This window comes from Acinonyx jubatus, chromosome A1 (genome assembly GCF_027475565.1).
Source record: "Acinonyx jubatus isolate Ajub_Pintada_27869175 chromosome A1, VMU_Ajub_asm_v1.0, whole genome shotgun sequence".
NCBI classification, from domain to species: Eukaryota; Metazoa; Chordata; class Mammalia; order Carnivora; family Felidae; genus Acinonyx; species Acinonyx jubatus.
Window position 1 is genome coordinate 108409553 of NC_069380.1, and position 140586 is coordinate 108550138.

The window sequence follows — 140586 nt, forward strand, 5'->3', positions numbered from 1 at the left end:
CAAACTGAAACCATCTGGTCTTTCTAAAGCAGTGAGTGCTTTATCCAAATTAGATTTACCTTAATATGCTTAACAGGCTTACAAGTCAACAACAAGAAGACAAATGATCCAGCTTCTTTTTTGACGAGATAAGGGTTTGCATAGACATTTCTTCCAAGAATATATATAAATGGCCAATAAGGACATGAAAAGATGCTCAATATCAAATGCAACTCAAAACCACAATAAGATACCACTTAGCACCCACTAAAACGGCGAGAATGAAAAAGGCGTTCATCAAATGTTGGCAAGGATGTAGAAAAACTGAAATCTTCATGCACCGTTTGTGGGAATGTAAAATGGTGCAACTGCTTTGGAAACAGTTTGTCAGTTTGTCAAACAAATAAACAGAGTTACCCTATGATTCAGCAACTTCACTCTTCGGTATATAACCAATAGAATTGAAAAGCTGTTCATACAAAAACTTGTGCATGTTTATAGCAGCATTATTCATAATAGCCAAAAAATGGAAACAACCCAAGTGGCCATCAAAAGATGAACAGAGGGTCACCTGGGTGGCTCCGTTGGTTAGGCATCCGACTTCGGTTCAGGTCATGATCTCACGGCTTGTGAGTCCGAGCCCTGCGTCAGGCTCTGTCTGTCTGTCTCTCTCTCTCTCTCTCTCAAAAAAAAAAAAACAAAAACAAAACATTAAAAAAAAAAAGATGAAGAAATTGTTGCAAATCCATACTATGGAGTACTATTCAGCCCTAAAAAGTAATTAAATACAGATACACACTACCACATGGATGAACCTTAAAGAGATTATGCTAAATAAAAAAAGCCAAACAAAAAACCCCACATTCTGTGATTGTATTTATATGAAACGTCCAGAATAGGCGAATCCATAGAGATGGAAAGCAGATTAGTAGGTAGTAGGCGGAACGGGTAGTGAGTGTTAACTGGCATGAAGTTTAGGGGGAAGATCATAGAAATATCCTGGAATTAGATCATAGTGATAACTGCATAACCTTGTGGGTGTATTACGAATCACTAAACCATACACTTTAAAATGTTGAATTTTGGGGCACCTGGGTGGCTCAGTCGGTTAAGCGTCCAACTTCAGCTCAGGACATGACCTCACGGCTCATAAGTTCCAGCCCCACGTCAGGCTCTGTGCTGACAGCTTAGGGCCTGGAGCCTGCTTCGGATTCTATGTCTCCCTCTCTCTCTGCCCCTCAGCCACTCATGTGCTCTCTCAAAAATACATTAACATTAAAAAAATTAAAGAATTCTTAAAGATGAAACAAATTTTTACATTAACTATATATGCATTCCTAATATATCCAAATAGATCCAATATATCAAAAAGTTATCACTTCAACATGTAATCAACCTAACATTTAGATATTTTACATTTTTGCATACTAAGTCTTTTAAAAGAGCTGATGTGTGTTACATTCACAGCTCATTTCAGTTTTGATTAGCCAGATCTTACTCAATAGCCACATGGAGCTAATGACTAGCACGTTGGACAGTACAGCTGCAGAGCCTCTTAGTTACTGCAGAGTCCCTGTGAACCTCTTTGTTCGACACTGTTCTCAGCTTTTTCCAAGTATCAACTCATGTAACCCTCCCAACAACCCTATGAAATGGGCACTATTATTATTTCCATTTCATGGGTGGGGAAACTAGGCTCAGAGAGGTTAACTCAGTTGCCTGAAGTTATAGCCAGGTGGTTCCAGGGCTCATGGTTTTCCTGACTCTATTACCTGGGTCTACCATTTCTCCCTCCAGCAGGATCCTGATAAGTGGTAATAAACCAAGTGCTGCTCTGTTCGGGGATTTTTACCCTACTTGCCTCTAGTTTTGTTGGAGAAAGAGGTGAAAAATACGAACCTGTGAACCCTTCTGTTCTAGGAAAAGCCCTCTGTGTGCCCTCAATTTAGTCCATCTCCAAGATTCCTTACCCTCCACAACGCTGCTTTAGCACTTTGTATTTCATGAACTGGTAATGGTCAAGGACATGGACACATTGACAACTTTGTGATCCTAATCACTTTCTTCTCCAACCATGTCATGATTTGCTAACTTTACAGCACAGATTTTCCTGGCAAATGATGCAACGGAAGTTGGGCACACTAACCTTTATTATGACTTTAATTAACTGTTAAATCTTTTTCCCCTTTTTAACAGTACAGCCAAACTCAGCTTTCCTACATTGAGGCAAGACATCAGATTACTTATTGGCAAATAGTCAACTAATTCTACTAGTTAATACTATCTCATGAGGCACTTTTCATCTTAAATATGGTATGCAGTCCAAATATTGGATGTTCTCCTGCCTTAAGAAATACTTCCACTTTGCTCACCCAAAACTGACTGCAAGGATGAGATGGAGAAGTTTAAGGAAGCCATCAAGTAGACAACATGCAGAAAGTTCTTAGCAGATTACAAAAGGGTTACAATTTGCTCTACACTTTGGGGCACACCTAGGGGGCTCAGTCGGTTGAGCATCTGACTTCGACTCAGGCCATGATCTCGTGGTTTGTGAATTCGAGCCCCACGTCGGGCTCTGGGCTGATGGCTTGGAGCCTGGAGCCTGCTTCGGATTCTGTGTCTCCCTCTCTCTCTGCCCGTGCCCTGCTCACACTCAGTCTCTGTCTAAAAAACAATTTTTTAAAAAGAAACATTTAAAAATAAAACCATTTGCCCTACACTTTTCTACTCCATTTTCTCTAAGCAGAGGTTTTAACAAGGACTTTACATGGGACTTGAAGTACTTCTTCTTGATGTGGGGCACTGAACTCATGCCTTTATGCCTACTCCCTCACGATGCCATTAAAACAAACCATTATCAAATACACTCCTAAGGGCAAAGAATAGCTGAGGAGAGTGAACACAATTTTGGGAGGTGGAAACTGGCTATAAGACAGTGAGCAGAGATCATGAAAAAGGAAGCCTAAATCTGCTAGGGGCGGGGACAGATCAAGGAGAAGCTGGCACACACAGAAACCTGGGAAAGCTCAGGAAACAAAGGTGCCATGTACCATGGAAGGCAGTGGAACCAGCTATGATGTCAAGTGTGTGTTGAGGAAGTCGGTAGACCCAACCATTAGATCCCAACCTACGCTGCCCCATCCCAAGCAGCTAGGTGACCACCCCTGCCCAACGGAGAAGAATGGGGGTTGGTTCTGTGTAAGAATGCAATCAAAGAGACTCCAAACAAGTCAAAGCCAGGCAAGGCGGAGGCTGGGAGAAAAGGTGCCGTATCGGGATAAAATCAAATTATATACAAGCTCATATACCCTTGAATTTCTGAGGACTAGAACCACCAGGAGCTGAGTCTGCATTTGTCCCACCTCCTCCCCTCAGAAGAGTCAGTAATTCTACTGTGCAGAAACCTATAGAAACTGTTAGGAGCCTCAAACCCAAGAGCCTGATAATTAACACATATGGCCTGTCCATGCAGACATTCCAACAGCTTTCTAGGGCCATCTACTTATAAACTGACAACACAAGATATTGGAGAAAAACCTCTAACATGAAAGGCACAGACCACAACGAAACGCTTAAGTAATGCATGAAGAAAACAAACAGAAAAAAATTTTAATTAAGATGTAGCTCATGTGGATGGGAATATGAAGCCAGGAAATGGGTTAAATTTTATCATTTCATTTCACCACAGGGACCTAAGTTTCTTCTCCTTCTAGAAGGCTATCATCCTACGACCTCAGAGCTATTTGCCAAAAGCAAGAAGCCGTGGAAAAAATATGCTTAAATTGGGGGCGCCTGGGGGCTCGGTTGATTAAGCATCAGACTCTTGGTTTCAGCTCAGGTCATGGTTCTTGAGTTTGAGTCCCACATGGGGCTCCGCACTGACAATGTAGAGCCTGCTTGGGATTCTCTCTCTCCCCCTCTCTCTGCCCCTCCACCACTTGTGCTCAATCTCAAAATAAATGAAAACTGTAAAAAATATATACATATATGCTAAGTTTTTCACTTCTGTGCCTCCCCATCTCCACTGCCATAATCTAGGTCAGCATCATCTCTCACTTAGGCTGTGACAACAGCCCCCTAAAACCCAAATGTCCTCCTTCCTTCAGAATAGTTTCTGCCTGACAACTCTCCTCTGGAGTCTGCAGAGTCGAGTCTTCCTCTCTACCCCTCCCCCGCTCACTCTCCCTCTCTCAAAAATAAAGACGTAAAAACTTTTGTAAAAGACATTATTTTAAAAAATTTGAGTCCAACGATTTCTGGCCCCTGATTGACCACTGTGCGCCCTCCTAGGCAGTCCCTTTGCACTGGCTGGTAGGGCCTTTAACCCTCCTTCCATCTCCTCTCTCTCCACTTTGGTATTCCACCGGTCCTTTTACTTTTCCACTTGCCAGTCACACCCAGTTCTTTCTGTTCTTAGAACACAATTTTGCCCTGCCCAGAGGCTCTGGAATATGGCTATTCACATCATTTGTATAGTGTCTGTCTTTCCCAGCTGTAATAGAAGCTCCATGAGAACAAGTGCCATGTTTGTCTTATTTAATACTATTACAACTGAGTGGCTCATTCTGTTAAGCAACCAACTTCGGCTCAGGTCATGATCTCACATTTTGTGAGTTTGAGCCCCACATCGAGCTCTGTGCTGACAGCTCAGAGCCTGGAGCCTGCCTCTGATTCTGTACCTCTCTTGGTCCCTCTCCCACTCACACTCTCTCAAAAGTAAGTGAACAGTAAAAAAAAAAAAAAAAAAAAAGATTAATAACTCAAAACACCAGGGTCTATTAAAACTTCATTAATGTTAGGATCAACATTTCCCTTAACCAAGTAGATTTCAATGTAAAAAAAATCTCCTCTATTCCATCCAAGAAAATATCCTAGTTGTGATAACACACAACAGTTTTCTAAGATAAGATCATTGAAAAAACTGGATAAAAGATTTGTGTGATGTCTCTGGTATTGTACAATTGCTTGTTAATCTACCATTACCTTAAAATAAAAAGAGGACTGAAAAGAATTGTAATCTAAAGATGTATTATTCATTCTCCCAAGAATGTTCTGTGGCAACAAACGCTCACTGATGGAATTTAGGGTCATCAAGGAAGTCTCCATTTCCGGTACATGATACATTTTTCCTGCAGATGAGAACATCAGCCTCTGTTCTTAACCACACACCGCACCTGGCCCATAGCTGGTGTTCAATAAATATTTATTCAGTGAGCTAATTATTTCGGAGAAAGCCAAAATGACCCCAGCACAGGCCGTGAACTCCTAACACTGTCTGTCCTAGCATTCCAACATGGAAAGACACCAGCACCAAAGACAGATCTATAAAGGACGCTCAATTGTACACACAGCACTGAAGCAATAAAATGCCCAAAATGCAGCTGACCCTTATCCACATATATTTACTCAATTCTTCCATACAAATTGCACCACACACTAAAGACAAAGAAATACCGTCAAAGCATCTAAAAAATCCTATTCTTTAAGTGATTACTGAAATAGCCCCAGTCTAACCAGTTAAGGACCTGTCCAGTTGGGAAGGACAACTACATCACAAAGTCATTAAACACACAGAGGACCTGCTTTACTTGTCAGTTCTGGTCAAGGATCAAGTGTCTGTACCTCCTGGTTGTATTGATTCTTGCCTTCTATTCAGACAACAGTTAATGGACCAAACAGCCTACTTTTCTATCAATCCATTCAGCCAGTCTATATACTTAAATGTTTGGAGGACTAACATCCTTTAAAAGAATATTTTAAGGGTTTTGGGGCACCTGGGTGACTCAGTCATTTAAGCTTCCAACTTCGGCTCAGGTCATGATCTCACGGCTCTTGAGTTCAAGCCCTACATCAGGCTCTGTGCTGACAGCTCAGAGTTTGGAGTCTGCTTTAAATTCTGTGTCTCTGTCTCTCTCTGCCCTCCCCCACTAGCACTCTCTCTTGCTCTCAAAAACAAATAAACCTTAAAAAAATCTTTTAAGGGCGCCTCGGTGGCGCAGTCAGTTAAGCGTCCAACTTCAGCCAGGTCACGATCTCGCGGTCCGTGAGTTCGAGCCCCGCGTCAGGCTCTGGGCTGATGGCTCGGAGCCTGGAGCCTGTTTCCGATTCTGTGTCTCCCTCTCTCTCTGCCCCTCCCCCGTTCATGCTCTGTCTCTCTCTGTCCCAAAAATAAATAAAAAAAGTTGAAAAAAAATTAAAAAAAAATCTTTTAAGAATGTTTTAAGGGTTTTAATTTCACTTCACTTATATTTTAACTTACAACCCCCAAATAACAACTTGGTTACTTCAAATTTTGATATTAATCAAGTTCTGAGCATTTTTCTTTCATCATTTATGTAACCATGCCCACTTTCTCCTTCACCCCATGACAGAGCAGCTTTATTTTTGCCCACACTGTCCCAGCTGAGCTCTAAACCAAGTCCAGTGGCTGCTGCCCTTGAAACTGGTTAGTAAAAGACCAAGTATTCAATTTAACACAGGCGTTGATTTAAACCGATAAAGAGCAGGAAACTCAGAGCTGAAGGGAAAACCGGCCCCATTGTTCCTGGGCATACTGGAGCACCCATCACATTAGGTGACCTCGTATCTCATCTGGACTAAATACCAAAGCTCAATGCATCCATTTAAGGCAGATGTAGCCCCATCCTTGAATTTCCAGATTTCAATCACCGTTGTCCTTCCTCATTTATTTTCTCAAGTAGCAGCTTTTGTTAAGAGTAATGAAAGAAAAACAGGTTTCAAATGGAGGAGGCAGTTGGGAGACCAGTATATCCTCCTCCACTGTGCAGAAGACAATCTGTGAAGTTTAAGTTTAGCAGATAGATCTTCCCTTAATATTGACACTGTCCTATGAAGAGACTAGACTTACAAATAAAGCCTGAAAGAAAAAAAAAAAAAAACAACTTGCAGTTCAAGCTATCCTTACTCAACTGTACCATCAAAATACAGTCTCCAAGCCAATTGTCATTTTACTTTAAAGTAAGCTCTATGCTTAGTGTGGGGCTTGAACTCACAACTCTGAGATCAAGGGTGGCACCCTCACGCCTTCAGCTCCTCCCAATGAGCCAGCCAAGTGCCCCAGTAAGCCAACTTTAGAACTCACCTACCATGACCAACTTTTTCTCTGCTCCTAATTTTGGCACTGAGTCTTATACTTAACTTCTATCAGAATGACCTCTTTTCTAATCCTTCAGAATGCAGACCACATCCATACTCAATCACAGAACTAGGAAAAATAACTCAGTTTATACAAATACTTTGATACAAATTTCATATGGTTCACTTGAAAACAGTCGTCTTTTAGGGAGACTTACCTTCCAGTAAGTGCAGTTGCCCATTCCCCACATTACTCGGGCCCTTTCTGGGCCAGTTATTTTTTTTACTGCCAACAATGACAGAAGATGATACAAAACCCTTGAAACACCATGTATCTCTTAGGCTGGCAGCCTCATTTACAAAAGAATAATGACTCCAAGTTAGACAAGATGGCAAAGTTATTTGGAAACTGGGCAATTTAAACTCCCTTTTCAGTTTTTTTTTTTTTTAATATTTTTGAGAGACAGAGACAGAGGAGTAGGGGAGGGGAAGAGGGAAGGGGAGACACAGAATCTGATGCAGACTCCAGGCTCTGAGCTGTCAGTCCATGCAGGGCTGAAACCCACCAAACTGGAGATCATGATCTGAGGTGAAGTCAGACACCCAACCAACGGAGCTACCCAGATGCCCCCAGTCTGCTTCTTAAAAAAAGCTTTCATTAAATATTTTTAAAAAATATTATTCAGATGAAGAAATCTTGAGCAAGTAAGAGCATTTATGTATGTGCAGGCTTGCGAGATGAATGCAATAGCACACCAGGAAAATAAATGTAACCGTTCCATTCCCAATCACATCAAGAATACCTACAGTCTAACCTTAGGGGTGCCCAAGTGGCTGAATCGGTTAAGGGACCGACTTCAGCTCAAATCATGAGTTCAAGCCATACATCAGGCTCCCTGCTGTCACTGCAAAGCCTGTTTCAGATCCTCTGTCCCCCTCCCACTCTCACTTGCTCTCTCAATATGTAAATAGGTAAAACAGAAAAGAATTTAAACATAACAGGTTCAAAACTTACACTCTCCCAAGTACAGAAAGACCTAAATCAAAGCAAACGCCTCCCATGCTCATGGATTACAAGACTTAACATTACTAAGATGTCAATACTCCTCAAACTGATCTACAGATTCAATACAATCCCCATCAAAATCTCAACTGGCTTCCTTAGAGGCTAAGCACTAATCACTAAGAAAAGATCATCTCTACGAATGAGAATACATCCTGCATTTAGGATTTACTTTGGTTGGTAGATTAGGGGGGTTAGAAATGCTGCAACAGAAATCACTCCAGCAGCCCTAACTATGGATCTTCAGGGCTCCCTCAAGGTAGATTTATTGAAAACCGACATATAAGCCATCATATCCAAACAAGGCTTTCTCTGTAATATAACCTAATCACTGCCAGGTGAGTTTAGTGGCAAAAGTCCCAAATCCACCTGGAAAAAATCTGTGGGGGTGCAGTGATGAGAGCTGAGGGAAATCTGCAAAACCAAGCTTAGAGCAAAAAGGAAAAAAACACTCCTTGACTTCATTCTGTAAGGTCAGAGATTTTAAATATGTAAGGGAAAAATAGTTAAAAATCTTTACATTTTCTCATAAAAATCTGCAAGGCAATTTCCTTTCAACAAATTGGACAAATGTTATCTTGTTTGAGGTGAACCACCCTATTTATATGCCTAATGAGCTGAATTACATATTGCGCATCCATCACACTGATCCAACAGTCATGGGTTACATGCTTACTCTCTAGTCCCAGTAAGAAAAGCTAGCCTCTTACTCTGAAAAAGATAAGTTAAGATTAGCTTGTAGATACACTTCTTCCTCCCCAAGAGCCATTTAAAATCAATCCTTAAAAAAAAAAAAAAAGAAAAAAGCACACAGAAAATTATGCCACTGAGAGGGATTTATTCTTCCATTAACTACAACTACTGCACTCTGATACCAATGTCAAGAAAAAAAAATCATTCACGGGAAAGAAATTTAGGGCCCTCCAAAATAATTACAGTTCATTTACACCCAGAAATTAAACAGGAAGATGTTACCACTTTCCATGGATAGATGCCACAGAATGTGCTCATCTACACAGGCTCCCCCTTATACAAGACATACTACATTGAGATTTGACACATGGAACTTTCTCCTGAAGGCACAGAGAGGTGCACGGCATTTCTTTGCCGAAGAGGCTCCAGGTTTTAGTTTAGAGAACCCAGTATCAACGACAGGTGCACTTAGTGGCTATCATATCTTCATATTCTTTGTAAGCGATTGAGCCATCTGGCTCAATGGTCAGAACACTGAGAGGACTGTATTTGGCAGGCACACAGGAGGGTCTTGGCACTGAGGAGTCGAGCTTCTCATGGATGATATTCTGCACCATGGTGTGAACTGGCGAGCCATACCGATGTCCAAGTGCCCTTGGACAGTCCCCTTTACAGTATCGAGGGTTGTATCTGTGCGGGGCCACGATCCAGCTGTCCCACTTCAGCTGACTAAAACTAAGTCTAAAGTCATGGAGCTCACACTCGTTTTGTGGAAAAAGAAACTGTTTGAAGTATTCACTCAGATTGAAAGAAGCTGGAACCAGAGGCTTCTGAGGTTCCAAGCCGATAGTCTCCTGATCTCTCCGATGACGGGAAGGTCGTACAGCCTCAGCTGACTCTTCTCCCTGGGGACAGGCAGACAGCCCTCTCTTCTGGCCAGCACCTTGGGAAGGCCTCCTTTTATAGTTAAGGGAATGCCACCTGTGATGAGCCTGGGCACTCGTGTCATTCAGATATAAAAGCAGTGAGGGGGGCACCAGAAGAGTCACGTTAAAGGAACTGTCACGTGCTGAAGGGGGCTGCAGCTGGGCTTTCACACAGGTCAAATTTACAGACATGTGAATGTTTCTTTGGTTGGAGGCCACTAGAGGCTGAAGAGGAGCAGTCACATCCACTTCAATCCATCTGTATTTCTTTCTAAATTCAAACTGGGAGTCAAAGGTCAATGAGGATGGAGTTCTATGGGGGTTCCCGCTAGAAGACTCAGGCTCCTTCATCACCAGGCTGCACACACATTTCACAGCAGAAGAAAAAGAAATGGGGTTGCTGAAAGTAAATAGCAAGACTGACTTGATGAAGTGTTCAACAGCAGTAACACGATCCAGGTGAAATAGCAGGTCCACGGATGGTACGGTTCCTGAGAAGAAAAACAACCCACGAATTATGCTTGAATACAAAAACGAAATAGCAAGTCAAATCACAGCATTAATACTTGATCATAGTGCTTTCTCCCTTCTCTTCCTCTCTTCATCCAGCCTCAACAAGTGAGGGGGGGGAGGGTTACAGAGAAAATGCGGGTGAGAGCTTTCTTCCATAACTAACTGCCAGCAACTACAAGCAGGTATTTTATCATCCCAAAATCAGAACAGCTTTGGTGGTGAATAAAAACAACTATCATTCCACAACCTCAATCATTTGCTCCAAACATACAGAAGCTAATAAATCTTTTTATCTTGGCAAGTGCCTGGAGAGAAAGCGGTCATAAAAACACCAAGCTTCCTAAGGGATACAGGAGTACTGATGCATAGGGGCACTTGTACCCTAATGTTTATAGCAGCACTCTCAACAATAGCCAAATTATGGAAAGAGCCTAAATGTCCATCAAATGATGAATGGATAAAAAAAATTGTGGTTTATATACACAATGGAGTACTACGTGGCAATGAGAAAGAATGAAATATGGCCCTTTGTAGCAATGTGGATGGAACTGGAGAGTGTGATGCTAAGTGAAATAAGCCATACAGAGAAAGACAGATACCATACGGTTTCACTCTTATGTGGATCCTGAGAAACTTAACAGAAACCCATGGGGGAGGGGAAGGAAAAAAAAAAAAGAAGACGTTAGAGTGGAACAGAGCCAAAGCATAAGAGACTCTTAAAAATGGAGAAACAAACTGAGGGTTGATGGGGGGTGGGAGGGAGGGGAGGGTGGGTGATGGGTATTGAGGAGGGCACCTTTTGGGATGAGCACTGGGTATTGTATGGAAACCAATTTGACAATACACTTCATATATTGAAAAACAAAAAAACAAAAAAAAACCCCACCAAGCTTGCTAAGAAGACTTTCTAAGCCCAATGAACAGGATCAATGAAAAAATTTAATCATGTAATTCGAACACTTGAGATTGATAATTGAGGCTCTAAAAGCACTATAAAAAACATCAAGGAAGAAGAAAAGATTTTAAACAGCCCCACCTGACTTGTTGGGTCAGCACAGTTTTGGTCATGAGGTAGTGAATTTAGGTTTTTGTTTTTTGATTTTTTTTAAAAGCACTTCTTTTTCACACACAATACCAAGGTGCTGAGTCAGACTGTTGACTAACACTTTGTTGTGAGGACCTACTGTTCCAAATGGAGACTCCAGCTTTCCTCTCACAGACAGCAACAAACAAGGGGAAAACATCCCAATTAATGCAGTAAATAGCTAGGGGATATTTTAGACACATTTCCAGGTTAGCGGTGGTAAAAGGGGAAGAACAAAGAGAGGTCAAGACACCGGGTTTCCAGTCTTGACTTTGTGACCTTGGACAAGATGCTGAGTTCCAACAAAACACTCCTCAGTCTTTAGAGCTATTAAGTCCCCTCTAACTCTACCCTATATATCCTAGGAGACTCGCCACCCCTTAATCCATGAAGATATTAAAACCTTAAGATCAAGTACCACATTTGATTTCGGTTATTAAATATTATGCAAAGTAAACTGCAATTCAAAGAACAAACCCAACCTGTTTCTTTAACCGAAACGCAAACTAATTTATCATCTTTCCACCACCCATTCACCAATCCACTCCTACACACCTGTCACCTGGTCCCCAGGAGCCTGCTTGTGCTGGGCATAAGATGTGAAGAGCCGAACAGTGTTGTAGAGAGGACTTCTGTTGGATTTAGGGATCCCCTCCTTGGTAGCAAAGGACTTATAGAGTCTCTTCATGTAACGCAAAGCTCTGGAGTCTGGCTGCAGCCTAGGGGCGTCACCTTGTCCATTATACAGAACCTTGAAGAGAGGAGGAAGGAAGCCCAATCTGTCTTTTTCATCTAGAGGCTGCACCAAGGACCAAGGTTCAGCCTTAGCTTCCCATTCAGCACCCGCTGCAATCTGAACTTCTCCTGTAGAAGCCCGAGAACAAAGACTAATAGGAAAACACAGCCAGGAAAAGTAGAAAAACCAAAGGAAAAAGTTGCTGAGAAGCGCCATGGCCTGGAAGAACTAGCAAGGAATACATTTCCCCATACCAGTCTTCTTCCTAAAAGCCAGGAAGAGCTAAGGTTGGTCTCTTAAATAAATTTTAGGTGTGTGGGTGGGCTAGGGTCAATTCTGTAATCAGACCTCAAGGATGGGTACCTGAAGATAATTCTTATCAGCTGTGAATCAAACAGCTGATAACATCCTATCTATCCAATTTGTGCTCATTAGATACTGATGTATCTGGTGATTTAGCTTTCCTCTCCCTTTTGTTCTGGCATTCATTTAAAATCTCTTAAGTTAGCATTGCGTAGGTGGACTACCTATGCAAGCTGAAAGGCCAACAGAAATTGAGAAGTGACCTTAAAACTCCCCCTTAAAAATTTTTAACTTTTTTTTTAATGTTTATTTTTGAGAGAGAGAGAAAGAGGGGGAGCGGGGGAGGGGCAGAGAGTGACGGAGACAGAAGATCCAGAGCAGGCTCTGCCTTGAGAGCGTGGAGCAGCAGGGCCTAAACCCACGAACCACGAGATCGTGAACTGAGTGGAAATCCCACGCTTAACCGGCTGAACCACACAGGCGCCCCCAAACCATCCCTTTTTTGAGATTACGATTCTTAAAATGTTCCCTAGGTGCTTGCTGAAACTTCCAAAGCACGGAAAAAAGCTAATTATTCATGATGATACGAAAACCTGTTGGTATTCAATTTATGGTATTGGGTTCACTCTTGCTCTTCCTTCACGCTCATCACCTCTCTGGCTCCCAGGTGCTTAGAATAATTACTTACTGCATGTGGATTTGGAGAGAAAAAAGTCACAATTGGCATGGAAATCCCAGAGAACAGAGAACTATTGGATGGCCCAATTCTCTTAGGGAACTTCGTATAGAATATGTACTTGGAATGCTGTAATATGCTTTAAAATGGACATCACCTTTAACCCTGACTCATTAAAAAAATTTTTTTTTAATGCTCATTTTTGAGACAGAGCATGAGCAGGGGAGGGGCAGAGAGAGAGACGGAGACACAGAATTCAAAGCGGGCTCCAGGCTCTGAGCTGTCAGCACAGAGCCCATTGTGGGGCTCCAACTCACGAAGAAGAACAATCGTGAGATCATGACCTGAGCTGAAGTCAGCCACCTAACCGACTGAGCCACCCAGGCGCCCCAGACCTTGACTAATTTTAGAATATAATACCTTGATTCTTTACTTTCATCTACATATTCATCTGTACCTATGTAGGTTGAAAGGTTTAGAGATGTTTGCAGGTTGTTTTTTATTACTCAAATGATGGTAGAATTTGCGAGGTGTTTTTGTTCTTGTTATGTAAGTACTTATGTTCTTGCCTTGGAGCTGAGACTAGGTGAGAGATGATGTTTTAGAGAAATGGGACCAAGGTGCACCACAAGAGGCTGAAACGAATGCATATCCAGCGACACCCATGAGATCACACTGGAAGGAAATCAACCCACACTCCTGGTACAAGAGAGAACCAGTCTGTGCAGCACCTAGGTTGATGAAACTGTTTCAAATTTTATGTTTCCAAATTTTAAGTTCATTGCCTATGCCAAGCGTTCCCGGCCCATGACTGGTAAGCAGGGTCGCATAAAACACACCTAAACTTTGATTGACAGCTTACTCCTACTACACACACTGCTGGCAATTCCATGAACTAAACATGTACAAGACGCCCTGCATCCCGCCTTAGAAAGCGCTTCCGGAGAGAAGCTGGCGGCTGCGGGGGTGACCTCTGTCTTCCTACCGCCATCAACAGCCGGTTATCAACGGCTTGACCACTTCTTGAAGACTCCTGGGGCGCGACCTGAGGAAACGTGATTATTCCACCCAGGGAAAGTCTGCACCCCGCCAGTGCATTCTATAACCGCGGCAGCCGAGAAAAGCCCCGGATGCAAGCCCCTGGTACTGATTCTGATTCTCGTCACCGATGGTCTGAAAAGAACCGAACCCCTTTAGCGGCCGGACCAGAGCGCACATAGTCACGTAGGGAGGCCCCACGGCGGGCGTCAGGGCGCCCTCCACAGGCGCAAGACCCATAGGTCCTCGGCGGGAGCGCCTTTGACGCCGGCTGGCCCCTTTCTCTCCACCTCAGTTCCCCTCGGCCCCGGCCGTCGCACGGAGAGGCAAGGGGCTGAGATAGTCGGCCGGGTAGTCCACGGACCCCAAAGGCCGCCGCGGAGTCCGCAGCCGGCGCTTGGCCCCGCCAATCCACGGGGCCACCCGACCCGGGCACTCTTCTCCAGAAGGGGGAGCAACGGTGCCTCCCCCTGGAGACGGCAGGAAAATGGTATTCCCCGGAAGTGACTTCACGGCCTCCTGGAGCGGCTTCCACTTAGCGGAACTGACGGAAGGAGGCTGGTGGTTCCCGAGGCTGTGGAGGGCGAGGTGACCCCCGAGCGGGAGTGAGGTCCGGTCGTGCGGTCGTGGTGGCCCCTGGGAGGGTGGAGGCGGCGCCTGGGCCGGGAAGGATGGGGGGCGCCGGGGAGGACCTCTTGGGTGGAAGCGGCGCGTCCGGAGACTGAGGTAAGCGCCTATCAACCCTCGGTGTTGCAGGCGCCGTCACGACCATGGGCCGCGAGTTTGGGCAACTGACGCGGATGCGGCATGTGATCACCTACAGCTTGTCACCCTTCGAGCAGCGCGCCTTCCCGCACTACTTCAGCAAGGGCATCCCCAACGTGCTACGCCGCACGCGGGCGTGCATCCTTCGCGTCCTGCCGCGTGAGTGCCTTGGCCGGGTAGGGGGGCTGGACTTCCATCACACCCCAACAGCGGGTCCATTCCGTGAGCACTGTCGGTAGGGCAGGCACTCCGCAACTTGGGATACGCCCGGTTTCTCACTGAGTGTTCCTGAAAGCCCTCGTGCTAGTATATCGTCCTGCTTATCTTAACCGATGAGTAAACTGAGTCACAGACAACTTAAACGACCCGTGCAAGGTCACCTGTGTGATTTCAGCGCCTCCCTCTGAGGTCATCTTTACCCACTAAGTAGCGAGGAACTGTTTGTGTTACATCCGCATCAGGTAGTGATGAAAATTAGCACAACATTGTGAATTTGCTAAAAACCACAGAAGTGTTCACTTACGTGTTTGTGTTACGTGCATCGTTATGTGCATAGTTTCTGTGAATTATCTTCATTATCTCATTAAAATATCTAAAATGTGCAACAGGAAGGAGATAGGGGAGGTCTGGTGACAAATTTTCCTGGGCTGGCCCTTTATTTTGGTCGCCTGTAAAATGAGTGTGTGATATAACCTTCCTTCATCATCTGGTTTAAAAGTGGCTTCTTGGAAACTAGAGACAGGAGGGCAGAACCTGCAGTGAGTCAGAAAAGAAGACTGGGACCCCAGTGTCTTATATGGGTGCACTGCTTACTCTCGCTTTTGATTTTTAAAGCGTTTGTAGGGTTTTATCTTGTCTATACCTGGGGGACCCAGGAGTTTGAGAAATCCAAGAGGAAGAATCCGGCTGCTTATGAAAATGACAAATGAGCCACTCATCTGGATAATGGTTCCCTTCGTCTGAAAGCCCTTCTCTGGGAGAGGAGTCGACACTGTACTGTCTTGAAGACATAATAAACTTCTTATGGACTGCACCGTTGTCATTTTCCATTTCTATGAGCAAGTCCTGGATGTGACTGCTAATATTCAAGTTCATGAACTCCCCTTCCTGGCATGAGTCCTAAACAGTTTCTCTAGTGAGTTTGGTGAAGCATCTGAGCTCAGTGCTTGTTCTGTAATCTACGAGAAAGTAGCTGCAGCTGTTCCTGCAGATCATTTGTGAACCGCGGGTTGCCAGGGGTCTGCTCCCGTAATAACAGTAAGATCTGGTCACTACTGTAATTACGGTGTGTCACATACTCAGCCCTTCACGTGCCTTTAAACCTCACACCTGCCTTTTTTTTTTTTATTATCATTATTGCACACATTTTGCAGATGAGGACACATGCACAATGAGAGTAAGTAATTTGACTAAATGACACAACCAATGATGGTAGAGTCTGACACTAATGCTTCTAAAGCCATGCTAGACTGCCTTTCCTCCTAAGACAGGCCTTCCTTAGCCAGAGGGGAAGTCAGCTATAAAAGCAGGGGTGAGATCACCACTTGGCCCCTAGAGCTGGTGTCAGCAAATTGCCTGTTCTTGTACCAGGCTGCTAATGGTTTTAATCACATATGGCCCAGAAAGCTTAAAATACTCTCTGGCCTTTTATTGAAAAGTTTACTCTTGTTCTAGAGCCTTTGAATTCTCTTTTTAGTAGAAAGGCCCTTTTCCCTTCACCCGGAGATGGTAGAGGTAGGTATGGGTAGTTAACATGCTTCTGGTTCCCTGCTCCATTTCTAGAAACTTTCTCACTTCTTAGGACACTTCTTGCTGGTCCAGAGCAGCAACTTTCCCAGTGTAGTTCAGCTTCTGGCCCAGGCTGTATTTTTTCTCCTTATTTTCTTTTTATTATTTTTAAAAAATGTTTATTTTAGAGCGAGACAGAGTGTGAGGGGGTAGGGAGAGAGAGAGAGAGGGAGACACCGAATCCAAAGCAGGCTCCAGCCTCTGAGCTGTCAGCACAGAGCCCAGTGTGGGGCTTGAAATCATAAACTGCGAGATCATGACCTGAGCTACAGTCGGATGTTTAACCAGCTGAGCCACTCAGTTGCCCCTCTTTTATTCTAACAATTATTCTTGCCTTTTAGGAACCAGGATTAAAATACTTAGAAACAAAAAACGCTAATAGAAATTGGATTGTGTGGCAGGATAAAGAACCTCTGAGTCTGGTGAACTGGGGCGCATACCCTTTAACCTGTGTTTCTTCACTGTATGATACAAGCAAGAAATCTGCATCCCTGAGCTTTGAACTTTTTGCCAGTAAGATAATGTGTTAATATAAAGCCATAGGGTTGCAATGGTGAGATGAGAGATAAGTAGGTGTCTGGCAGGCTTAACAAAGGACAGCTATGTGATGAAAATTGCCTCACCAAAAGTCCAGTTTTCCTGGGCTCTGTCCAAATTTGTTCCCGGGACTTGCTGTGTATTTGGGTCCTAGACTATTGACAATCTGATGCAGCTGTGGACCTGAAGGTGTAAATGTACCCCTCCTTCACTTTATTTAGTTTCAACAGGTTCAGGCACCAGGGGAGGGTCACTGTCTTGATGGGCCAGTAACCTGTCCTCTTCCCTCTGACTAGCCTCAAACTTCCTTGGGGAGATGGCTACCCTCTCCCATCTTTTTGGCTCCATTTTACCCCAAGATGTTATTTCTTCTTGGTTCCTTGACTCCTTTAAAGATAACAGCTCAAAAGTAAACTTAACCCTTTTTCAGCACAGACCAGGCCCTGAGTCTGGGTCTGAATCCTTTTTATCCCAGGAATGCTCTGAGAAGACCCTGCTACAATCTTTTACTGAAGTTCTGCTTTGAATAAAATTATTAAAGGCTGCCAGAAGGCTGTCTCTCACCAAAGGGCTTCTTCTCTAGGCTGGGGGGGCATGGAACCCTGTGTAGCAGGGTGATGGGGACGGTGGGTTAAAGGGGTGTGTGTGGGGATGTGTTGAGTTATAGCTCAGTGCTACTGTACTGGGACCTGAGATTATTTTGGAGACCATTCTATCTGCAGAGAACTGTAAAGAAAAGAACTTTTAAAGTCTCTTAAGAAGGGGACCACTGCCGTGGGCCTTAATGCCTATAACCCACCCACTTGGAGCCTCCAGCCCTGGCTGTGGCTCAGTCCTCTGCTTCCAGGGCACAACCACTTAACTCATCTAGCCCTTCTTTTCCTCAGCACTGCCCCGCCCCCACAAGGGCTCTTATCTCTGGGCTGTAGAATGCAGCGAAGTGAACTCCGTTTTGCCAACAAAGTCCTTGAGATGCAGGCCTACCTAGTGTAGGGCCAGAAGTCTGTACCAGTTCCAGCCAGCAAAAAAGCAAATACACTTTGACCCTTTGTTGAAGTTTTACCTGGAAAAGTTTTTCCATTTCAGAGTCTTTCATTTTTTATTAGACATGTCCTGCTCAGGGACAGCAAAAAAGTCTACAGTTACGGCCAAGCTCTAATGGTCTCCTCTCCATCTGGAATGTGTTTCAAACTGCTCATGTAGCTACACCCTCTTTCTCTCATTTCATCCTCGGCACTTACCTCAGCAGCAGAAAATCCCTGGGAGTTGTCATCAGAGTTACCGAGCTATAAGCTATCCAACATGCTTCTCATTTTCTTCTTGTAAATTAATCATTTGAACCCCCCACCCCCACCCCAAATGTCAGTGGCTGAGAGGTCTCAGGTCTCCTCCCATTTCACTGAAAGAACAAGAGACTGAAGCTCAAAGGGAAAGGACTGATCACTGGTCAGTTAACCCAGACCCCTGCCTCCCAGCCAAGCATTGTTTTCTCTTTATGGCTGAGATTGTTAAAGGCTGCTTAGACCTTTCTGCTGGAGGAAGATGTAGTTGTATGCTTATTCATTCAGCAAATACTTGACTGTACAGAGCCCATTGATTATTTTTACTTATTTCAGGAATAGGCATTCACAGCTATTCAAGGGCTATGGGATGGTTGTGGACAATGGCTGTCACTTCAGCTTCATGCTGTCCAGATGCCACTTTCCTTTTCAAACTTTGATTTTTGCTCCATGTTTAACTTAAACAACTACAGAGGTAATGTAGGCACATTTTGGAATACTTTTCCTAACCGGGGTTCCTTCCATGGGCAGTGAACTGATGGGACTTTCCTCTTGGGAGGGGAGGTGGCAAACAAGATTGAGGCTTGAATCCCAAAGGCTTCTGCAGTGCTGTCACACTCATTATGATACATAAGACTTTATCCCCCTGTATACAATGGACCCTCAGGCTTTTTCCTTGCCTGGGGAATTGGCTAGTTTGATTTTGCTTGGAGTAGAGGAAGGCAGAAATGAAAGATGAGGAGAAACCATGTTTGGAACTAGCAGTTTCCAAATCCCATTTGGCAGATCATGCTCTTTAAGGGGAGGCTGGCATGGAGGCCACAGACCTGTCTCTAGGACATCACGTTGTCAGTCTTTTGCTTATCTAATCAGATTTGTGTTCTTACCCAATGTTCACTAGGTCATCACATAGCTTCTTCCCCACTCCACAGAGGTTCCTGGTTAAGCCCCTACCTGGGCTGATTCAACATCCAAGCTCAGGCCTAAGGGGAAGGAGCAACCAGCTAGTCTGTTTCTTCAAGTTCCTAAAGTGCAAGTAGTGGTGTCTCCCTCAGGGCCTGGCTGCACGGTCATCAGTGGACTGGGACCAGGACTGTCAGATCTGTGACCACACCCCACTCCCCTAGCTCCAGTTCTGAGGTCCATCTTCCCACCCTCTGCTCCCTCAATAAGACGATTGGCATCTATGCTGTCCTATCTTCTGCTGTTCTGTGTCTCCTCCACTTTACCTTGCAGAACAGGCAACCTCAAACCAAATACCCATCCTGATGATAAGGGCCTTGGAAAGAGGTATCAGCCAAGCTTTTTTTTTTTTTTAATATTTATTTTTGAGAGAGACAGAGACAGTGTGTGAGCAGGGGACGGACAAAGAAGTGGGGAGACAGAATCCGAAGCAGGCTCCAGGCTCTGAGCGGTCGGCACAGAGCCCAATGCAGGGCTCAAACTCACGACCTGTGCGATCATGACCTGAGCTGAAGTCGGTTGCCCAACCGACTAAGCCACCCAGGGACCCCGTATCAGCCAAGTTTTTAGGGAGACACCAAGGAATCTTGTTACATCTGTCTTGGCTTAACCTTCCAGGTCATAGGAGGGATCTGAAGTCCTATCAATCTTACTCATAAGTTACAGCTCTTTCCCCCACATTTATCAAAATGCCCATGTCATTTAAGGAGTACCCATAACACCTCATGACTTAGGTACACGCACTTTCTTGTTCTAGCAATCTGCAGCTGTTCCTACGGAAGCTGATGGACGTTTTGTGCTTTGGCAATATCTCAGCCCTAGGCCTGCTCCCCTGAGGCTGCTAGAAGGCTATGCTCTGCAGATGATCCCAGTCACCTACTGGGCAGAAAGCCTGTAATTCCAGGATTCCTGTCATATGTCACCACCATCAAGCAATCCCACTGATTTAGGACCCCTGCTAAGATATCATTCACATTTTTAAAAACAAAACCACCTATACTCATTCATTCTATTCACCCATAGTTCAAGTAAGTCCCACATCAGTCTTGATTGCCCTTCCCCTGGGAAAAGGCAGGTAGGCCAGACTTTGAACTTGCCACAGCTGGGTCCATTCTTCTAGTGGGATGATCCAGAGCAGATAACTGGATGAGAGTCCTTCTGTACAAAAGGGGGGGATCTGGGGCCGCTGTTAGATCACATATGCTGAAGCAACTTCCCAAAGAAGGGAGCTAAGGGCCTTATCCAAATTGCCTGCAACATGATAGACTGGTGCTTCTTTCCTAGACAAGTCTGAAAAGGGGTCAACACTATTTCTGAAGACCTCACTATTAGAATTTTATTTTGATTACGGTGACCTCACTGAGCTATTTTGGAATCAAAATGTGGCTGGGTGCCTGGTTTCCCTCAGTGGCTTCACGTGGCTTTCAAAAGGAAGGAGAGGGTGGTGCTTTTGGTAAAATGGGTAATAGCGTCCAAGCCAGTAACATAATCACTCAAAGTCCAAATGAGGGATCAGTAAATACAATGTGCCTGAAAGGCAGGCCTTGAGCACATTCCTCTGGTAGACATTAACTTATTACATCGACCGTGGTTGCAAATATAAACTTTGCCCCCATCTCACCTGGCAACCATAAAAGTGGTGAATTTCAGTCTATAAAAGGAAGTGGGAACTGCCCCCGGATTTCAGGCTCCAACAGCCTCCTTCTGTCAAGATGTGGCATCTCAAACTCTTTGCGGTGCTCATGATCTGCTTGCTGCTGTTGGACCAGGTAAGAAGTGGGTGTACAGGGATTGTGGTGGTGTGGAGGGGTGGGTGTGGCGGGGGCGGGAGGGATTGTAGGCCGAACTTGAGAACCAGACTCAGCCCTTGAGGAAAAGTCCCTCTGCTCTGAGTCTACAGCATCCTGGCGGTGAGCATTCTCCCAAGGTGTACAGAAAGGGGTCACCTCTTCCACACCTGAGCTTTACTGGTCTTTGCCCTACAGGTAGATGGCTCCCCCATGCTGGAACCGAGTTCAACAAAGAGAAGGCCACGGAGAATGACTCCATTTTGGAGAGGGGTTTCCCTCAGGCCCATCGGATCCTCTTGCAGAGACGATTCTGAGTGTATCACGAGGCTGTGCAGGTAACTCCAAAAACTTGGGAGAAGGGCAGAGGACAGAAGAGCACACACGCAGATCTAAGAATAAAACTGGGAGAGGCGACTGCCTGGGCTGTAGCCGGGAGCTCCATGGAGAATCCCTCAGGACTTGAGAACCAAGAACAGCTCAACAAAGTTAGCATGAAAGGTGGTGCTTTTCCTTTCTGCAGTCTATCCTGAGGTTAGATAGAGCCAGGAGAGGAAGGAAACACAGAAGACATGTCTCTGGGCACTGCTAAACCTTTGTCTTAAAAACCACCTTTTCTTTTCCTTAAGAAAAAGACGCTGTTCCCTAAGTGTGGCCCAGGAATGACGTACACACCGGGGGAAAAGAGGACAGCATTCACCTACACAATGCTCCATTCTATGGAATACTGATGAACTGCATTTTGGCTGGAGACACTTAAGTGAAGCAGTTTTGTGTTTTTAATATTTAAAAACAGATATATGCTTTAAACTGGTCTCCGTTTCTTCTTAGAATGTTATGTAGATAAGCTTAACTAAACTTGTCAATTTAGAGTTTATTTTTCTATGTATACTATTAAACGTCTCAAACTGAAATTTTCAGTCTCAAATTCAAGTTTTTGAGGGGAAAAAGGATTCATTTTGTATGCTACAGAAAAACCCCAACATTGCCTAGTAACAGACTACTCAATCTGGAAAGGACAGTGAAAGTGAACATGTAAGAAATAAAGAACACAATGGCAGGCTGCAAGAGAAAAGTTTCCTAAGAGCCAGAGGATCAGCCTTGGCAATTTCACAAGCTGTGGCCCTGGATCCCGGCCCTTCGCTCCAGGTCAGAACTCTTCAGCAAGGCCTCAGACATGGGCAGTGTCAGCACTTACTGCCTGACGATGGGCCCAAGTCTGTCTATGACTGAAAAGGAGGCAGAACTGGAAGAAAAAAATCTAGTTTATTAAAACAATAAAACCCAAGCCCCCAAGAACAGCAGAAAAGACTTTTCTGAGTTCTAATGGAGCAGGGTGAACTGTGATCTACGCAAAAGGATGCATGGCCAGCAAGTTCAGAATTTCTGTCATCAGAAAAGGAGAGCCGGACTAGGGGACCAGACTCTTCAAGCAGAGAAGCAGTAGACACTAAGCTACAAAAGAGAAATTACATGAAAAGGCAGAGTAAGAGTTGAAGAAGTTTAAAGAGCACAGTGTTTATAAACTTTAATACAGAAAATCTATTTGATATTTATTAAACTTAGTTTCTCCAGCTATGGTTTGGCATTATACAAAGCATCTTAATGACACAGTAGAGTTAAAAAGATCTTTACAAATTGAAATGTGATACCCTTGTCTCCAAATATTTTAATTGCCATAAATTTGTTTAAAAATACACATTAAACGCATGTTTGACACTCTAAACTTTCTATAATCTCAATACCACAAAATACATATAATATACTATACAGATGTGGAAAAATCTAGTTAGTATATAATACTTTGCTCACCATTAACAGCTTTATTATGTGAAATGCACATACTTAGAAATCCTAGCTTTTGAGCCCCAAAGTACCTCTGAAATTTTAATGTATTGCAACAAATAAAAATCACAGTATATAATTGAAATTTTGGTTGAAAATGTCAGATGCTTAAATATTTTGGATAAAAGAAATGTAAAACAAAGATTTGGATCATGTACAAAACAAAGGCATCCTATCAGACACTAACAGTACCTTTCTGCAAAATCAACAAGGCTTTTGATCAGCGGCATTGCTTCCCCTCCAAAACCCTCCCCAAATATCAAACCGTTATTCACCAAATAATTTTAATGTCAAATAAGATAAAAGGATTCAATAAATATATAACCATTTCCATCCTCCATATACAAAATTTCTTAAAACCATTCAAAACGGAGGCTAGATAGAAATTTTCATAACCGTGCTAACCAACCTACCTCACATCTGGTCCGCAAAAGTAGTGCCTTTTTAGGCACTGCCATCCGGGCCAGCTCTGTTGGTGAGCCCCGCCCCCCCCCCCCAAACCCCAGTACTGTTGAACGCTCATGTCAGTGATTTGCCAGGCGTGTGCATAAAGTTTTAAAAGGGGGACACTTCTTGAACAGTAACAACAAACTCAACAGTATGGATAACCATGGCATTGATTTGAAAGGCAGCATTTCCAAACATATTTTCCAGAGAGGAACACAGCCAGTAGAAAATTCCAGTGGTTGAAAGCTGAAAAGAAACCCCACGTGGAAACAGTAACAGGTCAAAAACTGCATATTACTAGAATTTCTGGGTGGGAGCTTTTTTCCATGCTCATTTAGGAAGCTTTTTTGTTTGCTTCTTTTTAAGAATGGCATTTTATGCTTAGCTGAGCAATGGTGGCAAGGAGAGGTCAATGCTGACATTCCGAAAGTCAACTTCATTATGTGATGATTACTTTAGGCTGCTATTTTAGGATGCTTAAAGATCTGTAAGACTCGGTTTAGACTTAACTCTAATGCCATATTCTGTAACCAGATTCCATCAAAAAGAAGAGATTTAGATATTCTTCCGTTGCTTTTCTAGAGCAGTGACTTTAATTAACCATACGGTTCAACTGAACAGAATCAGCATCTGCTTTACGTACTACTACTAACTTCCTTCCTGTCACTTGCCAGCCTGGTTCTAGGGGCTCGATGTCTAAACTGAATTTCTCCGTTACGGAGTATGTCAAAGACAAGCTCACAAAAAACATTGGCCTCTTGTCACTACATATTCCAAATAATTTGACACTTATCTCTATTTATTTTACTGAATAGCAACCTTAGATGTGCAATGTTATTTATTATTGGAAAAAAAGTCTGCCTCTCCAACATGTAAATACATGAAAACTGAAATGAAATCTGTGTTCCACATAACTAGGGAATATGAGTTATAGGAGTCTATATGAACATGAAATGCTTTGCTTCTGGATTTACTTAGGTTTAAAAAAAATCATCACAATCTGCCTGAAACAGTCATTCCCATCAGATGTTCCTGGGACCCAGAGGCAAACTCCTATAATTCAAAATACATAATGAGGCCATTTTGTTCAATTAGCAACTGGAAAATTAAAATCCTTCCCACCCTGTAAGAGCCCTTATTATACTACAGAAGGGCTCAAATATATTCTCAAAGTTAATTTACTACAAATCATAGTAATTAAGCTTTAACAATCTAAAAGGAATACACATTGCACCCTTGAACATTAATATTCAAGGTGTCAACAAGAAAGTGTCTTAGATCAATTTAATAAATAATGTGGAAATAGTTGCACTAAGCTAAAGTACTAAACACACACATTTTTGACAAACTAATTTCATGTTTTCATACATACATACATATATATAAAGTGTGTATGTGTACATAATTTTAAAATCCAAAGTTGCATACCCTTACGCCTAGGAAGAGTGCACAGTGTACCTCTCCTCTACACAATCAGGCATCACTGACTGGAGCAACCACTGGCTGCTCTGAAACTCCAGAGTGCTGCGAGCCTCCAGAACCAGAACTTTCGTTTAGAACAGGTGCCTTTTGTAGGCTCTTGCTTCACAATGCAAGCTCACTCAATGAATATAATTTCCCAAAGTTTCTGTCATTAAGTACAAAATGATGCTTGTCTGATCTGGCTGATTAAACCTTTCTTTAAGAAAAAGAAAAAAACAACAATTAAAAACAACAACAACAGTGAATCTAATAAAGCCACAAGTGAATGCAAAGCGCAGCCCAGATGCCTATGGATCCACCAGTGCGAGAGCTACCCGGAGCACAGGCATGTTGTGGGCACGTGCACACATTACTCTACACTGCTTTTACGTTGGAGAATTAAATTCGTGATGGTCAAGCTTCTCCACTCTTCAGCAACTATAGCTGAAGATTGATCTGAAGTACTCATTTCTTATAAAGTTAGTTCTTGGCTACTTGCCCAGGAAAAGGTGGCCCTGAGGCAAGAAATGGGCTGAATGCTCCCCAGCCAGACTGGCCCCGGGCTGGACTGTGGAAGCTTGAATCACCTGGAGGGGAGTGTTCCCCACAGCCCAGCCCAGGCTGGGCAAAACTACCATGTGACAACTTCATCCACTGTCCACTGGATGCCTGTGAAGAGTCCAATGGTGTAGGCTGCTGCCTCCTGGCATACAAGTGTGGTCTTAAAGAGCAGTCAATAGAGTTTTTTTAAATAGTTGCTACTTCTATAATTAACTATATATTAAGTACAAGTCTCAGACGAAGTAAGTTTTTAGCCACTTGTCAAATTCAGGTTTAAATGGTTACAGAACAGTGAAGACACCTATTGAGGAAGGAGGAACGGTGGCCTATAAAGGAGTCCAAAGTCTGTGCTGGAGTGGATGAAGACAAAGACAACTTTGGAGGAGATGGACACAGAGGGAAGGGAGTGGTGTTTCCACAGACTATTACATCAAAAATTCAATTATTTAGGATACGATTTTGATCCACTGCCCATTACCACCTGGTGGGAAAAATCCCTCCACGATGAAAAGCTTGAAAAATTCATTCTCTAAGAATGAACAGTTTTACAGAGAGAGAATTAACTTAGAGCAGCACCAGAAAACATGCAGGAAACTATATTTTAAACAAGTATCAGTGTGACCCCAGAAACACTCCTGCTGCCTTTCAGGACACACAAGAGATTAGAACACACTGGAATTCAGAGGTACCCAGCTGGCTGCTGTTGCTGAAAAGTATAAACGCTCAGAGGACACTTAATCCCTTTCTAAGACATCACTGCAAATTAAGGAATCAGAGTAAGAGCAATCAGAGAAGGACAGGACATACAACTACTTGATTAACAGGGGTGAGTTTCTCAATAACTACCCTAGATCACTGAGAAGTCATCCTCTTAAGGAAAACTGTTCCTAAAACATACTAAGATGAAGTCAGAAAGATTTCAGAGGCAACTTCTCTAAGGGAAAAAAGTTAAATTCAACCAAATTTCTAGATTCCGATCTTCAGCGACATGCAAAAACAACCCGAGGTACAAAACAGTTAAAATGCTCTATAAATTTGAACCACAGGACAATGAGGGTTCACTAGCTTCAGAAATGAGTGTAAAAAAGACTCAAACACAGAGGACTCACTGCACCACTGGGCTTGGGAAATTTTCTATCCCGTCTTTCCCACTTCAAACCTTAGCAATCATCTGTAAATAGCAGGGCAATCCTTTTTTCTGATTGGATGGATTCATTTTTGGAATGGGGAAAAGGAAAAACTATTTTTTGAAGCAGCATTACCCAACAGGTTAGACTAAGTCATGTACCAAAGCATTAGCTTTTCTGAAATAATTAATCTTTATGTGACCCTAAAGGAAGATTAAAAAGTAAAGAGAATTTAACATTATTACTGCTGAAGACCAACCACATGGGTGATCTGGTCCTAGTGTAAAACTTCATCTGTAAACAATCCATAAAGGTTTCATTCAAAGGTAAGATTTAAGGCACACCAGACATGATAGGGGCACGAAAGGGGCATGACAGACGGTACGTTTCTCGCTTTTAACGCCTATATGCACCTTACAGGGAAGGTACTCTGATACACAACTCTTACAGAGCTGGCTTCTTAAGCTCTACCCCTGCTCCCCTCCCCTTCCCAAGAGAGCTAACATTGAACTAAATTAGATACTTTTCTAGTGTGAATTTTCTGATCCCATCGGAAACACAAATCATTGGTGAGGGGGCCCTCATAATACAAAGGCAGTCAATACAAGACAAGTCTAAAAGGAGAACGTCATCTCTACCTCAGGCATTATAAACTGTAAGTTGTACAGCAAAAGCACACACAGCAAAGCTCCAGCCCATTCCTGCATTAGTCACTGCATGCTCCCATGAGAGCATCACAATCTAGTGTGGCAAAAACATTTTACAAATAAGAATTCTGAAGAGAGATTTAACCCTTCAAACACCATCACCGAAAGAGATACAGGCAACATCCCCGGGAGCTGGATCATTGTTTGTCCCTCAGTAACTTAACTCTGTTTCAAAACCGTCAAGTTATTAGCAACAAAAAAGAACACATGGTTTTAGCAAAATCCATGAAGTTCAAGATTGTCCTTTTATGAAACCCTTCACACGACATCCGTCTCCTAGAAAGTTTACCTGCCCTCTTTTGTAATGCATTAAATGCAAGCTATAGTCACCTTGTGATTGCTATAGTGTTATTAACACACATTCACAGTTCCGGAAGTAATGCATACAGAATCAGACACATTTCATCTTCTCTCTGGAGAATGTCATCTTCTCATATTTAAATGATTTTCATGTGTAGAAGAATATCCTTAATACTAAGTATAAATTCTGCAAGAAAATTGTAGTTACGATTTAAAATAATATCAGGTAGTAGGAACAGAAAGAACACGTCCACGTTTTAGATGAACCAACTCTTACTCTTAGAAGAGCTACCACAGAAAGACATTAGGTAACAAAGCTCCCAAAAGTATATAAATAAAAATGCCTACATTAAACTTAGGCTAAATTTTCAACAGAGTAAATTCATAAGCAGAAATAATTAAGTTTTAAACTGCCCCAATCTGGGAACTTAAAAAAAATTAAAATAAATAGGATTTCAATTGATTAGTTATGAATTGCAGCTGGAATTTCAATCTTTTTACAGATCACCGAAACCGTCTTAGCAATGTGCTGCAGATTTAAAAACATTTAAATAATTTTCCATATTGGGAATATTAAAGGGGTCAACTGACATCATGGCTTTGGGTTATAAATAACAACAACACATGAACCAGGGAGGAAAAAACCATTCCTCATTCTTAGTGTCGACTAGGTGGCATGTTATGGCAGTTTTCCTTCGTGATGTGACACAGTGTTGTGGAGAAAATCAGAGGCAACGAGAATGTGTTCAGTTCAAGATACCAACTTGGCATCCTGGCGAAGCCAGTGCAGTCCCTGCCGGGTATATCGAACCAGGTCTGTCATGATGCTTGCATTAAAGATGAGAGGGCCCATCACTTTATCCAGTTCAGCAAAGAATTCTAGAAAACCAAAAAGAGTCATTAAATGATACACATGCTCTCCCCAATCACTGCTTTAAAAGTTTGGTCTAGACTGTAAAACAGTATTCATAGGAAGTCAAAAAAAAGATTCCCGCCTGCATTAAAATGATGACCATCCACGTTTTAGAACAAACCATCCATCCCATAGTCTCTGTCTTTCAAGCTACATTATTTTCTCTAAGTCATGAAACGTTTCCAACAGACTGTATGGTTAGGCATTAAGTGTTATACATAAAAGCAGAATTCCACTAATGGAAATTATCAATTGCTAGTATGCAGTATACACTACTAAAACGGGGACCTAGTGCTACGATGTACTCAAAACAGTCTCTGTTTACCGTTTTTGTGTAACAAGCAAGTGGTACAAAAAAGGACGATGTTCTGTGCATGTTTCCCTGTAACAGCTCCTGTGAGGTTAGATATTTATGACAGCCTGTATCCAAACTTTCTGCTGCAATCATATACCATGCAACAGTGATAAACTAAATCCCATGTTTCAGACAGTATAGTTTAAAAATGTAAGGAATGGAAATGAAAGGATTCTTCCTATGTGAACAAATACAGGTTGATGTGGATGTGAGGTGGGTGCAGAGGAGGATGGAACGAAAGTGTCCTAACATCTGATCCCGCTGCAATTTTGGGAGAAGACAGAGAAGGATGCAGGACTCAGATGGTAAAGAGTTTTTATATGTGCAGAGAAAATGGGGTCATTCTCATGATGAAGACCTGGCCCTACTCAACACAAGACACAATCAAACAGTGAGGAAAAAAGGGTCTTCTTTATAGAATGCCACCTAAAAAATGCAGAAGGAATATCAGAAGACAGATTCCTATTTCCTAATGGAATAATGGATATAGATAATAACCATCATTGGATGTTAAAACAGAAGTTAAAGTTTGAGGGGCGCCTGGGTGGCTCAGTCGGTTAAGCATCCAACTTCAGCTCAAGTCATGATCTCATGGTTCGTGAGTTTGAGCCCCGTGCTGGGCTCTGTGCTGAAAGCTGAGAGCCTGGAGCCTGCTTCGGTTTCTGTGTCTCCCTTTCTCTTTGCCCTTCTCCCGCTCACACTGTCTCTCTCTCAAAAATGAACAAACTTAAAGCAAATTAAAAAAAAAAAAAAGTTAAAGTTTAACAGGGAATCTTACATCAAACTGAGGCTAAAACCACCTGAATTCAATCAATGGTCAAATCCTAATATCACTAAACAAGAGATAACCATTAATTACATGCCTCAGAATATGCTGTAATATGCTATAATAGGAAATCAAGAGCACCACCTATGAAGTATTATCTAAAATAATGAACTTGAATCTAATCAAGTCTCAAGATATAACTAATCAGTATGAAGGAAATATGGGGGACAGAGGAGCAAGCTAAATGATACCATGAGGAAGGAATCAGTCAAATCCAGAATATGTGTCATTTTGTCTTCAACATAAATGGCACCGTGCCCCACCTCCAAAAACACCAAAAAATAGAGGAGGGAGACTGATCAATGGATGTGTGGACTCTGTTGGAAACAAACGGAGCTGTCTTTAAAAAAAAAAACCCAAAACCCGCATATTTGCCACAAAAGGGAAACTGGATGGTAGACTAGGTATTAGGTGACAGAAAGGAAGTACTATTAATTTTGGTGACTGTGTTAAAGTGATCACAGTGATCATGTTTTTGAAAAGTCCTTATCACTCAAGGATGCACATACCAAAGTATGTTGGGGTGAAATGTTATAATATCTGTTGTTTGCTTTAAAATACTCCAGGGGCAAAGAAAAGCAGGAGTCAGAAAGAGATGGAGTAAGATTAGCAAAATACTGTATTGGTAAAGCTGAAGTTGAGTGCAAGGTGCACAGGGATTCATTATATCATCCTCTTTCCTTTAGTCAATATTTGAAAAGTACCAAGCAAAAAAGTAAAAATGAAAGAAGAGGATTTAAAAAAGGAAAAATGAAGCTGGAAAACTGTTATCAGAGAGAAAAAATGTAAAGTAAAGCAGGAGTGACTTAATAAGAATTTTGGCTTTGTAACCTTTCCTGAGCAACACTGACAGTATTTAAAATTTTAAGAAAAAATTGGATTTTAAGAAACACAACTTCATGTTTGATGCTGGGGTTCCTCTTCTACCTTTCTCTTCCCATTATCCCTCTTTAGGGATAGGAATCGTTCATCTTCATCTGATTACCTGTTTATATAATAAATATTTAAATGCACTGTGACAGAAAGACACTTGACTGACTGATGGGAGTGTTGGTCTATAAAGGATCTACCTGAATAGTTGCTACACTTGCCATATTTGCTAATAAAAGCTATGAAAATATTATGGTGTTTATATAGTACTTTTCCCTAGTATTTTATTATTATTTCTTAAATTTAAAATCCAGTATAGTTAACATACACTGTTATATTAATTTCAGGGTACAATATGGTGATTCTTCCCTACGACCTTTAAATATGTTATAATTCTCAATGTTCTTAGTTTGGGACATAACAAACATAAGGTACAAAGTCTCAAATAACCTAAAACTGAATAATGCTAGAAAATAATTTATCTTATAGTCTCTTTTACCATGTAAGTTTTTCAATACACCTAAAAATCCAGTATGAATGTGTTTTTTTTTTAAAGTTTTATTTATTTTTCTTTTAGTAATTTCTACACCCAACACAGGGCTCAAACTCATGACCCTGAAGACCAAGAATCGCATGCTCCTGTGACTGGGCCAGCCAGGAGCTGCCACATGTGCTTTCTTACATATTAACTATCTCCTGTGTACAAAATGTCTGCATGTAATCCTACGCCTAAGTCAAACTTACTGTCACCCATCCTAACAGCATATATTTTTATTACTTTTATAACTGGCGCTGTCCTTAATGCGCCAAAACAAAGGCCTATTTGTCTTAGACCAAAAACTGTTTTTAGTTTAGTCTGTGTCACCAGTACAGTGAAAGGTATTTTTTCACCAAATTCAGTACATTCAGTATGATTGGTACGCAATGGTCATTATCATCAACTCTCGATTGCATAATAAACTAAATGCGGATCAGACACTTACTTAACTGGATCATAAAAGCTCTTTTTGACAATTTCAACCTTCAAAGTCTCTCCATTGACCTTCCTACCTTTTTGCTCTTTGGAAAGCTGCTCGGCTTGGTCCCAAATTTCGGTGGCATAGAGGAAGTTGGACGTAACCTGAACATAGCTGGCTGCCATCTGGTGGATCCTCTGTGGAATGGTCACCGAAGAACCACTTGCTGAAGCACTACTGGCCCCAGAAGAATAATTTCCTGAATTGCCTGGCGACAGCTTTGGAGATACAGGGGAAGGCATCCCAACAGCTTTGCTACACACAGAGAAACAGGAAACTTATTCGTATGAATATGGTGAATGTGATGAAACCAGTGTTCTACTGGCTCTTCTTCCATGAAAGCTTTTAAAATTTAAAGATTCTTTTAAACTAGAAGAGTTCCCAGAGAAGTACAATTCCTTCTAAGTAAGTACTTAGCTCACTAAAGCCCATGGTGAATCATCCTATCTAGACTCTTTGTTTTAATAAATGTAATAAATAATAAGTCCCACCTTTTGACAGAAAAGAAGGGAGGAGTTCACACACCTTGTTAGTAGCACTTCAAAGACTTAGAAGTTAGATCACCTCACTCCCAGCTCAACACACTTTCCATCTATTCTGGCACGTAATAGGTACTTTTCTAGTTGTTTTATAGAAAGTTGGGTGGAATTTGCAATTTAACACAAGAAAATTGTGGTAGTAGATAGGAACATCTTATTTTGAACTCCATTTCAGGTATTTTCCTAGTTTAAACAAGTTATTCAAAGCTGACAAAGAGGTACAGATTTCTCAATCAACTGCAATTATTTCAAGCTTCCTGTCAATTAAATCTTTCTCAGGAAACACATGTTGAACTCTGACAGGTACATTTCAGCAGTACTAAAATTTGTGGAAATGCCAAAGACCGTTTAAAAAAAAAAGGAAAATCAAACAAAAGTTGGGGGGGGAAGCTATTTGTTAAGAATATTTTTATCTTCACTTTTAGCACTAGAAATTTGATTAAGAAAATACACAAGGGCAAAGACAGAAAGTCAGTTAAGATAAAAATAATAACTAAGTAAACTTACACACAAAAAAAGCTTTCATGGCAATTTGCCTCCTTTTGGTGGGGGTGACACAGGAAGGGAGGAAAAGCCACAATAATCCCATCGTGATAAAAACCCAAGTAGGTGTGGAAATCAAACTATGAGAAGGACTGAGGTGCTATTAAAAAAACTCAAGATTTCTCCAGGTGAAATATCCTCTTCTCTACTCTTTCTAAGATTATGCTCATTATCATGTTTTCAACTTAGTAAAAATAAACAGAAAAATGAAAACTTTAAAAAATACTTTATTAGAAATAGTTGTAATTTTTAAAGAATTGTCATCTTTCCATTTTTGGAAATTAGACCTTACCACCCATTCCACTTTTACAAACAAAAATAAATAATTGTGTCACAAAAAATACTTTATAGAATAAAATTTACCTACCTTCCCAAGCCAGGTGATGGTGCTTGAGAATTATTGTAAGAATTCTGTGGAAAAAATAAAATGTATTTAATTAAAAAAAAAAAAAAACACACAACTTCTGAAGTACTACAGATACTCAAAAGCACTGGGCCAGAACTGACCTTAAGAATCTTTACAAATTTAAGAACCTAAAATGTAAGAGCAAGAGAGAGAATGTATGTGTGTGTAAATGTGCAACAGAAAGACAATACTTAGGTGAGAGCTGGGGGTTCTGAAAGACTTAGAGAGAATACTCAGAGAAGAGGGGTAGTCATACTATATGCAAAGGCTGCATGAAAGTGAATGTATGTAGCCCACAGTTTCTCTGGAGCAGAGGTTTAGATAAGGAATGAGAAAGAGACCTCGATGACTTTGAGGTCAGGGTAAGAAGCTTGGACCTGACCTTGAAAGCAACAGTAAGCTACTGAAGGGTTCCAACTCAGAACCAGGGCAGGATTTTAAGAAGATTTATGTGGTGCTGGCAGGAAAAAACATAGACAGTTTACGAAACAAATGTAACAGTGTAAGGAAGGGTGGCAGTAAAACAGAATACCATTTGCAATGTATAAATTAGGTTTCATTATAAAAAGAGGCTACATCCCCTGAACTATTAGTAAGTGCTATTGCATATGGCTACATAGGTTCTGCAATCAGATATGTGTAGATTTAAAAACTTTTTAAGATATCTCAAACCTATTTGAAAGTTCACCGACAGTAAGTAGCTCTACCCTTGCTGTGGCAGGCAAGACATGAAGGCACTTTTGGGGTTGGGATAGGAGACTTTACAAATTTTGTGTCCTAGAACATGGACCATCCTCTTTTTCACACTTACCTTCAGGTGCTCTGTCAGTGTCTTTGAGTACTTCAGAGCATTTTCCTTCTTCAGTTTGAACAGCCTCAGGTACAGCAAAGACTGGCATCGCAGGCTGGCCAATGGAAAAGGGCAGCTTATTTACCAGCACAGCAGACTCTGGCTATATCTGCACAGACAACTTTTGTATCGTGCAAGAGCGCAGGACTGGCTAATGTGAACAGACCATGGCATAAGTGTCAACGACACTAACCCTGAGGCAAAACTGGAAGATGCGCTCTTTATGGTACACACCTCAAGGAGGGGAAGAGATTGAGGACTAGTCTCCTGTTTGCTGACATTCAAAAATCAAAACCTCACCCATGAGACACCAACATGTCATTGCAACACATGCATTAAAAAAATCACTGAGGAGCAGAATCTCTAGATCAAATTATAAATATCTCATACTAAACAACAAAAACCAGGGGACTCCACTATGCATAGTACAACTCTGCTGCAACGCAGGTAAGCCTTACTATGGCTGACCAAAGCCCTGCACGGTCACCAATGCCTACCGCTCTAGTCACTTTCACTTCTCACTGGTCTTTTTAGTTCCTTGATAGTTTCCTGTTTCCTTCCACCACACACCTCTTGCACATGTCCCCTCTACCTGAAGATAACGTGTCCCTACACCCTATTCTCTTATATATACTTTTCTTTCCAAGTACTGAATTCATATACTTGTGTGATTATTTAATTTCCGTCTCCTGACACTAGACACCAGACTCCATGACAAAGAAGACTGTGCCACTTTATCCACACTACATTCCTAGCTATTAAGCCCAGTGCCAGGTAAAGTAAATGCTTTTAACAAACAAATTGGTAATATCTCCCTGGGAGCAAGCCAACAAGCCACATTCTTTATTCTGAGCAAGCTAAACATTTGCTCCCTAAGGAAAGGTATATGATATGTTGAGTAACAAGAGAGGATACCAAAAGAAGCGCCTGGAAAAGGGACGATGTGAGACAAGGAGAGTTCTACTCTACCAAGGATTTGCCAGGAGGGCAATGGATCAGAGACTGACAATAAGTTAAATCTTTCCGTAGGGATTTTGAGTTATTTTCTACTTTACCCATTGAGATTTATGAGTGGGTTACAAAAGGTCGATTCAAGGATAACTTTCTGAAGGGCATAACAGCATAATTTGCTCTGGAACCGCCTGTCATCTAGCAGAGGCTGGAACCCAACACCTACCAAAGTACTGTGAGCCTTTTATCTGCAGCTGTAGCATCAGGTGCCAAGTAATTCTTTAGCTTCATAGTGTACCTGTGAGTTAAAACAACAAACAGATGACACAAAACATAATATTCCCCTTTATCTAATGACTTCCTTGGTCCTCAGAACATTAGAACCCAACTTCAATAAAGGCAAAAATACCCCCTGAAGTATCTAATTCTCTGTATCCAAGAACAATAAAGGATTAAGCATCCTCTTTAGCTTTACTGTATACAGCTACATCAGCCCCTTCCAAGATGAACCAAAGAAATACTATTGCCAATGACATGGCAGCAAATTTTCCCACTTACTTGATGAGCTCCACTGTCTCTGAATACATAGGGAATGGGGATTTGGATTCCTGAGCATTTTTCTCTAATGCATTCCCACATTCAATGAAAGATACCACAGCATCAAGATAGTATACAGCTTTCTCAAACCTATCAGACTGAAGAAAGGAGAATAAAGGTAATGAGAAATACACTGATGTACTATGAGAGCAAACCACAAATGAAGATTTAAGTTAATTTGATTAACTTAAATAAATGTGAGAATGTTTACATACCAATGCATCTGCATTGTGCTTCAGCTTTTTTGCTTCTTGTAAATAATGGTCTGCTGAATAATTTCTGCAATGTAAATTTTATAGTAAATGAAACAGTAAATATTTTTGTAAGATAATACTTTCCATTTTAGTCTCTAGCATCCCTCAGTTTTCATGTCCCCAAGTAAAGAACATGACCTACTACTGAACATCCAATTCAGGTTTTTCTGACAAATGCTTTTCTTGAGTTAGGAGCATGAATCGTTTCGGCCAACTCATGGCAGATTTTCTACTTAGGGAAACAGAGATCAAGCTCCCTAGTATTAGATACTAATTTACCCAAGTTGTTTGAAAGATTCAGAATGAACAGATGCCTTTCGAATCAAAATCTAAATGTTCTGTGGATTACAACACAAGTATGAATTCTTCTGGTCACTGATAGGATTTTAAACAAGTTTCTTACACGCTGACTGGAATGATTTCTCCAAAGCATAAGAAACATTTATCTCACCTGTCGTCAAAGGCAAGCTTCGTTCTCCGAGGCTTAGAGGCATCAGGAGTTGGTGTAGAGGAAGGACAGTTAGAAGAGCTATTTGGAGCCTTTTCCTAACCAGAAAAAATATATAATGTTGAAAAAATACGTATGTTGAAAATTCTAAGGTGATTAAAGTTAAACTGGAAGTATTTCTTGAGCCACTAGTAAAAAGTACAAAAAATTCCACTGCTGTCAGTAATTAATTTCTTTGTTATAATCATTTACAATTTCACAATGTAAAAGTCCTTTTTAACAGAATGGGTCCACTTTATATAAACAAAAACATTCATTCTAATAGCAAAGTCTACTATTACCAGGCAATGACTGAACTAGACACTTGTTGAAACATAAGGAAGACAAAAACCTACTATCAAAATAGTAGTAGTGCTTAAGACAAAATTTACTGATAATTACTGGTCACTGAAAACAGCAATAATATCATCTAACATTTACTATGTGCTTACTACTTACCAGGCACTAAGTACTTAGGCCAGTCATTAAGATTTCAACAACCTTATGGAATGTGTATTGCTACTGGGACAGAATAAAAAGCAGTGTCAAGGAGGGTAACTCACCCAAGTTCAAACAGCTTTTAAGTGGCATTCCCGGAATCCAGATCTGTCACATTTTATTTTATTTATTTTTCAGAGTCTTTTTTTTATGTTTATTTTAGTTATATTTTGAGAGAGAGGGAGAGGGAGAGACAGAGTGGTGTGCGTGAGCAGGGGAGGGGCAGAGAGAGGGGGAGACAGAGAATCCCAAGTAGGATCTCTGTACTGTCAGTGCAGAGCCCACGCAGGGCTCGAACTCAAGACCCTGAGATCGTGAACTGAGCCGAAATCAAGAGTAAGATGCTTAAATGACTGAGCCACCAGGCGCCCCTGAAGCAGTCCCATTTTACAAGTCTAGGCTTCTTAACTTTATTCTACCCTCTATCAATATAGCCCTTTATGCGGGGCCTTTGATCCTGTCTTCCCAACTACTTCCCTATACACATTTTTCCATAATAAAACATAATAAGTCAATAAGTAGATAGATAAGTAGATAAATAAGTAGAATTTATCCTACAAATGGATGAATGTTCCAACATGAGTAAACCCAATTAATATATAATTTTACCGCTTGTGCTTAAAAATCTACTGAAAATGAACCATGTAACCTAACCATTTCTTTTTTCTTAAATGATAATAGCTTTTCAGTTCTACCCAATACAGCATGCACCTCAAAGAATTAAAATAATCATTATGGTGATGATGATATATGATGATGTATCTCAACTCAAAAAAACCTGGCAGAACTAGAAGAAATAAACAAATCTTGTAAGTTTGTGGAAAAAGGAACAAGAGGACAAAATGACCAAAATATCAACATAAAGAAGGTCTGAAAACAGGATTAATCAATGTGAATTACACAGATTCCTTGTCCACAATATATGCAGAATAGACATTCTTTTCTAGTAAATACAGAACAGTACAAAAATCTATCATATACTATACTCTCATAAAGCAAATCTTTTTTTTTAATGTTTACATTTTTGAAAGAGAGAGAGCAAGTGCACAAGTAGGACAGGGGCAAAGAGAGAGGGAGAGAGATCTGAGGCAGGCTCCACCCTAACAGCAGAGAGCTTGAAACAGGGCTCAAACTCACGAACTTTGAGATCATGAATTAAGCTGAAGTCAGACGTTTAGCCAACTGAGCCCCCCGGGCATCCCTCTCATAAAGCAGATCTTAACAAATTTCAAAAGACTGCTACCATGCAGACAATTTTCCAGCCCCAATGCAATTAATGTAGCAACACTAACCAGATGATAACCAGCAAATCTCCATATATTTGGACATTGATTAATCCACTTTTATTTTTTTTTATTTAAAAAAAATTTTTTTTTAACGTTTATTTATTTTTGAGACAGAGAGAGACAGAGCATGAACAGGGGAGGGTCAGAGAGAGAGGGAGACACAGAATCTGAAACGGGCTCCAGGCTCTGAGCTGTCAGCACAGAGCCCAACGCCGGGCTCGAACTCACGGACCGCGAGATCATGACCTGAGCCGAGGTCGGCCGCTCAACCGACTGAGCCACCCAGGCGCCCCGGTTAATCCACTTTTAAAGAACTCTAGTGTCAAAGATGAAATCACACTGGAAATTAGAAAAAATTTTAAACTGAGTTATAAAATCATTCCATATCTTCTAGGATGCACATATACAGTAGTTAAAGGTAAATATATAGCTTAACTGCTTATGTTAGAGAAAGAAAAAAGGCTTAAACTTAATTTAAAAATTAATGAGCTAAGTTTCCATCTTTAAAAGTCAGTGAACAGAGGGGCACCTGAGTGGCTCAGTTGGTTAAGCGTCTGACTTTGGCTCAGGTCATGATCTCGCAGTCCGTGAGTTCAAGCCCCATGTCAGGCTCTGTGCTGACAGCTCAGAGCCTGGAGCCTGCTTCAGATTCTGTGTCTCCCTCTCTCTCTGCCCCTCCCCCACATATACTCTGTCTGTGTGTGTGTCTCTCTCTCAAAAATAAATATTAAAAAAAAAAAAAAGTAAACAGAGGGAGCCTGGGTAGCTCAGTCAATAAAGCATCTAACTCTTGGTTTTGGCTCAGGTCTTGATCTCACGGTTTATGAGTTCGAGCCTAGCATTGGGCTCCGAGCTGACAGGGGGAGGAGGGCCTGCTTGGGATTCTCTCTTTTCCTCTCTCTCTGCTCCTCTGCTTGTGCTCTCTCTCAAAATAAATAAACTTAAAAAAAAAAACCCTCAGTAAACAGAACAGCAAAACAAAAAGAAAGGAAATCATAGACTAAAAATTAACAAAATAGAAATAAAAAGTAAACCACAGAGAATCAACAAAAACAAAGGCTCTTTTTTGAAAAGACAAGTAAAACTAATAAGCCTCTGATGACACTAATCAAGGGGAAAAAAAAAAAAGAAATGGCATAGAGAACTAATATCAAGAACAAAAGAGAAATATAAGAGATGTTACAAATACCAAAAGCATAAGAGATTGTAATCAACAACTTTATGCCAACATATTTCAAGTATTTGGTAACAGGAGCAAATATGTAGAAACACAAAAATTATATGTAATTTTGTTTTTCCATATTATCTATTCTTAAAGTGATAAGAAAAAGTACATTTTCTAACTAAATTACAGATTCTTTTTATTAAAAAAATTTTTTTTAATATTTATTTATTTTTGAGATTGAAAGAGAGCACAGACAGAGGAAGGGCATAGAGAGAGGGAGACACAGAATTCAAAGCAGGCTCCAGGCTATGAGTTGTCAGCACAGAGCCCGATGCGGGGCTTGAACCCACGAACCATGAGATCATCACCTGAGCTGAAGTCAGAAGCTTAACCGAGTGAGTCCTCCAGATGTGCCTATAGAGTGTTCTTTAATAAACCCATATAAAATTGCCTAAATTGGAAATTGCCAAGACTAACATTAACGATTTTAATAACTGTTAAAAATGCCCTAAGGTGTTGGAATCAAAGTGGTCAGGGCCTATATTTTATATTTTGTCACCAACAACAGAATACACAAATAACTACACTTGATCCAACAAATATTTCCTGATTACCCAGTAAGTTAAACAATGGAGAAAACACAAAATAAGATACAAATCCCTGCTTTCAAGAACCTGACAAACCAACAAGGAAGACATAAGAGTTTTTACCTATGAGATCACAAAAGCCATATGAGTGGGTGAGCTCACTTAAAGAGTACATTTAAAAAGAGAGAGGTAAGAGGTTTCAAGAAATAAGCATACAGACCTCAAATCCTACAGCTAAAGGATGGAAAATAGAAAAAGAGCCAGTCAGCAAGTTGACACAGAAGTGGGACGGTGAAGGAGGTCAAGAGGACAGTCAGGTCCCTTAAGGACACTAGGACTTCTACTCTAAACGATTACAGAAGGGTGTCCAACTGCGGAAAAAGCCTTCTGTATATCTCAATTTCAGATGTTGTTCACAATTAAAATTACCTCAATTTCAAAGACTTAACTACTACATTTAATAAGCACGAGTAACTACTTTTAATGCAATTTTTTCAACTCTCAAACCTTTGCCTACTCAAGTCACAAACAACAATCCAGTGAACTATATTCTTAAAAATCTATGTATTTGGGAGCGCCTGGATGGCTTAGTCGGTTGAGCATCCTACTTCAGCTCATGTCATGATCTCGCAGTTCGTGAGTTCGAGCCCTGCATTGGGCTCTATGCTGATAGCTCAGAGCCTGGAGTCTGCTTTGGATTCTGTGTCTTCCACTCTCTCTGCTCCTCCCCTGCTCACACTCTGTTTCTCTCTCTCTCAAGAATAAATAAACATTAAGAAAAAAAATCAAGGTATTTTCTTAATTTTGTCAGAGTTTGCTCCCAATCAAAACAGTTCAGAAAGTAATGCAAATAACCTCATAAAAAAACTGACGGTAAGATTCTGATAAGGTATAGCCTTGAGAAAGCTTCTATGATCCAATTCTCCATCCATGAACATTAAGAATATTCCCCTATTGGGCACCTGGGTGGCTCAGTCGGTTAAGCATCTGACTCTGCTCAGGTCAAGATCTCATGGTTCGTGGGTCTGGGCCCCCACTGTCAGTGCAGAGCCTCTTTGGGATTCTCTCTCTGCACCTCCCCCACTTGCACTTAGTCTCTCTCTCTCAAAATAAACTTAAAAAAAAAAAAAAAAGCCCTATGTTATGATCATGCTCTAGGAATAGTTCCAATGCTAATTTACCTAAAGAATTTCCTTCATGAATCAAAGCCAAATTAGTTGCCTTATCACTTTATGTAATATAACTTGCTTGTAAAATCTAATTCTAAAAAATCTAAAGCCAATTACAAACTATACACAATCGATCATAGCAAATGGAGTGATTTATAATTAGATCATAATCAGCTACTTTCCTCCAAAACCAACTTTTCCAATTAAGCGTTTGTCTTAATTAATATGCATGTTGGCAGGTGACTTATTGCTTTCATGGTCTGAGATCACTGCATACATTCATTATCAAGATTATGACATTTTGAGATGAAAACACATAGGCCTACAAGTTTAAGGAGAGGTTTACAAGATTTTCAAAGTACAATGTCACCTTGGAGAATTCCTATGGCAATGGGATTGGTTTTCAAAAGGCTCAGGCCTCTAGTGGCTTACCTTGACCTCCTTAGAGCTACTGGAAGTCTTCCCTTCAGTCTTCTTCTGCTTTGATGTGGAGGAACTGTTTTTGCTGCTGCCACTATTCTCCTTGTTGCTGTTATTACTTGACTTTAAAGAAGATGACTGACTAATAGTCCTCTTCCGAGAGCCATGCTCTGTTTTTGGATCTTTTGAAGGAACGGGTCCAGCAGGAGAAGGCAACAAATCCTTTTCTTTTGCAGCACTTTGCTTAGTTGACCTGCCAAACCAAACAAATGCCCTTATTTCTCCAGTCATGTAGCTATGATGGATTTTTTTCTATTTCTCTCTGTCTGCTTTCAAGACAAATTTATTTTTCCCTGAGTTAATTAAAACACATGATTTCTATAAAACAAAATAAAAGTGTACATTTCATGAGGACAGGCCATCTCATGTGTTTTCCACCCTCTGGTTGTACACCCAGCGCTTAAATCTTGGCCTGCCACGCAGCAAGTATTCAATAAATACTGATTACATAAATGAGAAGATGAACGATGAAGATATTAGTAAGTTCCTAAGTTAGAAACTGGTCTCTTGCAAGTTACAGTTAAGCTTGTCATTTAGCCAGAAAGTGGTAACACTTTAGTTTAATTCTTAGCCTATATTCAACCCTACTCCACTAAAGAAAGAAGAACAGACTGAATCTTAAAAACTTTCTGACCCAATTAGCTAAAAATAAAATCTCCCACTAGCTGGTATATGTATACATACGCACGGATAGGACATATACTTACTAAAAGGAACATTCTAAGAGCACATCAGGAAGTACACAACAGCAAATGACATACACATATTAACACACATGTAACATGTTTGGGGGACATACTCTCTGTTGCTGGATGGCTTGTGACCTGCTGAATTCTTGTCCTCTGTTTTGGGTTTCTTGCTGTCATTGGCTCGGTTATCATCTTCATTCTGGATGAAAAATAGGAAAAAAGCAACTACTACATTTGATTTTTATTCACCTAATTTCAGTTTCCAGCACAAGTCACCCTCAAATAGTTCATCCCTGGTAAGTTTCAAAAAGAAAAGAAATAAGAAGTGAAAAAATTCATGTAAGCCATGCTAAATAAACTGAGTTTCAAGGTGGAGAAGTCTCCTATTTAGATAAACAGAGCCCAAATACTGAAATACATTTCCTATAGAGTCTTGAGATGACATCTTTTTATCCTAATGATTCTGCAGGAAGAATGAAATTATAATTGAGATATAACTCACATACAATAAAATCCACTCTTTAAAAGTACACAATTCAATGACTTTTAGTATATTCACAGAAATGTACAACCTTACCACAAATAATTCTAGAACATTTTCAACATCTCAAAGACCCCTCTACCCTATAGCAGGCATTCCCCCCATTCCCTTCACTCCCAGACTCTAATAATCGCTGATCTATGTATTTCATCTTTATAGATTTGCCTATTCTAGACATTTTATATAAATGGAATCATATATGTGGTCTTTTGTGTCTGCCTCCTGTCACTTAGTATATTTTTAAAGTTCATCCATGCTTTAGCATGTATCAGCACTTCATTTGTTTTCATACCTGAATATACTCCATTGTATGCATATACCACATTTTATCTACCCATTCATCACTTAATGGCCATTTGAGTTGTCTCCACTTCTTGGCTAATACAAACAATACTCCTGTGAACATTCAAGTATAAATTTGGGGGTAGACATGTTTTCTTTTCTCTTGGGTATATACTTAAGTGGAATGGATTGGAATTTTTGGGTCATAAAGTAACACTGGGGTGCCTGGGTGGCTCAGCCGATTAAGTATCCGACTTCGGCTTGGGTCATGATCTCACATTTCGTGGGTTCAAGCCCCGCGTCGGGCTCTGTAGTGACAGTTCAGAGCCTGGAGTCTGCTTCAGATTCTGTATCTCTCTCTCTCTCTCTCTCTCTCTCTCTGCTCCTCTTCTGCTTGCACTCTGTCTCTCTCTCAAAAATAAATAAACATTAAAAAATTAAAATTAAAAAAAATTAAGTAACACTACCTTTAACTTTTTGAGGAACTGCTGAAACTGTGTTCCAAAGTGGCTACACATCATTTTATATTCCCACCAGCACCATATAAAATTCTAACTCCTCCACATCTCTGCCAATACTTGCTACTGTCCATATTTTTTATTATAGCCAAACCTGATGATTTTGAAAGACTCTTTTTGCTAAAACAAAAGCTATTAGCCTATCTATAATTACCAAAGCTACTTTCCTGAGTGATTGTAAATTTTCTTACTGCTTCAAGTATCAGGGCCCAAGATTGCAAACATTCTACTGTAACAAAGAAATCTGTTCCCTTACACAAAAGATTGAAAGTGGACACATAAAAACACGAGGGGGCGCCTGGGTGGTTCAGTTGGTTAAGTGTCCAACTTTGCCTTGGGTCATGATCTCTTGTTTATGAGTTTGAGCCCCAACGTGTGGCTCTCTGTTGTCAGTGTGGAGCCTGCTTCGTATCCTCTGTCTCTCTCTCTCTCTGCCCCTCCTCCCCTGCTCGCACACATGCTATCTCTCAAAAATAAATGAACATTAAAAACAAGACAAAACCAGGGGCACCTGGGTGGGTCAGTCGGTTGAGCGGTCAGCTTCAGCCTAGATCATGATCTCACAGCCTAGGAGTTTGAGCCCCACATGGGGCTCTGTGTTGACAGCTCAAGAGCCTGGAGCCTGCTTCGCATTCTGTGTCTCCCTCTCTCTGCCCCTCCCACACTTGCACTGTGTCTCTATTAAAAATAAAGAAACATTAAAAACAAAACAAAACAGGGGCGCCTGGGTGGCTCAGTCAGTTGAGCGGCCGACTTCGGCTCGGGTCATGATCTCGCGGTCCGTGAGTTCGAGCCCCGTGTCGGGCTCTGTGCTGACAGCTCAGAGCCTGGAGCCTGTTTCAGATTCTGTGTCTCCCTCTCTGATCCTCCCCCGTTCATGCTCTGTCTCTCTCTGTCTCAAAAATAAATAAACGTTAAAAACAAAAATTAAAAAAAAACAAAACCAAACAAAAAAACATGAGAAAAATAATCTAAATCCATCATTACTCTTAGCTGGGACTCCTCTCAGTACCATCTGATTTATCTTCAGAAACTACCCCTGACAATTTTACCAAAGTCAGGACACTCAAAAAACCATTACTAAGTTTCCTAACTTGATTCTGATTTTATAAAATCAAAATCTGACTTACAGGTATTGATATAAAAAAACTTGGGGGGCTCCCAGGTGGCTCAGTCAGCATCTGACTTCTGCCTTCAGCTCAGGTTATGATCTCAGGGTCATGAGATTGAGCCTCGTGTCGGGCTATGTGCTGAGCATGAAGCCTGCTTAAGACACTCTCCCCCTCTCTCTGCCCCTCCCCTGCTCTCTTAAAAAAAAAAACAACCAAAAAACCAAAACTTGGGAGGAATATAACATACCAATGAGATGTGGGGAAGGGGAGGAGTATGGAGAATTTCTTTTAGAAGAAGGGGATTTTGTTGTAAGTTATATATTGTAGAATTTTAAACAAGAGTAAAAAGGACATTACATATTCTATCTCTATATCATATCAAATCTCATAACATGTAATACTTTTTAAGCATAAAAGGACCATTTTTTAGTTCCATAAGAAGCACCTTAGTCTTCTAAAGAGCAGAGTCCATCATTTATTTATAAGCTCTTATTTCATGTAATTCTATGAATTAAATCCCAAGTCCAGCAATCTGAGGTTGCAGCTCTACAGGGGCAGCAGCCCTAAACTTACTGGTCTAAAAAGCTTCCCTATACTACAATAATGGAAACTCATTAGCTATAGCACTGAAAATAGTAAGCTTCATTTTTCTAGAAATTCATATTTTTATAAATCGTATATTTTTGAAGATTAAAAAAAAGGGTATTATTCTAGTTTGTCCAAATATGTATCATCATCTGCACTTTTGTACTGTGGTTTTAAGAAAAAAAAAAAACAGAGGAAAAACCTCCAGTTCACTCATTTTAAAAAATGCTTTATTCTTTCTATCCTCTGATGTGAGATTGCCACGGTCAACTGGGATTGGGGTTTTGCTCTGAGTCTACCTGGTAGACTGGGTGGCTCTACCTGAGCCTGGGTGGCTCAGTCAGTTGAGCGTCTGACTTTGGCTCAGGTCATGATCTCACTGTTTGTGGGCTCCAGCCCCGTGTGGGGGCTCTGTGCTGACAGCTGAGAGCCTGGAACCTACTTCTAATACTGTGTCTCCCTCTCTCTGTCCCTCCCTCCCTCTCTCTCTCAAAAATAAATAAACATTCAAAAGAAATTTTTTTAATATAAATCATTAAGATTTTCTTTCCTCTAAAAATGTCTCACTAGACCTGAAAGATCAAGCTGGTTTTTTCCCCAAAGAATCTGTCTATACTCGTAAGTTGTTCAGCTCTTTTCATTACATGTCATTATCCTCCAATCAAAGACATCTGTGAGTTTTCACATTTCCTCAGTTTAAAAAGACTGACATTATATACTAAGCATCATCTCTAAATCCAAATTATCACAAAAGACTTTAAGAACAAGAGTTGGCCATGTGCCAGCAGATGTGCTTAGTTTTAAACCTGCAGACATGGGTGGTCGAAAAGGAAAAAAAAAGCTGGGGCACAGGTATGTACAGAGGATTGGTGAAATTCTTAAGAATTTGTCCAAAATTGATGAGCCCATTTTTTATCTGGAATTAGTAATTTAAAGAGTGTGACTTGGTCTGGGTATAAGATAGAAGAGAGTGTTACAGAATGGGACAGCCTGGGGGCACCTGGGTGGCTCAGTTGGTTAAGCGTCGAACTTCTGCTCAAGTCATGATCTCGTGGTTTGGGAGTTTGGGCTCTGCTTCGGGCTCTGTGTGGACAGCTCAGAGCCGGGAGCCTGCTTCAGATTCTGTGTCTCCCTCTCTACCCCTCCCCTGCTCTCTTTCTCTCTCAAATATACATAAACATTTAAAAAAAATTTTTTTTTAAGAGAATGTGACAACCTGGAAAATATATATCCCAACTAAAGACATTTAAAATCAAAATTTTAACAATGTTGTAATGTTGTGAAGGCCTGTTTGCAATCCCTGCTTCACTCTCATCTATACGCTGGCCAGTACATACTCTGAACAGAAGCACTGGCTCATTTCTTACTTGATCAGAAACTATCCTGCTTCATTAAAGTAGCCAGGCAGAGGCACAGTGGTCCTGAAGGACTGTTCTGTCTGTAGCTTCACTTGGGTCTTGGGCTTCCCCTCTATTTTCTCTCACAGCTATAACTAGGTATTTTCTGGCTTACCGAGATTTCCACTGCATTTCAGGTTCTGATGTTTAAAAACAAAACAACAACAAAAACCCTTTACAAACCTTATGTTTCCTCTTGCCTTTGTTGGAAACTTTTTCTGAGGCTTGTTTCTGAGCCTCTCTTGTGTGCTTTTCTGGCACATTTTTCTTTTCCCCCTTGGGTGGCTCTGTTTCTTTGTAAGGCTTTCCTGGTATTCTGGTCAAGAGATTCAGGTCAATCTTCACAATAAGTGGATACCTGTCATCAGGCTCACTGAGGGGTGAAAGAAGTTCCTTCTCTTCCATAGGAGAGAACATTCGTTGCCGAAAAAAGCTATCTTCTTCCTCCACTGAGGAGGGTTTCACGGGAGTCCTGTTACTCTCAGGGTACTTAGGAGTTTGTGAGGAAGGAGGAAGGCTCTCGCTTTCATCCGAATCTGAGGATGAGGTATCTGTTTCTATGATTTCCCTTGATTTCTGGGAAGATTTACTCGTTGACTTGTATTTCTTTTTTTCTGCAGAAGGTCGAGGGGAAGATTTGGACTCCTTTTTTATATTGGGTTTCCTTGAGCCTTTGGTGGCTGCTTTGTGTCTGCTGGAAGGCATGCTGGTAGCCATGTCTACAGGGGTTTCACTTTCTATCTTCAGGCCTCCCCGGGGCTCTTCAGCAGCTGCCTTCTCAGCCTTTTTGGGTTGTTTTTTGCCTACAGTTCTCCTCTGTGTTGTACTGTCACTCTGTGCAGGGGACTTCTGCCTCCCACGCCCACTTTCTGATCCCTTTTGGACAGTCTTGGAGTCTCGTCCAGGAGTAGCAGAACTTGTTTCTTTAGGCCCCCCTGGATCAGTGTAGCTATTCCCGGTGCCCTGTTCTCGGCCTTCCTTTTTATAGCCTTGAGATGAGGGGATGTTACTGTCCACAGAAGAAGCTGGTGACACTTTATGTGGGTTCACTTTATTCAACCAATTATCAAGTTGCCATTTGTTTGTTGGTGGTGGTTCAGGCTGAAAAACAGAAACAAAAATACAATGTCTAAGAGCACAGAGCCATCTGTTTTTCATACTTTTGATTGAACTTTATAAAGCAAAGGGCTGAATATTGACTATCAGAGCTCTCATCACTTGAATGAGGAGATAAGCTTAATGTTACAAATGGCCTTTAAACATTAAAGATTCCTGTCAGGAACCCAACTTCAAAGATAAAATTCCTAATCTAGACCAAAGATTTATTCAAGTAACAAGGACACTGAAGTATCAAAGGTTCCTCCAAGATACACAGTTCAATTTCTTAACCTTCTTTCCTTCACTTTTTATATCTGACTTTTTTTTTTTTTTTGAAAGACAGAGGGCACAAGTGAGCAAGGGGCTGAAAGAGAGAGGGGGTGGCGGGGGGAGGGAGAGGTTGGGCTCACTCGAAGTAGGGCTGGAGCTCAGCTGATACAGGACTTGAACTGAGAAACCCTGAGATCATAACGTGACCTAAAGTCAAATCCTTAATGACTGAGCCACCCAGTGGCCAAATCTAGCCACCTAGATTTGAATCAAGTCTTAAATGGCCATCAACAGAGGCCATGAGAGACCCATGGAAGGTAGTACCCCTGTCTCCCTCTCACCTCAGGAGATGCACTCTGGGATGGCTCGTTTGCCTCACTGTCACTGGAACTACTTTCACTCTCAGAGTCAGATCCAGAGCTGCTTTCAGATCCACTGTGGCTGCTAGAATCATCCCTGGAGTTATCTGCTCCTTCACTATTATGGTGTGAAGGTTCAGAGTTACTAAAAGAAAGAAAACATATAAATGAGAAAGTTGGGTTTTTTTTCCACAATGACAACAGGAAAACATCCAAATCTGAAAACCAACTTTATAAAATGTTTACTGTTATACTGTTACAATTCTATGAATCCAGAACTTTATTTATAAATGAAATAAATACTTCATAAAAAGTTTCTAATATGCTGCTCAGCCACTGGTACTTACCTTTTAGAAACGGTTTTCTTGAGGTATGATTTACATACCACAGAATTCATTCATGTTAAGTTTACAATCTGATGATATTTAGTTAATTTACACGATTGTACAATCACCACCACAGTAATATTTACTGTGTAAGGTCAATTTTTTTTTTTAATGTTTATTTATTTTTGAGAGAGACAGAGAGGGAGAGCGTGAGCAGGGGAGGGACAGAGAGAGAGGGAGACACAGAATCTGAAGCAGGCTCCAGGCTCTGAGCTGTCAGCACAGAGCTGGACACAGGGTTCCAACTCATGAACTGTGAGCCGAGCTCATGACCTGAGCCGAAGTCAGTCGCTTACCTGACTGAGCCACCCAGGTGCCCATGTAAGGTCAATTATTATAACACTACAATTCTATCAGGTAATTCCCACCTCTACAAATAAAACAAAATAAAAGGATGCATACCTTCCTGGTGTACTCCTTGGCATTGTCTTATCACAATCCTAAAAGTAAAACGAGAGGAAATCTGTGAATTATGAATAAACAACACTCTATCTGCTTAATGTGAACAATGTTTGAACTCTTAACAAGAACACTAGCAGTTCTAATGTATGCATCAATGTTTACCTAACATTTAGGACATAATGTTTTTACCTAAAGAATAACTAATTACCAGGCTAAGATGAAAAGATTTGTTAATAGTTCTTGTCAACAATCTTATGCTTCATGAGTAAGTTCTGATCCACCATAACTATTAAAGAAGAGCCAATTAAAAAAAATGGAGATTTAAAGACAGAGCAGAAAAACAACATTACACTGTCAGAAAGCAGTAAGGAACTTCTTTTAAATAAATGGCTCATAAATATATCATTCAACCATAATTCTTATAAAATGCAATGAAAACACACAGTGTATGAAACTGGCAAACTCATAAAGCAGTAGACATACCTGCTCCCCATCACTGTCTTCACTGCTGCTTAGTTTTAAGTCATCTTTTAACATACTAAAGGGAAAATGCAGAAAGAATTAGTATTTTTGTAACAGTTTATCATGGCACACCAGAGTATTAAATATTTACTAATCATTCTAGAAATAATCACTGTGGTAGCCAAAGATTTAATTAAAAAACAAAGAAAAGAACCAGTAAATTTTACTCTGTTTTGGTTCACATCCAGAGTACAAAGTGAGAAAAGTAGGAATTTAACATTTTCACAAGCTCTCACTTTTCCATAAGTAAAATGCATATCCTTCTTTTCTAATTAAATAAACCACATTCTACAACTTCTCTCTACTTGTTTTCTCTATTTTTCTCTAATTACATACACACACACTCATTCATATTAAATCAAATTACCATACTCATACTCAACAGTCCACTAGAGAGATATAACTCCTAAAAAGAAGGAAGATAAAATGAAAATATCACCAATTCTCTTTCACTGTCCCTCATGTATCACAAAGAGATTCACACAACTAGGTAACTGTGAAAACCAGAACACTAAGTCAAAGTGCTAGTTCATAAATGTCTTGCTATGAAAGAAGAATGCCCTCTGGAAAAGTAACAATTTTGGATAAAAACCTTACCTATAAAATAGAAATGACAGTGTAAGAATTAAAAACAAATTCCAGGTTCCAAACCCTCCTTCATCAAAATTCAAATCAATTAAAAAAACATGAACTGACAATTTCTGAAATTCACTTTTCAAAGTAAAATTACAAATTTAAAATTGCCTAGAGGCTCCTGGGTGGCTCAGTTAACCATCCAACTTTGGTTCAGGTCGTGATCTAGCATTTGTGGGTTCGAGCCCTGCGGTAGGCTCTGTGCTAACAGCTCAGAGCCTGGAGCCTGCTTCGGATTCTGTGTGTGTCTCTCTCTCACCCTCCCCCGCCTGCACTCTGTTTCTCTCTCTCTCTCTCTCTCTCTCTCTCTCTCTCTCTCTCTCTCTCTCTCTCAAAAATAAACATTAAAATTTTTTTTTCCTTAAGGCCAAAAAATCATAATTAAAATTAAAAATCTGAGTAATGACCCACAAAACACTCCTTGCCTTTTTACAGAAGAGCAAAAATTAATACAAAGCTTAGGGAAAACTACGACTAGAAAAATGTTTAATATCTCATTACCAGCAGTTCCATTACCTTTCTTCTTAAAATTTCATGACACTCTCCAATCAGTGGGAAGGAAATCTTCTTTCACTTCAGTAACTATTAATACTTTCCCCTCAAAAACTTCACCTGAGTTTCTAAATCTGACCCCAAATTCAGATTATCATATAAGAGATCACCTTGAAACAAAGTACCCAGATAATTACAGAATAATGAAAAATGTTTTAAGGCTGGCCTGGTTAAGCGGGACAGAAAAAAAGAGTTTTCTTTTGGACAAGGGCTTGGTGCATGTCTATGAATGACATCCTATAAGGAAATGTACTTGCTCTGAATTCTCTCAGCCCTTATGATTTAATAATGGCAGCTCAATGAACCTGCTCACACATGTGGATATGTCAAAGCTTTTACCAGACTGCTCAAGGTCCTGCATGCTTTCACTCCCTCAGCAACAAGTGATACACACATATATGGTAGGCCCTTATCAATTCTTTGCATATGAATAAGTATGATAAATATGAATATAATTTGAATTCTTTAACAGTGAGGGGGACTTGTTGCATTTCACATAAGTTATTCTCACTCAGTTCTTCCTCTGTTCAGCTGAAGAGGCTGAGGTTATCAAGACTATATGTTGTAGTTTAGAAAGCTAGCACTGTGGCCACCATTTCTTTAGAATTTGTTTTAATCATGGAGTTAACTTGTGGTCTCAGGAATTCAGGAGTTCACTTTTGAAGCTGGAATTTATTATCACCCAATATACTAGCCTGATTACTTTTTGATATATATTCCTGGTTCTACTAAAGAAGTAGGAAAACAAATATAGTACAAACTGTGCTGATTTAATATTCTACATTTAGTAGTTAAATGGAGGGCTTAAGAAGAATAATCCTGTATTTTTTGGTCTTCTTTATTAAAAACTATCAACCTACACACAAACACAAATACACACATCTCTAAGAGATGAGAAAAATCTGTAATCTCAGAGGAGGGGAAGGCAAACTATGGCCCACAAGTCAAATAAAGACTACTACTTGTTTTGTAAAAAAGTTTTATTGGAACACAACGATACCCAGAGTCTATATTTGCTTTCATGCTACAATGGCAGAGCTGGTTAGCTGGGACAAAAGCCATCTAGCCCCTAAATCCTAAAAGAATTCACTATCTGGCCCTTTACATAAACATTTGCATACCCCTTCCTTAAAAGATTAAGGACACATTTCTAAGTGTTCTGGTATGCAGACACTACACATAGACTTTTAGCAAAACGGATAAACTTATTAAGCAATAAACTTACGATTTAGACTGGTGTCCATTTGAAGTTTTAGAAGAAGGATTGTATCTTTCTAGAACAAAGAGAATGCAGAAATTAGCAACTACAGTGTGGCTATTTAGATTGTAAAATATGTATCAGTATACCCTCAAAGAAATGGAAATCAAAACATTTAGAATTCTTCCTCCACCAAACTGGCAACACTTTAGAGTCTAATAATACAAGATACTGGTGGAAACAGGTAAGCTCCAATGCTGCTTGTCCAACTATAAACCCATACAATCTTTTTGGCAGGCAATCTGGCAATATTATCTTTACTGATACTGTAAATGCACATATCCACTTTCGTAGCAATTATAATGAAAAAAATTTTTCCTTACAGGTATATCTGGAAAAAATACATAAATACACACTGAAACACAGATGTTTATCATAATATGTTTTGTAACAGCAAAAACTGGAAACAAACATTTATCGAGAGGAGAATAGTTAAATAAATGGTATTATCATAAAATACACAATTTTAATGTTAAAAAGAATGAGCTAATGTTAAAAGGATGAGCAAGAATTTATACTGATATAGACACAGCTCTAAAATAAATTAAGTGAAAAATATAGGTAATAAAAAGTATGTGCAACTTATGATCTCATGTGCCAATACTGAGTTATAGGGGGAGGAGGAGGACAGAACTAAGGAGGAGACATTCTCAAAAGTTGTTAAGAGAGAAAATGTAAACTTTCTGGCCTAGGGCTATTTTCTTCATATCTTTAAATAGTGATAAAGATTCTTATAACTATAGTTTAAGGTAAAACCAAGAAGTGGATATACAAATAAAGTTTGCTAACGTTAAAAAGGAATATACTCCATAGTTTCGTCTCTTTGCTTTAAGACCTCTAAAGACAACAAACTAAGCATCAAAAAGTTCCACATTTTTACATCCCAAAACTGATTACCAATGTAAATCTACCTTATTAAAGAAGTTACTGTTCTTGGCAAAACCATTTATTTTATTATAGAGCTATATGAGGAAGCCCAGATATTCATAAGGTTCCTGGCCTTACCACTCATTAATTCACGTAACCATCATCTCTTGGGATCACATTTAAATTCCCTAAGGCTATCATCCCCTCAAGTTCTTCTCAGAAACAAAAAGACAGGAGGTAGAGGGGGATTCTGTAACACACAGAAGATGTTCGTCCCAGACCTAAAGACCCGGGAAGGATAAATAGAGACGTAGGCAGAGAAGAACTACAATAAGTGACAACGACCCTTTCCCTTGCATATAGTGTAACTCTCACAGAACCAACTATCTTCATGAAAGATAGAGAAAGAGAGAGGAATGCTCTTGGGTTTATGAGGTGTCCATCAAACTGAATTCATGAACTTTGAACTTATTACTTCAAGAAATACTTAGTCAATTTGATCTCCAAGGATCTATAATTCTTCATTTTAAAAAATGTTGATTTATTTTGGGGGGAGGAACAGAGAGAGGGGGGAGAGAGAGAATCCTAAGCAGGATCCATGCTGTCAGCACACAGCCTAAAGTGGGGTTCGATCCCACGAACTGTGAGATCATGACCTGAGCTGAAATCAAGAACCGGGTGCTCAACGACTGAGCCACCCAGGCACCTCTATAATTTTTCATTTTTTAAGTATACCAAGATTCAGTTTAACTCATTACAAACTATCAGATAATAAAAACTGGGATAAGACACGTGAAGGAATTATAAAACCAATATATGATGTGACCATGAGAAATGAATGCTCAATTAACAGCTTAACATGAAAACCAAGAAGAAAAGAAATACTCACTTTGTTCTCCAGGGCCAAAATTGGACTGCTGAGATTCCTAAGGGACACAAAATTATATAGTGATATTAAGAGAAGGGTTCATTAGTAAAAAATGCTTTAAACTATTCAATTCCAGCTAATTCAATGAAAGATCCTGTTGAGTTCCTAAGAATGCATAGAAGAAAAAACACAAAGAATTTAATGATCCCATCTGATCAGCCTCAGCAATTGTTCTGGTCAGTAATGAACTCTCCCAGAGCTGAACACAAAAAACATCAAGCTACCTAATAGTCTACCTTTATTATTCATTTCTTTTCAGCAGCATCCATGGTGCTCATATCATAATTTAGAGCTTCGGGAAAGCAAATTATTTCCATTTAAGATTCTTGGTCTTAAAATGTTTAATTAAAAAAAAGTAATACTAAAAACCTACACTAGAGTAAAAACAGCTGTACAACCTATATAGAGTCAAAAGATACCACTTTTATGAACTAAAAACCTCACACGGTCATTCACATGTCACTATATTGCCTTCCTTTTCCCACTCCCAATATTTTACACACAATTAGCAACTTGAGGAAAAGACTGTCATATACCACTTTGTAAGCCATACACTAGTACAATGTCTGGCACTCAGGAAGCACCAGTAAAAAGAAAGCCAAAATCTCACTGTCAGTGAAAGAAACATGCCTTTCCAAACTCAACTTTCATAATCAGAAAACCTTTTTCACACATGGAAATTGTGCGTTTTTCTAGGTTAAGTCTTTGGAACACAACATAGTATTAAAATTACACAAACATCCCTAAAAGCCCACTTAAAAATGAGCACAATCTTGCTTTAATGACAGAATTACCTGTGAAAGAGAAATCCACATAGTATGAATGCTAAAATACAGTTTTGTTGTTAAAAATAATACTGTAAACCTACACCTATGGTCAAATGATTTTCAACAAGTATTCCAAGACCATCTATAAGGGAAATGACAGTCTTTTCAGCAAATGGTGTTAGGACAACGGACTAGCCATAAGCAAAAAAATGAAGTTGGATGCTTACCTCAGCCAATATAAAAAAAAATAACTCAAAATGGATCAAAGAACTAAATGTAAGAGCTCAAACTACAAAACTCTTAGAAAACTTAGAGCCAAATCTTAATGACCTTGGATTTGGCAAAGAACTCTTACATATGACACCAAAAACATCAAAAACACAAAAGAAACAAATAGAGAAATTGGATTTCAGCAAAATTTAAAACTTTTGTACTTCAAAGAACAACTCTATCAAGAAAATAAAAAAACAACCCACAGAATGGGAGAAAATATGTGCAATTATGTATCTGATAAGAGACTGCTATCTACAATATATAAAGAGCTCTTACAATTCAATGATAAAAAGACAGCCGAATGAAAAAAATGTGCAAAGCATCTGAACAATTCTACAAGGAAGATATAAAAATGGTTAATAAGCACATACAAATGGTCAATAAACACATGAAAACATGTTGTCTGACATCGTTTGTCATGGGGAAAATGCAAATCAAACACACAATGAGGTAATACTTCACACCTACTAGGATGACTAGGATCAAAAACAGATAACAGCAAGTATCGACAAGGATGCAGAGAAAAATGAAAGCCTAATAGGAATGTAAACTGGCTCAGCTAGCTTTGGAAAACATTCTGGAAGTTCCTTAAATGATGAAGCATACAGTTGCCATTTGACCTTGCAATTCTACTCCTAGGTATATAACCAAGTGAAAAGAAACATTATGTCCCCCCAGAAACTTCTACACAAATGTTTACAGCACCATTATTCACAAAAGCCCAAAGCTTAAAACAACTCAAATGTTCACCAGCTGATGAGTTTATAAGTAAAATGTGATATATAACCATACAATGGAATATTTGGCCACAAATAGAAATGAAGTACTGATATATTCTATAACTTGGAAGAACCTTGAAAACATTATCCTAAGTTAAAGAATCTTGCAAAAGACCACATATGGTATGATTCCATTTACATGAAATGTTCAGAAAAAAAGGAAATCTATAGAGACAGAGAGTAGATGAGTGGTTTCATAGGGCTGAGAAGGAGACAGAGGGAAGTGGTAATAGATAAACAGGGTGTTTCTTTTTGAGATGATCAAAATGCTCTATAATTCACCGTTGTGATGGCTGCATAAGTCTGTAAATATATTCAAAACCATTTAACTGTACACTTTAAATGGGAGAAAAGCATGGCATGTGGATATTTCAATAAAGCTACTAAAAAACCTGCCAATAGAGCAGTGACCAAGGTCACCCCTGTGAATTATGTTGCAGATACAAATAATCCTCCACCCCTTTCAATTGCCAATTATCTTATACTCATTTACCTGGTAAAGAGCCTAAATGTTAATAGCCCAAACTTTCAAGTAATCTCTCACTCCTTTCCCTAACACCTCTGACAATAGTCAGTCTACTGATCTTCAAAGTCTAGTGGATTCTGTCCCCATAACATCTACTAAATGCACACCATCTCATCTTCATCTACGCTGCAAAGACTTCAGGTCCTCACATTTTTTCATCTACAAAGGCCATTTAATGGAACTTTCTAGCTCTAATCTTTCTCCTTCACTCAACTATAGTCTCCAGTCAACCTTTCTGAAGCCCAAACCCTAGTATGAGTCATCACTACTTTTTTTCCGTAGAGCCTTCAATGGCTCTTTGTTTTTCCTAGGGATTAAACTCAAACTCTTTGACACACACGATATCCATTCATATGTCTAAGTACTGGGAAACAAAGTGAAGAGGAAAAAAACACAAAGGCCTTCTACTCATGGAGCTTAACACTCTTCTGAAAAATGTTAATGACTATCTCTGCAACTATTCATGTAAATAAAGGTAAAATGGCAATTGTAAGAAATGCAATGAAAGGTAAATAACATACACAGTATTATTTAAGAGCTTATAATTGTGTGTGTGTGGGGGGGGGAGAGAGAGAGCATGTGAATGAATGTGAGTGAGAAAGGGAGAGAGAGAAACACACACACACACAGATCTAGCCAGGAAAATGAACAAAGGCTTCTCTGAGCAAGTACTGTTCAGGTTGGGATGTGAAGTGTAGGTAGGAAGTAAACTGGGAAAGGTAAGTGTACAGGGTAGAGAGAACAGCACGTAAAGGCCAGAAAAGATAGGGAGCACTGGTAGTGTAAAGGACTTAAAGGCAGTCCACAAGAGGAAAAAGTACAGAAGGGTACTGAGAAATGAGACTCAAGAGAAATGAGACTCAAGACATGAAAACCTATATCATATAGCACGCAGGCTTTATAGATTATATTAAAGAACATTTAATACACATAAACCACATCTGTTTAGTAAAATCTGAGGGGTGCCTGCGTGGCTCAGTCAGTTGAGCATCCGACTTCAGCTCAGGTCATGATCTCATGGTTTGTGAATTTGAGCCCTGTGTCAGTCTCTGTGCTGACAGTTAGAGCCTGGAGCCTGCTTTGGATTCTGTGTCTCATTCTCTTTCTGCCCCTCCCCGACTTGTGTCCTGTCTCTCAAAAATAAATAAATGTAAAAAAAAAAAAAATTTTTTTTTTAAACTGGGGACTTGGGATGCAGGCTGAGGAAGGAGGCTGGGGGAAGGGGTATAACTCATTTTTATGTGAGGTAACTTATGTCATGAAACAACCAGTGAATTTTTTTGTTAGTGCAAAAAATACAAGCTTCTGTGTTAGTGTAAAAGATTCGGGAGTACTTTATGCCCCATTAAAAAAGGAGGAGGGAGGGAGATAAATTATTTACATTATACTTTAGGATTTATACTGTCTCTGTTATATCTTTCTTTGATGCACAAAAAAGTAGCTCTTCAAGTAATTTAATAACTGGAAAAGAATCTAACAAAAAGACGACTAGAATCACTGGCACTTCCACCCATCTCTATAAAGCTAACTTTGTACACTGAATGATTTATTCTAATATTTATTTCTTGAATCTTGAGCTTTGCTTTCTAAGCCTGCCTCAACAGTGTTTCCTGACAAAGAAGTGCCTTTTAGTAGATTTGCTCTTTATTGGATTTCAGCCATTTTTAACTAGAGCAGAAAGACCAAGGTTTTGGACAAAGATATAGAACACTGGGAGAAACCTCAAAATAGGTTTATAATGCAATTTTACTAAACCTGGATGTTTAAGGACTGATTTGAATTATTACACAACTGAAAATACCAGTGAGTATGAACCATGATGCTTTCATAGTTTCATTAGCAACTATCTCAAGGTATGTTATACACTCAAAAGCAAGATTAATGATATAAATGCATATTCAAACTACTGTTGATAATCCGATGTTTCCTTCTTTTCTGTTTATGGCATCTTTGTTTCTACTTTGTACAGTGGCAGATAAAGAGTTCATACCAGAAGAAGATAAATCTCAGCTCTGTCATGTTCTTGTTTGCTCAGAAATGCATCTCACTGTTATTTTCACTCAGCACTTTCACTGCAGGTATATCTTTTAAGCCACTTGTGCATTAGTGAAGATTAGATGAATTAAAACCAGTTAATATACCGTGTAAATCACCTTAACTATGCACATTTAAAACTGTAATATACTAGAGCCAGTAAGAGCAAATAAAGGAGAGCAAGTCTATCAACTTTTCCATAATGAGAAAACTTAAACTTCTCTCGGAATACCTCAGAAATAAAATGTGACCAACTGCCATTGAGATCAAGAGAAGCAATACTACTTTGATTTTGTTTTTGCAGACTTAAAAATAGAGAAATTTAGGACTAAAAACAACTATAAAATTTTCATCCCCTTCTCCCAGTCCCCAATCTCCAATATACACACAATGTTGGAGGAAATGCTTTTCACTCTGAAGACCACTGACTTACCACAGTGGCAAGAATAAAGATGGAGAAAAATGAATGGAACTAAAATACATTAAAGGAGGCAAAATCATTAGGACTTGGTGATAGTTTAGAGTGTGTGACAGGGAAGGAAGTGCCAAGCATAATTCTAACAAGGCTTTCCTAGCTTCACTAAGACAGGAAACAGGAAGAGGATCATGCTTGTTTCCTCTTTACTTTCCTTTTGGTTTGAACTAGCAGGGAGAATCAGAAGTTCTCCCTGGAAGATGTCTCAAAGGCACCTGAAACTCAACATCTAAGAAGTGTCATGTATGTAGCTAGATGTATGTATCTGGAATTCAAATACAGTCTGGAATTAAGATAAAAATTGTCATGAAGATAAAAATATGTGGAACACCTGTGTAAAGAGGAACAGGGTACAAAGAGAAGACAATCTAAGTCTAAGCATAGAGTGTGTAACTTTGCATGCACTTAAACACTAATATGTAATTTTTTTCATTCTTTTTATTATTTTGTTTTCACAACGGAATATTGGGCAGCTTGAGGCAAAACACATTTCTTCTTTTGTATTCTCGTATAGCACCAAGCACAATGCCAGGAAAACTTAACGGTAGAGACAAAGACAGAGGAGAAAAAGGAGAAGCCAGAGAAGCAAAGTAACTCTGGATGAGCAACGTACAGTGGGAGATAAGGAGGAAATAGGCTAAAACAGTATTTTTTTAAGTTTATTTATTTTGGGGAGACAGAGAAAGACAAAGCACGAGGTGGGGAGGGGCAGATAGAGAGGGAAACACAGAATCTGAAGCAGGCTCCAGGCTCTGAGCTGTTAGCACAGAGCCCAACGTGGTGCTCGAACCCACCAACCATGAGATCATGACCTGAGTCGAAGACAGACGCTTAACCAACTGAGCCATCCAGGTGCCCCATAGGCTAAAACAGTATTTAATGCTCATGAGAACCCTGATGAAAATAAAGAAATAAAGAACATTAACTGGATTTACAAAATGGGCCACTAGTGGTCATAATGAAAATGGTTTTGGTGAGGTGTAAAAGCAAGATCAGACTAAGATCAGAGGAGTAAGTGAAGGAAAGCATACAGACAGCAAATTTGAACCACTTTTTAAGTAAGTTTAACTCTAAAGAGGAGGACTGGATGGAGAATAACATGGAATAGAGGGATTTATTTGTTGTGCTGTTTTTAAATGGCACAGATCAAGGATGTTTAAGTGAATGAGAAGGATTTAATAAATCAGCTCTCCAAATATGTTCCTAAACTCAACTTCTCCTCTACCACTAGCCACATGTGAACTGCTCTTTCACATCTGTTAATGAGTGTGAAATCCACCCTCTTGGGTGCTCCTTACCTTCCTGTGCTTCTAGCACCCTTATACTTCTCCTTTAAAGCCCAGTTGGTGCCATTATCCTTAAGATGCCATCTCCAAATTCCATAAGTATCAAAACTTTCTCCCTTTTCTGTCCTCTCTGTGGACCCAGTTCATATGGTTAACACACAAAGAACGAATACCTATTAAAGTTACGTAGGAAGCTTTAAACTGTTTTACACACAAAGGTGTATTCATTAAAAATTCAGAGACTGAGATGAACTATAAAAAAGCAAAACCTGACTTACAAAAGCAACTCAACCAAAGCAATCATCACTAAGTAGCTAACTGAAGTTATTTCAAACACATTACCTGAATATTTATATCCAAATCCAGTAAACAAACATTTACTGAATGGCTATATATGCCAGGAACTATTCTAAGCATTGGCACATACTATTCTAATTGCGTCTGTTAAATACCAATCTTAGTTAGAACAAGGGTAACATCTAAATGATTCAAGGCTAGGGACGCCCGGGTGGCTCAGTCGGTTGAGCGACAGACTCTTGACCTTGGCCAGGTCATGATCTCGGCCAGGTCATGATCTCATGGTTCGTAAGTTCGAGCCCTGTGTCCACCTCGTGCTGAAAGTGCAGAGCCTGCTTGAGATTCTCTCTCCTCTCTGTCTCTCCCAGCTCACATCCTCTCTATCAATAAAATAAACTTAAAAAAAAAAAAAAAGATTCAATGCTATACCTCTGAAGTACTATCTGTAATACTGCCAGGTAGTGTTTCAAACATACAGTAAATATGTGCAAGGTCAGTCAAAAGCTTTAGTATGCTTCAAACTATCATTGGAAAATCTACCAACCTATCTCCAACTACACCCATCTAATCTGCTTTCCTTCCTATGATAAAGAAAGACCTAATTGTGCTCTATTCTAAAGCTAATATCCTCCATCACAGCACTGAATCTCAACCTCTCTAATGGAGACTTCTTAAGGTTACCAGCTGTCTTTCCCAGGTATCATTTGTTTTTCCTTTTTTACTAAAACATCATGATCAGCACAGATGATATATATGATATATAAAAAATCCTTATCTTATAAAAATACTCACCTGACAACATCACTATACCCTTCCTGGCACCATCACATTTCCCAGCTCCCTTTTACAATGTGTCAAAAGAAAATCTTCTTTTATATGTTCATCATCTCCAATATCTTTTGGGCCTCTGCAATCATTCTTTTACCCTCAGCTTTCTAACTAAAAGTGTTTATTTTTTTTTCAATATATGAAATTTATTGTCAAATTGGTTTCCATACAACACCCAGTGCTCATCCCAAAAGGTGCCCTCCTCAATACCCATCACCCACCCTCCCCTCCCTCCCACCCCCCATCAACCCTCAGTTTGTTCTCAGTTTTTAACAGTCTCTTATGCTTTGGCTCTCTCCCACTCTAACCTCTTTTTTTTTTTTCCCTTCCCCTCCCCCATGGATTTCTGTTAAGTTTCTCAAGATCCACATAAAAGTGAAACCATGTGGTATCTGTCTTTCTCTGTATGGCTTATTTCACTTAGCATCACACTCTCCAGTTCCATCCACGTTGCTACAAAAGGCCATATTTCATTCTTTCTCATTGCCACATAGTACTCCATTGTGTATATAAACCACAATTTCTTTATCCATAACTAAAAGTGTTTATATCAGCAATAAAAAAATACATTGTCAAATCTCTTACCTGGAACATAGTAAGAACTTAATAAATACATGCTTGACAAATAAACACATAAACATCAAATCTATAGACATGAAAGCCATAATGTCTGAGATCAAAAATATGTTAAATGGGATTAACAACAGATTAGACACTACAGAACAAAAGATTACTGAAACTGAAGATTTAACAATAGAAACTACCCATAAATGAAACAAAAAAGATAAAAGATTTTAAAAAATGAACAGTGCATTCATGAGCTATGGAACAACTTCAAGAGGCCTAATATATATGTAAATGGAGTCCTAGAAGTAAAGGAGAAAAGGGGAAGAGGGAGTACAGAGAAATACCTTGAGAAAATAATGGCAAAAATTTCCCAAATGTAATAAAAACTATAAACCCAAAGTTTCAAGAAGCTAAAAGTCACCCCCGAGCACAAAAAAAAGATGAAAAGACCCAAGACAACTCAAAAGTGAACACCTTAAAATCAGTGATAGAGACAAAAAGAATCTTAAAAGCAGCCAGAGGAAAAAAAAGACACCTTATATACAAAGAAAGAAAAAAGGCAATAAAGGATATCTCATATACAATGCAATCCAGAAGACAATGGACAACAGTTATAACCTAGCATTCTATAATCAGCAAAAATACCTGAAGAAAAAAGGTAAAATAAAAATGTCAGATACACAAAAGCTGAAAGCATTCATCTATCACAAGCAGACAAGCATTAAAAGAAATGTTAAGGGGCGTCTGGGTGGCTCAGTCGGTCAAGCGTCCGACTTCAGCTCAGGTCATGATCTGACACTCCGTGAGTTCGAGCCCTGTGTCGGGCTCTGTGCTGACAGTTCAGAGCCTGCAACCTGCTTCAGATTCTGTGTCTCCCTCTCTCTCTGCCCCTCCCCTGCTGAAGCTCTGTCTCTGTCTCAAACATAAATAAAAACATTTAAAAAATTTTTTTAAAAAGTTACAAGGGAGTCCTCCAGGGGCACGTGGGTGGCTCAGTAGTAGATTAAGTGGCTGACTCTTGATTTTGGCTCAGGTAATGATCTCACGCTGGGTTTATGAGTTTGAGCCCCGTGTCTGGCTCTGCACTCAAAGTATGGAGCCTGCTTTGGATCTTCTGTCTCTCTGCCCCTCCCCTTCGTACACACTCTCTTTCTCTCAAAAATAAATAAATGTTAAAAAAAAATTATTAGAAAAATAAGCTACACTGGTTATATTAATATCAAAGTAAATTTTATAGCAAAGATTATCATAAGAATTAAAAGGAGTCAGTTCCTAACGATAAAGGTTATCATTCATGTAGAATTAATAACAATCCCAAATGTTTATGCACCTAAAAAAAAAACTTCTTAAAAATATGAAGAAAGAAACAAGAGAAAATTCAAAATCATAAATTCAAACTTATTGGAGATTAACTATAAGTCTCAATAAATGATAGAACAAGTAGAATTAAAATGAGTAAGAAAATAGAAAACTGAATACTATAAACCAACTTGATGTTGACATTTACAAAACACTCCAATGAACAACAGCAAAATATGTATTCAAATGTACACAAACATTTGCTAAAAGAAGTAATACTCTGGGCCATGAAGTAAGTTATAATAAATGTAAAAGGATTCCAGTCACACAAAGCACGTTCTCTGACCAAAATGGAATTAAGCCACAAGTAACAGAATATATTCTGTAACAGAAAATATACAGCAAGATCTCCAAATATTCAAAAACAAAATGACACTTCAAAATAATCCACGGAATTAAGAAGAAATCAAAAAGGAAATCAGAACACATTTTGACCTAAATAAAACTGAAAACACATTTCAGGATTTGTGGGATGCAAATAAAATGTTACACAGAGAGAAATTTATAGCACTAACAGTGTGTATTATAAAGTAAGAAAGATCTCACATCAATAACCTTAGCATCCTCTTTAAGAATATTTTTTAAAAGAAGTATAAATAAAATAAAATGAAAGCAGAACAAGAAAGTAATACAGATGACAATGGAAATCAATGCAACAAAAACCAAAACCAATGAAGGAGAAAAAGCAGATTTTTAGAAGATCAATACAACTGAAAAACCTCAAGCCAGAAGAAAAATAGGAGAATCAAATTACCAATAACAGGAATAAGAGAAGTGGTATCATAAGAGATATAAAAATTATAATAAAGAAATATTATCAAAAATCAAAAACTTTATACCCATAAATTTAACAACTTTCACAATCAACAGATAAACTGAACAAGTTGCTTGAAAAAATACAAACTACCAAAACACATTCAAGAGAAACAGATAATATGAATAGCCCTAGATCTATTAGTAAATATAATATTGAGTTAAACACTATACTATAAACAAAACTCAAAACTCAAAGGGTTTCACTAGTGAATTCTAACAAACATGTAAGGAAGAAATAATACCAATTCTATACAAACTATTCCAGAAAATAGAGGAGGGAGTTATGTCCCATCTCATTCCATAAGGCTGGCATTACTCTGATACCAAAACCCAGCAAAGACATAATAAGAAAATAAAATGACAGACCAAAAACATAGATGTAAATTTTTTTTGTAAAAATTCTTTTTAAAATTTTCTGAAAATCAAATCGACATATAAAACAGGTAATATATAATAGCCCAGTGAAGTTTCTACCAGGAAGGCAATACTGGTTTAAATTTTTAAAATTAATCAATGTAATTTACCATATCACAAACCAAAAAGGAAAATCACAGGATTACATCAATAGATTCAAAGAAAGCATTCAACAAAATCCAAAATTCACTACTGATAAGAACACTCAGGCAAATGTGAATAGAAGGGAACCTCCTCAATTTAATAAATGACATCTGTGAAAATTCCACAGCTAAAATCATGCTTAATGATGAAAGACTGAATACTTTCCCCTCTATAATGAAAAACAAGGCAAGAATGTTTACTCTAACCACTTCCAGTCAACACTTTATTAAAGGTTCTAGCCAGCGCAATAAAGCAAGAATAAGAAATGAGGCATCTGCTTTGAAACTAAAGTTGTAACAACACCCTTTATTCACACATGGCATGATTGTCTAAATAAAAATTCTATGGTAGCTACCAAAATGCTACTAGAACTAAATACATTCATCAAGGTTTCAATATAAAAAATAAAATAATAAATGAAATGTATCTTTATAAACTAGCCAGGAAAAGCAGATACTGAAAAAAAATTTCCAAGTTTTTGGTTTTTTTTTTTAATTTTTTTTTTTTCCTCAACGTTTATTTATTTTTGGGACAGAGAGAGACAGAGCATGAACGGGGGAGGGGCAGAGAGAGAGGGAGACACAGAATCAGAAACAGGCTCCAGGCTCTGAGCCATCAGCCCAGAGCCCGACGCGGGGCTCGAACTCCCGGACCGTGAGATCGTGACCTGGCTGAAATCGGACGCTTAACCGACTGCACCACCCAGGCGCCCCTCCAAGTTTTTGTCTTAAGTGTATTTATTTTGGGGTGCTTGGGTGGCTCAGTCAGTTAAGTATTCGACTTCAGCTCAGGTCATGATCTCACAGTCTGTGAGTTCAAGTCCCACTTTGGGCTCTGTGCTGAAAGCTTAGAGCTGAGAGCCTGCTTCAGACTTTTTGTCTTCGTCTCTCTCTGCCCCTCCTCCGCTCATGCTCTGTCTCTCTCTCTCAAAAATAAACATTAAAAAAGACAAATAAGGGGCGCCTGGGTGGCGCAGTCGGTTAAGCGTCCGACTTCAACCAGGTCACGATCTCGCGGTCTGTGAGTTCGAGCCCCGCGTCGGGCTCTGGGCTGATGGCTCAGAGCCTGGAGCCTGTTTCCGATTCTGTGTCTCCCTCTCTCTCTGCCCCTCCCCCATTCATGCTCTGTCTCTCTCTGTCCCAAAAATAAACAAGCGTTGAAAAAAAAAAAAGACAAATAAGTATATAAACTTAAAAAAAATTTTTTTTAAGTTTATTTATTTTGAGAGAGACAGATGAGGCGGGGGAGGGGCAAAGAGAGAAGGGGAGAGAGAGAACCACAAGCAGGCTCCGTGCTGTCAACGCAGAGCCTGACACAAGGATCGAATCCACAAACTGTGAGATCATGACCTGAGCAAAAACCAAGAGTTGGATACTTAGCCAACTGAGTCACCCAGGGGCCCCACATATATTGAACATTTTTAAACAAAATACCATTTATAATAGCATTAAAAAATGAAATGCTTAGAGGTAACTCTGATAGAAAGTGTGGAACACCTAGATATTGAAAACTATAAAATAACGACAGATTAAATTATACCTAGGTAAATAGAGAAGAAGATAAGTGCTATGGGCCAGAAGACTCAATACTGTTAAGATGGCAATTCTCCCCAACTGATTCATAAACCCAATGCAATCTCTATCAAAACCCTTGAAGGCTTTTATGCTGAAAATAACAGGTTGGTTGTAAAATTCATACGAAAATGCAAAGGACCTTGAAAAATCAAAATAATTTTGAAAAATGGTAATATGATTGGAGGATTTACATCACTATCGCTTTATATTATTCACGTCAGATAATCAAGACAGGTTGGTACTGATATCATGATAGACAAAGAGATTAATGAAATAGAATACAGTCAGAAATGCACCACATATATAGTCAAGTGCAAGTGTTAAGGCAATTCCATGCAGAGAAACAAGTTTTTTAAACACTGATGATGAAAATGGACAGCTATACACAAAAAATAAACTTTCATCCATACCTGTACCATATACAAAAATTACTTTAAAATGAATCACAGACCTAAATGTAAAGCCCAAAACTATAAGAAGTTTAAAAAAATACATAGAGGAGAATGTGGGTTAGGGAAAATTTCTTAGACACCAAAAAACATGATCTGTAAACTAAGAAACTCATGAATTGGAACTCATCAATACTAGCAACTTCTCCTCTTCAAAAGATATAGTTAAGAGAATGAAAAAGGAAGCTACTTACTGGGGTTGGAGGGATGTACAAATCTCTTATCCGATAATGGACTTGAAGCCAGAAAACAGAAAATACTCTCAAACTCACTAAGAAGAGGACAACATCCAATAAAAGATGGGCAAAAGTTTTTTAAAGTGCACCAAGGAAGATAATACACAAATGACAAATAAGTACATGAAAAGATGCTCAACATCATTTGTCACTAGAGAAATATAAATTAAAACCACAATGAGGCGGCACTCCTACATAATTCCTACAAGGCCTAAAATTTAAAAAGACTGGCCATAACAAGCATTGGTTAAATATGGGGAGCAACTGAAACTCTCATATATTGCTAGTAGGAATACAATATGGTTCAATCATTTTGGAAAACATTATGAGCTATTCTTAAAAGTTAAATGTATATTAACCATCTACTCAAAGGTATTTACTGATGAGAAATAAAAGCATGTGCCCATATAAAGATTTGTACACAAATTTTTACAGCAGCTTTATTTTTAACTAAAAACCAGAAATAGCCCAAATGTCCATCAGTAGATGAACGGGTAAACAAACTGGTAAAATTATAAAACGTGAACACTACTTAGCAATAAAAAATAATGATTTTCACATGCAATACTATGGATGAATCTCAAAATAACTGTGCTGAAAGAAACTAGAGCCAAAAAGAGTACATATATTCTTATTCTATTTATGTACAATTCTCAAAAATGCAAACTAATGTATAGCGATAGAAATCAGATTAGTGTTTGATTAGGGATGGGAAGGGTAGAGAGAGTACAAGGAAGAGAACATTGTAAAGGATCATAAGTAAACCTTTGGGGTGCACCAACAAAACAAAGGATAAAAACCATATGATCATTTCAACAGATTCAGAAAAAGCATTTGACAAAGTACAACATCCATTCATGGTAAAAATCTTCTGCAGGGGTGCCTGGGTGGCTCAATCAGTTAAGTGTCCAACTCTTGATTTTGGCTCAAGTCATGATCTCACGGTTCATGAGATCAAGCCCCATGTTGGACTCTGCACTGACAGAGGGAAGCCTGCTTGGGATTCAATCCCTTCCCTCTCTCTCTGCCCCTCGCTCACTTGTGGTCACTCTCTCTCTCAAGATAAAGAAATAAACATTTAAAAAAAGAAATAAAAAGCACAGTTAAAATATCTTCTACAAAGCAGGTTTAAGGGGGGGCATACCTCAACATAATGGCCATATAGGAAAAACCCACAGCTAACATCACCCTCAATGGTAAGTTTTGTTTTGTTTTTTTTTTACCTGTGTTGTGGTCCTTTATTATTTTTTTTAATATAAAATTTATTGTCAAATTGGCTACCATACTCAATGGTAACTTTTAAAAACAAAGTGTTTCCCCTAAGATCAGGAACAAGACAGAGATGTCCCCCCTCACCAATTTCATTCAACAGAGTACTAGAAGTCCTAGCCACAGCAATCAGACAAGAAAAATAAATAAAACATATCCAAATTGGTAAGGAAGAATTAAAACTTTCATCATTTGCAGGATGACATGATATACAGAAAACCCTAAGACTCGACCAAAAAAACTACTAGATCTGATAAATGAATTCAGTAAGATCACAGGATACAAAATCAATACACAGAAATCTGTTGCATTTCTATACATTAATAATGAAGTCGCAGAAAGAGAAATTAAGAAAACAATTCCATTTACGGTTGCACCAAAAATAATAAAATATACCTAGGAATAAATTTAACCAAGGAGATGAAAGACATGTACTCTGAAAACTACAAAACACTGAGGAAAGACAACACCAACAAATGGTAAGATATTCCATGATCACGGATTCAGAGAACAAATACTGTTAAAATATCCATACTATCCAAAGCAATCTACAAATTGAATGCAATCCCTATCAAAATACTGATAGCATTTTTCACAGAACTAAAACAAATAATCCTAAAATTTGTATGGAACTACAAAAGACCCCAAACAGCCACAACAATCTTGAAAAAGAACAAAACTAGAGGTATCACAACCCCAGGTTTCAAGATACACTACAAAGCTGTAGTAATCAAGACAGTGTGGCACTGGCACAAAAAAGGGCACATAGGTCAATGGAACAGAATAAAGAACCCAGAAATAAACCCATGATTATATGGTTAATTAATCTACAATGAAGGATCCAAGAATATGCAACGGGAAAAAAGTCTCATCAACAAATGGTGCTGGCAAAACTGGACAGCTACATGCAAAAGAATGAAATTGGACCACTTTCACACCAATTTTGTGTATTTTAAATAAACTCAAAATGGATTAAAGCCCTAAATGTGAGACCTGAAACCATAAAAACCCAAGAAGAGAACACAGGCAGTAATATCCCTGACTCTGTCAGTCACAACATTTTTCTAGATATGTCTCCTAAGGCAAGGGCAACAAAAGTAAAAATAAACTACTAGGACTATATCAAAATAAAAAACTGCAAAGCAGAGGAAGCAATCAACAAAACAAAAAGACAATCTACTGAATGGGAGAAGATATCTGCAAATGACATATCTAATAAGGGGTTAGTATCCAAAATATATAAAAAACTTATACAACTCAACACCAAAAAGCAAATAATCCAATTAAAAAATGGACAAAAGACAGGAACATACATTTCTTCAAAGAAGACATACAGATAGCCCACAGACACATGAAAAGATGCTCAACATCATTCATCATCAGTAAAATGCAAACCAAAACCACAATGAGATATCATCTCACACCTGTCAGAATGGCTAAAATCCAAATAACAAGAGTTAAGATGGCAGAGAATGAGGGGGACCAGGATTGCCCTCATCCCTCAAACACAGCAGTACTGAGGTCAGAACACTTGGAACACCCACAAAATCAGTCTGTGGAGTGACAGAAAAATCTCCACAGGTAGATGGAGACAGCTTGGCGGGACAGATGTGCATATATGCGAAATGGGGGAGATAAAACAATGTGGGCATGGAGGGGAGGGATCCCCCTGAGTGGAGAGAAAAAGGGAGAGAAAGAGAAGCTGTGGATTGCAGTACTGTTAGGACAAGAGAAAAACCTCTCCAGACTAGGGACTGGGGAAAGAGAAATACAGAGAGCACCAGTTTTACTTTGCAAACAGCCTTAGGAGCTAAAAATCAGAGGTTTCAAAAGACTTTCTCTAGACTGAGCTGCCGCCATGTGTGTGCATGCCTGGGGCAGACAGGAGCCAGTCCCAGGGGTGGTAGTGAAAAACACAAGAAACACATGGTGAGGATATGGAGAAAAGGGAACTCTTGTGTACTGTTGGTGGGAATGCAAACTGGTGCAGCGACTGTGGGAAGAATATGAAGGTTCCTCAAAAAATTAAAAAAAGAACTACCCTACGATTCAGTAATCACACTACTGGGTATTTACCCAAAGAGTACAAAAACATTAATTCAAAAAGACACACACACCCCTGTGTATACTGCAGCATTACTTCCAACAGCCAAATCATGGAAGCGGCCCAAGTATCCATCAATAGATGAATGGATAAAGAACAGATGGTATATACATACAATGGAATATTACACACCCATAAAAAAGAATGAAATCTTGCCATGTGAACAACATGGCTGGATCTAGAGAGTATAATGGTAATAAAGTCAGTCAGAGAAAGATAAAATACTATATGATTTCACTCATATTTGTAATTTAAGAAAACAAATGAACAAAGAAGGGACAGACAAAAAAAACCCAGACTCTTAAATATGGAGAACAGATACTTACTAGAGGTGGGATGGGTAGGAGGATGGGTGACATAGGTGAAAGGGATTAAGAGTAGACTTATCATAATGAGCACTGAGTAATGTAAAGAATTGTTGAATTACTATATGGTACGTCTGAAACTAATATAATCCTATGTTAATTATACTGGAATTAAAAAAAAAATTTAGGGGTGCGTGGGTGGCTCAGTCAGTTGAGCAACCCACTTTGTCTCAGGTCGTGATCTCATGGCTCATGGGTTCAAGCCCCGCATCAGACTCTTGTGTTGAAAGCTTGGAGCCTGGAGCCAGCTTCGGATTCTGTGTCTCCCTCTCTCACTCTGTCCCTCCCCTGCTTGTGTACTCCCTCTTTCAAAAATAAATATAAACATTTTTTAAACAAATAAATAAACTAAAATTAAAATTAAAAAAATTTAAAGAGAAACATTTGACGGTAACTGATTTATTAACTGTACTATGATGATGGTTTCACAGGTTTACATGTAAGTCAAAATATCAAATTTAAATTTAAAATATGTGCTGTATATTGATATCATTAATCCTTAAAAAAGTCATTTAACATACTCAGCTGTTTAAAATGTAAGAAATAATAATGTATTGTGAAGTTTATAACATATAGCTAAGCAACATGTATTATAAAAGAATAAAAAAGAGGGAAATGAAATTAAACTGTTGCAAGGCAACTAACCCGTATGTGAAATGACATACTGTTTTAAAATAATTGTGTATGATGTTGTAAGCCCTTGAGCAACCACACACACACACATATACACAGGTCTAGAGAGCTCACACTTCCCTGATTTCAAAATTTACTACACAACTATAGTAATCAAGACAGTGTGACACTGCCATAAGAACAGACAGATCAGTGAAAAAGAACGCAAGAGTACACAAAAATCCCTCACATTTATGGTCAATTTATTTTCCATGGGGTGCCAATGTGATTGAATGGGCAAAGAACAGTCTTCTCAACAAATGGTGCAGGGACAACTGGATACGCACATGCAAAATAATGAAGCTGGACACTTATCTCACACCAAATATAAAAATTAACTCGAAATGATCAAAAACCTAAATATAGGAGGTAAAACTATAAATTCATATAAGAAAATATAGATGTCAATCTTCATTACTTTGAACTGTGCACTGGTTTCTTAGATATGACATCAAAAACACAAACAAAAACAACAAAAGATAAACTGGACTTCATCAAAATTAAAAGATTTTGGGCTTTAAAAAACACCATCAAGATAGCAAAAAAGACAACCCACAGAATGGGAGAACATTTTTGCAAATCATACATCTGACAAGGGACTACACTCTAAGATATAGAAAAAACTCCGATGAATAATAAAAAGACAACCCAATTTAAAAATCAGCAAAATATGGGACACCTGGGTGGCTCAGTTGGTTAAGAGTCCAACTTCACTCAGGTCATGATCTCACAGTTCAAGAGTTCGAGCCCTGCATTGTGCTCTGCGCTGACAGCTCAGAGCCTGGAGCCTGCTTCAGATTCTGTGTCTCTGTCTCTCTCTGCACCTCCCCCACTTGCACTCTATCTTTCTCTCAAAAATAAATAAACATTAAAAATCAGCAAAATATCTAACAGATATCTCTCCAGATAAGATACACAAAGGCCCTAGAAGCCCATAAAAAGATTCTCAACATCACTAGCCATCAGGGAAATTAATATCAAAACCACAAGGACAAACCACTTCACACCCACTTAAAACAGCTAGAAGGGTAATAACAACTTGGCCAGGATTTGAAGAAACTGTAAGGCTCATACACTGCTGGTGGAAATATAAAATGTAGCAACCACTTTGGAAAAACATGAGGTAGTTCCTCAAAAGATTAAACACGGTTACAATATAACCCAGCAATTCTACTCCTAGGTATATAAAACCAAGTGAAAACAACTGAAAACATATGTCTACACAAGCATTTCTACACTCACGTTTATAGCAGCAATTTTCATAATAGCCAAAAAATGAAAACAACCTAAATGCCAAACAACTGATAAAAAGATAAACAAAATGTGATATATCCATAAAATGAAATATACATTTAGCCATAAAATGGAACAAAATAATGATATATAACATAAACAAATCATGCCGGATGTAAAAATATCTGGTCATAAAAGACCACATATTGTATACTTCAATTTATATGAAATGTCTAGAAGAGGCAAATGAATAGAGAAATAATGTAGAGTAGTGACTGCTTTGGGGTTAGGGTATGAGACTGGAGGATACAGAAGGGTAACTGCTAAGTAGTATAGGGTTTCTTTTGGTGGTGATGAAAATGTTCTAAAATAATTGTGGTTACAGTTACATAACTATGAATATACTAAAAACCAGTTAACTGTATGTTTTAAATGAATTAACTGTATGGTATGTACGTTATGTACCTTAATAAAACTGTCACCAAAAAAAAAAAATTATGAATGGACTTGCATTCATAAGCCAGAACTATGAAATTAAGTTCAAAGTCTTTTGATAAACTCAAGCTTTAATTTTACAATTAAAAAAAAAAGTATACCTATTAAATAATTCAAGATAGAATATTAAAAATAATTATTCAATCCAAAAGAACCTCAAAAAAAGAACAAAGAAAGAATTGTTGGGACAAATGGAAAACAAATAGCAAATAGTACATTTAACATTGTCAGGTACATTTAAACCCTACCATAAAAACAAAAAACAAAAACCCCTACAATATCAATATCAATTACTAGATTAAAAGGAAATGGTTTAAACACTCCAAGATTAAATGCTAGAGACCGGCAAACTAAAAAACCAAGACCCAAAATTATATGCTGACTATAAGAAACTCACTTCAGGGGCACCTGGGTAGCTCAGTCAGTCAAGCATCCGACTCTTGATTTCAGCTCAGGTCATAATCTCACGATTCAGGAGATGGAGCCTGACACTGCTATCAGCACAGAGTCCGCCTGGGATTCTTTCTCCCTCTTTCTCTCTCTCTCTCTACCCCTCCCCTGCACATACACACTTGTGTGTGCACGCACTCTCTCTCAAAATAAACATTTAAGAAAGTCATTTAATTATGAAGCCACCAATAGATTAAAAATAAAAGAATAGAAAACGTTAAACCTTGTCAATAGTAAATTAAAAGAAAGCATGAATGGCTATATGAATCTCAGACAAAGTAGACTTCAGAACAAGTATTAATACCAGATATAAAAACCAACACCTCATGATGGGAAAAAAAAGGGGGGGATCAAATTATCAGAAAGATATAGCAATCCTAAATGGGTACATACCTAATAAACAAAGCTTCAAAACACATGAACCCAAAATGGATAAAACTCGAAGAGGAAACAGAAAAATCCATAAATACAGGTGCAGATGTCAACACTCTCCTTTCATTACTTGATAGAATAGAAAGTGAGTAAAAATGTAGATGACTAATCACTCTCAACTAACTTGATCTGATATATACAGAACATATTCTATATAGTATACATAATGGTCACCAAGAAAGATCATATAATGGCCATAAAACATTTAATAAATTTTTAAAAATTGGTATTATATAGCATATATTCTCTAACAAGAACATAAATAAATTAGAAAATTAGTAACAAAGGGTATGTGGAAAATCCTCAAATATTTGAAAATAAAACCACATGCTTCTAAATAACCCATGGATCAAGGAAGAAGTCACACAGGAATAAAGAAATATTATGCAATGAATGATAATACAAACAATATAACACAATTTGTGAGATACACCTAAAGTAGGGCTCAGAGGTAAACTGTAGTTTTAGAGAAAACAAGAAAGGTTTTACAATCTACTATCTAAGCCTTCATCTGAAAAAGTTAAAAGAAAAGTACTCCTGGAACCAGTATTGTACTGTATGTTACCTAACTGTAATTTAAATTAAAAAAGAAAATAAAATAAAAAAAGAAGTTAAAAGTAAATGAAACTCACAGTAAGTAGAATGAAGACAAGGAATAAGCAAAGAAATAGAAAACTGAAAAAAGTAAACTATGGTTCTTGGAAATGACCAGTAAAACTCATAAACCTAGCTAGTCTAATCAAGGAAAATGAAAAAAAGAGAGAAAATGCAAATCACCAATAAAGGGAAAAAATGACCACTAAATATCCTAGAGGCATTAAAAGAATATTTATATTATTTACAAATAACTCTATGTCAACAAATTTGAGTACTTAGAGGAAACGGAAATTATAAAATTGACACAAGGAACAGAACATCTGAATAGCTCTTACATCTAATAAAAATTTTGAAATTATAATTTAAAACCTTCCAATAAAGACCACTATGGGCCTAGATGGCATCGCTGTTGAAGTGTATTAAAACATTCAAGGAAGAATTAATACTAAATTTCACAAACCAGTTCAGAATATAAAGATGAAGAGAACTTTTCCCTGTTCCTTTTAAAGAGCCAGCACTCCCAGATACCAAAATCAAATACAGACATTAAAGAAAACTACAAATAACACTCCCTACCTAGCTGGGCCACCACCCCCCCCCCCCCACACACCCCCACCCCCACGGCAAAAGATTTGAACTGGCACTTCCAAAAGAATAGTCAATAAGCTCATAAAAAGAGGTTCAACATCATTAGTCATCAGGGAAATTACAAACTAAAACTAGTAGGAGATACCTCTGCATGCCCAGTAAAATGGCTAAAACTCAATAGACAATACCAAATGCACACAAGGATGCAGAACAAATCAAACTATCATATACTACTGAGGGATGCGAGTGGGGTGAAGTAAAAGCGTGATACAATCACCTTGGAAAATATTAGGTTAGTATCAACTTAATATGAACTCAGTCATATGCTCAGCAATTTGACTTTTTACCATATATCCCAGTATTTACCCTAGAAAAGAGAAAACTTAAGTCCACACAAAGACTTGTAAGTCACTATTTATAGATACTCTATTCTTAATAGCACAAATCTGGAAAAGACCCAAATGTTCATCAACAGGTAAATGGATACACAAATTCTGGTATTTTCATACAACACAAATAAAAAGAAACTCAGGGATAAAAAAGAACAAATTACTGATATGTTCATGAACATGGACAAATTCCAAAAATACATGCTGAACAAAAGAAGGCAAACATATATGCAAAAGAAATACACACTGCATGGCTTCCATTTATGTGAAATTCTAGAAAAAGCAATACTTATCTGTAGCAACATGAAACATATCAGTAATTGTGAGGGCCAGTGGTGGGGGTGAAGCAGATTGCAAAGAAACGTGAGGGGACTTGGCAGTGATGGAAATGTTCTAATTATTCAAAACTGCAATTACATTAAAATAAAAAATGAGGGTGTGCTTATGATCCCGGGAAAGGAGAAAGCTTCTTTAATAAGACATTAAAAAATAAAAGCTTCGTGAAAGAGAAAATTCTACATATTCATCAAAATTAACATCTTCCGGACCACAATACTTAAAAAGACTCTAACTGGGAGATACATTTACAGCATATAGAAGAAATTATTAAATCCAGAATTCACAAAACAATACACACAAAAAGAAATCCTCCTAAAATATTTTAAGTGAAGGATGAAAGCCAAAGAGCAGAGGAAACAGGTAAATTCATCCACACAGAAATCACATGGATGACAAATGTGTAAAGAGATGGACCCCATGAGTAATCTTGGAAACAGAATACCATCTTGCACTCAAAAGACTGGTGCTTAAAATAACAAATGGTGATGTGCATGTGAGGAATAATAGGGAATACAAGTGAGAGTACTGACTGGTACAACTGATATGGAGGGAATTTAAGAATATATATTAAATATATAATCAATAATTCTACTTCTTACTTTTCACCCAAAAAAAAACCTCACGCACACAAGAAGGCATGAAAAAGATACCCACTAAAGCAATGTTTATAGAAATGAAAACTTGGCAACAACTTAGATACCAAAGTAAAATAATTCAACTAAGATACATTTATACCATGGATACAAATAAAAGAAGTAAAATACCTCTATATGTAATATATTATCAGTATACAATAAAGATACATAATAACATGGAAAGGTCTTTCAGCTTATTAAAAATATAAAACAATAAACTGGTGCAGAAATAAAGTACATGAGAAAGTGCTTACATGCAATGATCACATATATATGTATGTAAATGCATATGAAAAGACTTGCAAAGGTATGTATGAAAGTAGCTCCGGTAAGATGGAGGAGGCAAAATTGGGGAAAGCTATTATCAGGGGTCCTGATCAAACTTCCACAAGGAAAATATATTCTTTTATTGTTCGTGTAAATATAAATTAATGTAAAAAAAAAAAAAGCGTATCTGCTGATTGTAGATGAGCTTGGAACTGTTGTCTGAGGAACCTCCATCCATAGCACATATTTACAGTTGCTATGTCCAATTTGGAAAGGAGTTCCTCAGACAGTCTGAGAAGCCTTAACGCCTGCAGCTTAGAATACCATAACAGTTTCCAACAAACTTTGATGCCTTTTAATTCTCTTCCCAATTGCCTCCAAAGCTTTTTCAAGAACTTCTTAATCCAAGTCGCTCTTGATTCCGTTATCTTGTTTTATTTTCTTCATAACAATTATCACTATCTGAACTTATGTATTTATTCACTTATTTATTGTCTGTCTCCCACTAGAATGGGAATGGCAAGACAATTTTGAATTCATATGATTTTAGTGAAGCCATTGAGAGTTTTCTAACAGAATCAAAGACACATGTTATTTACTTACCTTAGTTGGAAAAGGAAATTTGGAAGGTTCTGTTTTGCATGGTGTATGAATAGCCGTTAGAGGGGGAGGCCATGAATGCGTCATCTCCTGAAATGTAATTATTACAGTTTGTTTTCAACCAGTTCAAGGATAAAAGTTACATAGCTAAAAACCAGATTTATATTATAAATGCTGGTTTCATGGTAGCTCCTCCAAAAGTATACATATTTGATTATTTGATTGGTAAGTATTAATTAAGCACAATTGTGTGCAAAGCACTATGGGGGCAGGAAACAGTAAGATAAATAATATACACTCCCTGGCTTCAAGAAGCGTGGAGTTAGGATGCCGAAACCTGTGAAATGTCACAGAAATCAGCCTGTGATCAAACACAAGGCACACAGTACAATGCTATTGAGGAAGAGCCGGCTGTGAGAGCTGTGACGGGGGTAATAATAAGAAAAGAAGGTAACACTGTGTGCCTGGAATGGGCCACCTACTGTGCTGTTTTACCTGTCTGTTCCTCATTTAGTACTCACAATGATATTAGGAGGTAGATACTGTTATTACCCTGACTCTGCGTAGGATGAAACTGAAGCACAGAAATTGTCCATTAAAAGTCACACACGTAGTAAGTAATGGACACACAGTTGCACCCTAGGAAGTCTGGCTGCAGAACCTATTAACTGATAGGAAGTTTTGGTCAGGTGGAGGAAATCAGAAGAGAGATATCAAAAGCACATGAAAAGGAAGACAGACAAGCAAGGCCATAAGTATGATTTCATTCAATGCCTTCTGTTTAATCATATGCCAACTATGTTCAAGTGGAGATTTGGATAAGATCACAATGTATATGTTAGAAGAGCAGGGGAAAGAGAGATAATCAGATTTAGAATAAGGAGGCAGTGTTTTATTTCTGGCATATAGCTCAAAGTAAGCCATCAGATAGACTGAGAAAATACAATAAATTAAAAGTGGTACAATTTTTAGGAATTTACTCTGTAGCTATACCCACATAGTTAGGTAAAAATACATGTTCAAGGGGCCTATGCTTAAAAAATGGAAACAACCTACATATCCAACAGCACAGAATTACCAGACAGTCATACAATGGAACACCAAGCAGACAGTAAAATGAGTAATTTTAACTACTGACAGGAAATCATGTCCACAATATATTGTTAAGTGATAAATACAAATCATAGTCTATGTGCTAGTAAATGCTCATATGTGAAAAAAAATCTCTGGCTACCTGTGGGCAACAGAATGACAGGAGGAGGAAGGGACATGGGCATGTGATACAGTCTATACTACCTGAACCTCATAAAACAGCCACCTGCACTGTAATTGCTCTTTATCTTCTTACAACGCTTTATTTTTCAAAGGCATTTCATGTTCTCAAATAATATTACATAGTTGATTATTTCCAATATCCTACTCTAGAACATCAATTCAAAGGGTGCAATACTATCATTATTATCACCACTGTATCTGAAGGGCTTGATAATGGCAGGTGCTCAATTAGTAAGCCTTGAATTAATCTTTTTTTATTTTACAATAAACATGTATCATTTTTAGATTAAAACGTTTTTTCTTTAAGTTCATGATGGAGTTCCTAGAAACAGGAGAACTACAAATATCAAGAAAACATGAAGGCAGTCAGGACCAGAAGTTCCTTACACACTGCATACAAGGAAAGGAAACAGAAACTCATGCACTCTAGGTTTTCAGAGTGCATTTTACACTTCAAATACCAAAGTACTCTCAACAGAAAATCTATGTAACTCCATCATTAAATGTCAGAGCACCTATTAAGCCCAAGGCCATGGTGCCAAGCCCTGTATATACAAAATGTATAATAAATGGTCAGTAACATCAAAGAGTAATTAAATATAAGAAATCTAAGATTCTTCCAGGTATTATATCATGCATTTTTGAGGATGCAAGAGAAAAGATAAATGCTGTTAAACTTTTTATATACATGGCAACTGAAAAATGCACACTATGTGAGATTCAAAGGAAAGACTTATTTTTGTGATCTGATGGTCTGACATAGGGGAAAGAAGGATTTCACTGGGATTCTAAGAAAAAAATAGAATCTATATATGACTGAAGACTAAGGAGAAACATATTTCACCAAGTTTACTTTAAAAAGGGAAAAGAGCAAGTAAGTACATGCCTTAGTGAAACCAATTTGGCAAAAGTGGTGAATCAATAGCGAAAGAGGTTAGAACCGGCCTATAGGAGGTCTAGAATGTTGAAGCTGGACACTATTCTTTCTATGGGGCTTAGAGACTCACTGAAAACTTCTAAAAAGGAAATTAACTTATGAAGACAATGGATTAAAGAGAGAATCTGGTAGCAATATAGATGACAGAGGAGAAGGGAGACTCAAGGCAGAAAGGCAAAGCAAGGACTGTATATTGCAATTTTTGAAGCTCAAGGTGGCAGAAATGGAAATAAAGGAATGGTATTTCCAAGGAGTATTCAAAGCGTACATGTAGTTTTGTGATTAAACAGAAAATGAGAGAAAATGAAGATTTTACACTTATAAGCACATGAGAATGGTAGTACCACTAATAGAAGGAAGTCTAATAAATCTGCCTTTAGACATGATGAATCTAAAAAAAAACAGGGAGAAATGCAAATGGACACACAACTACGAGGCAAGGAAGAGACATAAACCACAACCCAAGGGAGGCTAAGCAGGAGATAAAGACTGAACTGCTAATAGTTGAAGCCATTAACAATAAAGGAAAATTAAGACAGAGCAAAAAGAAAAGGAGAAGCTAGAAAAAAGGACCCATATTTAAAAGATAAAAAGGGCACCTGGGTGACTCAGTTGGTTGAGCACCCAAGTCTTGATTTTGGCTCACGTCATGATCCCAGGGTTGTGGAATCGAGCCCCATGTCAGGCTCCATGCTAAGGATTCATCCTCTCTCTCTCTCTCTCTCTCTCTCTCTCTCTCTCTCTCTCTCTCCCTCTCTCCCTCCCTCCCTCCTCCCCAGACCCCCTTTCCCACTCTCTCTCTAAAATAAAAAATTTTTTTTAATTTTTAATTTAAAAAATAAAAGAAGAGAAGACACAAAGGTTTCCAAAAGGCAGAGAATGAGACAAGGGTGGAAGGAAATAAAAACAGTGAAGCATAGTAACAGTCAAGGGAAGGAAGAATCAGGTTTCCAGAAGTAAAAAATAAAAATTCTTTAAAACAGCAGAAACAGCAGAGAACTCAAATGAAAGCCCCAGTGAAGGGGAAGATAATGACCTTAGACAAACAGGTTCAGCAGAATGATAGAAGTATATCAAAGACTGCAGTGGGCTGAAGAAAGGAAGGAGAGAATAAAGTGGAGGCAGCAAACCAAGTAGTCTTTCAGAAGTATCCACAGTGAAATGCACGTATAGACACAAAAACTCAGGAGCTTATGCAAAAAGTACAAGTAATATGTAACTTAACAGTTTTTCTCTATTGAGCCAAAAGCAGTCACTGTCACTCATTAATTTCCTGGACTTTCTCTTTTTCCGACAGACAACTTTTTCCTTTCCCAAAAGAGGAATACACATTTTGGTCACGTGTCACTTTTAAACATATTCCACTCAAAACTCAAAATGAGCAATATTCAGAGGTCTTTCATTGTAGGATTTGACCAGTATGTACAGAAGAATTACAAAGCAAGTATTTTCAATGAAATGTTTTGACTGGTAATTACTGAGTTTTTTAGCACTTAAATTAACTGATCAGCCTTAGAAAGTGCAATTATATTTGCTTTCTTCCTCTTTTCAAGGCAAAGTATTAAACCTGGAATTTGCTTTACTTAAAAATGAAAAACAAACAAAACCAGTTCTTTGAGGGCAGACAGTAAACAAACCAAATGATTCAGAAACTAAGTATGAAAATAAGCAAAATAGAGTCAACTACTTTTTAAGGACATAATGAGGTTACGCATGTAAGCAATTTCCTGCTTCACATCCTTTGAGAAATATTGGGGAGAAGAGAGAAAAAGATAGCAGAGCATCATAAATAAAAAAGACTGAAACTATAAAAAAAAAAAAATCAACAACTTACTTTAAGAATTTCATCCACACAGCTCACATCACCAGAAGCAGATGCCTTAAGAGGAAAAGAAACACACATTAAATTTGGAGTCATTTATTATTAGATTTGTATCATTTTTGTACAGATTTAACAATATTGCTAGAAAGTGAATTAAATTTAAAGACATATTTATTGATCCCACTACTCTAAATCACCACACTAATTAGAACCTTTGGACAAAGTTCCTTTAATGTCAATTTTTCAAGCTCTAAAAAATTTTAATCATCAACTGTACAGGATGTAAAGAACTTTGTATTTTTCAGAAGTTTTAAAAAGTCCTATCTTTCTTAGATTAGAAATAAATTTTTAAATGTTATTTTTCAGGTGAGGAACTTATCAAAAATTTAAAGTTTATTTATATACAAAATATTCCAAGATACTGAAATGTATCATTTCAAACAAAATAAAACCAATATTACTGAAAGAATACTTGTCTGGGACAGAATGGACATTTTATATAGCTTTTCATAAATTATGGAAAAGTTGTTTATTCTAAAGCACAATCAGGAATTAGAAAGCTAGAGTGTGAACTCAAATCCACCTCCAAGGATCATGTCATCTGAAGAAAGAACAACCACTTCACTGTTCTCTTGCAAGGAGTGATTAGATGACACATGCCATGAACAACAGTTTCCCAAGTCCATAGGAAAAATGTTTCAATGTTCTCAAAATGGCACCTTACCTATCCTTGATCCCTTCAACCACGTTTTAAGCTATAAACTATGACTTTCAGTTACTGACACTACTTTTGAAAATTTTATTTTAAAATTTACATTAAAAGATAAAACTTCTATTTCACAATGAATGCTCAATTTCTTTAGTTACTCTGATGCTTGGTATACAGTTATAATGCTGTAAATTTCAAACCACCACTATGAATTTAGAGCAGCTGCCTCAAACCTTTAAGTTTAACCAGAGAAAAGATCATGGAAACCAAACCACACAACATTACCAACTGGATGGATCCTCAAAAATCTTAACATTCCCTACAATGAACCACTGCCCACATCTCATTCATGAGTATCACAATGAGAAAACAAGTTAATTTTTTTAAACAACAATATGTATTATTTCATACAATCAAAAGGAGGAAATCTAAGGTATTGATCTCATAGATCGTGCTTTTATTCTGTAACTGTTATTTGAATATTTCAAAATAGTGAATGGCATTTTCTCTACTGCCCAAGAGGGGAAGTTAACAGGTCTGTGGATCCACTTTAGAGTCAATGACAAGCCTTTTTTTAAACTTATATACACCTTCTCATTAAAACAGAGAGGGGCGCCTGGGTGGTTCAGTCAGTTAAGTGTCTAATTCTTGATTTTGGCTCAGGTCACAATTTCATTGTTCCTGAGACTGACCCCACATTGGGCTCTGTGCTAACAGCGCAACGTCTGCTTGGCATTCTCTCTCTCTCTCTCTCTCTCTCTCTCTCTCTCTCTCTCTCTCTCCCCCTCCCTCCCTCCCTCCCTCCCTCTCTCTGTTCCTCTCCTGCTCATACTCTCTCTCTCTCTCAAAATAAATAAACATTAAAAAAAAAACCCAACAACAACAGAGAGACAAACTGCTTCATAGAGTCGTAACAGTAAAAGCTCTAGGGGCGCCTGGGTGATTCAGTCAGTTCAGTATCTGATTCTTGATTTCAGCTCAGGTCATGATCTCACGGTTCATGGGATCAAGCCCTGCAACAGGCTCTGGGCTAACAGCATGGACCCTGCTTGGGATTCTCTCTCCCTCACTTGCACCCTCTCTCAAATAAACATTTAAAAAATAAATAGAAGTTTTAAATGTGTGACTTACATCCAATGGTTGCGAAGGTATTTTCAGCTTGGTAAGATGTGCTTTGCTACTGGGCTTCAGTTCGGTCATGCTGTTGCCATGGGATTGGCTACTGTAGTGCTCAGAGGACAGCTTTGGTTCCATGGACTCCTGTCCATCCATGGGCCGCACATAGGCAGTGGGTTTCTGTAACATTGAACTGGACTTTGACATCAATGAAGGTGGGAAAGACTGATTCGAATGTTGCCCACTTGAAAAAGGTACACGGGAAGGAGAATCCCAGTTTGCATCAGGGTCCCGAGGTGATTTGGAACGCTGATGTTCCTTGCTATGGTGATCATTCCCATGAGATCTGGAATGACTGGAGCTTAATGAAGAAACAGCCTGGGGTTTTCCAGGGCTGGAAGAGCGTGATTTGGAGTGTTCCGATCCATGCTGGCTTTTTTTCCGACTGCTGCTCCCACTACTGCTGTATGAGTCACGGTCGTGCCTCTGGCCACTACTATTAGTGCCACCACTGCCACCTGCACTGGTCCGCTGGCTACTGTGTCCACTCTGCAAGCCGGAGGACCGTTTCTGAGACTGAGAAGTACTGGGAGCAGGTCCTACTGGAGTCCATTTGCTACTCTGATGAGAGGTCCCATGTCTCTGTTCGAAGAAATTAGGATTCGATTTTTCATCTGCTGTTGGTGGTACTGTAGGCTTGGGAATTGCAACAAGCTTTGGTATAGATCTGTCTCCTATGAAATCCTTCATTTCATCGTAATTTCCAAGCATACTCTGAATACGACTTGATAGCTTATCTTCTTTGCTAGTCTACAAAAAAATTGCAAAATAAAATTACATAATTAGCACAACCAGAAATAAAAGATGCTTCTAAACGGACTTTCCAAACTTCAAATGCAAAGGGATTTTTCAAAGAGAAACCTCATGTCATATCTTAAGGTTAACATCTCAAAAGCAAACTCCAAACATATAATTTTTATAGTGACAAAAAAAAACACACAACACTGAAAGTGAAAAACATTCATGCTAAAACACAAATATTCTAAAGGACATTGAGATATAGCAGCACTCTCAAAAATAGCCAAATTATGGAAAGAGCCTAAATGTCCATCAACTGATGAACAGATAAAGAAATTGTGGTTTATATACACAATGGAGAACTACATGGCAACGAGAAAGAATGAAATACGGCCCTTTGTAGCAACATGGATGGAAGTGGAGAGTGTGATGCTAAGTGAAATAAGCCATACAGAGAAAGACAGATACCATATGGTTTCACTCTTATGTGAATCCTGAGAAACTTAACAGAAACCCATGGGGGAGGGGAAGGGGGAAAAAAAAAAAAGGAAGTTAGAGTGGGAGGAAGCCAAAGCATAAGAGACTCTTAAAAACTGAGAACAAACTGAGGGTTGATGGGGGGTGGGAGGGAGGGGAGGGTGGCTGATGGGTATTGAGGTGGGCACCTTTTGGGATGAGCACTGGGTGTTGTATAGAAACCAATTTGACAATAAATTTCATATACTGAAAAAAAATAAATAAAAATAAATAAATAAATAAATAAATAAAAATAAAGGACACTGAGAAATATGTAGAAAAGATTCCAGAAGGGAAAAAAATCCAAATTTCACCAATAAATATACTGGAATAGTAGTAAACGTCTTTTGAAAAGTAATGTGCCTTTATGTCATTCAGTTCTAGGTCAGCTGCTGAGCCAACACTCATTATTTTAGCAATCTAGGAAAACATTATATTACTTAAGAGTTCAATGTTACAGTTAGAAAGAGAAACAAAAATTTAATGAAATGAGTTATATCCAACTGACATTTTTAAAAATTTTAATTTCTTCTGTTACTGTGACTAACAAAAGTCAACAAAAAAATTAAGAATGGAAAAGCCATTGATAAAGTTTCAAATATTAATTCTATTAATTCTGACCAACAAACACAAGTTTTGAAGTCAATGGTACACACTTTAAGTTTTGAAAATCATTCTTGGAGGGACACCTGGGTGGCTTAGTCAGTTGACCATCCGACTCTTGATTTCAGCTCAAGTCATGATCTCACAGTTCAGGAGATCGAGCCCCACCTCAGGCTCTGTGCTGTGTGGAGCCTGCTTGAGATTATCTCTCTCCCCCTCTTTCTCTGTCCCTACTCTGCTTGCAGGTGCACGCGCGCTCTCTCTCTCTCTCTCTCTCTCAAAATAAATACATAAACACTTAAAATTAATACTAAAATCATTCTTAGATAATAAAGTCCAAGATGTATACAAGCTTTAGGACTCATTCACGTTCATACACAAGAATGAGAGCAAGCTTACTGATTACATTAAAGAAGAAATCAACCACTACTATTTATTTTGAGATTGGCATGAATTGATAATAACTTTAGATTATGTGAAAATCAGTCTGACTCCTATTAAACAAGAAAGGCAAATATATAGACAGCATCGAGATCAGGAATCAAATCCAATTCATTACATTGTAATTATAAATGGTAGTATGATTTGAAGATTCTGGACCAATCTCTTGTTTTTTCCAAAATGTCTTTAATCTCTAATTCCAAACCCCAGGTTTTGTGTCACACTCATATAAATGATGTCAGTATAACCTTAAAAACTAAAAAAATGGCTTCTACAGATCTCATAAATGACTTCTACAAACACCAAATGTTTTAAGAACAAAGTCAAACTATGTGTTATATTTATATTTCATCAGAAAAAAGAGTTTAATACACTCTCAATCTCATACTGCAAACCCACAATGGTCATTACTGTGACAATATATACTATTACAGCCACCATACATAGCCTAAGCCTTTAAAAATGTAAGGCTAGATCAAATGAAAGCCAAAGGCAAATCAAGTATTAGAGACATTTATGGCCACTACAGCTATGTTAGAGTCAATCAGAAGTGATATGTACTGTTTTATGCAATCCCAAATCAAGTACGATGATAGCTATAAAAATAGCAATTGGTTCAATTTATTGAACGTCTCTGACAACATGCTTTTAACGTAAATTGGAATCTGGTAATTAACCACATAAAAAAGAAAGATAACTTAGTATACGGTAACAGAAAAAGGAACCAGACTGATAGTGAAAACACATTTATTCAAACATACTAATAGTCATTGATACTTAGTTAACTAAGTAAGCAAATGACAAGAAACAAGACAGACACAAAGAATATCTGAAATAAGTGTCTTTGATTGATGTTATACCCAAAGAACCTAGGAAACAGCAGATGACGCGTACCCATTTACAAAATATTAATTTAATTCAGAAAGGTGAAATGTCTGCCCAGGATTAGTGGTAAAGCCAAGAATATAGAGATAAATGCTTGAGTTAATCCAGACCACATTTAAGACTATGAGATAGCAAAGGGGAGATGGAAGGAGGCATGGGTTTGAGGACAACTTTAGGATGCTAACAATACTGTTTCTTGATCTAGATACTGATTATATAAGAGTGTTCATGTTGTGAAAATTCTTTCAGCTAAAACACTTGTTTTGTGTACCTTTCTGCATGTTATACTCCAATGACAAGTTTATCCCCAAAAAGGACATTCTGATTTAGAGGAAAGGAAAAAATGTTAAATGGTATACATATCAGTAACTCTTTCCTACTATAAAAATTCAATTTTAAACACTTTCTTCAAAGGAAAACTGTCACACTACTGGCGGGGGGGAACATTCAAAGGACAACTTACAACTTTGTATGGCTCAGCAAAGAGAGGAGAGCTAGGTGGGAAGGCGTCTTCGCCCTGCTGAATTTCCTGATTCCGCCTTTCCCGTTCTTTCATACGCAGCACATTTCGGTCTTCACGGTTCATGTTGCTAAGAAGAGAAACACAATCTTTGTATTACAAAAAGAAAAATTAAATGTTCTGTACTCACTTTGTGAGTTTAAAGCTTCAATCAGAGATTCCCTTTCAAGTTCCAAGTAATAACAGGCATTAGTGCTGAAGCTGGGTACTGGTAATGGTTTTACCAACTAATACCAAGTGTCTTGCATAGCTATCGAGACAGGTAACACTAGCCCAGAGTATTAGGATCCACCCCATTGAAACATTTAACCTCATCAATTTTTAAAGAACTCAGCTAGCTAAAAGTCAGCTAAAACTTATGGAAGGTAGTACCCAAATCCTTAGCATTTCCTATAAGCCTTTCATGGCTTCCTCTTCAGAAATCTAACTATTCTTTGCCATTAGAGGCACACAACCCACTCCCACCTACCACTCCCTTCTCCCAGGTATCCAGTGCTTTTCTCTACTTTGCATCTCCTTATCTTGATTCCTTTTTGTCTCAAACACAGCTTCCTTGGTGTCCATCCTTATGACAGTTTGACCTCGCTTTGCTGTTGCTCTAGATTCCCTAAAAAACGACATTTCTGCTCTAAATACATTAATATTTCAATTAATACCTCAATAAATGGCAGGAGCACTGGGTGGCTAAGTTGGTTAAGCGTCCAACTTCGACTCAGGTCATGATCTCACAATTTGTGAGTTCGAGCCCCGCATCGGGCTCTGTGTTGACAGCTCAGAGCCTGGAGCCTGCTTCAGATTCTATATCTCCCTCTCTCTCTGCCCTCCCCTGCTCACGCTCTGTCTCTGTCTCTCAAAAATAATTAAATGTTAAAAAAAAAATACCTCAATAAATGGCAAAACTGAGGCTTTCAGCAATAGAATCTAAAAATAACTTGGGTTAGTAATAGTAGTCGAAATTGTACTGAAAAAGAGTCAGTCTTTTGGGGTGGAGGGGAAAATGAGGGGGTCATTTCTATAAACATTACAGCATTTTGTATTTTCACTAGGAACAAAACAAAAGATGAATTAAAATTTGTAAATGGGTACACATTATCTGTTGTTTCTTAGGTTCTCTTTCAGAGATATTTGCCTCTCCCTTGTTTCTTGCCATTTGCTTGCTTAGTTAACTAAATGTCGTTATTTATAGCAGCAGGGACTTTTGGTTAGCAACGTAAAAGATGCTGAGCCCCGGGACAAGGTATTACCAGAGACTCTGCAACATTCTTCCCTGGGGATAGAGTAAATCAGCTATCCTGGTTTTATTTAAAGGGAGTGGGGAATCCTAGAAGACACCAAAGGGAAAAACCAGATTGTATGTGTAGAGCCTTTCTAGCCTTATAATTCATAAATCTAATCTAATCAGAAAATTGAAGTAAATCAAGATGGGAAATAAATTATAATTGTAAAATTAGAATGGACAGCAAAACCAATATATTCTTGAAAATTTTTATAAGTGGTCAGAACAGTGCAAGTAAACATTCAAAAATAAAACTTTGTGATTGGCACAATTTAGTATCAAAGTAAATTAATGTTCAAAAAAATATTCTAAATGCTCGAAATGTGTATTAAGGTGTTTCTATGTGTACAATATTCTAATAAACTTAGACAAGAATATAAGCTATTTTGAGGTACTGAAGTAATATGTGCTTTCTTTGGTCTCCCTGGTGCTTAGTACCATACAGAACCACAAAAAGTATTTGATTCTTTCTTTAATAAATACCAGAAAACATCTACACTTCAGTATTCAGAGAGCGAAACCGAAGAACATAATATTATTCTACAATACAGTTGAACCAGTTAATAAGTGTATATCACTAACAATCAGGTTTCAGAGACAACGCTATAAACCTTTACACCTCTTCATATGGTGCTACAGCATATGTAGTGATCTGTATCCTAAGAGTCTAGGGAATGTGTTAAATACTAATTTCCTTACACTTCCTGAATTCAATTCCTGAAATATTTTTTTAAAAAAAGAAATGCCTTCCCTAAACCATGATTTAGTTAAAGTGTTAAAATAATCATGCAAAAAACACTTGTACATTTTTTACACAAATAGATATGATTCCCACAATAAAAGTCCTCCAATAATCCAATACAAAAATGTTTTCTTAAACAATGTAAGTCATCCAACTGAATATTCCCTTTTAATAAGACTGCCAAGAAGCAGAACAAAATTAAATGATTGCTTATAAGAACTAATATCCCAGTTATAGCTCTTATTCTCTAATTTTTTTTAACTTTTTTTTAAAGTTTATTTATTTTGAGAGAGACAGAGAGAGCAAGCAGGGAAGGGGCAGAAAGAGAGGGGGAGAGAGAGAATTGCTAGCAGGCTCCATGATGTCAGCACAGAGTCCAACGTAGGGCTCGAACACACAAACCGCAAGATCATGACCTGAACCAAAACCAAGAGTCAGACACTTAAGTGACTGAGCCACCCAGATTCCCTCAAATTTTTTTCTGATCAGCCTTACTTTCACATCTAATTTATTGGATCCACATTTGTTCCTGTGTTTTTGAACATCAATACCTCTGCCTAAGATAAAGTTTCCCACAAACAATAATTCCAGTAATCTGAGCTCCCTTAAAATTAACATGAAATTTAAATACAAGTCAATTAGAAGTGTATCTCTGCTGCACAGGCAAGCTTATATAGCATATCCCTCAGGAGATTTGCAACTACCAGAATGAAAAAGGATTGTTAAAATTAGCAAATTGCTACATCAAAAGAAAATCTGTGGGACTACCAGATAAAATAATTTTTAAAAGCATAATAGCAAGAAGAAAGGAGAGTTCTCTAAATTTAATTGCTTAAGGTAAACTGTTCTTAAGTACCTATCAAATACTTATGTTAAGTTGATATGTTTATTTCAAACAGCATTCTATGATATAGCATAATGGTATAGCAATTTCATTGTTTCAAGATTGAGCAAATGAGTAAATATACCAAGACTTCTAGGGATCCAGGCATGTTACTATGAAAGAAGAGAGATTATAAATATAGAAAGGAATAAAAAGAAAAAGAACCTTTGAGGACTAGGAACTAGTAGCACTACAATGAACACAGGCTTTTATTTTAAAAATCTGTATCTATATCTATCTGCCTGCCTGCCTGCCTGCCTGTCTATTGAGAGTGTCTCCAGCTCTGTTCACTGAAAGCGTCTGTGAGCACTGACATCCCAGAAAAAAGAAGCACCTTCAGTACCCAAATTCTGATTTCTAATATCATTTCCTAAGAAAATGGAACAAGACTTCTTGGAGAAATAGCTCATTCCAAGGCTACAGCAGATAAAGTACAAATAGACCTTAAAATATCTTGTTTTAACAGCAAGAAAATGCACAAAAACAGATGGGGACATATGAAAAGGGCATGAGAAGCAGCCAGAAGGTGCTCCCATCAGTCAGATTTAGAAACATGAGCATCAAAATAAAGACAAAAATGGAATATAAGCAAATGAACAACAACAAAAGAATCCCTCAGTCTACAGTAATAATAGCAAAAAATAAAAGAACGAGAAATAAAGCAGGGAGTAAATGCCTTCTTTACAGAACAATGTCAACTAATCAATATAGAAGAAACAAAAGAATTAGAAAATCACTTTTTTTGTGAACACTGAAGTAATAATTGAGACCAAAATCACCAATAGGTGCGCACCTGGGTGGCTCAGTAGATTGTGCATCTCACTCTTGATTTTGGCTCAGGTTATGATCTCACAGTTGTGGGATTGAGCCCTGCTTAAGATTCTCTCTCTCCCACTCCTTCTGCTCCTCCCCCGCTTGCACACGCATGTGTGCTCTCTCTCAAAAAAACAAAACAACCATCAGTGGATGCTAAAACCACTGGGGAAAAAATTGGGGGGAATAGAATATTCAGTATGACCCCATAGACCATTAATTGGAAAAAAAATTTTTAATATAGAGAAGTAAACAATACCCTTAATCAAGTAATCAGAGTTAACATTATCAATAATGGGATAAAATAACATCATGTGCAGCACTAAATGAGGCACTAAAGACATATCACTACCTGCTAAAAATTTAACCTGAATCTAATCAGGAACAAGCAGACAAAACTTAAGTTGAGAACAATTCTGCAAAATTGGCTTGGACTCTTCAAAGATGTCAGTATCATGAAAAGAAACACAAAAAGAGGCTGGGGTTACTTTTATATTCTTCTATATTCAAGGAGACACAACAACTAAAGGCTGTATGTGATTCTTCATTTCCCAGACACTAGTTCTGGGGAGAGAAAAATGGTTGTGAAGGACATTATTGGGAAATTTGAGTATGAACAGTATTTCAGATAATCCTATCAATGTTCAGTTTTTGAACTATGAATATTGTATTTAGTAATGTAGGAGAATGTCCTTGGTTCTTAGGACGTACACAGCATATGTGGGTGAAATGTCATCATCGTGTCTGCAAGTCTAAAATGGTTTAGCACCCATCTAAATATAGATCTAGCATGTGTAGAGAGTGAATGAGTGAGAGAAAGTTTGTGTATGTGTGTATGCAAGCGTACACGCACACACGGAGGGTGGAAGAAAGGAGGGAGGGAGGGCAGGAGGGAAAAACAGACAAGAACTGAACAGTAGAGCAGGATCGTCAATTACAGTAAAAATATTGACAACTGGTACATCTAGATCAAGGGAATACAGACATATGTTATACTTTATTATATAGGTTTGAAATTTCCTTTAATGTTTATTTATTTTGAGAGAGAGAGAATCCCAAGCAAGCTCTACGCTGTCAGTGCAGAGCCTGATGAGGGGCTCAATCTTACAAACCATGAGATCATGACCTGACTTGAAATTAAGGGTTGGACACTTAACAGACTAAGCCACCCAGGCACCCCTGAAATTTTTTAAAATAAAAGATAGAAGGAAAAGAGTGATAAAGTTTATACAGGAGAGCACTATGGGTACTTTCCAGCATTTTCACCCTTGGAATTTACTATCAAACTGTCTCTTCTCTAAAGATTAAAGTATTTCTCTCAAAGACAGATACCATATGTTTTCACTCTTATGTGGATCCTGAGAAACTTAACAGAAACCCATGGGGGAGGGGAAGGGAAAAAAAAGAAAAAAAAAGAGTTAAAGTGGGAGAGAGAGCCAAAGCATAAGAGACTCTTAAAAACTGAGAACAAACTGAGGGTTGATGGGGGGCGGGATGGAGGGGAGGGGAGGTGATGGGCTTTGAAGAGGGCATCTTTTGGGATGAGCACTGGGTGTTGTATGGAAACTAATTTGACAATAAATTTCATATAATATAAAAAAAAAAGTATTTCTCTCATGTCTAACATGTGCCCCCCCCCCCCCGCTTCATATTTCCAAGTTCAAATTGATCATCCAAATCTCCTCAACTCGTCCTCTATGTCACTGTTTATTACACTTGAGAAAGTGTAATAGCATTCTTGGCTAACAGGGGACACTATGAACATGCCAACTTTCAGTTCCCCTAAAGTAACAAGGGTGCCAACCTAAAACAAGATATTAATATTAAACATTAAGATATTAATATTAAACATAATATCTATTATTTATTAAATCTATTTATTAACTTAATAAATACACAAGAAGCATCTATTATATACTTAGTACTGGATAGAGAACAAGAAGAATTTGTCACAGTAGATAGTAAAACTTACTATAAAGTCATCACCATTATCAAAACAGCATTGTAGTACACAGAAATGAACTAAATGCTCTGCAAAACAAAACCCAGAAATAAACTCAAAGATACATCAGATATTAACAGTTAAAAAATCCAATCCAATGAGAAAAGAATGTTTTATTTAAAATCTTCTATTTACTAACAAGAGCCAAGTATTTTTCTAAAATGACATAGTCATTAAAATGGTAAAGTGATGTTTCAAACTCAGAAAAAATAAACCCTTTAATCGAGCAACCTTACTTGTGGGGATATAACCCACAGAATTAGCAGTACAGCCATAAGCTACAAAGATGTTTAGTGAAGCACTTCTGTTAATGGTAAAACAACTGAAAATAACGAAATGACCAAAAAGAGAAAAAATGGTTAACTAAATAGTTAAACCACAGTTTTTTAATAATAAACAAATGAGGCAGGTCTTTGCCAATGAACTTGGAGGAATTTACATAATTGCTGCTTTGTGAGAATACATAGATGCGACACAACGTATAGTATGACTGATCATTCTTTGTTCAGGGTAAACTAGAATTGTTAGGTGTTGAGTATATCCATAAGAATTAGATTCAACTAACTCGACTAACATCAGAATGTAACAACTAATATTCTCACAAGCTAAACACCAGGACACTGAAATGTGAATATACAGTTTTCATATATAAAACATAGGATGTCTTCCTATTTAGCTATCTCTTCTTTATTGGTCCTCAGCAAATGTTTTGGCTGTTCATATAAACATGAATAAAGAGTATTCTTCCACCTACACATTTTTCAAAAGAGATAAACCTTGATGGTTTTGTTTCTCCAATTACAAAAGCAATACTGTTTGCTCAAATACTTTTTGCTCAAAACTTAATATAAATTAGAAATTAAAAGTCATCAACAATTTCACTTTCCTGAAATAATACTGTGAGGAGCCACATACAATCATACACATGAAGAAATTATTACACACACAATTCTTATTTAGTAAACAATGAACATAGTTCCACATCAATACATATGAATTTTCATTCTTTTATTGACTGTATAGTATTTGTTTAACCAGAAAGCCCCTGATAGATTGTTGGGCTATATCCAGAATTTAGTATTTCAGACATTACAGCAAATGTGTATGTATGTGAAACTATTGTGAGGGTACATGCTATATCGCTTTTAATTTCTATCACTAAAGTGCTTTCCAAAATGAATGAATCGGGGACACCTGGATGGCCCAGTCAGTTGAGCACCCAACTTCAGCCCAGGTCATGATCTTGTGGTCCATGAGTTCGAGCCCCACATCAGGCTCACCGCTGTCAGAGCAGAGCCCACTTCAGATCCTCTGTCCCCCTCTCTCTACCCTCTCCACTCATTCCCTCTCTCTTTCTCTCTCTACAAAATAAAACATTAAAACACACACACACCAAAAACAAACAAACAAACAAACAAACAAACAAACAAACAAGGGTGCCTGGGTGGCTCAGTCAGTGAAGTGTCCAACTTTTGCTCAGGTCATTATCTCAAGGTTTGTGGGTTTGAGCCCCGCATCGGGCTCTGTGCTGACAGCTCGGAGCCTAGAGCCTGCTTCAGATTCTGTTTCTCCCTCTCTCTCTGCCCCTCCCCCGCTTGTGTGCTCTCTCGCTCTCAAAAATAAATAATAAACATTAAAAAATTTAAAAAAGGGATACCTGGGTGGCTCAGTGGGTAAGGCGTCCGACTTCCACTCAGGTCATGATCTCGCAGTTTGTGAGTTCGAGCCCTGTGTCAGGCTCTGTGCTGACAGCTCAGAGCCTGGAGCCTGCTTCGGATTCTGTGTCTCCCCCTCTCTCTGCTCCTCCCATGCTCATGCTCTGTCTGTTTCTCAATAATAAGTAAATATTTTAAAAATTAAAAAAAAAATTAGGGGCGCCTGGGTGACTCAGTCAGCCAAGGGTCTGACTTCGGCTCAGGTCATGACCTCACAGTTTGTGAGTTCAAGCCCTGCATCGCACTCTGTGCTGACAGCTCAGAGCCTGGAGCCTACTTCGGAGTCTGTGTCTCCCTCTCTCTCTGCTCCTGCTCACATTCTGTCTCCCTCTCAAAAATAAATAAAGATTAGGGGCGCCTGGGTGGCTCAGTCGGTTAAGTGTCCGACTTTAGCTCAGGTCACGATCTCGCAGTCCGTGGGTTCGAGCCCCACATTGGGCTCTGGGCTGATGGCTCAGAGCCTGGAGCCTGCTTCCCATTCTGTGTCTCCCTCTCTCTCTGCCCCTCCCCCGTTCATGCTCTGTCTCTCTCTGTCTCAAAAATAAATAAATGTTAAAAAAAATTTTTTTTAAATAAAAAAAAATTAAAATATAAATAAATAAAGATAAAAAAAAAAGACTGAATCAATGGACTGCCTACCAACAAAATAATGAGACTGCCATTTAATCATGCCATTCTCAATCCTAGGGCATGAGTCTTTTTAAATTGTGTCACCAATCTAAGAGGGAAAAAAATCCAATTTCATTTGCTTATTTCATTCATTCATAAAATACATGAGCCTATCCATTATTGCTAGGCACTGGGCTAGAAGCCAGGGATAAAATGGAGAACGACACATAGACAGTTCTTGGCCATCTTACAGTCAACTGCATTCTACCGAATTTCTCTGATAGCTAGGTTGTACTTTTTTGTGTGTTAGCCATTATACTTCTTCTTTTGTGAACTGCCTATTCATGTCTTTTGTCCATTTTCCTATTAAAGTGACAGTCTTTTAATTATGTGATAACAATGCTTTCTCAATTTGTCACATATCTTAACTGAGGAATACCAGGTTAGGATTAAATCATTTTTTTTTAATTTTTTTTAATCTTTATTTATTTTTGAGAGAGAGAGAGAGAGACAGAGTGCGAGTCGGGGAGGAACAGAGAGAGGAGACACAGAATCCGAAGCAGGCTCCAGGCTCTGAGCTGTCCACACAGAGCCCAATGCAGGGATCGAACTCACAAACCATGAGATCATGACCTGAGCTGAAGTGTGACACTTAACCGCATGAGCCACCCAGGCGCCCCGGTTAGGATTAAATCTTACACTGACATGTGCATCCTCACTCTACTGAGTACCACTTCAAGTCTTCTGCCTCCTCCTCCAAGATCACCACCAAACTGTACTGGCAGGTTATGCCTAAACTCTTTTCAATCTCTTCACAATACATAAACTGCACTGCAGTTGCAGAAATTTGTCAGTACTCTCTGGATTTGTTTCTGCTTCCTTCTTTCATCTTGATCTGGAAATGCTCAGCCTCTCTGGAGTTTTCCATTCTTTATTTCTGTGGGGTAACTATAATTAAGCTAAATAAATAATTTTAAATTCCTATACTACAGATATTATGCTATCTAGATCTTAATTCTCACTTATCCAGTATCCAAAGAGACCAAAAATGAGTTCAACTATGGACAACATAGGATTGGAGGACTTAAGGAAGGAAACAGTTAGCTTTGACTGGCAGCCCCCGCCACCCACTTCACTTGTTACAAAAGACTCATCCACTACTAGCAGCCCTAGTCAAGTCAAACTGTATTTAGAGAGGAACCATGCAAATTAGAAAGAGGTCACCTCTCAGACATTCATATTTCTCTGAAGATTCTTAGGACCTCTTGGGAAAAAAGAAGGGCAATGACAGATTAAGAATAGCAATCTCAGGGGCACCTGGGTGGCTCAGTGTGTTAAATGTCCGACTCTTCATTTCAGTTCAGGTCCTGTTCTCACAGTATGTGAGATCAAGCCCTACATGTCGGGCTGTGTGCTGACAGTATGAAGCCTGCTTGGGATTCTCTCTCTCCTCGCTCTCTGGCCCTCCTCTGCTTGTGCGCGCGAGTGCTCTCTCACTTGCACTCTCTTTCTGAAAATGAATAAACATTAAAAAAAAAAGAATAACAATATCAGAAGAGTATGAAGAATAACTCAGGCATGTATGTAATAACTATTTACTGGACGAATATTTTGGAGCCAAAAAGAAGTCCTCTCTTATTTTTCCATAATCATCACGGGAAAGGCAAAGGTTATCAATTTTCAACAGGACCCTTTATCTCCCAATGCACAGTACCTCAAATTGTCAAGTGATATCTGTCGTTTAGTTATAAGCAAGGACTATTTGATAATCTAGATGTAGAGTGGTATCCTTGCTAATAAAGATTCTCAAAAATGTCTAGTAAGCAAAAACCAACATAGGCAATTACCTATTAACTAATTTCTTAAATACCTTAAAGTAATCTAAGTTCCAAACTTCAATTGAGCTATAAACAGTTGAGGCATGGTAATTTAATACATGAGATACGTAAAGATAAATGATTGCTATTTCTGATTATATATTAGACATACATTTTAGGTTCAGTAACCTCCCTAAATTTCAGTTTTATCTTTTATAAAATGCCCATACTACTCTGATGATAATAATTAGATGAGAGAAGCATTTGAATGTATCTGAGCATTTACCATTACACAAGAATAAAGGATAAAACAAAAAATGAAGGGTGACTCCAAGTGAGCATAACATCGTTTTGGGGTGATGGAAATATTCTACAATTAAACTGTGATGAGGGCTGCACACTCTATAAACTGATTTAAAAACTGTTCAATTGTACCCTTAAAAAGTGAATTTTATGGGGCGCCTTGGTGGATCAGTCGGTTAAGCTTCCGACTTTGGCTCAGGTCATGATCTCGTCAGTGAGTTCGGGTCCCGCATTGGGCTCTGTGCTGACAGCTCAGAGCCTGGAGCCTGCTTCAGATTCTGTGTCTCCCTCTCTCTCTGCTCCTCCCCCATTCACGCTCTGTCTCTCTCTGTCTGTCAAAGATGAATAAATGTTAAAAAAATTTTTTTAAGTGAATTTTATGCTATAAAGCTGTTTTTTTAAAAAAAATAATGGAATATTAACAGCTTGAAAAGGATCCTTGATTACTCTCATTTCTCAAGTGTTCCTCTGTATCTGTGGACTTACTACTGATGGTCTGTAGGCCAGTGCATTTCCTTAAATAACAGAGGCCTCCAACTTTCTGCTTAAACTGCCTTTTCCCTATCACAAACAACTGAGGTCTCCTACCATTAAAATAATCTGGTGTTAAAGAGATAAAGAATATAAATAAGGACAAACATTACAGTCTCTCAGGATTTGATACAGTGAACTTGAACACAATACAATAAGCCAACTAGTCCTAACAGATACATATAAAACACTCCACTCAATAATAGAATATACTTTCTTCTCACATGCAGTATTGTCACTAGGAATAAAATACTCAGAAATAAATTTAACAAAAAACAAGAAAACATGCTCTGAAAACTGTAAAATGTTATTGAAAGAAATAAAAGAAGACCTAAAGAAATGGAAAGACATCTCATATTTGTGGATTGGAAGATTTAACTATTAAGATGGACATACTCCCTAAACTCCTCTACAGATTCAACACAGTTATCAATACCCCAGCCGACTTCTTTGCAGAAGTTGACAATCTGATTCTAAAATTCATATGGAAATATAAAGGATCCCAAACAGACAAAACAATCTTGCAAAAGAGCAAGCTGGAAGTCACACACACTTTCCAATTTCAAAACTTACTACAAACCTATAAATCAAATAAATAGAACTGAAAGTCCAGAAACACATTACATTTATAACTGATTCTCATTAAGAGTGCCAAGACAACTCAATTGAAAAATGGGCAAAGGACTTAAATATTTCTCCAAAGAAGATATTAAAATGGCCAATAAATAATTAATACTTTGTTACCTACACTGGAAACAAAATTTTAAAAGAGAAAAGAGAAATAAAATATGACCAACAGTGGCACCTGGGTGGCTCGGTCAGTTAAGCGTCCAACTTTGGTTCAGGTCATGATCTCATGGCCCTTGAGTTCAAGCCCTGTATTGGGCTCTGTGCTGACAGCTTGGAGCCTGAAGCCTGACTCAGTGTCTCCGTCTCTCTCTGACCCTTTCCCGTTCACACTGCCTTCCTCTCTCTCACTCTCAAAAATAAATAAAAACATTTTTAAAAAATTTTAAATGAGCAATATATGAAAAGACGCTCAACATCATTAGTCATTAGGGAAACATAAATCAAAACCACAATGAGATACCACTTCACCACTCATTAGGATGGCTATTACCAAAACAAACAAACAAACAAACAAAAACTGCTGTTAAGAAAGTTGAGAAATTAGAATGCTTGAGCATTCATTGCTGATGGAAATGTAAAATGGTGCAGATGGAGTGGAAAACAGTTTGGTGGTTACTCAAAAAGCATAAAAGAATTTCATGTGATCCGGCAATTATACTATGTCTATACCCAAAAGAACTGAAAGCAGGGACTCAGGTACACCAATGCTCATAGCCCCATTATCCACAACAGTCAAAAGGTAGAAGCAACACAAGTGTCTATCAAAAGATGAGTGGATAAACAAAATGTTGCACATATATGCAATGGAATATTATTTGGCCTTAAAAAAGAATGAAATTTTGACATGCTACAACATGGATGAACCTTGAGGATATTTCGCAAAGTGAAATGGGACAGTCACAAAAAGACAAATAGTGTATGATCCCACTTATATGAGGTGCATAGAAAATTCACAGAAAGAGAAAGGAGAATTGTGGTTGCCAGGGGCTAGGGATAAGGAGGAATGGGAATTATGTTTAATGGGTATACAGTTTTTGTTTGGGATGATGAAAAAGACCTGTAAACAGACAATGGTGATGGTTTCACAATACTGTGAATATACTTAATGCCATTGAGCTACACACTTAAAATGACTAATAACTTTTATGTTATGGATATTTTTCCACAATAAAAAAATTACAATAAGCACACAGTAAAAAAAGGTTTAACATGCATTCCCAATGAAGCAGAAAGCCACCTTCTATAATATTTTAATAAACACATGCAGTCTTAGAACGTTTCAAATTTAAATTTTAAAAAGATTAAAAGCAAAATGTGACTTTAACTTGCCTCTTTCAAATGATGTTCAGAACCTACTACCATGTTTTTTTCAATTATTGTCTCAGAACATCTATACTGCTGACAAACGGAGCTGTTCAACTACCAGATTATTAAATTATTTAAACTCTAAAAATCTAAATGAGACTAGAGCTAAGAGCATGATCATTTTAGAATCCAGTTTACAACAAATGCTATTAAACTGTAATTTTATCACAATGCACCGTATTAAAGCAAAAAGCCTCATGTGTACTGAAATCTCCCTTGGCCTCCTTTGGCAGGATTTCTCTGTGAGAATCTGAAGAGGTTATTTCCTAAAAGGTAGGGAAACAAATATTATACCCCTGGAGAGCAAAGCCGATAGTAACAAACCATCAGGTCCCAAAACAGTATTTTGCAGAGAAGGATCTTGCCCCACAGTCAGAAATAAGACTTCTACAGCCTTTAGGTTTAAAATACTGCCATGAAAAACACGGAAGCAAAGATAACTCCATTCTGGTTGTGCTTTCTTCATTGTATCTTTATACATAAGCAGAATTTCTTATAATCATTTTTCATAACTCACTCTCATCTAGGCCCTCAAAGATTCCCAAAATCTTACTAGTTTTCACAGATGAATGTTCTTTCCTACTTCTCACAAGTATTTTCATGGAGTCCTAGGACTCTCTCTCCTAACTTGCATCCCACAAATGGCCTTGTCTTAGTGAACAGAGATTAAAAACAGAAAATTAAACAAGAGACAGAAATTTTCTCATCAATCAACCATGAACTTTCAAACTACCAGCATCTGAATCCATTCTCTTATTTCCTCTGGGTAAAAAAGAAAAAGTATCTCTTTTCTGTGAAAGAACAAGTATGTCCATTTTACTACGTTCTAGACCTTTATCAGTTACTGACTTCTCTCTAGCAACTTCAACTTCTCCCTCTCTAATGAATCCTTTCTACCAGCATCCAAGCATATTCTTCCTTTATTTAAAAAGTTTATATACACTTGAGAGAGAGAGAGAGAGAGAGAGAGAGAGAGAGAGAGAAAGGGAGGGAGCGTGCACCCAAGTGGGGGAGGGGCAGAGAGAGAGGCCACAATCCCACGGTGCCAGTGTAAAGCCTGACAGGGGTTGAACTCACGAACCTTGAGATCAAATTCTTCTTCAAAAAAAGAAACAGACTCAAGGTGCCTGGGTGGCTCCATTGGTTAAGTCTCTGACTCTTGATTTCAGCTCAGGTCTTGACCTCACAGTTCGTGAGTCAGTTCGTGAGTTCGCGCCCTCCATCAGGCTCTGCACTGTCAGCGCAGAACCTGCTTGGGATTCTCTCTCTCCACCCCTCCCCTGCTCATGCTCTCCCACTCTAAAAACAAATAAACTTAAAAAGAAAGAAAAAGAAAAAGGCCTCCTTGATCCCATCTTTCTCTCCAGCTACCATTCTATCTTTTCTCTTCTCTATTTTCGTTCATGGCCAAACTTCTCAAAAGGACTCTTGGTGTTTGTCTACTTCCTCTGCAACCATTCATGTCATAAAGTTACCTGAAATAGGGTAAGAAGCAATAAACACTTGTGTTAGTCATGAACCACCTCAGGAAATACAGCATTGCCAATAGAGTGAAAGGCTATTGTATACCATCCTTGGATCACATCTCTTGTACTCACTCCACCCTACAAGTGAGAGCCACTATTCTGATTTTGGTGATAATCATTCCCATAAATTCCTTTTATATTTTTATAACTTATGTATATATCCTTAACACTGTTTTGCATATTTTTCAACATTTAAAAAGGGTATGTTCTAAAGACTGATTCTAATTCTCAGCATTATGTTATGACGTTAATCCATGTTGATACATGTTACTATAGTACATTTATTTTCACCAAGGTGTATTCACACAACTTACCACTGTCCAGTTGATGGATATTTAGTTTCCCCTTTTTCTGCCAACACAGAGCTGTAGTGATCATTTTTTTCTGCATTTCTCTTATGCCAATGAGTGAAAGCTTTTCTAGAATAGACACCTACAAGTGGAATTTCTAGGATGCAAGCATCTTCAATGTTGTTTTTTTTTAATGTTTGTTTAGTTTTGAGAGAGCATGTGCACAAGCGAGATAGAAGATCCAAAGCAGACTCTGTGCTGATCGTAAAAAGCCCAATGCAGGCCTTGAACCCACAAACTGTGAGACCATGACCTGAGCAAAAACCAAGAGTCAAATGCTTGACTGACGGAGCCACGCAGGAGCCCATGATATCTTCAATTTTAGTAGATACAGACAAATTGTTTTCCAAAACATATCCAATCACTATTCAACCTTCTATTGTTTCCCACTTCCCAACATTCTGTTTTCAACTTCCCACACTCCACTTTGCCAAGATCACTAGTGATTTGCATATTCCTAAATCCAACAGACACTTAATCATCTTAGTTGACCTACCATTCAACACATCCAGCCACTAATGGCTCCTTAATATATTTTTTTTTTAACAAAAAGCTGCAAGTTTATTCACATAATAATTCTAACATGTATCAACATAACACGTATCAAAATTTCAAGCATGTCATTTTGAATCTCAAGAAACCACAACATTCAGTATTAATTAAAAAAAAAAAAAGGGTGACGGTGGTCATTTATAGGTTTTAGTCCAACATGAAAATGCAGAAAATGTTTATTTTGTTCATCTGTGTTGATTCCATGTTTCTCCTTGAGAAGCTTCAACTGTTCTTCCTTCTTTTTTGTGTCCACCTTCTGAAATGCCCTATTGGCATTACAGTACAAAACCACCAGGTTATCTGTTATAAACACTGAATCCTGAAAGGTGATCACACACATTCTAGGCATCAAAGAAATCTTCACAGATCACGCAAGCTGTTCCTCTAGTTGCAGGTGTGTCCCCAGTCAGATTTAATGAATAGATCAGTATTTCCAAAATATATCGTATGTTTCTTCACCTATGATGTCATATGGCAAATTTCTTATATCTAAACTGATTTAGTTCAAGTGGAAGTCGAATATTCACTGTCTTGGCAGGCTGATGAGGTTACTACAGCAAATACTGGAATCCCTCCGGACACCTCTGGAGCTCACTCAACTTTGACCACAACGTCAAATGCAGGACATCAACATACAGGCTCCCTCCTCCTTAATATACTTTTGGTTTCTGCAACTCCAGCCCTCACAGTTTTCCCACCACCTCGGTCTCCTCCCATTTTACCTACCAGACTTCTTAGAAGTTGATGCTTCTCTGTGCTCAGCCATGGGTCTTATTCTGATTCAGTCTACATTCTCTCCTTACATTCTCATGGCTTAAAATACTATGTGTACACAGGGGCACCTGGGTGGCTCAGTGGTTTAAGCATCTGACTCTTGACCTTAAGTCATGGTCTCAAGGTGTGTGGGATGGAACCCAGTGTCAGACTCCGTGCTGACAGTGCAGACCCTGCGTGGGATTCTCTGTCCCTCTCTCTCTTTCTCTTAAAATAAACAAACTTAAAAAAACAAAAAAACCACCTATATACCTACAATACAAATACCCAAATATGCACCATTATCAAATTTTTCTCTTTGAGATAGAGAACCTCGTTGATCATGTTCTTTGAGGGATCTCAATCTTAAATACATCCCGAATTGATTCCTTAATCTGTTTTTCCCTACTGCCAGGAACTCCTGCTCCAGTAATCCTCATCCTATCAACCAACTGCTCTTGTTCAATCCTCCCTTTAACCTCTCTCCACAACCAACCCATAACCACAGCCTCCCAAAATATATTTTTAATTTATCTGTTCACTTCTTTCTGCTCAGCCACTAGTCAAAACAAGCTATTACTTTATCTCCTTGAACAAATGTTACAATTGGATTCCTGGCTCCCTTTTTTCTAATCCATATTTCATACAGCAAAGTGATCTAATTTTTTTTAGAGGAAAAGGAAGTAGCTTTTTTTTTTTTTAATTTGAGAGAGAGACAGAGAGAGAGAGAGAGAGAACATGAGTGGGGGAGAGGGGCAGAGAAACAGAGAGAATCTTGAGTGGGCTCCACACTCATAAGAGCCCAACGTGGAGCTCAATTCCATGACCCTAGGATCATGACCTAAGCCAAAATCAAGACTGGGATGCTCAAGGGGCACGCGGGTGGCTCAGTCATTTAAGCATCCAACTTTTGGTTTTGGCTCAGGTCATGATCTCATAGTTTATGAGATTCTCTCTCTCCCTCTCTCTCTGTCCCTCCCCATCTCCCCAGAGAGTCCTATCATGAGCTCGCACTCACTTTCCCTCTCTTTCTTTCTCTCTCAAGATAAATAAATAAACATTAAAAAAAAGAAAAGAAAAAAGAGTCAGAAGCTCAACCACCAAACCATCCAGGTGCCTCCAAAGTGATCTTTTTAAAACACAAACCGGATCATATCACCCAACCCCTGCTTTAAAAATTTTAGTAAGCTTTCCATTTACCTTAGGAAAAACTTTAAGGTCCTGAAATGGCCTACAAAGCAATGATGTAACTTCATACTTGATGTGACTCCCACCTATCTCATCAGATTTATTTTATATCTTATGAATAACCTCCCTTCCCAGTGCCCACCAATCATCTTTTCTTTTTTTAGCTTCTTGAACTTGTGGTGCTTTTTTCAGCATTAGGAAATTCATGTAGACAATTCCATTTTCCCTCAGAGTACCTAATTATAATTAAGTATACACTTCTTTTGATGTTCATTAATATTTCCTCTCCCACTAGGTCATGATCAGAGAATGTTGTCTGTTTTGTTCAGCCTTGCATACCTAGAACATAACCTAGTGGACAATCACTTCAGTAAGTAAACTAATGAACTTCAGGGCCTGGTTAGAAAGGAGCAATTATCTCACTATAAAATAATACTTAGAGATCATGAGATTCTTCACCTAACATCACAAAATCCCAGTATTTCAAAACTGGAATAATTAAGACTCATATTACACTAAAATCAGACACCATCTGCAACATTTTAATTTAGCAGACACTTAATGTATGCATTAATTATTTTAGATCAGAATTGAAACACATGTCTTTACTTATCTGCCAAGCTATACAACTCTGATTCTATGACTATAACTCAATTCACTTTCTCTATGAAGCTTTTCCTAATAAAGCAAAACTTTATTTCCTCATCTTAGAGGGCAAACAATACCACAACCAATGTTTATTATGTCATTACACACACATTCAATTGTTCAAGAAGTCATTTGAAACAGTATTTTCCAAGTGGGTTACTGATAAATGTATTCTTTTTAAAATACTAGACAGGGGCAACTGGCTGGCTCAACTGGTAAAACATGCGACTCTTCATCTCAGGGTTGTGAGTTCAAACCCCACACTGGGAGTGGTGCCTACTTAAAGATTTTTTTTTTTAAATCTAGATAATTTTAAGTCTCAATTCAAGAAATGTTTATTACACACACAAGTATGCTCAACACTTAAATGTGAACATAAGAATATGACTATTCATATTACTTATAACCAGCTGCTTCCTCCTAGATATTTCTCTCAATAATAATCCTAAAATGCTCCTTCTCCCAGTAGTCCTGCACAGTTTTACACACCAAAACTATTTTCAGAACCAAAACCAAGTAAAATTATATTTCTTGGGCTTTTACTAATACTTGAGAAATATGTAAACCAAATTTAACTAGTTTAAACTTCTCTCAAAAAGTTACTACCAAATTCTAAAAGCATATGGACAAATAGAGAAGTCTATTTTCATCTTTAAAGATGAATGAATGGGTGGAAACAATGGTTAAAAGTCAAAGTTTACAGTTCCTTTTAGAAAGAAAACAATCTTGGGGCCTCAGTTGGTTAAGCGTCCAATCTTAGCTTCAGCTTGGATTGTGATCTCATGGCTTGTGAGTTTGATCCCTGCAATAGGACTGTGCTGACAGCATGGAGCCTGCTTGGGATTCATTCTCTCTCTCTCTCTCTCTCTCTCTCTCTCTGCCCGTCTCCTGCTGTTTCTGTCTCTCTCAAAATAAACTTTAAAAAAAATTGAAAATTAAAAAAAAAAAGGAGAAAAATCTTTTGATTCAGTTTCTTGCTTTCAAAGCATGCATATCTAAAACCTACTAAGGTCTCCTATTGGAAACTTCTGTAATATATGAGTTGATAATTACTTTCATATTTTTATGAAACAGAAGTACTTAAAACATTCTTCTGCTTAAAAATCAAAAACTCCAAGCTCTATGGAAAATCCTAATCCTAAATTCTCATCCCAGGATTTAAAACTGTCCACAGCTTTTTAAATTCTTACCTATTTCTATAAAACCTTCAGGGTTTATCTGAGCCTAAAAATAACCTACACACGTCCAGATCTACATATTTACTCAAAAACTAGTCCCTCTACTTAGAATATCCTCCTTCTCCCCATTTCTAAACACATCCATTTCAAAGTTCACTGCATACCCCACTTCCTCCAAAAAGCCCTCCAAGATTCCTCTGTCACTAAAATCACTTACTTTCCAAAGAATTTCTTTGTATCTCATCTGGCACTTAAGACTTGCATTACATTAGGATTATTTACTGATATTCTAGGGACTCTCCCTACTCACCTCCTTATTATAAGCCTCTAGAGAGTAAGAGCCACATAAACATCAATTCACTTACTCTTTAACCCCTGTGCTGATTAACACAGTGGCAGGCATACGAGACATACTCAAAACACGTGATGAGTTTCATAAAGGTCACAAATGTAGTGTTATTGCCCTAAGAGTCAGTGGTAATACTCACTAAAAGTTGGGTTTCAAAATATGATGTGGCCCATCATTTTCTATCCACAGATAGTCTCCTATTTCCTAAGACTTTCAGTTATATCTGATAACAATAAGAGAGTAGGTCTTCTTTATACTGTATTCAATATATTATCAATCCAATAAAGGCATTAATAGTGATATTAAATGAACTCTGTTGCTTTTAAAGCAATTTTTCTACAAGAGTTCATCTAAAAGTAAAACAACATATGTTCAAGAAAAAAAACCATACAGAAATGATCAATTTCTATTTTTACTTAAACCCTGTACTCTCAAATGTTCACCAAATGTAAGTGCTAGACTGTAAAATCTCAGAATCATACTTGGCAAAGTGGGAAGGTGTAAAAACTGAGTATTTCAGTCTACAACATCCAGAAAGAAATGATCTGTTCAACAGAGCACTGTAAGACTGCTTTCATTTGCAGTACCTGAGGAAGCCAAGAGAAAAGAATACAAGTCCAAACTGCAAAATAAAAGCAATTTTTTTACTTAAAAATGCATATACCACATTAAGCAAAAGTTTAACAACATTATACAGCAAAAGATCCTTGGAGTGCACACTAAAAGGAATTTCTCAGTAATTTCATCATCATTTGCATATGTGAAAAAACGGATGGTAACAAAGTACCCCGTTTCTTTTTTTTTTTTTTTTAAGTTTATTTATTTTGAGAGAGAGAGAGCATGCAGTTGAGCAGAAGAAGGGCAGAGACAGACAGACAGAGAGGGGATTCAAGCAGGCTCCAAGCTCAGTACAGAGCCTGATGCAGGGCTCAATCCCATGACAGTGAGATCATGACCTGAGCTACAATCAAGAGTTGGTAACTTAACCCACTTTATTAACTCTAAATTCTGTTAATAAGGTTCCAGTTAAATGTAAACAGGAATACTGCTTTAAGAAGGTTAAGGCCATTTAAGGCTACTGCTCTTTAATAATAACTTAGAAGTTACGGGTTATTTATCATGGCACAAAGAATATTTACTTTGAAAGATCAAACTGTAAGTAAGAAGAGTAAACATACTTTCAAAATAATTTTCTAATTCAGACTTGTAACATTCAGACAAAAGTCAGAAGGAATTCTGAAGGTTTTACAATTGTCATTTTAAAAACTATCTTTCAGTATAGACCTATACAACACATAAGGTACAATGTTAACACTCTTAGTTCATTCACCAATTACTTAACCAGGGCATATACTGTGCCAGACACTGCACTAATGCTAAGGATATTAAAAATAAAAGTACTCTGGGGCACCTGGGTGACTCAGTCTTAAGGTTAAGTGTCCAACTTTGGCTCAGGTCATGATCTCGCCATTCATGGGTTTGAGCCCCGCGTTAGGCTCTGTGCTGACAGCTCAGAGCCTGGCGCCTGCTTGAGATTGTGTCTCCCTCTCTCTCTCTGCCTCTCCCCCATTCGCGCTCTGTTTCTGTCTCTTAAAAATGAATAAACGTTAAAAAAAATATTAAAAAATAAATAAATAAATACAAGTACTCTTCATCTCCAAGATTTGGGTGCAGCTACCCAGACTAGAGAAAGATGGCAGTAGGGAAGGAGAAAGGAAAGGGAGGAAGGCAAAAGAGGGAGGTTGGTTCTAAGCAGAGAGAACAAGTGCAACAGCCAAGAAGAGAGAGCACAGCACAACCAGAGAATACAGGTGTATCAAGTACAGGTGGAAAATAGGGTTGGGGGAGTACAAAATAAAAGTTAAGACTGGAGAGATACATGAAATCAGACCAGACCTGTGGGATTGTTTATCAGATCTGGAAAATATAAAGAGACCTCTGCAAAGAAAATGAAATCTCCCAGATCTTGAGTGACGACTTTATTACATTAAAAAAATACTAAAACATAAAATTAGGTATGAACTCATTATATTTATAGCTCTTAAGTTTTACCTAACTGTAAAACAGAAACAACTTTAAAAATTAAATACAAAATAAAATTTAAAGTAACATTAACATAACATGGGGCGCCTGGGTGGCTCAGTCAGCTAGCTAAGCCTCCTACTTCAGCTCAGGTCATGATCTTGAGGTTCCTGGGTTCACATCCTGTATGAGGCTCTGTGCTAACAGCTCAGAGCCTAAAGCCTGCTTCAGATTCTGTAAGATTCTCCCTTTCTCTCTGCCCCTCCCCTGCTTGTGCTCTCTCTCTCAAAAATAAACATTAAAAACATTTTTTAAATAAAATAACATTAATATAAGATTATGATGTATTCATAATAATTCACGAACAATGTTGTAATCGATCCTAGAAATATGTAATCTCAGGTCTAGTTTCATATTTACAAACCACTTCTACAATATGACTTCGATAATACTAACACAGGAAATGCTTATAAATATGTTATACTAAATGGATTTAATAATTCCAAGTATTTATAGTTGCTAGTTTAGGGAAATACAATCATATACTACCATGCCAGCTAGAGGTCCTTAAACATCAATTTTAAAACATTTTAAAAATTAAAAAAATAATAACAATAGGGGCACCTGGGTAGCTCAGTTGGTCAGGTGTCCAACTTCGGCTCAGTTCACGATCTCAAGCTTGTGAATTCGAGCCTCGCGTCGGGCTCTGTGCTGACAGGTCAGAGCCTGGAGCCTGCTTCAGATTTTGTGCCCCTCTCTCGCTCTGCCCCTCCCCCCATTCCTGCTCCGTGTCTCTCACTCTCTTTCTCTCTCTCTCTAGAATAAATAAAAAACATTAAAAAAAATTTTAAAGAGTCGTCACTTGCTGGGGCACCCAGGTGGCTCAGTCAGTTAAGTGTCCAACTGGATCTCAGCTCAGGTCATAATCTTACCATTTGTGAGATTAAACCCAGCATCAGACTCTGCACTGACAAGGACTCTGCTTGGACTTCCTCTCTCCCTTTCTCTCTCAAAATAAATAAATAAACTTAAAAAAAAAAAAAAAAAGAATAACATAAAGAGTCCTCACTTGTTAACTTTTGCAATCTATCTTATTTGTGGTTTAAGTAACTTAATTGTAATCTACAGTAAATGTGTATGTAGTATAATGACTGCTGAGATTTGGAACAAAACACTTATACTGTAAACAAACTCTTTCATATTGATTAATTACATAGATGGGATCCACCAGATACATCTCACAGTGAAGACATGACACTAACTTCTATGCCAGGGTTCTTACTGGTTTGGCCTGCTTAAATTAACAACCTACCATGACACGATCCAGTTGTACTCACCTTCTTTCCTTGTCTGAACCACCACAAAATCATTAGTACAATGCATTATAACTTGGCACAAACACAGTAATAAACAACATCTAAACACAGCAACAAACTCCCAAGGGAGTAGCTGGCTACAAAGCAGTGCTTCAGATGTTACAGAAGAATCCCTAGTTAGAAGAACAGTACAAAAAATGAAACACAACTAAAAAGTTTTAAGGGACAAAATCAGATTTATAGTTTAGAGGGAAGTCAGGAAGCAAACGAGAAGGTTGCTGCAATAATTCAGTAAAAAGTGAAAACCTGGATTAAGGCAGTAATACTAGGAATACAGATAATATAGAGAAAGCATTTAAATTTAAAGATGTTAAGGAAGTAGACTCTTGGGGCCAGCCAGATGTGAGAAGTAAAACAGAGGAATCAAGGACAACTTGGAGGTTTCTGGAAAAGGCGATGACAGTGGTATGTTACCCAAGGCAAGGAAATGAGCAGGATTTGGGGGTGAGGGGATTGACTGAGAAGCAGTAGAAGAATTAATTCGTACATGATGAACACTCACAGAAACTATCTGATGAGCTTCCAGCCTTACCTCTCCCCCAGCTTTTCTGGAAATTTTTGCCCCCCTTCACTGTACCTTCAAGGTACAGGTGACCAGTGAAGTCTGAATCCCTAACTTAAGCTAAGCCAATGCCCAGACCACATCTGTTTTTTATGTCTTTTTAAAATTTATTTATATCTATTCATACACATGCACACACACATTCCACAATCAAAAAACCCTAACTACCACCACAGTAAATAGGGACCATGTAAACTAACATTGAATCCTAAAACAATACTCAATCTCAACTATCCACCAGGGATCTGCTAAGACAGGAGATGACCAGCTTTTTCAAAGCCACAGAGTAAATATTTTAGGCTTTGCAGGCCCTACGGTCACAGCTATTCCACTCCCCTATTGTAGCAGCAAAAGCAGCTACAAACAACACAGAAACAAATGGGTGTGTCGTCTGTGTCCCAATAAAACTTTATTTACGGACACTGAATTTGAGTTTCCTATAATTTTCACAGGCCACAATATTTTTTTCCCACCATTTAAAAATATAAAAAACATTTTTAGCTCACAGGCCATACAAAAGCAGGCAGCACTGGGCCTACTAACCATAGCTTACTGATCCTTATGCTAAGGCAACACAGAACTGCCTTCCCTTAAAACTCCTTCCAGATGTCCTCTCAGTGTTAACCTTAAAACAACAGACAAGGAAAACAATCCTAGTTGACAGAACTGAAAATTTTCATTTGGCTTACCAAAGAACTCACTCCATTTGCAAGGAAGTCAACAGATGAAGGCCCACATACTTGCTGGTTTTGCCATTTACCTTACACTGTACTTGCCTAGCAACGTATAGTGTAAGTTTTGGAACAATGCTACGCTTCCTCTCTCCTCCACACCAAACAGTTTTAGTTTTGTTGGTGTTTTTATTGTTTTTCCACAACTATGTATCAGTTATCTCAGGGATGATCAAATTTAGTATTTAGCCCACAACTTTCAAATATGTGACAAAGCAGATCTAGCTAGACCAATTAACAAAGGATATCACCGTGTGAATCTGGACTCAGAGAACAAGGGCCTTTGGATGGAAATTGGGTTGTCTCTATCGAAGAGATGAGGGTATCTGCTGTTGTATGCAGATAGCTATATTATGTTAAAAAATACATATTCAACAGGGGCGCCTGGGTGGCTCAGTCAGTTAACGATCCAACTCTCGATTCCAGCTGAGGTCATGATCTCATGGTTTATGAGATCGAGCCCTGCATCAGCCTCTGCAATGACAATGCAAAGCCTGTTTGAGATTCTCTCTCTCCCTCTCTCTCTGCCCCTCTCTGCTTGCATGTGTGCTCTCTCTATGTAAATAAGTAAACATTAATATATATATATACACATATATATGCATATATAAAAGTAGGACTGTGTGTGCACTAAATAGCTATGGGATGAATGAGGGGGACAACTATGTTTTAGAGTGCCCTTTACTCCACTTCTCTCTGGAATGCTGCAGTTAGAGCATATTGGGTTTTTTTGTTTGTTTGTTTACTTATTTTGAGAGAGAGCATGCATACACACGAGAGAGAGGCAGAGAGAGACAGAAACAGCATGCGCATGTGCACATGCACGAGTACTGGGGACGGGCAGAGAGGGAGAAAAAAGAATCTTACAAACCATGAGATCATGACCTGAGCTAAAACCAAGAGTCAAATCCAAGAGTTGGAAGCTTAAATGACTGAGCCACCCAGGTGCCCCAGTTAGAACATGTTATTACAATGTAGCTCCCTAGCCAAAGTTGTGCTCCACAGGTGGACATATCACCAAATGAGTCCTTTTTCTGGAATTGAGATTTAGAATCAAGGCAGCCTCTCTCTGATAGCAGCAGATATGAAATTTAAAACTCAAAAGGTATTAGTTAAGTGTTAAATTTCACCTGCAGCAAGGGCGAATTGAATAGAGAAAGAACATCTAGAGAGTAATAAAGAGATACTCCTAACCACATCTGCAGCCCCTGGATCCAGCTGCTCCTGAGTTCTAGCTGTCCTCTTGTGGGTTGATTGTCTTTCTTACAATTCATGGGATATGTGGTATGTTCTCAACAAGTTAGATATGTGTCACTCGCCTAACCAAAACAAAGTGCCTACTAAACAATCCAAAGGAAGGTATTCAGTTGAATAAGAGTTCTGGTTCCCACAAAACACTTAAGAGATAGTAGCTGAAGCTATACAAATGGATGAGATCATCCAGAAGAGTGAAAACAAAAGCCCAAGGCTAGGGGGTGCCTGGATGGCTCAGTCGGTTGAGCGTCTGACTTCGGCTCAGGTCATGATTTTGCGGTCTGTGAGTTCGAGCCCCACGTCCAGCTCTGTGCTGATAGCTGACAGCTGGAAGCCTGGAGCTTGCTTCGGATTCTGTGTCTCCCTTGCTCTCTGCCCCTCCCCCACTCATGCTCTGTCTCTCTCTCTCTCTCTCTGTCAAAAATAAATAAACATTAAAAAAAAATTAAAAAAAAAAAAACGAAGGCCAAGGCTAAAATCAAGAACTTTCAATATCAAAGCATTAGCAGAGAACTAAGTCTGCAAGAACGCAACTGGTAGGAAGAAAGGGACAAAGTCGTAAGAGTCCAGGAAGAAAACAGTATCAAGGAGAAAATGGTTAACAAAAGTAAGTAGACAAAGAGATAAAGGAGTAAGCAGTAACTATATAATTTGGCAATAAAGAAGTCACAGGCGGCCTTGGCAAGAGCAATTTCACGAACAGGATGAGAAGACAGGCATAAAGTTTAAGAGTGCAGAGGAGGGGCACCTGGGTGGCTCAGTTAGTAGCACGTGGGACTTCAGCTCAGGTCATGATTTCACTATTTGTGAGTTCAAGTCCCATACTGGGCTCTCTGCTGTCAGCACAGAGCCTACTTCCCTCCAGATCCTCTGTACCCCTCTCTCTGCTCCTCCCCAGCTTGAGCTCTCCACACTCTCTCAAAAATAAAAACATTAAACAAAACAAAACAGGACACTTGGGTGGCTCAGTCTGCTAAGGATCTGACTTAGGCTCAAGTCATGATCTCACAGCTCCTGAGTTCAAGCCCTGTGTGGAGCTCTGTACTGACAACTCAGAGCCTGGAGCCTGCTTCAGATTCTGCGTCTCCCTCTCTCTGCCCCTCCCCAGGTTGCACTCTGTCTCTCTCTCAAACTAATAAACATTAAAAAAAAAAAAAAAAAAAAGACTGCAGAGGAAGTACACAACACTACCCATGAAGTAATCTTGCCATTTAAAAAAAAATTCAAGCCTTGGGGTGCCTGACTGATTCAGTTAGTAGAGCATGCAACTCTCGATCTTGGGGTCGTGAGTTCAAACCCCATTTTGAACAAAGTTTATTTAAAAGTAAAAATTCAGAGGGTGCCTGGTTGGCTCAGTTGGTTGAGCCTCCCACTCCTGATTTCCACTCAGGTCATGATCTCATGGTTCATGGGAAAGAGCCCTGCATCAGGCTCTGAACTGATAGTGTGGAGTCTGCTTGGGATGTTCTCTCTCCCTCCCTCTCTGCCCCTCTTCAACTTGTTCCCTCTCTCTCTCTCTCTGAAAATAAACTTTAAAAATAAATAAATAAATAAAAATAAAAATTCAGGGGCACCTGGGTGACTCAGTTAAGCATTCAACTCTTGATTTAGGCTCAGGTCATGACCTTGCCATTCATGGGTTCAAGCCCCGCCCCACTGACAGTGCAGAGCCTGCTTGGGATTCTCTTTCTCCCTCTCTCTTTGCCCCTCACGCATTCGCTCTCTCTCAAAATAAATTTTAAAAACACAAAGTAAAAATAAAATTTCAAGGGGTGCCTGGGTGGCCTTGGTTAGGCATCTGCCCTCTTCCTGGCTCACCCTCTTTCAAAATAAATAAACATTAAAAAAATGAAATAAAAAGTCAAGCTTCAATTGGATCAAGCTTCTAAACGTAACTACTATATACAGAAAAAACAAGGGACTGAGGAACATACTATATAATACCACAGGGATGCATCCAGCACTATTTAGACTGTGAGAAATCTCATAGGGCAAAAAACATGGCTTCTTTATCAAACCAATTGTATAGAAATGAGTAAGTGCAAAAATCAGAGAAATCGGAAGACTGACTAAATACATGATGACACTAAGAAATTGGTATTAACTTCTTTACTGAAAAGTTGGATTATTGTTTTAATCCTTATTTTTTAGAGATATATAAGGAAATAGTATTACACAGTCCTTATTTTACCAGTATGTCTTCCCTGATACATGGTGCCAGATGTCACTCAGCAGGGTACAGTCCCCTAGTTAACATAACAAGTAAGGAAGATACAAAGTGATGCAGGGATTCAAAAAAGGTAGGTCCCAGTTGGAGTATCCAGAGGAATCATGGAAAACTTTAGGAAGGCAATGGTACTTTCACTGTGCCTTAATAGACAGTGAAATTTTAACAGGGTAGGGAACAAGAGAGGAAAAGTGTTATTTCAGATGGAAGAAATGGAAACAATTGCAAAGAGGTGGGAAGTCCTGTCACTGCAAAGCACTGGCCTATACTCACCTCTCCATAAAACTGTCGCTACTATAATGACAAGAAAAGAAAAAGTCAAAGTGAAAAACTGTAACTCACTAGCCAGCTCTAACTTAACAAAATCATGCGAGACTCATTCAGTCCTCAAGTAGCCTCGAGTAGCACAGTCCCAAGGTAGATCATGACAATATCTGGGTAGTCAAACCATACTGGCTTTCCAGAGCAATGTATTCATGTCAATCCCTGATTTCCCCTGCCACACACCTACAACTCTGGAAAAACAATGCCCAAGGTTCTTTTACCTATCCTAGGAAATTATAAAAATAATTTAAAACGGTACCCAATAATAAGCTTTGTCTACCCTCCTAAAAGCCACCGCCATGGTTCATTTGGCGCCACAAAAGAGGTAAAATTACCTTCCCTCAGAACATTCCTCAGGTTACAGATTTTTTAATAAAATATATACATGATGAAGCAGATAAATTTCATTTTTTTTAATTTTTTGACTATATCTACTTTTTTTTAAATTTCAGTGTCATTATCATACACTGCTATATTAGTTTCAGGTGTACAATATAGTGATCCAACAGTTCCATACGTTACTTAGAGCTCATCAAGACAATTGCACTGTGTCAACTATACTGGAATTATATTTAAAAAAAAAATTTTTTTTTCAAGTGCATTCCTAATGTCCTTCACCTTTTTCACCCATTCCTGCCACCCACCTCCCTTCTGGTAACCATCTGTTTGTTCTCTGTAGTTGAGTCTATTTTTTGGTTTGTCTCTTTTTTCTTTCCTTCGTTTGTTTTGTTTCTTAAATTCCACATAGGCGTGAAATCATATGCTATCTGTCTTTCTCTGGCTTATTTCACTTAGCATCATATTCTCTAGATCCATCCATACTGTTGCAAATGGCAAGATTTCATTCTTTTTTATGGCTGAATAGTACTCCATTGTATCTATATACCAATCTTCTTTATCCATTTATCTATTGATGGACACTTGAGGTGCTTCCATAGTTGGCTATTGCAAATAACGCTGCAATAAACACAGGGGTGCATGTATCCCTCAAAATTAGTGTTTCCAAAGTTTTGGGGTAAATACCCAGTAGTGTGATTATTGGATTGCAGGGTAGTTCTATTTTCAATTTTTTAAGTAAACAGTCTTCCACGGTGGCTGCACCAGTTTGAAATTCCACCAACAGTGCATAAGGATTCTTTTTTCTCCACATTTTCACCAATACTTGTTGTTTCTTGAGTTTTGTATTTTAGCCATTTGAAAGATGATTTTAAATAAAATTTCTTTGTTCAAAAACAGAATTAGGCTGGGTGGCGCAGTTGATTAGGCACCCAACTCCTGATTTCAGCTCAGGTCATGATCTCCAGGTTCATGGGATGGATCCCTGCATTGGGCTCTGTTCTGGGAGGGCTGAGCCTGCTTGGGATTCTTTCTTTGCCCCTCTCCTGCTTGTGTGCGTGCTTGCATCACACACTCTCTCTCTAGTCCTCTCTCTCAAAATAAATAAGCTTTAAAAAAAAGAGAGAGAGAATTAAGGGGTGTCTGGGTGGCTCAGTTGGTTAGGCATCCAACTTCAGCTCAGGTCACAATCTCAAGGTTCATAGGTTTGAGACCTGCATCAGGCTCTGTGCTGATCGCCCAGAGCCTGCAGCCTGCTTCAGATTTTGTGTCTCCCTCTCTCTCTGCCCCTCCCCTGCACTCTCACTCTCTCTTTCTGTCTCAAAAATAAACATTAAAAAAAACAGGATTAATAAGTAGTCTCAATATTAAAATGTTTTTGTAATATTTTGGAAATGAATTCACTGGTTCTAATATTTTCTGTGTGCCAATACCATTAAAATTCTCAGGATGTGATGCTAGTGAAAATGAACATCAAGACAGACAGGAATGCAGATGATCAGCCAAAACTCCATAACGGTCATGTTTATCATGTCCTCTTCCATTTACTAGTTATCACTTCAAGCAACCAAGATATTCAGTATAAAAAGTTACAAGTAGTGGTACCTGCTTGAACCAAAGGAAAAAGCACCAAAGTAACAGGTCTGGTTAGCTTTAATCACTGACTACACCTCGTTTCACACTTACTGACACTGGCACACACCCTCCCAGAAATCAAATATAATCGTTCCAACTTATCAGAGGAAATGAAAAAGGAAATGGGTAAAATATAATGAGGGCTGGGAGTTCAAAAGCTGGGAAACCTTTACATGACATAGGAAAGTTAAAAAGAATTTTTTTTAATTTGAGTACAGTTGACCTAAAAAAAGTTTTTATAATAAAATACCTGGAGAATAGAGCTAAAGTAAAAAATAAAACCTAAGTCATCAACTTTTACAATATGTACTGTACTTCTGGGTTACTGTCCACGTATGCCTTTAATACCTGTAAGAGTACTGCTTTGATTTTATGAAAAATACTACAAAGAAAAGGCCTCATACATTTTGGACTCCATTCTAAACCAGTAGATGGCCACAAAAGAAGAAATACCTGTTTTCTTTGTTCCTCTCAGGTACACATAAACCATGACATTTACCTTAGCTCTTCAAAAAAGGTAAGATACATAACTTTTAGAAGCCTTCACCTTCTGTCATCTTCTGTAGCTGATAGTTACTTTCTCCCCTTCAAATATTGATCACTTGCTCATACAGTTTGCTTTAGATTATCCCTTTGTGAAAACTTAGATTGGATATCACATTCACATTCAATCTAACAACTGTGTAAAATACTGATGATACTGGAGAGATATAAACATAGCTCTTGTACTAAACACACTACAAGAGCCCTATCAGAAAATTACAATACAAAAGGAGAATATATCAGCTATTACAAAAGGCATACAATTCAAGAGCACAGAGAATGTATGTCATATGACAAAGAGAAAGTAATCTGAATAAAAATATTCTATCTTTAGGAATTCTTAATTACAGAGCTTTACCGAAGCACTGTACAATCATCTCTACACCCCAAAACTGTGGAGTGCTTTCCAATCAATACAGCTAAGCTCTTTGTGAGTGTGTGTGTGTGTGTGTGTGTGTGTGTGTGTGTAAACCATACAGTAAAGGTTGGGTCATTCACAGACCTTCTATCTTGTCCACACCTTATGCAAACTTATATTTAAAGTAGAATTTGCCTACTGTTCCTGCAGAGCTAACAAAACCTAAAGTCATCAGCATACAAGCCACCACAAACTGAATGAAACTGCTGATATTTAAAAAAAGAAAAATCACTGCTCCCAGGTAAATTGACTCTAAAAGATCATTAAAAATAACTTCTGGAGGATTTTTTTTAATGTTTAGACACTGAAAAATGCAGTGATGAATAAGGAAAATAAACCAGAAAATTTTAAAGAAGCCAGCTTTGTTAAACGACAAGTGGCCACTTGCCAACACGTCTTTATGCACATATGACCAAAGAAGATCCAGGCAGATTCGCAGGCCACAAAGGCTCTTATCAAATGCCAAATTAAGAAAATTCACATAAATATTTCAATTTTGATAAATCAAAGTACAGTGAAATGACAAAAGCACTTCACAAAGCTTTGCAGAATCAATATGGAAACAAAGCTTTGAGCTTTTTAAACACATGAGTCCTAAAAATCAACACGTATCTTAAATGTCACATTTGCAAACATCTTATTCACAGGCACTTATTGCTTAGGTTCCCTCAAGACATACCGGTCATTGAAAAAGAGACTGGCCTTAGTTTAAAATTTCTTTAAAGCCACTCTGAATGGCAACTGACTACGAGAAGAACCCTAAATGGAACTCTTCGTCTTAGTGTAACTCCATGCACGAGCATTTCAGATTTGTACTTTCAACTTCCTATAAATTATAACCACTGTAAGAGAAAAAGCAGTGAAGATAGTCCTCAAACTCCTATACTCCAAGATCCACCCTCAAAGAGTGGAAGGAACAGCAAAGTGGAAGGAACAAAGCACTGACGTCAATTACGAGATTAACCCCGGGCACAGGCAGCTGAAGGAAAGGCCTAAACATCAATATCCAAACCCGAGCTATCGGGATAACTAGGTAACAGACCGACTGCGAAGTTAGGGGCGGGGGGGGGGGGGGGCGGCTATTCAAGTATTACACCCCCACCTTCCCATTTTTAGTCAATCCCCTTCGCTAGCCGAAGGTGGAAAATTTTTTTCCTTTTTTTTTTTTTTTTTTTGCAGAGGTGGGGGGGAGAGAGGGAGAGGGAGAAAGAGAGCGAGAGAGAGAGAGGGGGAGAGACGTGCGCAGGATCGCGAGAAGGAAAGCGAGAACTAGTTGGGTAATGATAGCCAGAAATCTAGGCCTATTTTCTCTACAAATAACTTGAAACTGAAGAGGATATTAAAAAATCACGAATCTGTCGCTAAATTTTCTGAGGGCTGGAATGGATTAAGAAACGAAAGCGGAAAGGAGAAACGGTGAAAAGATGGATTTCTGGAAATTTTTGTTAGGATGGTTAGCCTTATGTTTTGTTTCGTTTTTTTTCCAGGCCGGGGGTGGGGGTGAAACGGAAAGAAGAAGGGCGAAGCCGGATCGAGCAGCCCCGGCCTGGAGGGTCTCCCGAGCCCCCAAGGCGGACCCAGTTCACCGTCTCCCCCACCCCCACCCCGCACCCCGCGGCCAGGCCCGGCCCGGCCCGGCCCTCCGTCAGTCAGTCGGCCCCTCTCACCTCCAATCCCTGCTCCGCTAGGCCCAAACCATCTCCCAGCTGCGGCAGCGGCGGCGCCGGGCCTGCACCTTCACCGGACGCGCATTCGAGCCCGCCCGGGGGCGGCGACAGACTGCCAAGGACGAGGGGTTCCGGGCGGCGGCGGGGGTTCGGCAGGTCTGGAAAGGCGCAGGCGGGGGCGGCGGCGACGCGCCTCACACGGAACAGGCGGAGGTCCCGCCCCGCTCCATGACGGTCGGGCCCAGCCCGGGACGGCCGACTGAGGCGGCAGGGGCGGGCCGACGAAGACCTGGCACCGGGATCCCCGCCCCGTCCGCTGGCGGCGGCGGCGACGGCGGCTCGACTCCCGCAGCCAGGACGGTGACTGACGCAGCGGCCGTGCCACCCATGTGATCAGGGCCGGGCGGGGGCGAGGCGTCACGTGGCGACGCCGCGCCCCGCCCCGCCAGAAAAGCGGGGCCCTGCTGGGCCTGCGGTGACCGGAGGCGACACGGGGGCCGTGACGTGCGCGGCTGTGGGGGTCGAACGACCCCGGACGGGCGGAGCACCGGCCCCGGTGGCTTAGACCCGACCTCCTAGGCCCCGCGGCGGCACAGGGCAGGGCCGCCGGGCAGGACCCGGCCTGCAGATCCGAGACGCGCACACCCTTCTGTGCACGTAGCCGCTACCGGGGACGGGCCGAGCCGGGTCTACCGGTTCTGGGACTCAGGTGAGGGGCGGGGGGGGTCAGGTCGTGCGCCCCTGGCGAGGGTCTGGCGAACCCGAAGCCCTTTCGACCGACTTCCCGGTGCTGACGTTGATGCCCGGAGTCCAGCAGCCCTCAACAGGTCGGCGGAGAAAGGAAGTCTCCAGGGACTTACTGCAGGAGGATGCTTAGAACCACGCTTGAACTTCTTCCATGAAGCCTCTCCAGCCCTTTCTGTTCGTCATCCAAACATTTTCTGCCAGTAATACTGTTCTTCAGGATATCATTTTCAACGCTTTCCTTCATCTCTTAACATTCTGCCAGTCAGGGCAAACTATAATTTAATTGAGAGTAAAATAATAGTTATAGACCAGACAGGATTTTCAAAGGGTCTCATGGAACGCAGTTTGGTAACTGTTCAGAGACACTACCTCTGGCTCACCATTGGAAGAACACTTTATAATCTCCTGCCTCTTACTTGTTTTCTTTCTGTACAGAAGCCTCAGGAAGCTGGGAGGAGCGTGAAGGGGGTGGGAGGTTACTTTCTACCAACTAATCTAGAAAAAAGCGTGTTAAAGATTGCTTTTGGAAGGTGCAAGGTTTTTGAGGAGCTTTATGATAAACTCTTATAAGGAATGTGCATATGAAAATGTTTTTGTCAGCCCTTAACACTGGTAATTCAGCATCAATAAAAGTATAATTTTTCCTTTTTAAAATTCTTAACTGACCACCTATTATTTTTAAGCCTGACTCTTTATATCTATATAGATATTATCTATGTATCTCTATAGATGAGGAAATTATTAGTGCAAAACTCAAAAAGAACTGTGATGAAATAGAGTGAAAAATAATTACTCCTCCCATCCTTTAACTATGGTAGTCCTGGAGGCAATCATTTGGCATTTTCTAGTGTATCTCCCAAGATATGTTATAAATAAACGTGAAAATATAGTGATAACATACTTTTTACAGGAAAGATAATGTACTGTATATACTGTTAAGTTCCTTCCTTTTCTCACTTAAAATATCCTGGGTATCCTTCCATATGGATGTGGGGCCACAAGCCAACAAAGAATTCTTGAGAGGCTTTTGGTGCAAGAAGGTGCTTTTATTACAACCTGGGGTCAGAACCTGTGGGCAGAAAGAGCTGTACCTTTCCTGTATGAAGGCAGTGGCTACATGCTTAGTGCTCAAGGGGGAGGGGAGCTGCAGGGAGTATTAGATCATAAATGTCTTCCTCGAATTTCTACTCCTAAAACTAGTTTCAGAAGATTTCTCTGGTGCTTAACATTCACCTCAATATTAACTGTTGGTGAGATTTACAGGCACTCATGAGACGCTTTAAGAATGCAGGAGTCAGTGCATGTTTGATCCTTATCAAAACCATGTAAGCTATAGGTCAGCCTTCTGGGCTAAAGGTGAACATTTTTCTGCTTCTAGCCATCATCACTTATCACTACATGAAGAACTGCTTCATTCTTCCCAGCGGCAGTATTTACATTGTATGCAAATATTTATTTAGTCAGTCCCCAATAAGTGGGCATTTAGGTTGTTGCCAAGCCAAAGCTATTACAAACTAGGCTGTAACTGATAACTAATTACCCCATACGATGGGCAACTAATATGTAAATCCTTACCCTGGAACCTTTAGATCAAAAGGTATTTTTAACTTTGATAGATACTGTCAAATTGTCCTCTGCAGAAGTTGTGCCAATTTTATTTGCTTTCTTTCAAGTTTTGCCTTGGAAGATTTACAAGGCTATATTGGAAGATAGTGGGGATGGAGAGAAGTAAAAGAAAGATTGTCATTTTACACAGTAATTAAAGAAGTATGAAGATGCAAATTGATATTTAATAAACTTTACAAGAAGTTTCCTTAACTTATTTTGGAATAAATGTTATTTGTCATTTAATCAGATGCATCCATTTTAACAAAGTGAGTGTCTCTATTTTCATGTTCCAGAACAATGTAAGTCAACTGCACAGAATAAAGAAATAGTAGAAAATACTGACCATAAAGCTATAAGAGAAAAAAAAAATGAAAGAAATGTATGATTGTTTTATTTTATTTTATTTTATTTTATTTTATTTTATTTTATTTTATTTTATTTTTAGTTTCGAGAGAGACCGAGTGTGAGTGGGGGAGGGGCAGAGAGCAAGGGAGACACAGATCTGAAGCAGGGTCCAGGTTCTGAGCTGTCAGGATAGAGCCTGACATGGGGATTGAACTCACTAGCTGTGAGATCATGACCTGAGCCAAAGTCAGATGCTTAACCTACTGAGCCACCCAGGCATCCCAGAAATGTATGATTGTTTTATTAACATGCAAGATTTTAACAAAGTATTCAACATATATTGTTCAGTAGCAATTCTGAGTAGATTTCTGTGTTTTATAATTCACAAACAAGAAAATGCAAGGGTGTCTGGGTAGCTCAGTCACTTGAGCTTTCAACTTCAGCTCAGGTCATGATCTCACATTTGTGGATTTGAGTCCCATGTCGGACTCTTGCTGACAGCTCAGAGCCTGGAGCCTGCTTAGGATTCTGTGTATCCCTCTGTCTCTGCCCCTCCCCTGCTCACACTCCCTCTCTGTCTCTCAAAAAATAAAATAAAAACATTAAAAATTTTAAAGAAAGAAAATGCATATTTTTTAATGTGTACAATTGTATAAACTACCACTACAATCAGGACATAGAACATTTCCATTACACCAAAACATTCTCTTGGTCTCCTTTATAATGAACCCCTCACCTCAACCTGGGTTGCTGGCAACCACTCATATGCTTTCTTGTCTCTAAAATGTTACCTTTTCCAGAATATGACATAAATGGAACCATACAGTATGTAGCCTTTTAAGTCTGGCTTCTTTCACTTAGCATAATGCCTTTGAGATTCACCATTGTTGTTGCATGTATTAGTAATTTATTCCCATTTATGGCTAAGTAGTAATCTATTATATGGATATAACCTAGTTTGGTTAACCATGCATGAGTTGGACATTTGAGTTTCCATTTTTTAATGATAATGAATAAAGCTGATATAAACATCCATGTGCAAGATTTCATTCAGACTTTAAAACTTATCCTTTTTTTTTAATTAATGTGTTTTTTAAAAAGATTTTATTTTTAAGTACTCTCTACACCAAATGTGGAGCTCAAACTCACAACCCCCAAATTAAGAGTCACATGCTCTACTAACTGAGCCAGCCAGGCATCCCTAAAATTATTTTCTGAAAGTCACATCCATGTATAGGAAATACCAAGTCACAATTTCATATACACAAATATTATTCCATATTATTTTAGAAACTCGTAATTTATTCATTATGTATCAAACATGTAACGTATATGTTACATATACGTAACACCTACATATATCAGGTACTATTCTAGGCACATGGATAAAACAATTGTTAAATGCTCTTCCCCCAAAATACCACCCAAACAATGTGGTGATAAGGCAAAGCTGAGTTTATCATTTACTGGTAAGAGAGACCAGTACCCCGACAGTCTCAGTAACATTCAGTAACATTCCGAGCAGGGAAGTTGAGATATTTATCAGTTTGGGGGGCTTTTCAGTTCAGAGGCTTGATTAGAGTTTGGTGAGAATCATGATCTACTAGTTTAGGATTAGTGGACACAGCAAAGATTTTTAAGAGTCTTGGAGAGTATATTAATTATTGCTGCCATAACAAACAACCACAAACTTAGGGACTTAAAGTAACACAAATTTATCATCTTATAATTTTGTAAGTCAGAAGTCTGATACAGGTCTTGTTGAGTTAGGACCAAGGTATTGGCAAGACTGCTTCTTTTTGTAGGCTCTAGGAGGTGATCCCTTTCTTTGCCTTTTCCAACCTTTAGAGAATGTCCACACCCCTTGCCTTGTGTCCCTGTTCACCTTCAAATTTCTTCAAAGTTAGCAATTGCTGGTTGAGTACTTTCTTAAATCACATCACTCTTCCTATTCTGTCTCCCTCTTCTATTTTGAGAACGCCTGTGATTGCTGTGGGCCAACTCAGATAATCCAGAATCATCTCCCTATTTTAAGATCAACTGAATTAGCAATTTAATTCTATCTGACCCTACTTCCCTTTGTCATTTAACTTGGCATATTCAAAGATTCCAGGGATTCGTACATGAACATCTTCTGAGGGCCACTATTTGGCTTACCACACAGTGTAGGCCATCATCTAAAGTCATCTACTGCAAAAATAGAAAAGATTCAGTACTATGAGAAAAAAAACAAGTTAGAAAATAAGGTCATCTACTGAAAAGTTGAGCAATTTTGTGTTCATTTAAAAGGGATTTTGAGAAGTTCCTGAAATGAACAATAAAGCTTCTTGCAATTATTCTCTTTTTGGTTAAAATGTTCCTGAATCATAGTTATGTTGAAGATGACTTCACCTCAGATCATGATCTCGTGGTCAGTATGTTCAGGGGCACCTGGGTGGCTCAGTCAGTTAAGTGACCAACTTTAGCTCAGGTCATAATCATATGGTTCATGAGTTCAAGCCCCACATTGGGCTCTGTGCTGACAGTGCAAAGCCTGCTTGGTATTCTCTCTCTCTCTCTCTCTCTCTCTCTCACTGCCCCTCCCAACTCACATTCAAACACTCTCTCTCTTTCAAAATAAACTTTTTAAAAAAGTGCTTTCAAATATTCTTCTGCTAATACTGATCTGTAACGAAGTTTTATCTATTTCACTTTTGAAAACATCTTTTCACACGGATAGGTACTGCTAAATGCTGATATCGATCTGTTGGCATGTGATATTAACAAGAGTATTCATTTCTTGGAAAAAATGTATAGATTTTTACTAGGTTCTTCTCTTGATTTATGCCTTAGAATATATCATTACGTTGAGAAGCAATCACCTCTAATTGAAGATTGAATAGGAGAGTCTCAATCGTAGGGTTAAGTGGATTTTGAAATATGAAAATTTCCTTTACATCTGAAGTCCAGAAAACACTGTAGGGAATGCAGTTTGAGCTCAGAAAAGATACATGCGGCAAACGTGTGTGCTAATTAATGCACATTTTACTTCTCCTTGTAACTTCTGACAGCACAGGAAGTGTATGAAGCAATTTGACATTACTTGTACCCCAAAAAAGTTACTGTTGCTGAAATAACTTTACTATGGAAGAAGTTTCACATATCAACAATTTACTTTGTGATTTTAGGTTGAACTCATTAAGAAGCATTGCTGAGTCTTCAGTAAAAGCTAATTCCCAAACTATTTTGTGTTCAACGGTGGTCGAGGGCAGTTCTCATTCATGAAAACTTGCAACTCACAACATTATTCACAATCGCCAAAAGGTGGAAGCAACCCAAGTGTCCATCGATGAATGAAGGGATAAGCAAGATGTGGTATGTTTACACAACAGGATATTATTCAACCTTAAAAAGGAAGAAAACTCTGACACATGCTATAACATGCATGAACCTGGAGGATGTTATGCTAAATGAAATAAGCCAATCACAAAAAAGACAAGTATTGTATCATTCCACTTAGGTGAGTACCAAGAGTAGTTAAAGTCATAGAGACAGAAAGTAGAATGGTGGTTGCCAGGGGCTGGGGTGGGGGGTGGGGAGAATTAGGACTTTTTGTTTAATGGGTATAGAGTTTCAGTTTTGCAAGATAAAATGAGGTTTGCAGAGGGATACTGGTGATGGTGGTAATGGTTGCACAACAGTGGGCATATACTTAACACCACTGAAATGTGCAGTTAAAAATGGTTAAGATGTTAAATTTTTTTACCTTTTTTATTTTAGAGAGAGAGTGTATGAACTGGGAAGAGGGGCAAAGGAAGAGAGGGAGAGAATCTTAGGCAGGCCCCACGCTCAGCATGGAACCTGACATGGGACTCGATCCCACACCCCTGGGATCATGACCTGAGCTGAAACCAAGAGTCGGACACTCAACTGACTGAGCCACCCAGGTGCCTCAATATGTTAAACTTTATGTTTTATTATCTTAACATCAATTAAAGAAAAATTCCATCTGTGTCCTGAGCTCAAGCAATCACAACACTTTACCACTACTAAGCCATCAATTTGCTGTGTCGTAGCAGCAGGTCAGGTTCTGCAGGTTTATTTCCAAAAAAAAAAAAAAAATCCTGGAATTTATGATGCTTAAGTGCAGAAGAGCAAATAAAGATCACTGTTGACACTGTTTATTCAATAACACATGATAAATTCAAATATTTGCCACAAGGCTTTAAACACCTTACATTTTCAAAAGATTTGTAAATCTATTCAACTGAGATTTTTCTGCTCCTCATATATTGGTACTATCAACTGTAACACATCTTATCCAACTCATCTTCAGGTTATACTCTTGGCTTCAGGGCTTCAGGTCCAACTCTTGGCTTCAGCTCAGGTCATATTGTCACGGTTCGTGAGTTCAAGCCCTGAGTTGGGATTCTCTTTCTCTTCCTCTCTCTCTGCCCCTCCCCCACTCGTTCTCTCTCAAAATAAAAAAAATAAACTTAAAACAAAACACAAATTAAAAAAAATAGTCTTTTCAACAAAGGCTGCTGGGACAACTGCATTTCCTTTTACAAAAGAATGAATTTGGACCCCTACTTCACACCATATACAAAAATTAGCTCACAATGAATCAGACCTAATTGTAAGAGCTAAAACTATAAAACATGAGCGTAAAATTTAAGACTTGGATTAGGTAATGGCTTATTAGATGTGTGGTATTGTGGTTTATAATTTAAATGTATTAATATGTGAATGACCAAAATGCATTTCCTATACATATAGATGTATACCCACAGCTCTGGTTCACAGTTTCCAAAACCTTAGCATTCCCTAAGTGTTGAGAGTGATAAAGGTGTCTTTGGTTTATTAATGAGGTAACTTTTGGGCTTCACTGAAGGATGGAGGCTGATTGCCAGGAGGACCAACTATGTAATTTAGAAGGTTGAAACTGTCAGCCCCACCCCCCAACCGCTCACTCAGCCAATCAGCCAATGGCCAATGACTTAATCAATCATGACTATGCAATGAAGGCCCCATGAAAACCTCAAAGGACTGTTTCTGAGAGCTTCTGGGTTGGATATTGGGGAGAGTGGCATACCAGAAGAAGGCATGGAAGCTCTATGCCCTTTGCCCATACCTTGCCCTACGTATCTCTTCATCTGGATGTTGATTCATATCATTTATAATATCCTTTAATAAACTGGTGAATGTAACTGTATCCCTGAGTTCTGTGAGCAGCTCTAGCATATTAATTTTTTTAATTATTTAAATGTTATTTATTTTTGAGAGAGACAGACAGAGTGTGAACGGGGGAGGGGCAGAGAGAGGGAGACAGAATCTGAAGCAGGATCCAGGCTCTGAGCTGTCAGCACAGAGCCTGATGTGGGGCTTGAACTCATGAACCGCAAGATCATGCATGACCTGAGTTGAAGTCAGGCGCTTAACTGACTGAGCCACCAAGGTGCCCCAAGCGGCTCTAGCATATTAAAAGAATCTAAGGAGGAAATTGTTTGGAACCTCCACAATCTATAGCTGGTTGGCCAGAAGCACAAGTAACAGCCTAGGCCGTGTGTCTGGCATCTGAAGTGAGGGACAGAGGGCAGTCTTGTAAGACTGAGCCCTTAATGAGCAGAATCTGATGCAATCTCAGGGTAGATAGTGTTGGAATTCAGTTGAAGTCTCAGACATCCACCAGATACCCAAGAATTGCTTAGTGTTTGGTGTGGGGAACCCCTCCCAGGTTGGAATTGGGTCCAGGAGCCTTAAAACAATATGACACCCAAAAGACAAGCAATGAAAGAAAAATAAATAAACTAGACTTCATCAAAATTAAAAACTTCTTTGCTTCAAAGAACAGCATCAAGAAAGTGAGAATAGACAAATGCTCAGGTTTTAAAAAATGGGCAGAAGACCTGAATGAACATTTCTTTAAAGACGATATACAAATGGTCAATAAGCACGTGAGATAATACCCGACATCATTAGCCATTCAGGAAATGCAAATCAAAACCACAATGTGATACTGCTTCATACTCACGAGGATGATTATAATCAAAGTGACAGATAATTACAAGTGTTGGTAAAACGTAGAGAAATTAGAACATTTGCAGATTGCTGTTGGGATTGTAAGATGGTACAGCTGCTTTGGAAAACAGTCTGTTGGTTTCTCAAAACATTAAGCATAAAGTTACCATATGACCCAGAAATTCCATTCCTTGGTATATACTGAAGAGAATTCAAAACATATATCCACACAAAAACTTGTACACAATGTTCATAGCAACAGTATTCATAATAGTCACAAGATAGAAAACAATCCAAATGTCCAACTGATGAATGGATAAACAATTGTGGTACGTCCATACGATAGAATATCATTTGGCAATTAAAAACTGAAATACTGATACATGCTACACTATAGATGAAATTTGAAAACATTGTGCTAAGTGAAAGAAGTGAGCCATAAAACAATATATGATGTAGTTCCATTTATATGAAATGCCTGCAACAGGCAAATCTAGAGACGAAACAAGATTAGTAAGGTTACCAACTATTGGGTGGTTAGGAGGGAGATGAATAAAACTGCTCATAGGGACAGGGTTTCTTTTTGGGGTGATGAAAAATATTTAGAAATTTATTCTGATGATGGTGTACAACTCTGAACTATACACTGTAAACAGGTAAATGGTATGGTATGATAATTATGACTAAAGAAGCCATTATGAAAAAAAGAGGGTCCAGGAAATCCAGTTGATATCACTTACTTTGCTTCTTAATTGATTATTGATGTTGTTCTCACTGTCTTCAAATCTGAGCAACCGTTCAAACAGAAAGGCTAATACTCTCAAACAGTTTTGTTTTCTCTGGATATATTTCTTTGACTGCTGCAATCAAATGTGGTTTAATGAACTTGCCCGCAGTAAATGGCTTTCTTTGCTTGGATAAGAAATGAGTCACTTAGAAACTTACTTGGGTTATAGCCTCCTTTTCATTTTTTATTTTTGTGAAGAAATTCAGCTGTAATGAGATAGCCCACTTACAATTTTCTATGTCTTTTATGATCTAGTTTCAGAAGCCACATCAATTTCTGCAATATTCTATTGGTTGCACAAGTCAGCCCAATTCAGTCTGGGAATAGATGTACCAGGACATGAATACCACAAGTCAGGAGTCAGGGGGGGCCATTTTAGAAGCTGCCTACCACAATGCCCTTTTAAGAAAAGTGAATTAAAAAAAAAACCACAGGTGTAAACATTACTTTTTTTCATTTTGTAAAACATTTTTTAAATGTTATCTCTTACAAGAAACTGATGTCTTTTTTTTAATGTTTATTTATTTTTGAGAGACAGAGTGTGAGCGAGCGTGCATGGGGGAGGGGCAGAGAGAGAGGGAGACAGAGGATCCCAAGCAGGCTCTGCACTGAGAGGGAGAGCCTGACGCAAGGTTGGAGCTCACAAGCCATGAGCCCTGCATTCGTGATCTGAGCCAAAGCCAGATGCTTAAGCAACTGAGCCACCCAGGCAGCCCAAGGATTTTTTTTTTTTCTTGAGAGAGAAAGAGAGAGAGGGAGGGGCAGAGAGAGAGGGAGACAGAGAATCCCAGGCAGGCTCCACACTGTCAGCACAGAGCCAGATGTGAGGCTCTAACTTACGAACCCTGAGCTCATGACCTAAGCTGAACTCAAGAGTCAGACGCTGATTTCACTAACTGAGCCACTCAGGCACCCCTAAAACATTTTTTGGTGTAATAATTCTAATGCAAACATTATGAAAAATAGTACAAATTTGCTTATGGCTCAGTCTCTATATGCCCGTCACTCCCACCTCCACCCCAGAAATGAGTCCAAGTATACTATTAAGGTGAATGAAAACATTAACAATCTTATTTATCATTCATTTATTCATTCTTTCAACAATTATCTACTGAGTGCTTATCATATACCAGACAGCATCATAAGCATTCTGGATTGCAGAGGCAGGAGTGAACAAAAGAGTCCTTATCATCACGGGGCTTCTATTTTAGTGAAGACACAGACACACAAATACATGCATATGACCAACTTTCAGGTATAAATACAAAGAGGAAAAAGGGAAAAGGGATAGCATGAAAACAGGTACTTTTTTTTAGCTAGGTTGGCTAGGAAAACCTCTCATAAGAAATGAACACGGAGCAAAAACTTAAATGTGGTCTTTTAATAAACATTTCCTTTGGGGCACCTGGGTGGATCAGTTGGTTAAGCTTCCGACTTTAGCTCAGGTGATGATCTCACAGTTTGTGAGTTTGAGGCCCATGTCGGGCTCTGTGCTGACAGCTCAGGGCCTGGAGCCTGCTTGAGATTCTGTGTCTCCCTCTCTCTCTGCCCCTCCCCCACTCACACTCTGTGTGTGTCTCTCTCTCTCTCAAAAATAAACATTAAAATTTTTAAAAAAATGTTTACTTTAAAACATACAAATATTAGGGTTTTCAAATTATTATTTCATAACAAATGGCTCAAAACTTAGTGGCTTAGGGGCCCGTGGGTGTCTCAGTCAGTTGAGCATCCAACTTCAGCTCAGGTCATGACCCTGCAGTTCATGGGTTTGAGCCTTCCGTCAGGCTCTGTGCTGACAGCTCAGAGCCTGAAGCCTGCTTTGGATTCTGTGTCTCCTTCTCTCTCTGTCCCTCCCCGGCTTGTACTCTGTCTCTCTCTCTCTCTTTCTCTCTCAAGAGTAAATAAACATTGAGAAATAAACCTAATGGCTTAGAACAACAGTAACTATTTATCAACTCTCACAATTTCTGTGGGTCAGGAATGCAGGTGTGCCTTTGGTAGGTGGTTCTGGCTTAGGGGGCCTCTTGAAAGGTGGTAATCAATCATTTGAAGACTTAACTAGGGTTGGAGGATCAGACGTGACTGGTAGGTTACTGCCACTTGTTGATTGGAGGACTGTTCCTCTCCACTGGGGTCTCTCTACAAGGCTGCTTGAGTACCCTCATGCCATGGACTGAGAGTTTCAAGAGACAAGGCACAAGATGTAGTGCCTTTTATGACCTAGCCTCTGAAGTCACACACTGTCACGTTTGTATTATTCTACTGGTTACTTAGATCAGCCCTGATTCAGTGTAGGAAGGGACTATACAAGGGCATAAATAACAGGAAATGAGGATCATTGGGAACCATCTTAAAGGCTGGTTATACCAGTCCAAACCATAATTTTCATCAGATGTTTGTAGTGATTTTCAGCAGTTTACACAGGGGGAAAAACCCACTAATGAGCAACAAAATCTAATTTTTTTATATTGGTTCAATTTCATTTTCAGTTTTTTAAAAATTTTTACATGTTTATTTGTTACTTTTAAGAGACAGAGAGAGAGAGAGAGAGAGAGAGAGAGAGAGAGAGAGCGCCAGCAGGGGAAGGGCAGAGAGAGAGGGAGATACAGAATCCAAAGCAGGTTGCAGGCTCTGAGCTGTCGGCACAGAGCCCGATGCAGGGCTCGAACCCACAAACCACGAGATCATGAGCTGAGCCGATGTCTACGCTCAGCTGACTGAGTCACCCAGGCACCCCTCATTTTCAGTTTTTACATACATAAACTTTGTACCTTCACATTTATAGAAGACTCCACCCAATAGTAGAATACATATTCTTTTCAGAATGCACTCAGAACATCCACAAAGTTATATTTGCCAAGATAGTCTATATTCCAGATCATAAAAGAAGTCCCAATAAGGGTAAAAGCATTCAAGTCATATTAGGTATATTCAAAGAATACCTGACCAGGGGTGCCTGGGAGGCTCAGTTGGTTAATCGTCCAACTTCAGCTCAGGTCACGATCTCACAGTTTGTGGGTTTGAACCTACCTCAGGCTCTGTGCTGACAGCTCAGAGCCTGGAGCCTGCTTCAGATTCGGCGTCTCTCTCTCTCTGCCCCTCCCCTGCTCACACTCTGTCTCTGTCTCTCAAAAATAAATAAATAAACATAAAAAATTTTTTAAAAAAGAGATTTTCAACCAACTGAGCACCCAGGTGTCCCTCTTTTTATAGTTTCTTTTTTTAAGTTTATTTATCTATTTTTGAGAGACAGAGAGAGAGCATGTGCGCAGGGAAGGGGCGGAGAGAGAGGGGGACAGAGGATCCAAAGTGGGCTCTATACTGACAGCAGAGAGCCTGATGTAGGGCCTGATGTGGGGCTCAAACCCACGATTCTCGAGATCATGACCTGAGCTGAAGTCGGAAGCTTCATTGACTGAGCCACCCAGGTCCTCCTTCTAGTTATTTTTGTTCTAGTTTCTTTCTTTCTTTCTTTTTGAGAGAGAGAGAGAGAGCGGGAGCGAGGGGGAGAGAGAGAGAGAGAGAGAGAGAGAGAGAGAGAGAGAGAGAGAGAGAATCCCATGAAGTCTCTGCACTGTCAGTTCAGAGCCTGAAGCAGGGCTCAAACTCACCTGAAGCGGGGCTCAAACTCATCCCATTTGGTGCCCGAACTCACAAACCAATGGTGAGCTCATGACCTGAGCTGAAGTCGGGTGCTTAACCTACAGAGCCACCCAGGTGCCCTGTCCCTGCTGGTTTTTTTTTTTTTTAACGTTTATTTATTTTTGAGACAGAGACAGAGCATGAACGGGGGAGGGTCAGAGAGAGGGAGACACAGAATCCGAAACAGGCTTCAGGCTCCGAGCTGTCAGCACAGAGCCCGACGCGGGGCTCGAACTCACAAACTGTGAGATCGTGACCTGAGCCCAAGTCGGCCGCTCAACCGACTGAGCCACCCAGGCGCCCCCCCTACTGGTTTTTTAAGGTGCAAGCTGAACTCATTCATTTAGGAACTTTCTTTTTTTTCTAATATTTAGTGCTATAAATTTCCCCTTAGTACTGTTTTAGAGGCATCTCACAAATACTAGTATATTTTGCTTTCACCTTTGGTTAAAAATATTTTCTAATTTTCCTTTTGAGGAAAAAGGAGTTTTGAGTTCTTCTTTGGCCCATGGGTTGTATAGAAGTGTATTATTCAGTTTCCATACACTGGGGGATTTTCTAAAAATGGTTCTGTTATTGATTTCTAGTTTAATTCCACTGTGGTCAGTTATACCTTGTATATATCTTGCATGACTTAAATCCTTTTCTATTTATGAGACTTTTTTATGATTAGGAACATAGACTACCTGGGTAAACATATCTTAGAAAATACTCTGGGTGCACTTTGAAAAGAATATGTATTCTGCTATTGTTGGGTGGGGTGTTCTATAAATACAACTTCAATTGAATTGGTTGGTTGTGTTGTCAAGTTTTCTATATCCTTACTGATTTTATGTCTCCTTGTTCTATCAAATATTGAGTATGGATATCGAAATCTCTGACTAGTGGCACCTGGGTGACTCAGTCAGTTAAGCGGCTGACTTCAGATTAGGTCATGATCTCACAGTTCACGAGTTCAGGCCCTGTGTTGGGCTCAGTCTCACAGCTCAGGGCCTGGAGCCAGCTTCAGATTCTGTGTCTCCCTCTCTCTCTGCCCCTCCCCTGCTCGTACTCTGTCTCTCTCAAAAATAAATTAAAAATCCCATTAGAAACAATTAAAAAAAGACATCTCTGACTATACTTATGGATTTATCTATTTCTCATTTTATTTTTATCTGTTTTATTCCTATATTTTCTATTCTTTTTTTTTAAATTTTCTTTTTTTTAAATTTACATACAAATTAGTTAGCATATATATAGTGCAACAGTGATTTCAGGAGTAGATTCCTTAGTGCCCCTTACCCCTTTAGCCCATCCCCCCTCCCACACCCCCTCCAATAACCCTTTGTTTGTTGTTCATATTTATCAGCCTCTTCTGTTTTGTCCCCTCCCTGTTTTTATATTATTTTTGTTTCCCTTCCCTTATGTTCATTTGTTTTATCTCTTAAAGTCCTCCTATGAGTGAAGTCATATGATTTTTGTCTTTCTCTGACTGACTAATTTCACTTAGCATAATACCTTCCAGCTCCATCCACGTAGTTGCAAATGGCAAGACTTCATTCTTTTTGACTGCTGAGTAATACTCCATTGTATAGATATACCACATCTTCTTTATCCATTCATCCATCGGTGGACATTTGGGCTCTTTCCATACTTTAGCTGTTGTAGATAGTGCTGCTATAAACATGGGGGTGCATGTGTCCCTTCAAAACAGCACACCTGTTTCCCTTGGATAAATGCCTAGTAGTGTGATTGTTGGGTTGTAGGGTAGTTCTATTTTTAACTTTTTGAGGAACCTCCATACTGTTTTCCAGAATGGCTGCACCAGCTTGCATTGCCACCAACAATGTAAAAGGGATTCTCTTTCTCCGCATCCTCGTCAACATCTGTTGTTGCCTGAGTTGTTAATGTTAGCCATTTTGACAGGTGTGAGATGGTATCTCATTGTGGTTTTGATTTGTATTTCCCTGATGATGAGTGATGTGGAGCATTTTTTCAAGGGTCGGTTGGCCATCTGGATGTCTTCGTTGGAGAAGTGTCTATTCATGTCTTTTGCCCATTTCTTCACTGGATTATTTGTTTTGTGGGTGTTGGGTTTGATAAGTTCTTTATAGATTTTGGGTACTAACCCTTTATCTGATATGTCGTTTGCAAATATCTTCTCCCACTCTGTCAGTTGCCTTTTAGTTTTGCTGATTGTCTCCTTGGCTCTGCAGAAGCTTTTTGTTTTGATGAGGTTCCAGTCGTTCATTTTTGCTTTCGTTTCCCTTGCCTCTGGAGACGTGTTGAGTAAGAAGTTGCTGCGGCCAAGATCAAAGAGGTTTTTGCCTGCTTTCTCCTTGAGAATTTTGATGGCTTCCTATCTTATGTTTAGGTCTTTCATCCATTTTATTTTTGTGTATAGTGTAAGAAAGTGGTCCAGGTTCATTCTTCTGTGTGTCACTGTCCAGTTTTCCCAGCACTACTTGCTGAAGAGACTGTCTTTTTTCCATAGGATATTCTTTCCTGCTTTGTCAAAGATTAGTTGGCCAATTGTTTATAGGTCCATTTCTGGGTTCTCTATTCTGTTCCGTTGACATGAGTGTCTGTTCTTGTGCCAGTACATATATTTTCAAGATCTATTATAAGGTGCATAATTATTTAGGATTGTTATGTCCTTTTCATGTATTGACCACAAAGCCATACAAAATGACCTTCTTTAGCGCTGGTAATATTCTGTCTTCTGAAATCTATTTTGTCATTAATACATACTCTCTAATTTTCTGTTTATCAGTATGGGCATATCTATTTGTGCATTTCTGGTCAGTAGCATGACTTGCTCTCTTATCCAATCTGATAATCTCTACCTTTTAGTTAGAGTGTTTAGACCATTCATATTTAATGAGATTATTGATGTCATTAGGTTTAAATCTATCCAGGATTATTGGGGGCGGGGTGATAGAGTAAACTGGGTGGAATTGGTGGGAAGGATTACAAAGGGACACATGGAAGCTTGGGGGTGAGTTTTAATGATCTTGCTTGTGGTGTTGATTTTATGACTGTATATGTGTCAGATTATACATTTTCAATATATGCAGACTATTCTATCAACTGCACCTCAATAAAGTTTTTTTTAAGTTTTTATAATAATCACCCAGTGCTCATCAGGACATGTGAACTCCTTAATCCCCTCACCTGTTTCACCCATCCCCATGCTCTAGTAACCTTTAGTTTGCTTTCTATAATTAAGAATCTGTTTCTTGGTTTGTCTCTCTCTCTCTCTTTTTCCCTTTTGTTCATTTGTTTTGTTTCTTAAATTCCACATTTGAGTGAAATCATATGGTGTTTGTCTTTCTCTGACTGACTTATTTCACTTAGCAGTATACTCTTTAGCTCCATCCATGTTAAAGTTTTAAAGAAAAATTGGAAAGAAAAAATGTCATCTATAATCTTACCATCCAAATATGAGAGCTGTTAGCAATTTAGTAACCATGAAAGACTAGAGACAACACTTTCAGATACCCAGATCCGAAAATTTTGAAAAACTGTAGTATTCCATTATGGTAATAAAATAGTCTGACTTTTCTCCTGTTGCTCGAGTTGGTTTATATTTGTGAAGGTTATATCTGCCATTATAGTTTTAATAATAAAACTGTACCAAAATGGATATTTTTGTTTCAATATTTATCCAAACAACAGATCTGGAAACTTTCCTAGGTACACCCCTCCACTGCAATCTGTTGATCATTAAGTTCTGTCACATTTGTTGCCTCCTTTCTGCTCTCATTGTTAATAGGCTGGGTGTGTATAAATGTCTTGAATTTGCATAAATTATAAGCAAGAGCACACAAATCACACAGTAGAGCTCCTATAAGGGGGTGTACTCTGTCTGGCATTAGTGGTGGGGACAAGTCACTGTATCAAGTGACTCTGATGACCAAAGTCCCCAGGAGTGATCCTCATTTCTCTTCTGAACGCCTACAATAATATCTCTCATTCTTTTAACTTAAAGCTAAAGATATGAAACCAATAAATCTAATAACATGTGAAGAAACAATTTTTCTTGAGCATTTAAATGTTGATTACAAGCTGATCAACTAATGAAATAAAGCAATGTATTTTATATAATTGAGTACTAATCACACACACATACATATATATTTACCCACACCATTAACATCATGGATTTTATTAATTTCTTCCTTATTTCTGTACTAATTTTTCCTTCCTAGTTCTACTGCTATTCTTTTCTCCTTTTTTGATATTTTCTGAAGGATCTAATATTATTTTGATTTCTTCCTAGAATTACTTTAATAATACCAGATCCAAAAGTAAAGTTATACTATCACAAACAGAGATTACAGAATTTGGGGCACAATTTTGTTTGTTTTGCTTTTTAATGTTTATTTCTTTTTGAGATAGAAAGAGCAGGAGCAGGTAAGGGGCAGAGAGAGAGGGAGACACAGAATCCAAAGCAGGCTCCAGGCTCTGAGCTGTCAGCACAGAGCCTGACGTGGGGCTCAAACCCACAAAACTGTGAGATCATGACCTGAGCCAAAGTTGGATGCTCAACCAACTGAGCCATCCAGGTGCCCAGGTCACAATTTGGTTCTTAGTGGAGTCTTGGGGTTTGGGTTGGCTTATAGATCAAGTCACTTAATCCTCTACTTCTAATCTTGACATTCTTGAGATTTTAAATGTTTTGTGTTTTTTTTTTTTTTTTTAACGTGAGGCTCTCCTGCCATCTCCCAGATAAAACACAAATTCCTTAGTATGATAGATAAGCCTTGGGAATATAGCAATCCCTTCCCCCAGCCTCCCATATAGCCTCAACCCATGTTGGTGTCCACAAGAGCAGACTTCCAGTCATGCCCACCAATTCTTTCTCAGCCAAATACACCTCCTATGAAAGGCTTATCCAAACTCTCCTAGCAAATGTTTCAGACTCTAAGCTCTCAAGAAACTTCTTTTTATCACTTAAGCAATACCTGTAATTGTCAATTAATAGCCTGTGAATCCTTGGAGGACAGAGACAGGTACTTAGCAATAGCTGTTAAATTTTGCGTGAATGAGCATTTTCTCCTTTGTCCACATACTCATGATTCCCTTCAAGAGAGCTAGTTACCGATGATTTCTTTGTGCAAATATCTAACGGCCTTGGCTTACATGTTTTGTGATCCCAGACTTTATTATGGATTTGCCTAGTACAGAAACCACCTTTTCGGAGTACTCTCAGGACTTCCTAAGGAGGGTAATCATTTTATCAAATGTGCAACACAATGTCCATATAAAAAAAGTTATTCAGCAATTCTATGGATTTTCATTCTTGTTTTGTCCAGAAATTTTGGGGGAGAGTAAGATGTAGCTAGGAATTTATCATTGTGGTCTAATAGCACTTACTGTCTACACCCCAAGTAGCTCTTAGCATATGGCAACTTGTATCATCTCTAATTTTAAATTAACATAATAACCATTTTAATCATTAATCATGGCAGGTTGAACACTGGGGCTCACTACTGTGTATTCATAAAATCTCACGATAAAGGGATTAAATATAAAACAAACCACCAAGACAGCACGAACAGGAAAGGAGTGTAGATTCAGATTCTCACATAAACTTTCCACTGGTGTTTTTGTCTTCAAGCCTTGCCTGCACCTTGGCTGACAAGTGTATGGTGCCATCAAGTTTGGAGACTTTCCAGAGTTCCGCGGCACAAATCAGCTTGCTTCCTGTTGCTTTTCTCTTACTGCCGGCTTGTGCTTTGACCTTGCTTGGTTTAAATTGGCAGCCATTATTCCATCAATTTTACAGCTTCTGAAAGAATTGTCATTTTTTTGTGTTTCATCTCGTCTCCTCTCCCTTTCTCTTTGCCTTATGCGTTTATGCTTTCTGTTTTTTGATGCCTTCTTAGTTGGATTTCAGAAGAATGGTAATAAACACATGGGTTCAATTTTCCATGTTTAACTGAAAGCCCTCTTCGTTGTTCAGGTTTCTGTGTGTCTGGTCTCCCCGACTAGAGAGTGAACTACAAGGAAACCATTATTGAAGTGTTATTATACATTGTTTTATAGGATCTTCCAAATAGGCGTTCTACTTATGTTTATGGTTGATATTACGGATTACCTTGAGTGGCCAGCACAAGTACCCTTGAGGTTACATAAAAGACTTTTCAAGAACACTGGCAATTTCTAGGACTTCAACTTCCACCTGTACCCCTTCCTAAAATTAATCTAACATTTGCAGCCCATGTATCGTATTGGCTTTCCTTTCTCTTTTCCTCTTTAATGATGCATTTCTCTCCTTTTCCCCCTCTCTTTTACACACACACACACACACACACCCCACATCTAAATCTTTTTCTGGCACAATTTGCCCAGGGTGTGAAAACCTGCAGAGCAGCATACAAACATACAATTTGACATATTGCTTTGGGCCAACTTCTTCCAATTAAGGCCCCATAAGCTGAGGTATGGCAGTACGGTCATACATATATATAATATTTTTCTTCCCCTGCCAACAGCTCAGCTTGGTATGAGAAAACAGGTATTTGGCCCATGTCTGAATGTAGATATATTATAGTGGGGGAAAGGATGCAGTAATGACGATTTTTAATTAAAGAATTTGCCTCTTCCATCTGTTGTCAGAGAAAGCATCGCTCCTGAGGAAGTCCTAGAGAAGTAAAGCTAGAGGAGAAATGAAGGTGAGGGCTCCTTCTTTCTTCCAGCTAATGGCAAGATTCCATGTGTTGTCTAACTACCTTAGTACACTGTTACTCAAAATCCAGAAAACCTAGAAAGATAGCACCAAGATCCTGGATTCTAAACACCATTCTTCAATCAAAAACCAGGGCAGACCTCTTAGAGAAGTGGTTGGTTCCAAAGGTGGGTCAGGGAGACCTGAACTGGAACATCAAACATGGAACATCTTGTGGTTCCAGGATGTAAGGAAATACCAAAAGCCAACCAACAAGCAAAGAAACAATGAGGATTTGTTTAAAGAATAAAGGAGCCAAAGTGAAGGAGCTCTCCTAATAGCCAAAGGAGGAACAATGTGAACAACAAAAGAAACAATGGTATTATTGGATTTTAACTCACAGAACAAAATAAACATCTGAGTACACAGTATAAAAAAATCAAATAAATGGGAGAGGAGCATCTCTCTACTTGCTAGATGGAATGATAATCAATTCATGAATTACTTAATAAAGCCAATTGCACTTTCAAAAAATTAAAAGATTAAAAAATGGTGGAGAAGAGACAGCTAGCACAATCTTAGAGAATTCCAATTAGCGTAGGAGAGAGGGAAACAGAACATCACCACTTGCAAAACATCACAGGAATAATTGTAGATGAGATCCACTAAAACTAGTGGGTGACTATAGAGTAACAATTTGCCTGGTCTCACAAGTATCTCTCCCAAGATATCTGTTAACTAAAAGGGTAACTTTACAATGAAGAAATCTGACTGAAACCACTTTAAGCAAATAACCAAATCAACATCACTAATAATAAAGACATATTGACACTAGAAATCCTGTGATAGGGCAGATGGAGGACAGCTTCACTGCTGTCATTTTCTTCCAAAAAGTACGACCTTAATTCAATCACAACATCAATAAACCCAAACTGAGGGACATCAGACAAAAAAAAAAAAAAAAAAAAAATTGATAAAACACCCTTTTAAAACAATAAGGGCATGAAGGACTAGGAGATACTGAGGAACTGTTATAGACAGTAGCAGACTGACTAGTAGCTAACTGTATTTTCTGGGTCATACTCTGGAACAGAAAAAGGACATTAATAAAAAAGCTGGTGAACTATGGTTATGGAAGATGCTAACATAAGGGGAAGCTGGGTGAGGTATATATGTCAACAGCGTTTTTGCAATTTTTCTGCAAACCTATGAATATGAAGTATACCTTCTCTGCACTTCCCCCCCCCCCCCCATTACCAGGGCTAATGTATAGCCTACAACTATATTTTAATTCCAGGACAAAGTACTAATAAAATGTTTGTGGAATGAAAACCTATGATCTAATGACTCTTCTTGATATGGTTGTGGTTGAGAAATGTTACATTTAAGCATTTGCCGAGGGTGGGGGAGAGCTGAGTGGCTCAGTTGGTTGAGCATCTGACTTCAGCTCAGGTCATGATCTCACAGTTGGTGGGTTCGAACCCTGCGTCGGGCTCTGTGCTGACAGCTCAGAGACTGGAGCCTGTTTCAGATGTTGTGTCTCCCTCTCTGTCTGCACCTCCCCTGCTTGTACTCTCTCTCTCTCTCTCCCTCAAAAATAAAGAAACACTAAAAAAAAAAAAAAAAAAAAAAGACATACGTCAGGGACTCAACTTCCAAATTTTTGCTTTTAGGCAGGATATGGAGAAACTCTTCGGAAGTTAGACTCTACCTTGCCATTGATTCTGTTTTCTG

General features: G+C 38.8%; 4 protein-coding genes and 1 long non-coding RNA gene across 10 annotated transcripts; 3 read left to right on the top strand and 2 right to left on the bottom strand.

The window, feature by feature from the left end:
• Positions 1-8955: 8955 nt before the first annotated feature.
• Positions 8956-14574, bottom strand: GDF9 (growth differentiation factor 9). Of its 4 annotated transcripts, none has more exons than XM_015067380.3 (3): positions 14471-14574; positions 11909-12104; positions 8956-10247 (listed from the first exon to the last, which is right to left on the bottom strand). In XM_015067380.3, the coding sequence occupies exons 2-3, from the start codon at positions 12039-12041 to the stop codon at positions 9283-9285; spliced, it is 1098 nt and encodes a 365-aa protein (XP_014922866.1). In that variant the 5' UTR covers positions 12042-12104; positions 14471-14574; the 3' UTR covers positions 8956-9282. The 4 variants fall into 4 exon arrangements, with proteins under 4 accessions (XP_014922866.1, XP_014922865.1, XP_014922864.1 ...); XM_015067379.3 differs by having other exon boundaries at positions 14258-14547; XM_015067378.3 differs by having other exon boundaries at positions 13908-14547.
• Positions 14575-14876: 302 nt separating this feature from the next.
• On the top strand, positions 14877-15904 carry LOC106970708 (cytochrome b-c1 complex subunit 8). Its single transcript, XM_027076711.2, has 2 exons — positions 14877-15030; positions 15706-15904. Exons 1-2 carry the CDS (start codon positions 14877-14879, stop codon positions 15798-15800), a joined length of 249 nt encoding a protein of 82 aa, XP_026932512.1. The 3' UTR covers positions 15801-15904.
• Positions 15905-20422: 4518 nt separating this feature from the next.
• LEAP2 (liver enriched antimicrobial peptide 2) lies at positions 20423-22140 on the top strand. Its single transcript, XM_015067375.3, has 3 exons — positions 20423-21208; positions 21425-21564; positions 21856-22140. Exons 1-3 carry the CDS (start codon positions 21152-21154, stop codon positions 21890-21892), a joined length of 234 nt encoding a protein of 77 aa, XP_014922861.1. The 5' UTR covers positions 20423-21151; the 3' UTR covers positions 21893-22140.
• A 730-nt stretch (positions 22141-22870) lies between these two features.
• On the bottom strand, positions 22871-119459 carry AFF4 (ALF transcription elongation factor 4). 3 transcript variants are annotated; one of them, XM_027076709.2, is made up of 21 exons: positions 119072-119459; positions 86690-86816; positions 82999-83793; positions 81171-81215; positions 77128-77214; positions 53827-53863; positions 52038-52086; positions 49589-49643; positions 49106-49143; positions 48300-48462; positions 46774-47691; positions 42266-42354; positions 41419-41659; positions 36246-36340; positions 35756-35819; positions 35502-35638; positions 35170-35241; positions 33954-34047; positions 33104-33147; positions 31689-31909; positions 22871-28553 (listed from the first exon to the last, which is right to left on the bottom strand). In XM_027076709.2, exons 2-21 carry the CDS (start codon positions 86810-86812, stop codon positions 28426-28428), a joined length of 3495 nt encoding a protein of 1164 aa, XP_026932510.1. In that variant the 5' UTR covers positions 86813-86816; positions 119072-119459; the 3' UTR covers positions 22871-28425. The 3 variants fall into 3 exon arrangements, with proteins under 3 accessions (XP_026932510.1, XP_026932508.1, XP_026932509.1); XM_027076707.2 differs by lacking the exon at positions 119072-119459 and adding an exon at positions 95506-95723; XM_027076708.2 differs by lacking the exons at positions 77128-77214; positions 119072-119459 and adding an exon at positions 95506-95723.
• Positions 118030-121636, top strand: LOC128315200 (uncharacterized). Its single transcript, XR_008297701.1, has 2 exons — positions 118030-118437; positions 118892-121636. It is a non-coding gene; the product is annotated as an uncharacterized LOC128315200 (long non-coding RNA).
• Positions 121637-140586: the final 18950 nt, after the last annotated feature.

What these genes read in the sequence shown, in the direction of transcription:
- GDF9 (XM_015067376.3), bottom strand. Translation starts at nt 12,305, where the DNA reads ATGGCGCTTCTCAGCAACTTTTTCCTTTGGTTTTTCTACTTTTCCTGG. An exon ending in TCCTGGGGACCAGGTGACAG is followed by an intron (nt 10,248 to 11,908) that starts GTGTGTAGGAGT and finishes TTTTCTTCTCAG; the next exon opens with GAACCGTACCATCCGTGGAC.
- LOC106970708 (XM_027076711.2), top strand. Translation starts at nt 14,877, where the DNA reads ATGGGCCGCGAGTTTGGGCAACTGACGCGGATGCGGCATGTGATCACC. An exon ending in CATCCTTCGCGTCCTGCCGC is followed by an intron (nt 15,031 to 15,705) that starts GTGAGTGCCTTG and finishes TGATTTTTAAAG; the next exon opens with CGTTTGTAGGGTTTTATCTT.
- LEAP2 (XM_015067375.3), top strand. Translation starts at nt 21,152, where the DNA reads ATGTGGCATCTCAAACTCTTTGCGGTGCTCATGATCTGCTTGCTGCTG. An exon ending in GCTTGCTGCTGTTGGACCAG is followed by an intron (nt 21,209 to 21,424) that starts GTAAGAAGTGGG and finishes TTTGCCCTACAG; the next exon opens with GTAGATGGCTCCCCCATGCT. An exon ending in TGTATCACGAGGCTGTGCAG is followed by an intron (nt 21,565 to 21,855) that starts GTAACTCCAAAA and finishes CTTTTCCTTAAG; the next exon opens with AAAAAGACGCTGTTCCCTAA.
- AFF4 (XM_027076707.2), bottom strand. Translation starts at nt 95,609, where the DNA reads ATGTATTGTGAAGAGATTGAAAAGAGTTTAGGCATAACCTGCCAGTAC. An exon ending in AAGACAGTGATGGGGAGCAG is followed by an intron (nt 49,144 to 49,588) that starts GTATGTCTACTG and finishes TTTTACTTTTAG; the next exon opens with GATTGTGATAAGACAATGCC. An exon ending in GTAGCTCTAAGGAGGTCAAG is followed by an intron (nt 36,341 to 41,418) that starts GTAAGCCACTAG and finishes TTTTCTGGTTAG; the next exon opens with GAAAAGGCTCCAAATAGCTC.